At 38.9% G+C, this 144,179-nt stretch overlaps 2 protein-coding genes across 10 annotated transcripts; one reads left to right on the forward strand and one right to left on the reverse strand.

The window, feature by feature from the left end:
- Nucleotides 1-219: 219 nt before the first annotated feature.
- On the reverse strand, nucleotides 220-10,706 carry FCF1 (FCF1 rRNA-processing protein). Of its 2 annotated transcripts, none has more exons than XM_020986289.2 (8): nucleotides 10,602-10,706; nucleotides 10,241-10,308; nucleotides 8,795-8,866; nucleotides 6,353-6,501; nucleotides 3,011-3,083; nucleotides 2,220-2,307; nucleotides 1,791-1,885; nucleotides 220-450 (listed from the first exon to the last, which is right to left on the reverse strand). In XM_020986289.2, exons 1-8 carry the CDS (start codon nucleotides 10,602-10,604, stop codon nucleotides 402-404), a joined length of 597 nt encoding a protein of 198 aa, XP_020841948.1. In that variant the 5' UTR covers nucleotides 10,605-10,706; the 3' UTR covers nucleotides 220-401. The 2 variants fall into 2 exon arrangements, with proteins under 2 accessions (XP_020841948.1, XP_020841947.1); XM_020986288.2 differs by lacking the exon at nucleotides 10,602-10,706 and adding an exon at nucleotides 10,428-10,580.
- An 8-nt stretch (nucleotides 10,707-10,714) lies between these two features.
- AREL1 (apoptosis resistant E3 ubiquitin protein ligase 1) lies at nucleotides 10,715-71,558 on the forward strand. 8 transcript variants are annotated; one of them, XR_002324460.2, is made up of 21 exons: nucleotides 10,715-10,869; nucleotides 37,835-38,131; nucleotides 46,093-46,153; nucleotides 46,663-46,889; nucleotides 47,611-47,848; nucleotides 48,939-49,108; nucleotides 49,228-49,408; nucleotides 50,460-50,707; nucleotides 52,012-52,089; nucleotides 53,804-53,945; nucleotides 54,079-54,200; nucleotides 55,073-55,148; nucleotides 55,639-55,748; nucleotides 58,839-59,018; nucleotides 63,475-63,600; nucleotides 64,467-64,596; nucleotides 64,688-64,746; nucleotides 66,621-66,710; nucleotides 68,426-68,601; nucleotides 68,713-70,563; nucleotides 71,193-71,558. XR_002324460.2 is itself a non-coding variant. In XM_020986293.2 (21 exons), exons 4-21 carry the CDS (start codon nucleotides 46,138-46,140, stop codon nucleotides 68,813-68,815), a joined length of 2,472 nt encoding a protein of 823 aa, XP_020841952.1. In that variant the 5' UTR covers nucleotides 10,715-10,869; nucleotides 25,730-25,810; nucleotides 37,835-38,131; nucleotides 46,093-46,137; the 3' UTR covers nucleotides 68,816-71,558. The 8 variants fall into 8 exon arrangements, 7 of the variants coding, with proteins under 7 accessions (XP_020841952.1, XP_078007596.1, XP_020841951.1 ...); XM_020986293.2 differs by adding an exon at nucleotides 25,730-25,810 and having other exon boundaries at nucleotides 68,713-71,558; XM_078151470.1 differs by adding an exon at nucleotides 36,452-36,735 and having other exon boundaries at nucleotides 68,713-71,558.
- Nucleotides 71,559-144,179: the final 72,621 nt, after the last annotated feature.

The raw sequence follows: 144,179 nt of genomic DNA on the forward strand, positions 1-144,179 counted from the left end.
CCTAAGATATCTGGCAGCACATTGTTCAAGAAATATCATTTACATCTAGTGAAGTGACAGCTTCAATATTTTCCTCATTTATGTTTATTCCCAATATAATAAAGTTTTACCTAGCACCAGCTTCGCTAGAGGCAAGGGAAAAGTTCACAGAAATATTTATTTAAAACCCATTACCCAGCAATGAAGAAGAATCAGACAATAAGAATAACGGAGTCTATGGAAATGTCTAGACAAAAGTGATTTATGTGTAAATTAAATGAGTTTTTCATTAAGATACAAAAATCATTTCAGAATAGGACGAAAAAGTCAATCTCTATAACCCCATTTTATACAATATGACAAGTAATGGACTAGAATGGTGTTTTGCAGACTGGCATCACAGGAAGTTCAGTCTCTTGATGTTACAATCGAGGGGCTCCATAATCATCCGGCATTCTCTCGATGTTATACCTATTTACAACAAAGAATTAACACACTGTTCAGAAAGCCTGAAGAACCTATTCAGTGGCCTTTATTTTGCTTTGTATTAACTAGCTCTGATATTCTCTCCTTGGCCTTCCAGCATGCAACACAGAAGGGCATAAAATTCCTCTTAGAATCCAGAATCATTCAGGTACTGAAAGAAATGCTGAAGAACCAGGAGAACACCGTACACGGTAAGAGCAGCACTGTGCAATGATCAGCTATGCCTGACTTAGCTCTTCTCAGCTATGAACCAAGATAATTCTAAAAGGCGCCTGATGGAAAATGCCGCCACACCCAGAGAAGGGACTGATGGAGTCTGAACGCAGGTCGAAACATGCCGTTTTCACTTGACTTTTTTTTGTTTTCCTTTTGGTCTGTTTCTTCCTTCACAACATGACTAATATGGAAATATGTTTTCTGTGACTGTACATCTATAACCTATATCAAATTGCTTACTTTCCTAGGGAGTGAGGAAGGGGGGGAGAAAACTTAGGACTCAAAACTTTATAAAAAATGAATGTCAAAAATTACATGTAACTGGAAAAAATGAAATGTTATGAAAGAAAGAAAGAAATGCTGAGGAATTTGCAGTACAGTGTACTAGCTTTGATTAGGCTGAGAGTCCACAGTATAGAAAAAGAGGGAAACAATTCAGATCGGGGGACAGACTTAAAAAATTCTGGGAACGTAAAAGCAGTTCTTTTATAAACCTTTAGCTAACCAGAGTTGAAGAGGTCAGAGAGATTTTTGACACATTTAGGTCTTAGACCTGGATCCTGACTTAAGTGATTTCTGTGTCTAAAACCAACTACTCCCAGCTCCTCCCATCACTATCTCATATATATATATATATATATATATATATATATACATATATATATATATATATATGTATATATATATATATATATATATGTATATTTTGCTTTTTGGTGGGGCAATCAGGGTTAAGTGACTTGCCCAGGGTCACACAGCTAGTGAGTGTCAAGTGTCTGAGGCCAGATTTGAGCTCAGGTCCTCCTGACTCCAAGGCTGGAGCACTATCTATTGTGCCACCTAACTGCCCCCTACTATCTTGTATTTCTGTACCATCCACTTTCATTCCTAAAACTTTCTTTTGTCCTTTTCCCTATTGGTTGATCTTTTTTTCTCTTCTGATATTTAACTATTTAAATATTGGACACAGAGCAATCTATAAGATCTTGCATCTTCACCTAATCTTTAAAAGAATAAACATACCTGAAAGGGCATAAAAAATCATGAATACTTTTAAACTAACTTGAATGACAATAATCTTATCATCATCATCTTCAGACATGTCTCACCTGTGGTTAGAAATGTACATGATAGGAACTCCAGGGATCTTCCGGATTCTTCGTTTAAGGTCTCGATCAACTGTAGCCACAATGTAACACTTGTGCTGCAAGAGGGACAGGGACTGAGATTATCTAGAATATACACATACCAGTGTATAGCTTTCACAGAATAATACTAATGAGAAAGGCTACCAAAACAACCTAATGCATAAAATAAGTAGATTTCTGGATGGGAGACTCAGTTACTCTCCAAGAGACTAACATGAGTAGCTATGGTCTATCCTTCCTTTTTTCCTCTCACTTGCTTATGAACAGATTCCATGTGATTTCCCCCCAGGATTTGTGGATGTTTTTTGGGCTATATGCAGAATATATTTCACCAATTATTAAGCAACTTTTTCTAGGCTAAACACAAGGGAGACCACTCAAAATGGATACCTGAGTGACCCTCTGGACTAAGCAATCATCTGCATATGTGCCTTTGTGGGAGCATGGTAATCGTTCAAATCGTGGGTCCTTGGCAATCCTGTAAGGAGAGAAACGCTGAATTCAGAGATGTGTCTATGCAATCCAGTCACTACAATTTTCAAGCAATGGATTCACAACAGAATTCATAAGGAGATATTAATGTCAGCATTTCCTTATATAGTTCAGTTCTTCAGTGACTTGAATAAAGGCATAGATGACAATCCTGTTAAGAACAAGCTGGACTATGCCATTCTGGAAAGCAATTTGGAACTATGTCCCAAAAGTTACTAAATTGTGCATATCCTTTGATCCAGTGAGACCACCTGTAAGTTTATTATACCTGAAAGGTATAAAATAAGGAGGGAAAAGACCTAAACACAAAATATTTATAGCATCACTTTTTATTGCAGTAAAGAATGGAAAACTAAGTGGGGGGGGCTTTTCCTTAAACTAAACTTAAATTATTAAATTATTAACTGAAATTCTGTTAAGTCAGGGGTTCCTACATAATAACATAAGAGAACAAGAAGCTTAAAATATCACCTCTAACAGAAAATGGAGATAAAATTTTAAAAGTTGTACAAAAACATGAATATATTAACCAAGAAATCCTAGCTTATGAGTTTTAGAGCTTTGAATTCTCAACTGCAACTCTAGAGGTAATTAGCTTTACGTGTATTTTAACTAAGTTAATAAGATGAGAAAATTTAGGACAGCAAATAAATGAAATGGGACCAAAGGAATCCCCAGTATGTCCCTACCTCAGGGCTACTCGGTACTTCTGTCCCAGTTTTTCAATTTCAGCCATTACACAGTCAGTTATGCAGGGAATGCCTATATGTAATTAAAAAAATTACCATTCATACCTGTGAAGAAATCTGTATCACTTTGCTTATGATATGCTCTAAGAGACAAAATTAATCTGACTTTCAGATGACACTGTGGCTTATTTAGAAAACCTCCAGAGAACTGGCAAAGAAACTGAGATGATTAACAATTTCAGTAAAGCAGCAGGTTATAAAACGCATGCACTGAAATCATCAGCATCAACCCTATTCAGTTAGTCAATGGCGATACAATAAAAATGTTAAAACTACCCTCTAAGTTTCAACCAGAACAAATTACCAAGGAGTTACTTTACAGAATTAGAAAAAAATAGTAAGAAAATTCATTTAGAGCAAAGGTGCTTAACCTTAATTATGCCATGTACCTCTTCGGTAGGTTGGTGAAATCTATGGACTCCTGCTCAGAATTCTGTTTTTAAATGCATACAGTACACAGCAGTACAAAAGAAATCAATTATATTAAAACAGTTACCAAGTTCCATAGACTCTAGGTTAAGAGGAACAGAGATCTAAAATTTCAAGGTTAATAACTATATTATAAAATAATAATCATTAGAGCTTTCTGGTACTGGTGAAAAAAGAGGAAAGTAGATCAGTGGAATACACTAGAGTGACAGATTAAACCTAGAAGCCATCAAATGTGGCAATATTCAATAAATCCAATAACACAAACCTCTTGGAGAAGAACTCCTAATTCAACAAAGACTGGGAAGGCAGGAAAACATTGTGGCAAAAATTACATTCAGAATAGTATCTTATGCTATATACCACAATAAACTCCAAATGCAACAAAACAGAGGTGGCACCTTTCAGATCCATGATTAGAATCCTTAAAAAAATTTTTTTTTTGGCATTTTTTGTTTTTACATTATCTTTCTTTTTGAATATATTCCTCTTCCATCCCCTATCCAGTTAATTATTCCTTTTAAACAGAAAATAAAAGAGAGGGGGAAAAAAAAGCAGTTCATCAAAACTAACACATCAATGGAGTACAAGTATATTGTTTCATGTTAGGAGGAGAATTCTTAACCAAACAAGGAACAGAGGTGATCAAAAAAGAGAAAACACTTTAACTGCATAAGATCTAAAACAAAACACAACAAAACCTTTACACGAACAAAATCAATACAGCTAGAAACAAAAAACTCAAGAAAAATACCTTTGTATCAAATATCTGATAAAAGCCTGATATCCAACCTATATCAAGACATATAGTGAACAAATATATAAGATCAAGAGCTATTCTGAAAAGATGAGCATTCAAAGAATATGAACAGTTTTCAAAAGAATTGCAAACTATCAAAGAGATGAAAGAATGCTCCAGATCATTAACAATAAGAGAAATGCAAATTAAAACAATTCTGATGTATCTTACGCTCCTCAAAGTGGCAAAGATGATAGAAGACATAAACAGTTAATGCTGGAGGGGCTGAAAGAGGCCAGGCACATTAAGATACTGTTGGTGAAGTTGCAACATGGTCTAACCATTTTGGAAAACAATTTGGAATTGTAGGAAAAAAGTCTCTGCACTGTTCCAATCCTTTGACACAATGGTAATCTCATGACTGGGCATGTTTCATGATGGTTAATGACAGAAAATACCAAAAAAATTCAAAGTAGTATTTTTGTAATAACAGAAAGCCCAAAACAAACAAAAATCCAAAAAGTGGGTAGCTATTAGTGAGGAAATGGTTCACCAAACTGTGGCATATGAATCTAACAGTATAATATTGCACAGTTAAATAATTTTCAGGAATCTGGAGAAACACAGAAAGACATATAAGAACTGACAGAGAGTAAAATGAACAGAATTAGGACAATATAGACAATTACTACAGAACGCAAATTAAAACCGAAAAAAATCAGCTGAATTCTGATTAATTATAATGAACAATCTTGGTTCCAGAAAAAAGAAGACGAAACAAGCTCTCTCCTCTCAGTATAGGCAGGGAACTATAGCTATGCAACATGGTACTGTCAAACTGTTAAAAGTGGTTGTTACACCGCTTAACAGTTTTTGTTATGATGAGGCAGGAGATTACTATAGTATGGAAAAACAAGGTATTAAAACTACTTTAAAAGAAGTACAACTATGGGAGGGTATAAAAATCACCCTCCATGGGATTATCCTCAAAGGTTAATGAGAAAACTGAAACTTCCCTATAGTTGTCCATTTTACTTATTGTATCAATGATTTCTATACTCCAGTCCTTCAAGAACATCCATGATTTCATCAATATGGGTATACCCTCTACTGAGACAGATAGCAACATCTTCACACTGTAACAAAGCATTTCACTGCATTTCTGTGACCAAAAAAAAAAAAATCCTGCTGGTCAAACTTTCTGGTGATAACTCAGGTCTTAGCCATGTGAGGCCCATAAGTGAAGCAAGTTCAACTTGGTAGGCCATGGCAGAACTTATGCCCCACAAAAACCCAAGGTCATTTTTTACCATGACAACATATAAACTTCTATATATATAAAATAAAAATTTATGCACAAAAATAGCATAGGTCTTCTTCATGACGTGTTTGAGTGGAAAACATGGGCAAAACATGGGAAGATTGCTCAAGTGTCAGATCGATATTCATGAAATATTGAAAGATCCAGAGAAAGGCCTATAAGCATAAGGCAGATCCTATATGAAGAATTTATGAAATGAAAGGATGAATTATATTGATAAGGTACAGATGGGTTGCAATCAGTACTGGTGGTAGGATTACTTGCACTGATCTGTAGAGCCAACAAAGTACATGGTATATCGATCAACAAACATATGAAATGAGGTCCATTCCTTATTGAAAAGGAGAGAGAAGTGACTTACAGCATACTGAAAATTCAATGATTTTCATATTAAAAGTTCAATAGAATTTATAAAATATTATACATTGATATTTGAAGCTCTAGAGCAGGCCTGTACAACTTGTGACCTTTAAAGGCACTAGGAAATTCTGAAGCAACTTCTGGAAAAAGAAGTTATATCCAGATATTTCTGGATTAAGTGCTTTTACTGTATTCCAATTCCTTGAAAATTGACAGTTGTCATAATAAGTAAATATAGACATAAGCTCTTAGGCTGACGAGAATTTCTCATTTCACAACCATTTTAGGTAAATAGAACTTAACATATTTTAGGGCAGAGACTGTTTCATTTTTGTCTTTGTATTCCCAGGATATGGCACATAGTAAGTGTTTTAGTAAGTGCTCATTGATTAATTTGTTATAGAAAAAGTCTTATTCCAAGGACAATACTCACACTTGGCATACAGACAATCCATCATTGACTGCACTAAGTCCAACTTGGCTTTGATAGAGAAGTTGATAAAGTTGGTATCAACCAAGATGTAGTAAGGGGGTCCCAACTGTGTGTTATATTGGAAGAACAAGCAGGACGGGTGCTGGGGACTAAAAGACAAGAGTATAAATTAATTTAAAATGATTTTTACTCAGTACCAACAATACACTTGACAACAACTAAAGTCCTCTGACAGTTAAGAGGAGTTCGAACTCTGAAGAGGCATGTTCTATGAAGAGTGTGGCACATTAACAAAGTGAAAGGGACTCTGAGGCTTAACTTCTTTTCCCTATTCTTCCTACAAAGAGAAAGACTTTAGACAGCAAATGGAATGCTGGGCAGTGATGAGGAAGCAGAGGTGGGCTGAAGGCCAGGTTGTGAAGGCCTTTATGAGGAACTTATGTGGGATGCCTGATGCTACAAGGAGTCACTGGGGGAGTGACAAGGGCAGACCTGCACTTGAGGAAAATCACTTTGGCAGCTGAGAGGAAGATGGACTAGAATGGGACAAGATTTGAGACAGAGAGACCAAGGAAAAGGCTCTTGTACAGGCAACAGGTGATGAAGGCCTGCACTAGGGTGGTGTCCAGGTGAGTAAAGAGAAAGGAATGGATGTGAGATACATTATTGTGGTAGAAATGACAAGATCTGGCAAGTGATGGCATATGCGGAGTGACTACATGAGTAAAGAGTCAAGGATAATGCTCAGGTTGATAAGAAAAACAGGGAAGATGGAAAGTGGGGTGGGTTTTTTGGGGAAAGATAACAAGTTCAGTTTTGAATACCCCAAGTTTGAGAAGCTTATGAGACATCTAGTTTAAAATACCCCAATAAAGAATGGGAAGCAGAGGACCAGAGCTTAGAAGACAGATTAGAATTGAATATATGTATTTGGGAGACATCTGTATGGAGATAATTAAACTCATGGGAGCTACTGAGGTCATACAGTGAAAGAGCATATAGCTGAGAAATGCAGAAAGATGAAGATTGGGAAAAGGCCATTAGATCTGGCAAATAAGAGACCATTGATAACTTTGGAGACAGCAGTTTAATTAGAAGCCACGTCGAAAGAGATTTAGAAAAGTAAGGGAAATCAGGCAATGGGGATACACAGCTTTTTTCTAAGAGGTTGGCTATGAAAGGAAGGAGAGATATTTGCTTGAGAGGGTTGTAGAGTCAAAGAGGATTTTTGTAAGTAAAGGAGACTTGGATGCATTTGTGAACAGCAGGAATGGAAGGGATGATTGTGGAGGAAATCTATTTGAAAAGATGGGAGGGGGTGGGATCAAGGGAACATGAAGAAGGGTTGGCCTTGATAATAGGAGTCACTTTTTCATCAGAAGTGGAATACAGGTGAGATTAAAGGATGATATCAAGGGGTTTCAGAGATACAGAGAAAGGGAGAAGAGGCAGCTTATGGCAAAAGGTCTTTTATTTTCTCAATAAAATATGAAGTGACATCCTCAACAAAGAGAGGAAGGGAATGATGAAAGAGGCTTGAAGAAGGAAGAGAAAGCCTGGAACAACCTCTATCCTGAGTGGAATATTGAACCAGCTACTAAGGAGTAAAAGGACTGTCTTACTGAGGTGAGGGTCAGGTTGAAATTGGAGAACATAAATTTTTAGTGGACCAGTCACTTCAACTGCATGACTTTCTCCAGATCCGTTCAGCAGGATGTGAGTAGGAATGAAGTAGATGTTGGGTGTAATACAGGATTAGGGTTTGGAAAATGGTGTCAACAGGATCTGGGGCAAAGTAATGTATGAATTAGTTAAATGTAGTGTGGAGATTAAGGAGGGGGGAAAGTGAAGTTAGAGCAGGGATGAAAGCCTGGAAGAATACTGAAGGAGGGAGGATTGGAAGTACAAAGAATAGATTTAGGAGGGATATAGCATAGGGAGAAATGGAGTGATAGAAAGTTATGATATAATAAAGAGATGAGAGTTTTTGATTACTGAAGTGAAACACTTGTTGGAGAGATCAAGGGTGTGATCATCCCTGCATGTAGCTGAAGTGAAGTGGAAGAGGACTGAGGGATTAGGAAAACTGGGGTATGTGGGGACCTCAACATAAATTTGAATGGACTGATAGTGGTAAAGGGAATCTAGTACTGGAAGTGAGGAGCAGAGTACTCCTGCTCACTTTCAAGGACCAGTATGGAAGAGGAGTATGAAAAAAAGTTCAGGAAGTGATAGACAGAATGGCTAGGAATGCACTATCACCTGGGAATAGCCAGTTCTCTAAGTACAAGAAGAGGAAGGAATATGAGAGGAAGAGGTTTAAAAGAGAAATTTGTTAACTACACACAGCAGTTCCAGAGGGCATGGTGGAAAGGGTGAGGAGGGGTGGAAGTGGACATGGGAAAATACCAAGGAAAACTTTGGATTTTCTTCAATACTTACACTTCTCTTTCCTTGAGAGCACTGGGATCTTTCTTCTCTTTCTTTTTTGGTTTTAATCGATCTTTTTCTTTTCTAATAAAATAAAAAAATTAATTTAGGAATAACATCATTTAAAAAGTCCTTATTAAATAAATATAAGTATACCCAACTCTTAATTACTTTTATTAAGGGACAAGAATAATGACTTAGGTAATCTAACTTTGGCTTTTGCTATTAGTAAAATCAGTTCCCTGAAGGCTGCAGTGAGAGCTGCTCTAATAACATACTAGATATTAGGAGATTAGCCTAAGGAGATATCTTAATATCCTGAGATTAAAAACATGTAGAATTTTTAATTTATGCCTGGTTAAACACAAAGTAATTGTGGCTCACAAAGAGACAAATAATTTTATCTCTCAGCTTCTTTATCGAGGATTAAAATCTACATCTAGGTGACAAATTATCACATCAAACACTTCCCCAAACTTTACAAGACTAAATGGGTTAGAATTAGTATTGGCTGATGAATGCAGGAATAGAAGAGAAAAAGCCCTTAACACTGTCAGTGGTATATTTCGGATCTGGCACTTCTTTTATCTAAAACATACAACATTTTTAGTTCATACATGAATAAACGGAAAGTGTATGAGCCACATATTTCTCCAAATAAGGACAAATGTATTAAGAGTTAGTATGGCCTGATGAATACAAGGAAAAGTTCTTCTCAAATACTGTTAATGGCATATTTTTCAGAAGAGCACACTATTCTAAGAGTATAACAATTTAATACAATATGCACTATTCAGCTCACCTAGCCTCTTCTTCTCCCAATCCCCAAAACTCTTGGCTGCCCAAGTGTAAGCTATACCCCACCCCAGCCTCTCTTCCCATTCTCTATCCACTTGTCTCAACTGTTATTTTTCCCATGCTTGTTTTAAAATTTTTTGTGACTGATGCGTGGAAACATCTTATAAAACTTCTTTTGGTAACAGTATCAAATAATTAACTCCAGGCCTCAAAATAAATTACTGGCGTGGTTTAGCAGCAGAGCTTTAACCCAGCCAGGTCTTCTAGACTCCAAGGCCAGTCCTCTATCTACTCTGCCATACCTATAAGATAAATGTTCCAAAATGGTGCTGAGTTTAGTAACTGAAATGAAACTACAAGAATGTCAAAAATTATTTCTTTTGGGAACTAATTACAACCAATTACTTGAGATCAGCTGCATGACAAGCAATCCTACATAGAATAATTCTCCTAAAGAGAAGCTTTTTTAAAATTAAAGTTTGCTTTCAGATCCGCATTTTCCCTTCCCCTAAATTCAAGAGGAGGTTCCTTTAAATTTAAGTCATATTTCAAAACGAGCAACACCTAACCAGGAATCCGGGGACCGAACCTCTGCAAGCAAATTACGACTCTCCTCTAGTCGCGTCTGCTTTAGGACGGTAGCTGATCTAGGCTACTCACAATCTTTCATCGCGTAAACTAAGCATTCGCTTCATGGTCGCGTATTTCCTTGCTTTCTTTTGTTTCCCCTGAAAATAACAGACACCTTTGAGTTAAAATCCTCAGCTCCGTCCCGATATCCCCCGCGATGGCCTTCACCAAAAACCTGGAGTCTACCCGAGACTCCCCCCTCGCCCCTGTCCCCTACTCCCTGGCTCCTGGCAGATGAGCCCGGCGCGGAGTTGACGAGAAAGAAGGGCATCCTCGGACCCCGGCTCGAGAATTCAAGCGTCAAGGGTTCCCTCCGCCTCCGTCAATTTGTTTATTCTCCAGTGAGGAAAAGTGCCGTCCTCCCCAAACCCTTCCCTTCCCACTTTCCTACCATGTTACTAGAGGACTTCACACTCCGAAGTCTGAAGAGCGGCGCACACTTTCTGCGTCAGTCTCCCCGACGTCCGGCGACGCGAAACCCCGGAACCGGAAGTGATGCCAATTCCCTGGGAAACGGAAGAGCTTCTCAAGCGGGACCGGTAACGGGACCGGGGACCGAGGTCTCCGTCGGGGTTGGCGGCCGGTCCGGGGGAGTCGGTGCTGGCACCCCCCCCAGGCAGTGGGGCGGGGACCTGGTGTCGCTGCAGCCCCCACTCAGGGTAACGTCTCTTTTCTACGGCTGGGAACCCCTTCAGGCTGCTGGCTCAGTCCAGGGTCCCCTACCGAGCCCGGGGTCGCGGGGAGGTTGGTCCTATGGCACCTGCTGGTCGGGACCCTGAAATGCCCTTCGCCTCACAGGCTGAAGCCCCCTTACTTGTCCTGGGATGCAGGACTTGGGTAGATTGATTCATTCACCCATTCATTAGGCAGGTGAAGTGCCTTGCATTCTGTAACGCGCTGTCCTATAAAGGAGAATCAGGGCTTAGGTGTATATTCTGGGCAGTACAGCCTTTGTGTATGAGACAGTTGTGGAAGTTGATAGGCGAGGGCCTTGGTGGTGGTTAAAATAAAACAGGCACAAGCTAGAAAAACAGCTTTGTAGCTTTTACCTTTGAGAGAGAAATCTTGTGTGAGTACATCTTTATTCTATACGCACATGCTGAAAATAATTTGAACTTTTAGCTTCCTGTTGGATTCCTTGAAACTAGTAGCATTTCAGTTTCAGTTGTTACTGTATCTGTGTGTATATATACATACTTGTACATACGTGTGCATCTGTAACATGCATATGTGTATATATAGCTTGCACCCTATAAGTATATTCTTGTATATAGCTAGCAATATGTGCTATGTGCATACACATACATGTATGCGTACATGTGTGTATATTTATAGTATCCTATATGTACATATCCTATTGTATCCTAGAATACTGTATATATATACCTAGAATATATGTATACATATGTGTATATGCATATAGCTAGCGTCCTATATGTATATATCCCATATATAACTAGTATGTATATGTAGATATACACCTATGTGTGAAATGTATCTATAATTAGCATCTCATACATGAATATATACATATATATGTATGTGGATGTATATCTATGTTTATATACACATACATGAATATCAATATTTATCTAGCTTTCTGATGGGAACTACCAAAAAATCTATTAAATTGATTGAAAAATTGAAAAATTTGATTAAATATTCAGATTGTAAAAAACGCAGATATATGTTGATGCATGTGTGATTTTGATAGAGATGGTTATTCCATAGTAATAGTCCCAGACTTAATTCTATCTAGTCTTTGGAGGAAATTTGTACAGGGACTTTCTGCTAGAAAGCACTTATGTTAGGATGGTGCTTTTCTCATAAGAGATACTTTAAAAAAAACCTTGAATGAATAAGTGATCTAATTTGATCATCACAGCTCCATTAGGTAAGTAGTGTCAACATTATTCCCATTTTACAAATGAGGAAATGGAGGCTTAGTGAGTCTTTGACTTAACAGAGATCTGACAGTTTGTCAGTGTAGGGATGAGGACTAAAGCTTAGGACTTTTAAGTTCATGCCCTTTTTACTGTGCTATGCTGCCTCATTTTTCTCCATTGTATTTACACATTTTTGGAGGGCATTGTTATTCATATCTGACTCCAGTTGAGTAACATAAATGATTTAAGGTTGCAATAATTTAGTTATCAAAGCATCTCTAGGTCTTGGCTCCTGTTTAATTCTGGCTTATGCAAAGCCAGAGTATGGCTTTTCACCCAGAGGAAAGTGAAAGCCATGGATGGGGTTTTGGCAGATAATAAATAGTTTTTTGGTTTTTACTTCTATTATAAAGAAGTGGAGCTTCTGACTGGTAAATAACATTTTTAGCTGAATCTTTTGGTCTTTTGTATGGTATTGATCTAAGGACTCATAAACCTTTGCTTTAATTATTTGCTTTAGAATTTTATCAATAATCTGTGTCAAGGTCAGTGACCTGTAGTTTGATGAATGCAACTTCTCTTCCCTTCATCAAAAACACCAATCTGTTAGGACTCAGACTCTTTGTCCAGTTAATTAGAAATTTTGTTGAAGTCAGATTAGGACCAAAAAGATCATGATTTAGAGTTTGTGTCCTGAAATTTAGAATTCCTGGAAAATGTTTTAAGTATAGTCATCTTTTATACATTTTTTCCCCTTTCTCAGAAGGTTCCTATATGCTTTTACTTGATAGAGAAATTTCTGGCAGTGATTGAACCATAGTAAGCAGGTCATGACTCATTCTTTGAAAAACATTTGTTTTTTTCTGTTGAGACCTGATACTGTTACCATGCAGGAGTGGCATATATAGAGGCTCCATGTATCTTTGGAGAAGCGCTGTGTTGTTTTGGGTGAGTTAGGATCAAAAACTGCTTAGAATTCTTTGTATACTGATGAATAGAAGAAATAACTTAATTCTGCTCAGAAGTTATAAGAAAAGGATATGTAGTGTTATTTATAGTACTAAAGAAAGAATTCCTATTCACATTTGATCCACAGCCTGAAATCACTGAAGCTCAGACTTGACTCCATCTAGTAACTGGACTGAATCATACTAGTAAATTATGCTAATTTGAGCATTATTGCAGGCATTACTGTTTATCTTATAAATTTTTTATAGGTAAGAGAAATTTGCATGGGCACTTCTTGATATTTTGGAGCCAAAGAATTGCAAGTGGGCTCCTCCTGCTATAATTACCATGGAAATGAGTTAATTAATTCAAAGACATTTTCTGGAATGCCACCATTTTGTTCTTTTCCTTTTCAGTTCTAAGATTCATTTAGTGGCACGTGTCTGTTTTTTACTAGTATCAGTTGACAGTTATAGGTGTAGATTATTGTTTTTTAGTTGTTTACCTACAGACATTAGCATGCTAGATAATAAATGTTTTGCTCAGGAATTGTTTATATTGAAATGTTCTATAGGGAAATTTGAGAGAATGGTTCTTTGTCATGTGGATTGAAGCAAGAAGCCCCAAATTGTCTCTTGTTGCTTCTGTTTGAAAAAAGGATTTTGTTGATTTGTTGTTATTTTCTCTATGTTTTTGTTTTTAAATGTTATTGTAGTTTTACAGTGCTGCTTTTTGAGTCAAAATACAGGTAACAAGACGCTGTTCTTTATGTTAAAGTAGGGGTTTAAAAAGACCGTGTAGTTAATTTTTTTTAAGGCATCAAATTTTAATTTAGATGCTTAATTTTATCACTGAAAAGGTTATAGAAGTGCTTCTAGAGACATTTATTCACACAGGTTCTCCTGATATTCATTTGGTAGTCAGCTATTTTTGGTTTTACATATTGGAGTAATTGACGTCCATATCTCTCTGGATATTAATTCAAATCAGAGTACTGTAATTTAAAAAACATTTATTGAACATCATCATGCTAGGTCAAATTTTATGGCTTTATCAAGGATTCTTTGTGAGGTAACATCATTTTGCATTTTAAATGGTTTGGGCTATGAATTAGCTTAGGTTTAGTTTTCAGAGAGCTTTCCTTGCTTCCCTATGTTAATAAAGAAACTAGGTATTGGACTTGTGACACTAACAGTGATTTTCAAACTTTTGAAATGGAATCTTTATGGTTTTTTATATGAAATTTTAAACATCTGTTATGTCCAGTTTTAAAAAATATTTGTTAAATTTATCATACAAGTACCAAAACTCCCCTGCTTGTCTGTGCTGAACTTCTTTCTGCTCACTTTGATGTATTTTTTAATGTTTCTTTTCCCCTTTTTTTGAATCACTCTCATTCATCAGCTCCTCCCCAAGTATAAGCCCTCCCTTACAGCCATTTATTGTTGTTCAGTTGTGGCTGACTCTTTGTGACTGTACACTGTCCATGGAGTTTTCTTGGCAAAGACTTGGCAAAGAGTCATTTGCCATTTCCATCTCCAGTGGATTCAGGTAAACTGAGGTTAAGTGACTTGCCCAGGGTCGTACAGCTAGTAAGTGTCAGAGGCTGTATTTGAACTCAGGTCTTCCTAACTCCAGGCCCAGCGCTTTATCCATTGTGCCATCTAGCTGTCCATTGTAGCCTATAAATATAGTCAAAACAAATCAATGTATTGGCTGTGTTTCTTTATGTATCTCTAGTCTATTACCTCTCAGGGAAGCAGTGGGAAGGAAACGTGCTTTATCATCAATCTTCTGCATTCATTATTGGTCATTTATTTGTGACTTTTTTAGAGGAGATTCAGAGAGTTCTTGATCTATGATTTATTTAATCACTGTAGGGAACTGCAGGAGAAGGAACTCCCTCTACCTATGGGGAATTGGCATTTGCTCTGCAGCTTTCTTTAAAAATTGCCTGAGGACATTGAAAGGTTAAGTGTCTTGCTCAGGGATTTGAACCTGGGTCTTTCTGATTCCAAGTCTAGCTCTCTGTTCTTTTTTAACACACTGCCTTTTTTGCATAGGTTTTCAAACCTTAAATCCCAGCTTCATGTGGGTACTATGGGGTCCAGAGGAGATAATCATTTGGTCAACAAATATTTGTTAAGTGGTTACTGTGTGTGAGGCATTGTGCTAAGTGATGGGGATATGACAAAGGCAAAAAAAAAAGAAAGTCCGTACTCTACTCTGCTCTCGTTTTAATGGGGCAACAACATGAAAAAAAACTAGATAATACAAGATATATACAGTATAAGTGAAATCTCAGAAGGAAGACATGAGAGGTGGGAGACGAAACTAGGAAAGGCCTCACAAATTATGCACTTGTACTATGACCATGCCTTCCTATTAGAATGCAGTGGAAAATGTAAAAAAACTTAGCTCTAGGAGACTTTTTAAAATAAAGAATTAGAAACATTGTGTTTTAATTTGTTATAAGTCCATGTGATTAAAAGACCCTTTTCCTCATGTAACTGACTTAAACAAGGACATATAATTTTGCAGCCTTAAATACTTTATAATGTGCTATTTGGAAATTAAAATTGCCTCATCTTTTTTTGTTTGTTTTGTTTTTGTTTTTGTTTTGTTTTTGTTTTTAGGCAATTGGGGTTAAGTGACTTGCCCAGGGTCACACAGCTAATAAGTGTCAAGTGTTTGGTCTGAGGCTGGATTTGAACTCAGGTCCTCCTGACTTCAGGGCTGGTGCTCTATCCTCTGCGCCACCTAGCTGCCCCCTCATCTTTTTTTAGATTACAGAAATATAAATGTCAAAGTTGGAAGGGAACCCTCAGAGGTCAGAGTTCATCTAGTCCAACCTATCTTTCTTTGAAGCAGGAACACACTCTCTGCAATAAACCCATCAAGCGATCACTTATCCAGCTTCTTCTAGGAGATCTCCAGAGATGGGAAACCCATTCACTCACAAGGCAGCCTGTTCTGTTTTGGGATAGCTATAATTGCTAGGACATTTCCCTTCATATTGAGCTGAAATTTGCCCTCCTTCCCCATGTAACACGGACCCATTGTCCTTATTTATGCTCCCTGGGACCAAGCTAATCCAACTTCTCTGTTTATGTACCTCTAAGTTTGGAAACTGGTATCTTTTCCCCTTTCCCCCCCAAGTCTTTAAGCTAAACATTCTTCTTTCAGCCAGTCAAACTTGGGCAAAGTTTTGGGTATCTTTATCCCATGCCCCCTTTTCTGAATGTGTTCAGAATGTGTTCAGTGTTCCTGCCAAAATTCTTTTCCTACAATTTCTGATCTGGTCAGTGGTTCTTAATGTTGCCCAAGATTGTATTATCTTCTTGATTGTGATGATATAATTGAGTTTGTGATTCTTTCCATATGAGCTTTTGTTTGTTTTTTTGGTGAGGCAGTTGGGGATAAGTGACTTGTCCAGGGTCACACAGCTAGGAAATACTGTGTCTCTGAGACCGGATTTGAACTCAGGTCCTCCTGACTTCAGGGCCGGTGCTGCGCCACCTAACTGCCCCCCATATGAACTTTTGGCTTCTGAGTTAGGAAGTATCTGGGTTCAAATTCTGTTGCTAAGGCATCCTGGCTGTGTGATCTGGGCAGTTCATTTAACTTCTCAGTGTTCCAGGAAACTTTCTAAGACTTCAAATTTCAGATCAATTGCTGATATGCTTTGATAGAGGATGTTTCCTCACTTGCAGTAATCTAGAACAACGAAATCACGATTTTGGGCCAAAAATATTATCCAATATGTATCTTTTTATTTTGTCTACCATTTGTTAAGTGCATTGCTAAAATCCAAATATACTCTTGTTATGGCATTCCCTTAATCTATCCATGTAGCTGCCCATCCAGAAAGGAAATAAGGTTAATGTGGCATGATTTGTTGGTTTGAAGTGATTACTGCTTGCCTCCCGAAGTGCTCACAAACAATCCTTTTAATAATGTGGTTTAGTAATTTTGCCAGGAATTAACATCAAACTCAGTGACCTATAGTTTATAGCTTTCTCCCAGATTTTGAAAATAAGTACATTTTCCTATCTCTCATCATGAGGAACTTCTCTTGGTCTCCATGATTTCCAAAGATTACCAACTAAAGCACAGAAGTCACATTAATAGGTTATTAGTACACTAGGGGTAGTTTATTTGGGTTTAGTGACTTGAACTTGTTGAAGACAACTAAATATTTTTTTTACCGTAAACCCACTTATATGAGATTTCACTTTCCTGTTAACCAGTTCTTTCTTTCTCAGTCAGATCATTCTTTGTAGAGAAAACAGAAAGAAGAATTTAGGTAATAATAATGGTAACAACACTTTCATAATGTTTCCTCTACAGCTACCCATGAAATAGATAATGCAAATATACAAATATTTCAGTTTTATACATTTTTTAATAGAACACAGAGGCATAGAGAGATACAGTAAACTGTCCAGGGTCATAGTTCAGTAAATAAGTCTACCCTCTCTCCATCATCCATTGTCATTGTCCCATCCACCCCAAGCAGCAATTCTGCTCCTCCCTTCATCTTCCTCTTCTTTATATTATAACTAAAAAAGGTTTTTGTTGTTATTAGCTTTCATCAAAAGCATCACTTCATTCTTTTCATTAACCTTCCTGATATTATTTTAAAGAACTGTGCCACTCCTGTTTCTATTCTTATTTGCCTACTCTTGCTTCCAGTACGTGTCTTTAAGAAAAATTGGTTGATGGATTTCCTTCATGGCCACATCAGTTTCTTGAGGAGGAAGGTGGTTAGTGGAAAGGCTGCTGATCTTAGGTGAGAAGATCTGGATTTGAGTGCCGGCTCTGCTGCTTACCAACTGTGTGACCCCACAGATAAGCCTAGAGAGTACCTTTAACAATATATGTATTACCTACTTTGCAAAGCTGTTGTGAAAAAAGCAATTTATAAATTGAAAAGCTCCATGTAAATGCAAGTTATCACTATGATTATTATCTAGATAATCTAAATAACTTAATCTCAGAAAATTATGTTGAAGAAGCAACAGATTAACTTTTAAAGAAAAAAAATTCAAAGTCCAGATAGATTTACCAGTGAATTTTGTCAAACATTTAAAGAACAAATCAGCTGTTTTCAAAAGTGGAGAAAAAAGGCATTCTGTTAAGCTCTATAAGAAAAATGTAGTTCTGATTTCCACACCATGGAAGGATAAAGCACAGGAAGAGATCTGTCAACAGCCATCACTAATGAACAGTGATGCCAAAATAGGAAATAGTCACTGATAAACATTGTTGCAAAAATACAAAATCAAATATTGATGTAGAGAAGTCAGTATCTTTAGAAGATTGCATGTTTTCTACCTTATTGGAGTAATCTGTGTTTATATGGTGAGAGTTACTTGATTTGAAGTTCTTGAGGACTCTTTACTCCTCTTAAGCTGACCCTAGCTCTTACTATGGTATCTTGCCTATCCTCTGCCCTCTTTGAAATGTGTTGGTTTAAGTCAGATGCCAGGCATTTTATTTGTCCTTAACCATGTCCTCTTACATGGTCACTTCCAAGGTTCTCATCATTTAATTTTTTTCCTGTTTATTATTATGAACTTGACAAGCATCAACAATTATAAACGTTCCTTATGTGAGAAGAACCAAAAAAATTGCACGTGAAATTGAATCTCCATTAATTCAGGGTTCTTGTATGTTTCAGATTTCACACGGTAATTCTGTCTAACATTATCCTTCTCGTTTGTGTCTCCTTTTTTTCCTAATGATTCATTGATGTTCTTTGCTTTTTTTAGAAGCGCCATTGCTCCCCCCATTTCTCCTGCCCCTCCCATCCCTCACTTTTCCATTAATTTGTCAACTAGATCCTCCTTATTGGTAGGAATAAGGTCCCCCAATGGTAGTTCTTCTTGCCACTTCTGCTTTCTAAAAGTTGAAATGACCAGTAACGTGAATGAAAAATTTATCAGCTTCCTCTGTTTTTAATAATGGAACTTGAGTGGAGTCAGAAGACCTAGGTTCAAATTTTTCCTCTAACCTTGGGTGAAAACCACTTGTGCTTTCTGGGCCTCGATTTCCTTAATCTGTAAAATGAGACAGATTAGGTGACCTCTGAAATCCCTTATAGCTGATAAACCCCCCCCCCCACCCCATCACTGCCATATCATACCCCTCTGCCAACTTTTTGCTTTGTTTCTGGACCTCATCATTCAACGTCTTTTTTTTTTTAATGAACTACTGATGACAGTCTACATTGGTAGAGGAGGTTGCTCCTGGGAAGTTCCCTACACTGATGAAATCACAGGTCCAGTTAAAAAAAAAAAAGAAATTGTTCTAGACTTCATTTTTATGCCTCTTTTACTTACTCATATCATTTTATCCCTACATTTCAGACTTGGAACACATACTATCTAGTCAGTGGTAAGTCTGAGGTTGTATCTGCTTCCTTGTCTTTATGATACTTAGTTTTATTATTAGTAATGCTCAATGCATTTGAAGTTAGATGTCAGGGCCCATTGTTTATTACTACCCTTGTTGAATATTGTCTTTTGGAAATTACTGGCTACTATTACCACTATTTTTCCTAAGTCATTCTTGCTACTAAGTAATATCTGGCCAAATACCTATAATTAGATAGTTTTCTTCTTCCATTTTTAATACAAACCTTAAATCAGACCCACAAGTATATTAGCAAATATGTTCTCTTCTTTCAAACTGTGGTTAGGTGCACTCCATCTGTAGCCAAGAGCCCTTTATTCCTGTATCCTTAAGCAAAAATTCAAAAGCCCATTCTCTCCTGAATCTACCTTCTAAAGACTGCATTTTCAGTAAGCGCTATGGTTGAAAATAACATCTGTGTCACAGGGAGCTTTGTTTTGATACAAATATTTTCTGTGTCTGGCTCCACCAGAATTGTTGGAAGAGGTGGTCATTAGTTTGCAGTTTGATTGTTCTTGGGAGGTACTCTGTAAAATCCTGTCTTGGCCAAGTATTTATTAAGCAATTACCGTGTGCCAGGCATTGTGCTAAGCTCTGGGGATATAAAGGAAGGCAAAAATAATCCCTGCCCTCAGGGAGCTGATACCCAAATGGGGGAGACTATGTAATAAACTAGGTTCATACAAGATATTTCCAGAGTAGATTTAAAATACTCCCAAAGGGAAAGTCATTAACAGGTAGGGGGACTGGGAAAGTCCTCCTGCAGGAGAGGAGATTTAAACTTAGTCTTGGAGGAAACCAGAGAAATTAAGAGACAAAGGTAAGGAGGCTGAGTATTCCAGGCGTGTAGGAGAGCCAGAACAAAGGCATGGGGGTAGGAAATAGAGTTTTCATGCTTGTGGAACTATAAGTAGGTTATTTTAGTAGGATGCAGAGTATGTGGAGGAGAGTAAATTATAAGAAGACTGGAAAGGTAGGAAGGAGCCAGCTTATGAAGAGCTTTATTTAAAAAAAAAGTGATTGATGTCTTTTGTTTTTATATTGCCTAAAATTTCCCCTGTGTCCCTCTCCCTTTGTGAAGACCTTTCAGTGCCAAACAGAGGAGTTTATATTTTCTCATGGAGGTGATAGGAACATAGCACAATCTCTACATGTGATTGAAACATTCCTTCGTAACTGCTGAAATTGTGGCTCTTCCTGTCTTTCATCTGCTCTATATTCAGTATAGGGAGTGGGGGAAGTTATGTTCATAGCTATGCTTGAGAAAAATAACCTGGGCAGCTGAGTGTACTGTGGATTGGAGTGGGGAGAAATTTAGAGCAGGGAGGCTAGTTGGTAGGTGGTTGAATACTAGTCCAGGGGAGAGGTGGTGTGGACTGGTGTGATGTCTGTATAAATAAACAGAAATGGACCTATAAGAGAGGATGTGAAGGTAGAAATGATAGGATTTGGTGGTAGATGATGCTGAGGTTGCAGACCTGGTGCTTGGGAAAATGATGATTCTCTAGGCAATAGTAGAGAAGTGTGGCAAAAGGAAGGGTTCCTGTGAAGTTTTTTGACATGGAAAGTTTGAGATACTAATCTAGTTCAAGATGACCAAAAGGCAGTTGGTGATGCATGACCACTTCAGGAGAGACTATAAAAGATATGTAGATCTGGGATTTATCTGCATAGAAATGATGATTGAACTCAGCAAGGCTGATGGAATGTCTATGTAAGGTAGTATAGAGTGAAAAAGGACAGAGCCTCGGAAGACAACCAAGTGACATGGATGAGGAACTGGCAAACCTTGTATGTAAAACAGCCTCCTGATGGTTTGTGTCAGGCTAATACATGGATTCATTTCTTCTTCCGTTGGTTAGTCATAGATCGTCTCTCTCCTGGCAACACAGATGAGTCCTTGTTGTTATGTTGTGAAGTACAGGAAGCTACTTTCTATTAGGGTCCAGTTCTGTCCTCTATGGGACGAGCCTTGAACCCCCTACATACATAGCTCCAAAGATTTAGTGATCCTTCTTTCTTTTCTTTGTCACATTTTTCCATTCTCCTGCAACAGGTTTAGATTCACCTTTGCCTCCTTAGAATCTTTTTTTCCCTTTGTTTTCCTCTTGAAATAGTTCTTTTCTTTTTTTCTTTCTTTTGGCTAGGCAATGGGGTTAAGTGACTTGCCCAGGGTCACATAGCTAGTAAGTGTTATGTGCCTGAGGCTGGATTTGAACTCAGGTCCTCCTGACTCCAGGGCCGGTGCTCAATCCACTGTGCCACTTAGCTGCCCCTGAAGTAGTTCTTTTCATTCAAGAAACACTTGGTTCTCCCTTGTAAACTGGAGAGTAGAGAGTCATTCCTCCATTTTAATCTTTTATATAAAGTGCAGGGAACTAATCTGCATTTTTTTACATGTTTTTATTTGCTTTGGAAGAAATGTAGACATAGTGCAGTTTCTACAGATGACTGAAAGAAACATTCCTTCATAACTGCTGAAATTTTGGTTCTTCTGGCTTACTCCTACTAGGATTCCTAATGGAGGCTGCATCTTTGTATATTTGCCCAGGTTATTAATCAGCAGTTAGCAAATTCTTTCCAGTACCCTAATTCTTTCCAGATAGATCTGGAAAAATCCAAACCTCCAGTCATTGCTCAACTCTCCGTTTACTTTTGCTCCTCAACTGCTCAGTTGAATGAGTCTGGAGTTTTTGTTATGCTATCATCTTTGGTGTAGGTCTTGTGTCTGAAGCATTTGTTTTCTCTCTCTTTTTCTTTTTGCCTAGCAATGTCTCAAACTCTTATTATAATCTTATTCTAAATCTTATTTTCATAATGCTTTTTTAATGTAGAAATTATTTAAATCTTACTTTTAGAATAATTTTGTTTTTACATAATTTGTATTTATCAATATATCTTCTGCTTCTTCCATACCAGTGGGGTCATCCCTTCTAACAAAGTGTTAAAAAGGAAGGAAAAGAGTAGTTCAGTAAAACCAATAAACACATTGATTTATGTCTGACAGTATATTCGGTATTCTACAACCATAGTCCCAGACTGTGCAGAGAGGGGAAGGAAACTCATTTACTCAGTTCTTCTTTGCAGTCAAGCTTGGTCACATTGTGATTACATAGGTCATCCAGTTTTATTAAACACCTAGCACGTGCCAGGCACTGTGCTACGGAGGATGCAAATAAAAGTAAAAAACAGAACTTGTCCTCAGAGAGCTTGTACTCTAGTGCATTCATTTTCAGCTTTTCTTTCCATTTACATTGAGTCCTTGTGTATATTGTTGTCCTGGGTCTGCTTGCTTCACTCTGAATCATTTCATGTGTTGCTTTGTGAAACATTCATTTTCTTCAAAGATTTTTCTTTTACATCACTTATTTCTAAATGTATTCACCCTCCCACCTCCTCCACCAGAGAGCTATCTCTTATAGCAAAGAATAAAAAAAAAGAAAGAACAAAAGACAGTTCCTAAACACTAATCAACCTCAGCTGAGTCTGACAGCATCTGCAATGTTTCACACTCATCAGCTCCCACTTTGGAAAAGAAAAGAGCAAGGTACACTTTCTTCTTTGGGGCCAGGCTTGTTTTTCACAGTTTACAGTATATTTTTTCTCATTCTTTCAATTTAAACTGTTGTGGTTATTGTTGTTTTTTTTGGTTCTGCTTAATTTATTTTGCTTTAGTTCATATAAGTTTCCCTATGCTATTCTGAGTTCTTATTGTTTCTTTTAAAAAAATGAATGTTTGATCTCTTGTTTGTATGTGTAACAATTATATTTCTCAATATATCCCTGTCCTTCTCTTCCCAGAGATTCATCCCTTATAACAGAAAATTAAAAAGAGGAGAAAAAAGGTCAGCAAAACTAGCCAAGATATTAAAAAAAAGTCTGACATTATATATAATTCCACATTGATAGTCCCCCACCTCTGCAAAGAAGCAGGGAGATGTCTTTTTTTCTCTTCTTTAGGGCCAAGCTGGGTCATTATAATTTCACAGCATTCAGTGATTTTTTGGTTCTGTCCGTTTACATTGTTGTATTCAACGTTGTATACATTGTGTTCATTGTGTATTTTTTTTTCCTGGTTGTGCTTTGTATTTATTCAGACAAATCTTCCCATGTATCTCTGTATTATATTGCCATTTCTTAAAGCACGTTAATATTCCATTATATTCATGTACCACAATTTATTTAGCTGTTCTCTAATAAGAGCATCTGTTTTCAAATTCTTTATTACTACAAAAAGTGCTGCTGTAAATATTTTAATGTATGACTCCTTTATCTGTCTTTGACCTCCTCAAGGTATATTTCTAACAGTGGAATGGGGCCTGTAAATGGCTGCTGAATTTCCCACCTGGGGGGACCTTGTTTCCCCTCCACAAAAAAAAAAACAAAACAAAACACTTTAGTTCCTAATTATACTGATTTTGTTAGTGCAAAAGGAGCTGTCATTTTCGATGAAGGTTGAATGTTTTTTTTTGAGGTGTTAACCACTGTTTGTGAATTTGAATTACAGGTGTCTTTTTGTACTTGATTATACTTTTTCACTGCACATTAAACCACTGGATAGAAGGAATTTTATAATGTCTTTGGGAGAACAAATTTCCTACATCATTCCCTTTCCTCTTATTCAAAGATTGAACCATCCAGGTGTGACAACCCTTTTGCTCCCTTTGGGAAGTTCCATCTTGTGTTGATTTTCATTGTAGATATTGAAACTAGTGGGAAAAGGAAAAATCTGCCCTTTCAAATCTTTTTTCACAATGGTAAAGAAGCTTTTGTCATCTCTTTGGAGATGACAGAATGGTTGGCAAAAAAAAAATAGATGGAAAAAGAATCCCTTTCTGCAAAGCATTAACTTTAACTGGGAGTAGTGGGAAAGGAAATAAAGGAATCCATGCCTTAATGGGAATTGAACCTGCTGTTGGAAACCTGTGTGCCGTTTTGGTTTTGTTCCTTGGAGAATAGGTCCTGGATTCTGTTGAATGTCCTGACCAGTGTTGAAAGGGGAGGGGAAGTGGCCGTGCGGTAAATAATTCCAGCTGGTTAGAGCTTTGCCCCCTGTTGATGACAACTGTTGTTTTATTGGACCTTGATTCCTGGAACTTTGTTTACTCTAATTATTATTTCTTCCTACAGGCAATGTGAAATTTCCTGGGAAACCATTAGATAACCAGAGTTTGCTGGCATTTGATTGTTAGGTAGGCAAGAAAGAAACGTAGGGAAGGTATTTGAATATCTGAATTGGTTTTCCCCTAGAGCTGGGCTGCTTTACCTTGGGACTTTTTGTGGCTGGTTGAGTTTTTCTCTTTAGAGTCTGATATAGTATCAACTAGTGCAGAAGTGCTAAGCTAAGGTTGGTTCTTCTTTCTAGTATATAAAATACTGCATGTATTGAGAAATAAAAATAGGATAGAAAGTAAAATAGTTGTTAGGAGAGTCAGAATTTCTGACTCTACCAGCACCTATTTTTATATATATGTATATATGTGTTTTATATTTGTAAAGTATGTACATATATACATAAATAAATACTTATACATATACACATGTAAGAAAGGAAAGGAAGAGGCATTCTAAATGTGGCAGGTAGCTCTAGTTCTACCCCACTGGGTCACGGAACTGGCTGCTTGCCTACCATTTCATGCAAAGCTTAATGAAATAACTTCCTGGACTTATCGAGGGAGACGGCTTGTCAGATTGAGGGAATTAGTCCTGAAACTTTCCCACTGTAACCAAGAGTCATGTCTCAAGGTCACTTAAGTATCCCAAGCTGCCTTGGTATGGGAACCCTGGGGTGTTCTCTAATTCTGCAGGTTGTTGGCACTGTGGAAGTCCAGTTTGACATGTAAGAAAAACATGAGGATGAGGAATATCAAATTGATACTGGCACTTCAGGGACCTGTGTATATGACAAGGATAAGTCAGTTTGCCATGTTTCTGTCTCTAGATCATTGTGTGAAGTCACAAACTCTTCAGTTGTTGCTTCTCTTTTCCCTCCTGCTCCGGTCTGAATCCCTTCTGCTCCCTCTGTTCTAGAGACATATTTCATAGAATCGTAAGATAGAAAGGGACCTTAAGTTTTATTCCCTAATTTTATAAGTAGGGAAACTGAGGCTCAGAGAGGTTAAATGATTTGCCCAATTTAAAAAAAAAACAAAAACCTAAACTGTTTTGTTTTGCATTCTGCTCCCTGAATGTTTGTGATAGGTTATCTCCTTTTTAGTCTGCAGAGCTTTTGGTTGACTTCCAGGTTATTAGATTTTTTTTTTTGTAGGAGGCAGAATTGTTCAGTAGGCAGAGCATGGAATTGAATAGAGACTTGGGATTTTTACTGTCTCTGACATTTATCTTCTTGGTAAGTTCTTTATTCCCTAATTCTAAAATTTGCATTTAGCTGACATTAATAGCTACTCTGCCTCAGCTAATGATAACAACAGAGAATAATTTTAAGAGGACTAGTTTTGAAAGTGATTAATTGAGGCTAATTGAACCTGAAGATGGGCCAGGGCCTAGTGTTTTTATTTGACTCAGCATCAGCGATACAGATGTTTCGTGTTAATTTGAGGAGAAGAACTGGAAGCAAAACCCTCTAAGTTAAATTGAGAAATGCAGTTTATTAGGGCTAAAGGGGAAAAATCTTGTATAACTTGAACATCTTGCCAAACGCAGACATAGTCTGTAACCTAAACAGACCTTGGTAATGTGGCAAATTGAAACTTAAACAAAGAGATAATAGAATTGGGACAACTTAATTAGAGATAAAATGGAATGCAGTAGTTAAAAAAACATTTTAAAAAGATCGTGACAAGCTATCTGATCTGGAGTATTATACAAGGCTAGAAAATGGATTCGGATCAGTTTAGATTTGAAATTGTTACATGCCTTTAAAACTATTTTAAACATTGAACTGTTAGAATTTATGGCAGTGGGTGTCAGCTTTGGGTCATGTTTAGGTTAGTATCCTTACTAATAATGAAAATGAGTGGGAATGACATGTGAATTACATTTGCAGGAGATGTCAGACCAGGAAGTGATGAGAACACCAGGGAATCCAAAAACACTAATACAAAGGAACCTAAAGATGGTGACCTAGTCAGGAAATTACAGCATGAAATGCAACTTAAAGTTTTAGCAAAGGCATCTGGAGAAAATTAATCTGAAACACAGATATTGGGTGGTAGTGTAGAAAGCTGAAAAGTAACAATGGTAAAAAAGTCATATGTAAGCATACGTTATTTTCCTGGGTTAGGTGGTAATGGGGTTGTTAACCAGAAGATTACGTAGGAAATTGTAGTGTAATATCGCAGTAATCTAGTATTGTGTGATTTTGGGGGATTGCCTACACAGAAGTATTATGTCATGGAGCTAAGGAGAGTTAGCTCATTTTGTTTTGACTGATGAGACAGTTCCTGGAAGGCTGCAATCAGTTTAAGGCACCTCATTACAAGATAGCTATAGAGGAATTGGAGGGAGTTCAGAGAATTATAACAGGAATGATTAAGGAACTGGAGGGACTGACTTATGAGGAAAGAATATAAATGAAATCCTTAAAACTTGGCAGAACAAAGACTGCAGAAATATACAACTGTATAAATATCTCATGGGTGAAATCTTATGGAAAAGGGTAATTCTCTTTTTGGGTGGGAATTGGGGACGGTGGAAGGAATTAAACCAGAGTAAAATTTAAACAAGAGAAAATTTAAGGTAAATATCTGCATTGTTTGATGATGAAAGCTACTTAATGGTTCCCTCTTAGTAAGTCTGCTATATTTCATGGGTTTTTCACAAAATGGCCTTTTATTTTTAGTTAGTACTTTTGTTCCCCTGGAATCACATCTATTACTTATGTCTAGAAGGCATTGTAGACCACACCCTACAATAGCCTCTTTCTTAAATTTCTGGTTCTTAACTTTTCTGGAAATAAGTAGGTTATTTGGAACTCTGATGGGCACAAGATTGAAATGTCTCAGCTTTCTGAAATAGAATCTACACCTAAGGTGTCCCTCAGCAGTTTAGAGCTATAGGTTAGGCCTCTAATGATTGAAGGGAAGAGAGGATAGATATTTGATTCTGTTTTATGGAAGTTTTATGGATCATTGGCCTAATGATGTTGTTAATAAAAACATTTAATAAATTTAATAAAACTTATGCTTGGGAAATAATTATGTGAAAAACTAATTTTTGTTAGAGGAAGCACGCTGAACCCTGGGATCAGCTAAGACAATTAGTGATATAATCTATGGAGTGATATAGCCCTTTGTTAAATTGGGTCCTGAGAAAACTTGAAAACCTTTTTCTAGTTTAGTTTTTGATTTTTTGAAATGTCTATATCACAAACTAAAGGTACAGCTGCATCTAGGGGGGTAAAAAGTTACTTGCTTTTATAAGGATGGCAAACTCTGATTTACTAATCACAAATATGGAGAGTAGTTTAATTTCATAGTGAATGGAACTCAGTAAACTAGCCCCCTGAGCTCAACTCTTTGTGTTTCCTTATCTATGAAAAGAGGAGGGGCAGCTAGGTGTCGAAGTGGATAGAGCTCCGGCCTTGAAGTCAGGAGGACCTGAGTTCAAATGTGTCCTCAGACACTTGACACTTACTAGCTGTGTGACCTTGGGCAAGTCACTTAACCCCGATTGCCTCACCAAAGAAACAAAAAAAAATCCTATTGTAAATTCTTGTTAAAACCTCTATTAGTTCTAATGTGCAGTCATTAATCCATTGCTTTGGCTACTAATCCCTTCTCTCTTTCTTTGGCAGTTTTAAGGTAGAGAAACTTCTTTGGGCAGAGAAATCCAGGGCTTGTTACCTTTGCTAATTACAAATGTGTCTGAAAGCCTAGTGGCAAAACTGTTTCCATCAAGGTCTTTCAGTGGTTAACATAAAAACAAAACCAAAACAAAAAAAAACAATGTATCTTTTCCTTTTGGTGATTATATGAATTTGACCCAAATTTGTTCTACTAGTCATGGAGTACCAGTTACCAGTCTAGTGATTTTTGCAGTTTCTACATCTGTTTGAATGGCATTCACTTTGATGAGAGGATTTGGAATGATGAAATGATATGAGCATTGTGGGTCATCAGATAGAGAGGGGACTTTCATGTTCACAGGGATCTTTCTTGCATAATTTATACTTTGCCTCCTCATCTGTGAAGCTACAAGTAACAAAGCAGTGTCATATAAACCAGAAGGAAATGTTTGCCTGTCTTCTTAATGACTATGACATCTGTTAAGCCATCAGTATGTGTAATATCAGTGCTGACCTTGTCATCATTTTTCTTTATCCCATTTGCTGCTGTAGCATTCATTCTTGAGTTTATTTTAAAAAATAAATCTTATTGACATATTTTGTTTTTATATCACTTGCATTTCTTATTGTATTCTTCCCCAGCATCTCAGAGAGTCATTTTTGTAATAAAGAATAAAAAAAAAGAGAGGAATTTAAAAAAAAATTCTGTAAAACTAACTGACATATCAAAAAAAGTTTAATGTTATATGCTGTGATCCCTGCCCATAGTCCACTATCTCTACTAAGAAACAGGAGGGAGGTTTCTTCTGATAGCTCTCTTTTGGGACCAAGGAGAGATTTTTGACTATTGTAATTTTCATAGCCTTCACTTTCTATTGTTTTGTTGTGGTTGTACTTTGTATTTACATTATTATGGTTGTGTATATTGTTTTCTTGGTTCTGCTCACTTCACTTTTCATCAGTTCATGTCAGTCTTCTCATACTTCACTGTATTCATCATGCTGATTGTTTCTTACAACACAATAGTATTCCATTACCACATATGTTTAGCCATTCTCTGATCAGTGTGAGTATACTTTGCTTCCAGTTCTTTGCTACCACAAAAATGCTGCTATAATATTTTGGTATATATAGGTATCATCTTTTTATCATTGACCTTTTGGGGAATCTGTACCTAGCAGTGGCATTTCTGGGTCAGAGGGTATGGACATTTTAGTCACTTTATTTGCATAGTTCTAAGTTACTTTCTCAAATGGTTGGACCAGTTCACAGCTCCATCAACGGTGTAGTGTACCTGACTTCCATGTCTTCTCTAACATTAACTGTTCCTATTTTTGTAACGTGTACCGATTTGTGGGGTATGAGGTGAAATCTCAAGATTGTTTTGATTTGCATTTCTTTTTTAGTGATTTAGAGCATGGTTGTTTTTAATTCCCAATTCTGAGAATTGTTCATATCTTTTAACCACTTATGTATGGGGGAATGACTTTGGGTATTGCATATTTTTGTTAGTTGTCTTTATATCATGGATATCAGACCCTTATCAGGGATATTTGATACAAATATTTTTCCCATTTAACAGATTCCCTTATCTTAGTTATATAATTAAAATTATCTGTTTTATCTTTTAAGCTATCTCTATCCCTTGTTTGTTAAAAATTCACCCCCTAGCTGTAGCTGTGAAAAGTATATGCTTTTTTTGCAAATCTTTTTATGATTTGATCTTTAATTTTGAGATCACAAATCTATTTTGAATATATTATAGAATATGATACAAAGTACTGGTCTCAACCCAGTTTTTGCTAGTCTGCTTTCCAGTTTTCCCGGCAGTTCTTAGGAAATAGGGAGTTCTTTCCTAGGTAATTTATATTTTTAGGTTTATCAAACACTGGTTTATTGAATTAATTTTTTTCTGATTCTTCCATGTTTAGTGTGTTCCATTCACCAGTCCTTTCCTATTTTTAAACTAGTGCCAAATAATTTTGGTGATTATTGCTTCATAATATAGTTTGTTGTCTAGAAGTGCTATTCTCCCTTTGTTCCTACCTTTTCATTACTTCCTTTGATATTCTAGACCTTTGGTTTCTCTAAGTGAATTTTATCATTATTTTAATTAGCTTTGTAAAATATTCCCTAGAAGTATGGTTGTCTTGGCACTAATTTTTTTTTTGAGGCAATTGGGGTTAAACAGCTTGCCCAGGCTCTAGTAAGTGTCTGAGGCCAGATTTGAACTCAGGTCCTCCTAACTCCATGGCTGATGCTTTAGCACTAAATTTAAAATACATTTTGGTAGTATTATTATATTTGTCAAGTTATGGCCCAGCCTTGAGCATTGAATTTTTTTCCAGCTGTTTAAGTTATTCTTTATTTCTTTAACACTAGAAGGACCAGGCACTTTAATTGGCACAATAGTATTATAATTTTGCTTTGAAATAAACATTTTCATTTCTATTTTCTTTGCGTTATATATTAAAAATAACAACAATACACTGTGTCAATTGATGCTGCTTGGTCCTTCAAGGTATTCTTAAATTCTGGTCCTCCTAGTGTTAAGGAGTATTTTGTAACTGTCTATACAATTTATTGAATGCACTTTGGTAGATTGATTCCCAGATATTATAGTTATTTTGAGTGGAACTTCTATTATCGTCTCTTCAATTTTACTATTGCTTTATAGAAATGATGTAGATTCTGTGGAATTTGAACTTTGTATGAGAGGCAGTATGGAGTCATTGAAGATTTTTCAGCAGAGGAGTCATATGACCAAATTATGGAAGATATCTGGCTAGAATGTGAAGACTGTATTGTATGGGGAAGAAAATGAAGACAACTTCAATAATCGTGATTATTAGTATTATACTAGGATGGTAACAGTGAGAATAATGTTTACTTTGCAGTCTTGATTTTACTGAAGCTATTAATTGTCCCAATTTGTTTCTCTGCTGATTTCTTAGGATTATCTAAATAAATTATTTTGTCATCAGCAAATAGTGATAATTTTGTCTCTTTGCCCATCTTTTTCTTCTTTCTCTTGTCTTATTGCTATTACTAGCATTTCTAGACCTGTGTCATATAATAGAAGGAAAGGGGCAGGCTCCTTGTTTTATTCCTATGTTTATTGAGAAAGTTTCTAGTGTCTCCCCTTTGTATAGTGTGCTAACTTTTGACTTTAGGAAGATGCTTTTTATACTATTAAAAAAAAAAAGATCCTTCAGATCCTTCTGTGCCTATACTGACTACTGACTTTTATTGAAGCTCACTATGAGATTGTTGAGCTCTGATTTTCATCCATTCAGTTCCACAAATATTTATTGAGTACCTACTATTTGTAAAGCACAGTAGGAGCTACAAAATTAATGATGTATGATTATTGCCCTCAGGGAGCTTACTGTCTTACGGGGAGATAGGACATATTTAAGAATAATTTTAATACAGGGCAAAATGTGGTGGGTCTTTGGAAGAGGAACAAAGTATAGTGGCAACACAGGATGGTGAAATTCTTTCAGTTTGTGCAGGGTTGGGGTGAAGAGGTATCAATGAGGTGACTTTGAATGTGACTTCAAATGATGGGTAGGATTTTAACAGGAAGAGATTGTAGGGAAGGACATTCTAGGAACATTTCCCACAGTGCCATGCCTATTCTCTTCATTCCTAATGCAAACACCCTCTTATAGATTCTCTTTACTAGTTACCAGGACCATTGAAATTGCCTTTGTTTTCTTCCTCATCTAATTCATCCTTCCCAAAGTGGGTGATACCTCCCCCTGGGGGGTGCTGGAATGATTCAGGGGGAAGTGATAGTTTAAAATGACTCAGATGTCAAAAAAAAAAAAGGGTTGAAGAAAGTAGATCTCCAGAGGAGTGCTGAGTAATTTTTTTTTCAAAAGGGGGCAGTAGGCCAAATAAGTTTGGAAACCTCTGTGGGTTTATGTTTTGTTGCCAGATATTTTCCATATATATATACACACATATGCATATATATAATCTTGCTACAATTTTCCTCTGCTGAAAAACCTTTTTTTTTAAAATTTAAATTTTTTAAATTTTTAGGCAGTTGGGGTTAAGTGACTTGCCCAGGGTCACACAGCTAGTAAGTGTCAAGTGTTTGATCTGAGGCCAGATTTGAACTCAGGTCCTCCTGACTTCAGGGCCGGTGCTCTATCCATTGTGCCACCTAGCTGCCCCCTCTGCTGAAAAATCTAGAATGACTATTTATTGCCTATCACACAAGGTTCAAACTCCTTTGCTTGGCGTTCAAGGCCTTCCACAGGTGCACTACCCTACATTTTCCACCTTTTTCCCCCTCTGCTACATGGCCTGACTCCAGCTGAATTTTTCTTTGTCTTCTGAACATGCCATTTGATTTCCTGTCCCTGTTCTTTGTCTTTGCTTGTGTTCTTCCCTGTGTTTGGAATGTCCTTCCCCCTCTTATTCACCTGTTGAATTCCTGCCTCTTTCAAAGCTCAACTTAAATGTCAACTCCTTTATGAAGCTTACAGTTTCCCATCCACAAGTATTTTTCTCTGAAGACCTCACATAGCACTGTTTCATACTTCTGTATTATACTTGTCATATAACATTGCATTAACATTATCTATTTGTCTTTCCCTCAACTAGTCTGTAAACTCTATGAAGGAAGGGAGCGCATCTTATCACAACTCTGTGTTTTTCCCAAGATTTAGCTCAATGTTCTGCACAAAGGCATTTTTTATTGATGCCTCATTTTTAAAAAATTAATTAATTTTTCGTTTTAAACATTTGCTTTTTTAAGATTTTTGAGTTCTGAATTTTCCCCCCTCCCTCCACTTCCCACTCCCCAAGACAGCATGAAATCTGATATAGACTATACATGTGTGATCATATTAAACATGTTTCCACATTAGTCATGTTGTGAAAGAAGAATCAGAACAAAAGGGAAAAACTAAGAGAGAGAAAAAACAAAAAACCATAAAAGAAAGAGAAAATAGTATACTTCAGTCTGCGTTCAGACTCCATAGTTCTTTTGCTGGATGTGAATAGAATTTTCCATCATAAGTCTTTTGGAACTGTCTTAGATCATTGCATTGCTCAGAAGAGCCAAGTCTAACAAAGTCAGTCATTGCACAATGTTGCTGTCACTGTGTATGGTGTTCTCCTGGTTCTGCTCAATTCACTCAGCATCAGTTCATGCAAGTCTTTCCAGGTTTTTCTCCAGTCCTCCAGATCACCATTTCTTAGGGAACAACAGTATTCCATTACATTCATATACCACAGCTTGTTCAGCCATTCCCCAACTGATGAGCATCCCCTCAATTTCCAATTCTTTGCCACCACAAAAAGAGCTGCTATGAATATTTTTGTACATGTGGGTCCTTTTCCCTTTTTTTGTGGTATCTTTAGGATACAGACCTAGTAGTGATATTGCTGGATCAAAGGGTATGCTCAGTTGTGTAGCCCTTTGGGCATAGTTCCGAATTGTTCTCCAGAATGGTTGGATCAGTTCACAACTCCACCAGCAATGCTTTAGTGTTCCAATTTTCCCCTGTCTTCTCCAACATTTGTCATTTTCCTGTTTTGTCATATTAGCCAATCTGATAGTTATGAAGTGGTACCTCAGAGTTGTTTTAATTTGAATTTCTCTAATCAGTAGTGATTTAGAGCATTTTTTGTATGACTAGAGATAGCTTTAATTTCTTTATCTGAAAATTGCCTGTTTATATTCTTTGACCATTTATCTGGGGAGTGACTTGTATTCTTATACATTTGACTCAGTTCTCTATTTATTTAGAAATGAGGCCTTTATCACAGATATTGGCGGTACAAATTGTTTCCCCGTTTTCTGCTTCCCTTCTAGTCTTGGTTGCATTGGCTTTGTGCAAAAACTTTTTAATTTAATATAATCAAAATTATCCATTTTGCATTTCATAAATGTTCTCTAAATCTTGTTTGGTCATGAATTCTTCTCTTCTCCATAGATCTGACTGGTGAACTCTTCCTTGCTTTCCTAATTTGCTTATAGTTTCACCCTTTATATCTAAATCATGTATCCATTTTGACTTTATCTTGGCATATGGCGTAAGATGTTGATCTGTGACTAGTTTTTGCCATACTATTTTCCAGTTTTCCAAGCAGTTTTTGTCAAATAGTGAGTTCCTATCCCAGAAGCTGGAGTCTTTGGGTTTATCAAACAGTAGATAACTATAGTCATTGACTGCTGTGTCTTGTGTACCTAACCTATTCCACTGATCCACCACTCTATTTCTTAGCCAGTACCAAGTAGTTTTGTTTATTGCTGCTTTATAATACAGTTTTAGACTTAGATTTAGATTTAGGTACAGCTAGGCCACCTTTCCTTGCATTTCTTTTCATTAATTCCCTTGATACTTTGGACCTTTTGTTCTTCCAAGTGAATTTTATTATTATTTTTCTATCTCTATAAAATAATTTTTTGGTTGTTTGTTATAGCACTGAATATGTAAATTAGCTTAGGTAGAATTGTTATTTTTGTTATATTAGCTCGGCCTACCCGTGAGCAACTGATAGCTTTCCAGTTATTTAGATCTGACTTTATTTGTATCATTTATTTCCTCATTGCCTATTCTAATTCCTTCAATTTCAATGCCCTTTTCTTCTCTTACAGCTAAAGCTAACATTTCTAGTACAATATTGAATAACAGTGGTGATAATGGACATCCTTGTTTCACCCCTGATCTTACTGGAAATGTTTCTTGCTTATTCCCATTACATATAATGCTTGCTGATGGTTTTACATAGATGCTGCTCATCATTTAAGGAAAACTCCATTGATTCTCTGCTCTCCAGTGTTTTTAATAGAAATGGGTGTTGTATTTTGTCAAAAGCTTTTTCTGCATCTATTGAGATGATCATGTGGTTTCTGTTAATTTTGTTACTGATATGGTCAATTGTGCTGATAGTTTTCCTAATATTGAACCAGCCTTGCATTCCTGGTATAAATCCCACCTTGTCATAGTATACTATCCTCGTGATAAGTTGCTGTGATCTCTTGGCTAATATTTTATTTAAAATTCATTAGGGAAATTAGTCTATACTTTTCTTTATTTTGGCTCTTTCCAGTTTAGATATCAGCACCGTATTTGTACCATAAAAATAATTTGGTAGGATTCCTTCTTCTGTTTTTTCAAATAGTTTATATAGTATTGGAATTAATTGTTCTTTAAATGTTTGGTAAAATTCACTTTAAATCCATCTGGCCCTGGAGATTTTTTCTTAGAGAGTGTTCAGTTTCTTTTTCTGAAATGGGGTTATTTAGGTATTTTATTTCCTCTTCTGTTAATCTAGCCATTTATGTTTTTGTAAATATTCATCCATTTCACTTAGATTGTCAGATTTATTGGCATACAGTTGGGCAAAATAGCTCCTAATTATTGTTTTATTTTCCTCTTCATTGGTGGTAAATTCACCCTTTTCATTTTTGATACTGGTAATTTGGTTTTCTTTCTTTTTTTTTTTTAAATCAAATTAACCAAATTTTATCTATTTTATTGTTTTTTTCCCTCATAAAACCAGCTCTTAGTTTTATTAGTTCAATAGTTTTCTTAATTTCAGTTTTCTTAATCTCTCCTTTGATTTTCAGAATTTCTGATTTTGCATTTAATTAGGGCCTTTTAATTTGTCCTTTTTCTAGATTTTTTAGTGGTATTCCCAATTTATTGAGCTCTTCTTTCTCTATTTTATTCAGGTAAGCATTTAGAGATACAAAATTTCCCCTAAGAACTGCTTTAGTTGCATCCCATAAGTTTTGGTATGTCTTCTCATCACTCATTCTCTTGGGTGAAGTTATTGATTGTTTCTATGATTTATTGTTTGACCCACTCATTCTTTAGGAGTAGATTATTTAGTTTCCAATTAATTTTTAGTTTATCTTTTCATGACCCTTTATCCATGTAATTTTTATTACATCGTTATCTGAAAAGGATGATGCCTTATATTTTTATATAATAAGCATTTCCAAATGTACTGTTCACCTCTCCCCCACTCAGTGAGTCTGCCCCTGTAACAAAGATGAAAAAAGAAAAATAGCAGTTCATCAAAACAATCAACACATTGACTCTGTATGAACAGCATCTACCCTTCCTCATTCACAGCCCCCTGTCTCTCCATTGAAGGGAAGAAGGTGCTTTTTTTTCCCCCTGGGGCGAGCTTGGTTCTTATAATCATGCAACATTTAGTTTTATTTTATTCTTCTTTCCTTTTACATTGTTGTCATTGTGTTTATTGTTTCAGTTGTTCACGTACATATCTTTATGGGCAGCTAGATGGAACAGTGGATAGAGTGCCTGGCCTGGAGTCAGGAAGACTCATCTCCCTGAGTTAAAATCTGGCTTCAGAGACTTAATAGCTATATGACCCTGGGCAAGTCACTTAACCTTGTTTGTCTCAGTTTCCTCCTCTGTAAAATGTGCTGGAGAAGGAAAAGGCAAACCACTCCAGTATCTTTGTCAAGAAAACCCCAGGTCGGGTCACAAAGAGTCAGATAAGACTGAACAATGATGGAACAACAACTAAAGGTATCTTTACTATGCATGCATCAATTCATGTGTCCCATAAACACAATTGTTTTCCAAGTTTTACCTTCCTATGTTGCTCTGAATTCTTCATCTTTTTCATTTCTTTTGGTGTAATAATATCCTATCACAGTCATATATCACATTCTGCTTAGCCCTTTCCTGTTGCTGGGCAACTACCTATCTTGTTCCCATTTCTTTGCCACTGCCAAAATTACTGCCATGAATATTTTGCATGAATGGGACTTTTTTGTTTTTTACCTCCCCAAGGGTAGCCTAGCAATGGGAAAAATCTGGGTCAAAGGGTATGGACATTTTATGTCACTTTTTAAAAGCTTAATTCCAAATTGCCTTCCAGAGTGATTAGAATAACCCGTAGGTCTACCAGTATTGTAGTAGTGTGTCCTCATAATAAGATTACAGATTCATAAATTTAGATCAGAGCTAATAGAGGCCATTGAGGCCAACCCGCTATTTTTACAGATGAGGAAATTGAAGCACAGAGAGGTTAATAATGTGACTTGTCCTTGCAAGTAAGTGTATGAGGCAGGATATTTATATATCGCAGGTCTTCTTGATTGGAAGTCCAGTGCCCCATTCCCTTTGCGCTGTTACCTCCCAAAGCGTTCAATACGTGTTTGTTGAAATGAGTTGAAGAAGGAACACAGTGAGCAAAAGCACAGGATGTGTTTGGGAAATGTTCGGTATTTTAGTTTTGCAGGAACATAGGTCCTAGAAAAGGGAAATAGTGAGAGATATGATCAAAAAGCTAGCTTGGGGCTAGAGCAGGGAAGGCCTTGGATGCCATGGTAAGGAATTTAGAACTTATTCTGTAGGCCCTGAAAAACCATTGGAGGATCATGTCTTATGGATGTATTAAGCTTGTTACTATGTGATTCAATTGAAATTCAGGATGTGATGAAGAAGTCACTTTAATTGGGAAACCTCTGGCTAGAGTCTAATTAGATCTTGATCATTATTTTTACCCTTCCCTCTTCTCTAGTGCCTCCACCTTTCTTGTTTATGTTCTCCTTTTTCAGTGTCATTCTGTTTGGTTCTTTCTTTCAGAAACAAATAATCAGCTAATTTCTTTACTTTTCAGGCTGTGAAACTGGAACACGTACATCTGATTGGATGGACTGTGCCTTGTTGTGGAGAGGAAGACCAGAGATGGAGTCATAGTCTTAGGACTGGTTTTTCTCCCTGAGAGTTCCAAACATTCTACTTCACTGTGATACTACCTTAGCAAAGGTCTGATGGACAGACCATTCCTATTTACCTTGCCCCCTTTTTTTCTCCATGTGGAAAGTGGAAAGCAAGGCAACAGACACCAAAAGAAAATTGGTTTAATGAATGAGAGTGCTACCTCAACTCTCAGAACATGGGCCCTCCTTTAAAGGTAATATACTGGTGGTGGTTTAAGTTTGTTACTGTTGGCAGAAGGAAAATCATGGTAGGGGCATTTCCAGAAAGAACTAGCTTAATTGTGAAGGGGCCCTGTTTAGCAAAACCACAAGGACAGCGAGATTTGACCCAGGTGTTGCCGTCTTAGAGTTTTGAGAGTGGTAAGAAACTACCATTCATTCCTGGGGAATGGCTTTTCCTGTACTTGTCTTTAATGTTCGATCTAAAAAAATCATTTAGTAGTGCAATATTAACCTTGTACATTTTCCAGAGACTTTAGAAGTAATGACATCATTATATATCCCAGCATTTCCCTGAGGCAACTCCAAGAGAAGTTTTTTGTTGTTGTCGTTTTGTTTCCTTTCATGAATAGTGTACCAAAGTGAGTAGGGAACTTGTCCAAAGTCCTTAAACAAGGAGCTACATTAAATAGTTTGGGTTATATCTTATTTTTACATTTTAGCTTTTAGCTTTAGCCTTTTTTTGTTTTAAATGGAAAAATGTCTCCATCGTAGGACAGGAAGGTTTTGCCTTTCCATTTTCAGCCTTACCAAGCATACCATAGATTAGAATAGTTCATATTGGTTTGTTACCTCTGTAGAACCCCTCTTGGGTCTATTCTCCAACTTGTACTTACATTCAAGGATTGGATCTCCCCAGAGCTTGGCTGCTACCTTGGCTTTTCAGATATATACCCTGCTGAGCTTGTGTCTCTTGACTTGTGAACTGTCTTTTAAGGATCACCTGAGGGCATGGCCATCTTCTGTCAGGCAAGGGGTTGTCCTGTCTGATTCACTCAGAAAAGTGTTTACACTTCATAAAGGAATCGTTGGCATTAACGCTTTGTCATCTGTAATTACAACAGTTGAGCTGGAAGGAAACCAGATTCCCTCTTATGCCTACATTCACTTTTTTTTTTTAATCTACCTTTTTTTCAAGAATACTTCACTGTCTTAAGATTTTGCTTATTCTCCTACAATAAAGATTGTGTTTCTATCAGCACAAGATGTTACAATGCCATAGGATATTAAAACAAACAAACAGAAAACCATCTTTATAATTTTGAAATATAAGAACCAATTTGGATAAAAGTTGAAATGTTTCTTTGGTCTTGAATCAGATGTGGAAACTTTAACTTCCAAAATAATTTTATTGGGGAAGTTATAAGTAGGAGAAAGTGGGTTAGTTGCTGTATAAACTGCTAGAAGAGATAAATACCTGTGATTGTGAACATAGGATACAGTTGTGTTCTTGTACCATGCACTAGTAATTTAGAATTAACCCTTTGACTTGAAAAATTGGGTCTTTAACCCAAATGAGTACATTGCTGGTCAGAATAATCTAATCCAAATTAATTTAGCAAACATTTACTTAATATTTACTATTTGATACTCCGGGGGATCCAAAGATGGATAAAACATGATCTCTGCCCTCAAGAAGTTTAGAGTCTAATAAGGAAGATGAGACACATACATAAATGCCCGTAGTAGAAAGTGGAATGAAAGAAATAAGTTTCGTAAAAGAGGGTGTACACAAAGTGCTGTGCATACATGGAAGGAGAAATTACCTCAACTGGGGAGACTTGAGGGAGATTTCATGCTTGGAGGAGGTGGCATTTGACCTGGGTCTTGAAGGATAAGTAGGATTTTGACAGGCAGAGGTGGGAGAGGGTATTTAATGTATAGGAAAATGTAGAAGCAAATCTCCAGAACTGGAAAAAATGTGGGACTTGTTTAGGGATTTGAGAGTAATTGAACATTACTGGTACATGGGGTGCATGAGGGAGGGTAGCTGGATTAAAATGGTTCTTGGACTCTAGGAGGTTTTCACTGGTGGGCAGTGGAAGACCATTCCAAGTTTTTGAGTCAGGGAGTGACATGATCAGAGCTGTGCTTTTTTTTTTTTTTGAGGCAATGGGGATTAAGTGACTTGCCCAGGGTCACACAACTAGCTAGTAAGTATCTGAGGTCAGATTTGAACTCAGGTCCTCCTGACTCCAGGGCCAGTGCTCTATCCACTATGCCCCCTAACTTCCCCCAGAGCTGTGCTTTTGAACATCATTTTGGCATGGGGATGAGGTTGAGGATGGGTAGGAGAGGTTTAGGAGAGGGCAACATCCCCACCTGGAAAAATTGCTAGAATTTTTAAGTAAAAAGGCATTTGGTATATAACCATTTGTTCAAGCATTTATTAATCAATCGATAAATATTTATTAAGTGCCTACTATGTGTCAGGCACAGGGCTAACCACTATGTGAGAAGCTACACAGAGAAGTATATATTTGATCCTGGAGGCACTGGAAAGCCAATGGAGTTGGTTGAATAGAGGAGTCACATAGTCAGATCTACACTTAAGGAAAATTTGGTGCCAATGTGTGAGATGGAGTAGTGACGAGAGACTTGAAAGCAGGGAGGCCAGCTAGGTGGCTGTTGCAGTAATATAGTCGAGAGGTAATGAAGGTCTAAACTAGAATGGTAGTTGTGTGAGTAGAGGAAGGATTGGTTTTTAGAGATGTTATAAAGGTAGAAACAGTACATGCCAGTTGAATGAAAAGGATGAAATAAATTTCAGAAATGTTAAAGGAGTATCTTTTTTTGGTTTGTTTTAATTTGTGCAACTACCTACCTGCTAGTTATCACAACGTGAATATCACACAGGCGTCTCAAACTCACCATGTCGGATATAGACCCAGTGTTTCCACCCTAAATTCTTCCTTCCTTTAAGTTTTCCTACTTTTGTTCAGAGCACCACCAGCCTTTCCATTATGCAGGTTTACAGCCTTGGAAGTAATGTTCTCTTCAATCTCTATTGCCCCAGTTAACATCTTGTCTGTTCTACTTCCACAATATATCTCACACCTGTTTCTTTTTTATGATCATTTTATCACCAACCTAGTTCAGGTCCTCATCCACTCTAATCTACACTGTTTTGATAATCTCCCTGATTCCAGTCTCTCTCTTTTCCAGTCCATTTTAACTAGTTGAAATGAGAGCAGAGAAAAAGAGATATCTGACAAAAGAATCTTTTTTTCCCCTATTAATTTATTTATTTTTAGTTTTCAACATTTACTTCCACAAGATTTTGAGTTCCTGATTTTCTCCCCATCTTGTCCCTCCCCCACCCCAAGACATTCTGAATACCCTTCCCCTAATCTTCCCTCCCTTCTATCTCCACCCCCCTTCTCTTATCCCCTTCCTCTTCTATTTTCCTCTAGGGCATATACCCCATTGCCTGTATATCTTATTTCCCAGTTGCATATGAAAACAGTTTTTTTTAACATGTGTTTTTAAAACTTTGGGTTCCAAATTTTCTCCCTTCCTCCCTCCCCACCCACCTTCATTGAGAAAGCAAGCAACTGGATACAGGTTATACATGTGTAGTCATGCAAAACACTTCCATAGTAGTCACCTTGTAGTAGACTAACTATATTTCCTTTCATCCTATCCTGCCCCCCCTTTATTCTATTTTCTCTTTTGACCCTGTCCCTCTTCAGATATGTTTGCTTCTGATTACCCCCTCCTCCAGTCTGCCGCCCTCATCGTCACCCCCCTTATTCCCTTCCCCCCTATTTTCCTGTAGGGTAAGATAGACTTCCACACTCAATTGAGTGTGTACATTATTTCGAGAAGTAGCTTTTGGCAAAGGTCAAGTCATTGATCTTTAGTGAGTGATAAATTGTGAGAGTTCATACCCAGGTTGCAAACTAGAACTAAGGACTTCAAAAGAAAGCAGCATTTGACTTGCTGAATTTTGAGTGATGATGGGGAGAGGAGTGGAAATATGGGATTGACTTAAAAAGTAAAAGTCTGGGTAAAATAGATAGGTTTATGGTGATGAAGTATGTGTAAAGAAAAAAATGAGGAAACTGCTCAATGGCTTAACCATCAGTAAAACTCATTATTAGTCTTTTGGAATGACAATGTGACTAAGTATAGACAGGAAAACATATGTGTACCTTTAAATGATGCATCTCCATTGAGGGAAAGATGGGTAGATGGGAACATTCCCTTTGTACAGTTCTTAACTTGATGTCCATGAGCTTGTTTTGACTCTTTTTTTTTTTTTTTTGCTTTTTGGTGAGGCAATCAGGGTTAAGTGAGTTGCCCAGAGTCACACAGCTAGTAAGTGTCCAGAGTCTGAGTCCGGATTTGAACTCAGGTCCTTCTGACTCCAGGGCCAGAGCTCTATCCACTGTGCCACCTAGCTGCCCCTCCATGAGCTTGTTTTAAAAAAATCTTTTGATAACTATATTTTGACATAATTGGTTTCCTTTGTAGTTTTTTGTATTTAAAGTTATGCATTTTAAAGCATTATTCTGAGGAGTGCATAGGTTTTACCAGACTGTCAAAGGGTCATTGGCATAAAAAAGGTTAAGAATTCCTGCCTTCATATCCTATTGGCATTAGAGGCAGAATAATCCTTGATCTCTACAGAGGCTTTAATAGCTCTGGGACGTCGCATAATCAGATGAAAGTGACAAGGAAGAGATTTTGACAATAACAGCAGATAAACACTTTTCTTTAAATGTACCGTTATACGTAGGTTATACATACATTTAAACATACCAAGGAGCAGATAATTCATTCTACTTCCTTATTAGATAGTGTCTAATGACACATGCTACTATAATCTTTTCCTGGGTAATAGCAACTTACGTTTTCATAATGCTTTAAGGTTTAGAAAGTGTTTTTCTCACAAGCCTGTAAGGTGGAGGTATCACACACTCCCCTGCAGCCCCTAATAGCTTCTCCTGAGTGTGGCCACAAGATTAAAATGTAACTAGGAAATGTGTAACAAATTTTTTAAAAAAATGCAACACAAATAATATTAATATGTGGTTTTCTAAGTCAATATGTGACCCAAATTGGTTTCTGTTTGCCTTTGACACAACTGCTGTAAGGTTAAATAATATGATGTAAGTATTGTTCAGAGGACCTGGGCTATAATCCCTGCCTTACTGCTCAGCACCTGTGTGATCCTGAGTGACTTCCTTACCCTCTCTTAGCTTCAGTTTCGTCCATACAGAGAAAGGATTTGAACAGGTCCCCTCCAGTTCTAAGTACTACAATTCTATTATTCTCATTTTATAGATTAGAAAACTGAGACTCAGAAAGTTGGTGATTTGCCTGGAGTAGTGAATGTTGGAGCCAGGACTCAAAGTATGAGTCTCCTCACTCTGAATCTAGTTCCCTTTCTATTCTTCCACCTGTAACTTGAATATTTTTAGCTTCTTAGAATGAATTAGTAGTCAGGGTTGTGTGTTAGAATAAGAAAATGTTAGATCTGGAAGAAACCTTAGACACCATCTAGCTTAATTTCTAATTTTATAAAGAAAGAAAATGAGGTCTAGCAAGAGGAAGTGACTATCTTAGGGTTGAATGTCCAGTGCTCTCTGCATTACACCGTGCTGCCTCCCATTGGCTTCCTGTTGACTGTGCCCATCAAACTGTTTAATTCAACAAGCATTTATTGAGCACCTACTATGTGCCAAGTCTTGCCCTGGGCATTGATGCTGGCTTCATTTTTTCAAGGAGCAAGAGGCTTTTTCATGTCTCCTGAGACTTTTAATTCGTATGCAAGCCCTTGCTTTCTCTGCCCTGTGCATTCCGTGATTGAGTAGAAATTTCATAGTCAGAACCAGTTTGGAGAATATTCCAATAATGTGATTGGTATTCAACCCAGCCTAGCTATTGGTTCTGGCTGCAGCAAGTTAGCAGCACATCATGCCATTTCAAGACAGAATACTTTCTTTTTTTTTTATTTACTTTAATTTTTAAAAAAGAATTAATTTATTTTTATTTTTCAGCATTCACTTCCATAAGATTTTGAGTTTTAAATTTTCTCCCCTGCCCCAAGATGACATGCAATCTGATATAGGCTCTACTTATACATTCATATTAAGCGTATTTTCCCATTAGTCATGATGTAAAGAACAGTTAGAACTAATGGGAGGAACCACAAGAATGAAGCAATAAAACAAAGCAACAAAGGAAAAGGAGAGCAAATAGTATGCTTCCATCTGCATTCAGACTCTGTTCTTTCTCTGGATGTGGATAGGACAGAATACTTTCTGAGAGAGGCTCACAGCTTTTCTGTATATTCATAGACTAGCAGAGCGGGATGGGAACTTTAAGATTGTCTTGTTTATCCACATTTTTCAGATGAGGAAACTCAACAGAGCTAGGACTTGAATCCAGGTCTCCTGACTTCCATTGTGATGATCTTTCTGGTACACTATAATGGCCTCCATTGTGTAACACTGAAGAATGATACCATTGTGTGCTTATTTGAGAAGAAGACTCAGTCATTAAGGTCCAGTTCTTTGTGCTGCTTATGTCCTTCCAGTAGTAGTCCTATGTAGTAGCTTGATGCTGAACTATATTGACAATGTAAATCCTTCAGACATGGAATGGTGGGTGGCTTTTTTCCTCTGATTTTTTTTCTCTGTATAAGTTGACTTAAATAAGGCTCTTATCAAACTTGATTAAGACACCCCTGAAAAAAACTTTTGCCTATTTTCCATTGGCGTATTGGCAATGGAAGAAGTGATGATGCTCTTTGCCTCTGTGTGTTCCTTAGAACACTGTTTTAGTCACCATTAGCTCTGGCTTTGGGAATTTTCCCTTATATTTCAGTAATCAAAAATTGGCCCTGGCAAAAGGTGTTTCATTTATTTATTTATTTATTTATTTTATTTATTTATTTATTTATTTATTTATTTATTTATTTATTTATGGTTTTTTTTTCCATATGCTTTTGAGTTGAAAATTTTTCTCCCTTTTCCTCCCCCCCACCCTCCCCAGGACAGCGCACAATCTGACATAGGGTTTACATTTACATACCCATTAAACATATTTTCACATTAGTGAAGTTGTAAGTAAAAATTAAAACAAATAGAAGGAACCATCAGAAAGATGAAACAGAACTCAACAGAAGGTAAAAATAAGTGATAGCGATTGGACTTCCATAGTGCAAAAGGTGTTTTATGAAGGTGATAATGAGTTTTTTAATATGTTTCAGTTGTAGCAATTGTGCTCAGTTCAGTTTAGAATGGAGAACAGATGTTGTTCCCACCCATTGGCCATGAATTCAAAATTAGGTTAAAATACGGATAGGTTTGTCATGTGGCACATAGTTTTGAGGGAAATAGGAAATATTGGGGTCCAAAGGTATTTGAGTGTCAAGGTACACTGCAGGTTATCCCAAAGTGGTGAAGACTTGGCAGTAGCAATGTGAGCTTCCCAGGGTTCTAAGCCATCCTCAAAGAGCGGCCTCTTAGTGTAAGGGGAAGTACAGCCTTCATAACTTGTTCTTGCCTCAGTTCTCTGCTACTCCACAGAGATTGTCAACCAAGGGGCCAATTAATGGCAATTAGCCTGAGTGCCGAGCATAAACAAGCAGCTTGCTGTTACATGCCCAGTGCTTACTGGGACAATTCAAATTCATTTTAATTACATAATGCCAATATGAGAGTAATACTTGGTTTTTAATCCCACATTTTATATTGCTAATTCTATTTGGATGAATTACTTCCAGAAAGCAACTGTAAGAGGACAGTGACTCCTTTTCCCTCATTGTTTGCATTAATTAGCACCAATTTGTTTGAGGAGGGAAATTGTCCCAGGAGACCTGAATTTGAGAAAATGAAAGCCATGTTATTTGTAATTAGCCATGAAACAATGAAATGTCTGGTATCCCAGAGTTTTGGGGGTTTTTTTGTTTTTGGTTTTGTTTTTTTTTTGTACGTTAGAATTCTTTTGAGAGAGTGATGTAGTCCATCTTTGTTTCCATGAAATATCTTAAGTAGGACTGAGTTTTGAATGAAAGGATGGGGATGGAAAGACTTTAGGGACTTGATTGGCTTAATTAAAACCATAAAACTTATTCTGTGCTATCCTAGGTGATATGGCTGTGAGGAGGAGGAGTGGAAAGAACTAAGCTCGTTTTCTTTTGCAGCTGCAGCTGTGATCCTCAGCTATCTGTTTTCAGTGAAGGGACCTGATGTTTTACGTTATTGGTGAGTGATGGAAAGAGCCCTATTTTTTCTTTTTTTTTCTGTTGTTTGTGAATCTTGTTTAACTCATTGCTATTTGACCTAGAAAATTGCTGATCCTCATGCCTTGTGACTGTTTTGTTTTTACCACAATTATGGGAACTGCACATGCAATACTGGGTACATTATGTGTGATGTATGTCATGTTAGGGAAGTGCACCTCATTATCTACTGATAACACAGGACTGTAGATTTAGAGTGAGAAGGAACCTCAGAGGTCATCTACTTCAACCTTCTCATTTTACAGAAGAGGAAACTGAAGCTCAGAGAAGTTAAGTGACTTACCCAAGCATTATGCCAATCATTGCAAATCCAGGAGTCAAACCCAGGGCTTCTGATGCCAACTCCCTAGGCCCATATATTATATTTGGGGAAAGTTTTCTAACCCTTCTCAAAGATTCCTGGCCTCTCCCATATTAAGATACAGTGAAGTATAACTGGTGGGTAATATGTCTGGTCTTTTCTCCACATAGGTGGAATCACAGTGTCTGTGGTCGCCTTCTTCTTCACAATTAAGTTCTTCTTTGAGCTTGCTGCCCGAGTAGTCAGCTTCCTCCAGAATGAAGACCGGGAGCGCCGAGGGGACCGGACTATTTATGACTACGTGCGGGGAAATTACCTGGACCCCCGGTCCTGCAAAGTCTCCTGGGATTGGAAGGACCCCTATGAGGTGGGCCATAGCATGGCCTTCCGAGTGCATGTAAGGGAATGTTTCTGTCTCCACACCCATTGGGGTTTCTAGTGGCTTGCTTTTGAAGAGCCTAGTTCTGCCTGTGGGTGGTGCTAGACTGAAATACTATTATAGTCTTCCCTTGCCCTGTCCTCCCACCCCAAGGAATTTGGGAAGGATTCATATTTAAGCACTAGGGACTGTTTTATTATTTTGCTTCTAAGAGCACACTTCTCTTTGAGGAATTATAAACTTGATGCCTTTTCAGAAAATGAAAAATGTTGTCAGCACAACACGAGTCAGAACATCCGCACTGCAGTGTGTTTAGCCCAAATAGCACAGGATTCAGGCATTCGATGATTCCAAGGTGGTTTGCTTTTAAAATTTGGGTCGATGTTAATCCATCTCTGCAGAGGAGAGATTTCTGGTAAGACAAGAATTAGCGTTGGTTGTTCAGAAAGGTGGGGCTTGATTCAGTGCTCCACTGACACAGTCCACTCCTCTCTTCCGCACAGTTAAGTTGGTATATTATTTAGCTTTCATTAAACCTGGCATTGTGTGTTGCTAGAGTTATTTCTCCCTATAATACTGTGAGCAAGACTGTGGGAGTGGATGGCAACTCTAACACACAGTTCCTGCTCCCCTTACCAGTACCTGCTTTCTCCATATACAATGAATGGGCTTACTCTGGTTGTAAGGGAACAGTATTCTTTCTCTGGGCATTAACAGGTGCCTTTCATCCCCTGTGCAGTTATTCTACAAGAATGGACAACCCTTCCCGGCTCATCGGCCTGTGGGATTACGAGTTCATATCTCCCATGTTGAGTTAGCAGTGGATATTCCGGTAACCCAGGAAGTCCTTCAGGAGCCCAATTCCAATGTTGTAAAAGTGGCCTTCACTGTTCGCAAGGCTGGTCGCTATGAAATCACAGTGAAACTTGGTGGCTTAAGTGTGGCCTACAGCCCCTACTACAAAATTTTTCAGGCTGGTAAGATCTTAGGGGTAGGAGTGCCAAGATGGATTTAAAAGTCTTCTGTAGTTTGACACCATTCCAAATGAAAATAAACCTTTATTACTGTTGTATGTTTTCCTGTACTGACGGAACCTATCTTTAATGAATATTTCTGAAGCTTCGGTTTTCTGAGAATTGAACCTCCTTTTGTCTCCAGTTAATACTCTGCATATCCTTTGTATATATTACATAAGCAACCAGATCCTCCTTCACTCTGCTTAAAATACTCAGAAATGTGGAATCTGTCCTAGTGTGCAGCGTGTGTTTTGTTTCAGTTTGTGGGAATAATACTTGTGCCATATACACTATGGTGGCATCCTTTTGAGAGTGTCACTGGTCATTAGCTACAGAATAAAGATATATGACCTTTTGGGGTTAAATCCTAGAGGAGTTTAATTTGGTTTTGGTACGTTAACCATGGGCTGGTAACTGATTTCCTTACTCTTGTAACAATGGCCAAGCCCCTGAGAATGAGGCTTTTGTCATTTACCTTTTCCTTTGAAGCTACATCTTTCAAATGGCTTCTTTTGTAACTAGCTATTTCATTATAACTTCCTCTTGCAAGAATGTGCTCACTTGGAGACCCTCGTCTCTACACAAAGTTCTTTTCAGTGCAGGGTGAAGATACTCCCCTTCCTTTCAGTCCAGCCTGTCACTAAGGTGTGGGAGCTCAGCGTTTAGGGGTGGGCGGACAGTGACAGTACGTGGCTTTTTATTTTCTCTCATCGTTTTAGTCTTGGTTCTGCCTCACTAAAACGTCCCCACTGGGAAAGTAGTGCAGAGTAGAGGTGGGAGTTTAGCTACAACTTTTGCTGTTTTCAAGTTCCTTCTCTCTCATTTCACTTAGTGCTTGGATTGGTAAAGGATTTATAGACATGAGAACCTAGAATTCATGATATGAAAAAACAGTCCCTTTATTTCCTTCTGTGCTGCGATTTTAAAGTGTTTGTCCTTGGGGATGGCAAAGGCTTTGGAACACACTGTTCAAAGCAGCTCTTTGTGCTGTGAAGATCCATCTGTTTTAGCATCTCCCACTAACCATTGGATCCTGTCCTTTTTGTTCTAGGGATGGTGGTTCCTTCCAAGACTAAAATTGTGTGTCATTTCTCTACTCTTGTTCTGACCTGTGGGCAACAGCACACCCTTCAGATAGTCCCTCGAGATGAGTATGACAATCCTACCAACAATTCTGTGTCTTTGATAGATGAACACAATTACAGTGTATCCATTCATGAGGTGAGCTCTCCTTTTCCTGTGTGCTAGGGAGGTTAAAATGCTTTTGTTTTTAGTCTCCTTTCCTTACCTCATTTCCTGTCCTCTTCTTATGCTAAGTGATATTCCATCTCTCTTTGTAGCTTGGTCCTCCAGAAGAAGAAAGTACTGATGTCTCATTTGAGAAATCTGTGATATCCAAAAGACAGACTTGCCAGGTGTTCCTGAAGCTCACCTTGCATTCCCGGGGCTGCTTCCGTGCCTGCATTTCATACCAAAATCAGCCAATCAGCAATGGTGAATTTGATATAATTGTCCTAAGTGGTGAGTTGAAGAGATTTGGAATTTGTTCTCTTTGACGTATTTCTCCTCTCCTTTGACTTACTGAAATTTTTTAAAAATTAATTTATTTTTAGTTTTCAACATTTACTTCCATAAGCTTTTTTTTTTTTTTGGCTAGGCAATGGGGTTAAGTGACTTGCCCAGGGTTACACAGCTAGTAAGTGTCAAGTGTCTGAGACCAGATTTTAATTCAAGTCCTCCTGACTCCAGGGCTGTGTGCTCTCTGTATTGTGTCACCTAGCTACCCCCTTCCATAAGCTTTTGAGTTTTAAATTTTCTCCCCTTCCCTCCTCACCTCCCTCCCCGAGATGCCATGCAATCTGATATAGGCTCTACATGTGCATTCCTATTAAACATATTTTCATATTAGTATTGTTGTAAAGAAGAATTAGAACCAATAGGAGGAACCATAAGAAAGAGGAAACAAAACAGAAGAGAAAAAAAAAGAGCTAATAGTATGCTTCAATCTGCATTCCAACTCCATAGTTCTTTCTCTGGATGTGGACAGCATTTTCCATCATGAGGCTTTTGGAGATGTCTTAGATCCTTGAATTGCTGAGAAGGGCTAAGTCTATCAAAGTCAGTCATTGCACAATGTGGCTGTTACTGTGTACAATGTTCTCCTGGTTCTGCTCACATCACTCAGCATCAGTCCAGACCTATTGAAATTTTTGTTAGCTCTTTGAGCCCTCATTGGTTTAGAGTAGTTCTTAATCTTTTTTTGTAATATGAGCATTTAACATGCTGGCAAAGCATATAGATTCCTCAAAATAATGTTTTTTAAATGCATAAAATAAAATACAGAGGAAACTAGCTATATTGATATACAGTTATCAAAATATCTAAAAAACAAAAACCCTGGGTTAAGAACTCCTGGTTTAGAGTCTTACATACTAAATGGTGATCTAGATATAGCTCTAGGTATCTAGATCTATATACAAAAAGATACCGTCATTTAGTTTATCTATCTTTCTATCTATAGTATGTTTCTCTAACATATCCTATTTTCAGTCTTTTCCTTTATTCCTTTTAGAGAATGAGAAGAACATCGTAGAACGCAATGTATCCACCTCAGGGGTCAGTATTTATTTTGAGGCTTATCTTTATAATGCCACCAACTGTGCCAACCCACAGTGGCACCTTCCACCCATGCACATGAGCTCTTCCCAACGTCGTCCTTCCACTGCCACTGAGGAGGAGGATGAAGATTCACCCTCTGACAGCCAGACTCCTGAAAAGGTGAAAAAACCTAAAAAGGTGTACTGCTATGTATCACCCAAGGTAAAAACACCTTTCACTTTGACTTTTAAATTCCTTTGCTCATGCTTATGTATTTATAGTGCTTGCCACTAAGTAGTTGTAGGACTGTAGCTTAATGGAGTTGCCTTTCAGAATATCTGCTCCACTAGAGTTAGAATAGGGCAATTGTCTTTAACATTCTAGAAAACTAGAAAAACTAGATTAATGTTGAACATACACTCATGGTATTCTGAAGTTTTTGATAATCTGGACTGGACTAGACAAGTCAAGATGTTTTAAATTGTAATCTGTCACCATATGTTTTTAGCTATTCCTGGGGATATATTTTTCAAAGTCATGGGCTGGTTTTGAGAAAGTTGCCTTTAGCTGTTGGAATTTTCTCACAAGAACTAAAATCTTAGCTGGCACCTTGTGCTGCATTGAAACAAGTTGATTAAGGATAGAATTTTATAATCTCTCAGTGCATGACAAATGCACTTTCCCTCTCTCCCTAACTGGAGGGATTGGAGTAGAGATAATTTGGCAGAGATGAGAACATAAACCTCCCAAAGAGGTGCTTTGGGTTAGGGAGTTCTTTTTAAATATATGGATTTTGTTTGTGAATTCAGGACTTAGATAAATGAGAAACTATGCAAACTCCTTATTACAGACCTGGAGTCCCTATATATCTGTGACCCAAACTAAATTTTGGGCTTGTCCCACGTAACATTCTTTTGCAGTTTTGACAGTTAAAAATCTGGCCTGCTGAACACTGAAATTATATATCCCTCTTAGAATTTTTTTACTTCTTATATCATTCTTTTCTTCTCTCATTTTGTTGGAAATTACATCAAGGGGGCCTTACTGTATCCTTGTATGAGGGATATTTTCTCCTTTCCCTCTTTGAAGAAAAGTCCAAGGGTTTTTTTTCAAGTTAGCTTTCCTCTATCCCAGAGTTGCTGTCAAACTGGAAAGAAAGGAGAAAGCTATGCTCAGTTTCTGAATGCATGGAACCCCCCTTTTAAAAAAATAAGACTTAGAGCTGAAAATTACATTGGTGACCATCTAGTCTAACCTTCTCATTTGAGGGCTGAGGAAACAGACTCAAGGAGGAAGGAGGGAGTGATGTTAAGTAATTTGTCTATGTGTATACAAGAAGTAGAGTGAGGATTTGAACTTTGGCGGATTTCTCAATCTTGAGCCTTGGGCAGTAATTATTATTATTATTATTTTATTGCAATAAGAAATGTGGTTTAAACTTTAATAAAACTTAAATTCCAATGACTCTAGATAATTTTAAAAAATTTCTTTGGCTTTATTTCCTTTCTGGTTTCTTGGTCCCCCAGCAACTCTCAGTGAAAGAATTCTACCTGAAAATCATTCCCTGGCGCCTCTACACTTTTAGAGTATGCCCTGGAACAAAGGTAGGTTGAGCTTTGTGTCTTTTCCATATTTTTAAAGACCATTTCCCTATCTTGCCCAGGCTGGAAGTACAGGACCTATACACTGGCCCAGTCCCACTATGATTAGCATAAGAGCTTTGACCTGCTCTGTTCCTAACATGGACCAGTTTGCCTTTCTTTAGGCAACTTGGTAACACCTCCACTCCCTTCTCTCCCTTTGTGTGCTTCTTCCTGCTCCCTCCCCCCATATTAATGCTGAACTTAGTGTGGTCATCTGATCAGCTTAACCCACTGCAACTCAGAACTCCAGAGCTCAAGGGATCCTTCAGCCTCAGCCAGATCCACACAATAGCAAGGATTACAATGCACTGCCATGCCTGATTTAACCCTCTTTCCCTTTTTTCCTGGAAGAGCCTCTGGTGGATCTGGATTAGACAGAATCTGCTGCCAAAGGAAGGAAGACAGAATCTGCTACTAAATAGCATCAGGAATATGTAAATTGTAGAAAGAAATGTCCCATGGGAATCATTAGCAATTCAAAATATTCTAGCACTAATAGCTCATTAGTGCTAGAATTTCTTTATAAGACTATATTAATAGGCATGGTTGTCCATTCGAGCCTTTATCTTGTTCAGTCATCCTGTGTTGAATATTAATCCATAGGCTCAGCATTTATATACATCCTTTTACTACTTTCCCTACATAGATTCAGAGAAATTAATAAAATTTTGCTGGAATGGGCCATTGTGTTGAGAGTAAGCTTCTCCCAGACAATCTAAACAGACTTATTCTTTGCTAACTCATGGCAGCTAGGCCTACGTGTTGTTATTCTCAGAGTCCTTAGTCTATAATCCTAGGCTTAAAAGGGACTCTGAAGCTCAACTCTAAACTCTACATCTTGTGCTGCTATGTATGGAGCTACCTATGCTTTTTTTTTTTTTAAGGGGGCACATTTGTGTATTTAGAAGGTATATCCCTGGTTTAAAAGTATAACAAAACATACATAATAATAATAAAGCTCAAAGTGAACCTCATTTAGTCCTCTAATGAATCAGAATACATAGCAAGATCTTGAAGTGCCTCAGAGATAGTATCAGGAACAACAATTATAGTTGTACAGTGAATGTAGCATCTAATGCAACTCCAGTAGCAAAATGCCAAATAATAGACAGTTGCTGAAACTATAGTTTAACAAAATATTAGCTCATTTTATTTAGAAAAGCAGTCAAAATTTGTTTTCATTGACAGAAAATGAAAGCACTTGTGATGATAAAGGGTATATATATATATATATATATATATATATGTATAAAATGATGTACTTGGCTCCATTCCCTTAAATCCCTCTAATCTTCCAATTTGGAGGCATTTAACCCCTCCCTACCTGTAGATTTAGCTTACCTCTAGTAAGCTAAATGTCCCTAGGTTAGGAACATAGTGGGATATAAACTTGGTGTTTTGCAGAGAGCAGAAGCCTTACCTATGTCTTTTGTTCTCAAATTCTGTTCCTGCAACCCTGATGGATGAAAATTATCTTCAACTCAGATTTTGTGAGACCTCAAAGCAATATTTTGGGGCAGTGGTGCTTACTACAGGATCACCCTACTTTGACGCTGTGCACTAGACTTTCTTTGATGGTGTGTGGCCAGCTTGGGGCATGAGGGTTTTGCTGGGTTGATCTGTCAGATTAACAGTTCTGCTGTTGAATGTGTGTGTTCTTTTTCCTTCCTTATAGTTTTCATACCATGGACCTGACCCTGTGCATAAGCTGCTCACACTAGTGGTAGATGATGGGATCCAGCCTCCTGTAGAGCTTAGCTGTAAGGAAAGGAACATCTTAGCTGCCACTTTTATCCGTTCTCTCCATAAAAACATAGGTAAAGTTGACCTGGGATTCTTAATGAAGAGGGCAGGGTTACTAACAACCCCAGGTGTAAGGATGTAGAAGTGGATTTGCCAGACACACTTTGTAATGGGATTGTGACCACAATGGATCCTGTTGCTTCCCAGGAGGCTCAGAGACCTTTCAGGACAAGGTGAACTTTTTCCAGCGAGAGCTTCGGCAGGTGCACATGAAAAGGCCACATTCAAAAGTCACACTGAAGGTCAGCAGACACACCCTACTGGAGTCTGTAAGTAATGTTTTGTTTCCCTAGAAACTCCAAAGACCCCTTTGTACAAAGCTTCTGAATGTAGTCAGATTCTTTTCCTGTTTATTGCTTAAAATGGTTTCCTCTATAATTCTCTTTGGTATATAGTGGTGAAGGAACTAGACTGGGCAGCACAATGAGTTTAAAATCTAAATAAAAAGAGCTTTAAGAAATCTTATGTGTATGTATAGGGCAGGAGGATGTAGTTAAAATTATTAAGGAAATAAACTACTTGTTAATAGATGAGAAGAGATATTGGGTTAAAAGGAAATCATTTCTCTTGTACTGATGGTCAGTCTGATGTGTCTTTCTCAGTTGCACAGACATTAACATAATTCATACATTCCCTTGGAGTGGGCAGATTTGGCTTCTGTCCAGAAACTCTGAGTGTTTGGCTCTGGATAGCCCAGTAGAAAGTCTCTTTTCCTTCACCGTGTTCTTCTTGTGGCTTCATTCCTTGTCTCGCCCCTATCTCTGTGGCTAGAGAAAGTTGTCTTGTGGATAGAAGGGGACTTCATGCTAGAAACCAGAGATCATCCTTGGTTATTATAGTTACTTGAGTAGTTTTCATTGTTTGCTCACTTCTCTGGATCTCAGTTTTCCTATCAGTAAAGTCAGAGTTATAAGCTCTAGCCTTTCTTTCCCATGGAAAGATATTTTAATATTTTTTAAAAATCAGTTTGCTTTGAAGTTTTATGCTTTGTATATGTGAGATGTTATTAAATTAGCGCACTTCTAATTATGATGTTTCTTCTTCTTGTTGTTGGGTTTGAATAGGCACAGCCATGCTCTTGACCTTAGCATTTCTGATATGCCAGTATGTTGATAGTTTTCTCTCTTTCATTGCCCTCCAGTCTCTGAAAGCCACTCGGAATTTCTCCATTGCAGATTGGAGTAAGAATTTTGAAGTAATTTTCCAGGATGAAGAAGGTGACTTGGGAGTCTTTATTTTCCATCTTTGGGATGTCCCCTTTTTCCCTTTTGAGAGAAAAGAATACACAGTGAGCCAGAAAAAGAGCAATAACATTATGGGCTCAGGTGGCAGGATAGAGCCTAAAGAGCATGAACACAAGGGAAAGTGAAAAGAGGAGGTATAAAAGTTTGGAGCCTAGAGTTTTTATTGATTGGAGGCGAAGGGAAATGAACCGCTCTTCTAGTTTTTGTCTTTCTGTGTATCTACACTAGGGGGCACAGTTCAGTGGCCAAAATAGTTATTATTCTATAGATGGGGGCAAAGTTTCACAAACCTTTGAATTTTAGGGGGTGTGTGTGTGTGTGTGTGTGTGTGTGTGTGTGTGTGTGTGTGTGTGTGTGTGTGTTAGGGGTGAAGGGGAAGAAGAGGGAAGGAGAGGCAGAAAAAAATAAAGGAAATTAAGTCACTATAGGCCCCAAACTCATTTTTCTTTGTTTTGTGGTTCAGCTCTGGATTGGGGAGGCCCTCGCCGGGAATGGTTTGAACTAACCTGTCGAGCATTATTTGACACCACCAGTGAGCTCTTCACTCGATTCAGTGACAACAACCAAGCTCTGGTGAGTCTGTGCCTTTCCCCGAGTGGGGTGGGAGTGGGGGTGGGGGGGGGAGACTGTGCATCCAATGGCAGAACCAAGAAGGTACATGCATAGATCATGGTGCTGGTTTGGTAGTCTAAAGACCAAGGTGCTTTCCTTGGTCTTGATATTGACTCAATGTGTGAACTAATCAGGCTGTTTTCTATTTTCTTTGGCTTTAGTTTTGGCATCTCTAAAACGGGGAGAATTTTACTTGTTGCCAGATAACTCGTTCAAGTGAAAGAAAAGATAATGCAATCACTACCACTGTTACTCAGTATTATTCTAGTCCATGATTTCTTCTCAAAGGATACCTCAATCAATGAACCTGCATCTTTGATCTCAGTAGCACAGAAATAGACTTTAACTGGGAGAATTCATGAGATTTGAATCTATACTCAGCAAGTATTGTTACTGCATTTTTTGTGTAGGAAAAGATTCAGAATAAGTTTTCAGCTGTAAATTGCTAGGAAGAACTGATTTTAAATCTCTCTTTGTTCTTTATAACCTTCACTTTTTTTTTCAAATTTTTAATTTTTTTGCTAGCTTTTCTGTTCTGTCTCCTTCATCTTTGAATATCCTTCCAGTGTTCCCTACCCAGCAAGCTATTCCTTGTAAACAAAGAATAAAAAAAGGGAAAAAAAAGCTCAGTAGTTCAGTAAAACCAAATCAGCTATGTTTGGCGGTACATGTAATATTACGTACCTTTAGTTCCTACTTTTACAAGTAAGGGAAGGCTACATTTTGACCTCCTATTAACTTTTTTTTAAACAGAAAATTGATTTTTTATTGTATAAAAATATGCATACAAAATACATAGATAGTAGTAAAAGTTATGACACATAAAACTGAAGATGAACAGCATGAGCACTGTCTCAAACTCATTGGGATCTAACTAGTAAATGAGACAAAGACCACCAGTTTGTGGCAGATCCAGGGACCAGCTTCCTATTCTTTCCCAGGGAGAGAGGAATGAGGAGAAAGGAGGGGACGAATGATTTGGGGTTTCAAATAACAAATGAAACCGCCTAGTTAGAGGTAATCTCACCTTTGAACAACCCGGAGTAGTTGCTCTCTTTATATCTGTCTATATTTTGGGAGAGGGGGGAGTGAAGGAGAGCCCATTCTAGGTGCTAATGAAGTTGTGACTATCACCAGTACCTTTGAGCCCAAATGTAGTAGTCACCTGGACAGTTCCCAAATAAAAAGAATTGCTCATCTCACCTGAAGGAGGAAGTTGGGCCTCATTGCCCACTTTTCCCAAAAGTGAATATTGTGGCTGAGCAAAGATTAAATAAGCATCAACCAATCTCAGAAAACAGTTGCAAAAACAAGATGATTCCCCAAGCTCAATTTAGAAAGTGCATTCAAAGTGGTACACAGTAGTATAAAGGAGTTTGTAGAAGCAAGTCAGATACATATCTCAGAGAAACCTCCAGGCCACAGTTCTTTAGTGCTGCTCCAGAAAATCCCTCCTGTACTTCCTCAAGGAAGAATGAGAATGAGGTAGAGGAGCTCACTCCCTACTGAAAAGAAGCAAAATCAGAATTTTAGAGACAGGCACCTGGTCCTGCATCTCTTCCCTAAACATTCCAGATAGGAAATCCAGTCAGATCACTGTCCAGTCCAGTTTGCTGAACAACTCATTCATGGGTCAACTGAGAGGAAGAGAAAAAAATCTGAGTCCTGGTAACAGGCAACATGATGTAGAGAGGAACTTCAGGCCTGAGTTCCAATTTCAGCTCCAACTCTGACCCTCAGTTTCTTCATTCAAAAAAATGGGGATAATATTACTTATATTACTTACCTTAAAGGGTTGTAAGGAAAATGTTTTATAAACTTTAAAGCATCATATAAATGTGTGCAACTACTACTACTATAAATGGTCAGTAGTTTCTGTCTGTAAGTAAAACAGCAACTATTTAGGGGAAGAAGAAGAGTCCTGCACAGGCAAAAGTATCCTTTGTAAAGGAACAAAGTGATGGGAAAAATGTATATCATAAGTATGTGTTTCATTCAACATACAATTTGTGTCATCTCTAGGGAGCAAAGAGACCCTAAGCCAGCACTGGTTGTAAATCAAAAGGAAAAGGGTAAGGAGAGAAAGAGAAACAGAAATTTCAGAACTCACCACCCAGCTCTGTAGTGTGAACTGTATCAAAAAATCTGAGTTGTTGGAATAGTGTGCATGCATCCTGGTAGCATCTTGAATTGGCAAAGACCCCTAAGTTATACTTAGGATCACTCTTCATCTCCCCAGAGCTTTTTTCCCACCAGCTTCTCACTGAGGCAACTAAATGTTAAGAGGTTAGGCATCCCTGTCCTGTTCTAGAGTGTGAGGAGACCTTAGAATACAGTGGCATGGCAAGATGTGATAGGAATGACTCAGTCTTGAAGAGGTCCTATTCAAGGCAATCCAAAGCCTGAAGATGTACCCTGTTTAATTCAAAGGAGACGTAGGAATTGAAGCTGGGGTAGGACAATAGGGAACTTGAGCTCAAAGCTGTTACTCAAGTTGGCTGGGTTTTTAAAAAAAATTGATAGCTTTTGCTTTTACAAAATCTACATTTTGTAGATTTATCTATATTTTTCACTTTGTAACCCTGCCCTGCCCAAATAGTCTTGTCTTATAACAAACAATAAAACAAAGTTCAGCAAAACTAAACATATTGGGGCAGGTAGGTGGTGCGGTAGATAGAGTTCTGGCCCTGGAATCAGGAGGACCTGAGTTCAAATGCGGCCTCGAACACATAACACCCACTAGCTGTGTGACTCTGGGCAAGTCACTTAACCCCAGTTGCCTCACCAAAACCAAAACAAAACTAAACATATGAGCCAAGTCCAGAATTATATGCAGTATTCCACACCCATAGCCCCCTACCTTTGCAAAGAAAGGAGAGCAGTGTGCCTTTACTTTGAATTACTTAAGTGACTAAAAGGCCTAAATTGCTAAAAAGACTGTGGCAATTTTGAGGGCTTTTCAGTTGTTACACTGAGTTCTTTCTTCTTTAGGATCTCTCCTAATCCTGGGACTGAGGGACAGAGCCATTGAAACCTCTTTTCTTTTGACAGGTGCATCCAAACCCTAACCGACCTCCACATCTCCGGCTAAAGTTATATGAATTTGCAGGGCGGCTTGTAGGCAAGTGTCTCTATGAATCATCTTTAGGAGGAGCTTACAAGCAACTGGTACGAGCTCGTTTTACTCGTTCTTTCCTGGCTCAAATCATAGGACTTCGAATGCATTACAAGGTAACACAGCTGGCTGGGTGTCTTCCACAGTAAAGCTCCAGGCATCTCTTCAATTTGATTCAATTCAACAAACATGTATTAAGCACTCTTTATGTGCGAAGTGCTGTGCTTGCTGCTGAATATGTAAAGACAAATAAGAATTAAAGTCCCTGTCCTCAAGAAGCTTACATTGTACTGGGGGCTGTGGCATGTTAACAGATAATTAAATACAAGGTAACTTGAGTGGGTCAGGAACACTATCAACTGAGAAGATCAGAAAGGGTTTCCTATAGGAAATAGAAGCAAGGAAGTTAGGTATTGCAAGAAGTGACAGCGAGGGGGATGCCTTCTGTGTATATGAGACAGCTTGGGCAAGATGTGGAATGCTGGATTCAGGGAATGGCAAATAGGCCGTGTAGAGCAAGAAATGTATAAAGGATAGTCATGTAAGAGTCCGGAAAGGTGGTATGAAAACATATTAGAAAGGACTCTGAATGCCAAGCTGAGAGGTTCTTTTATCCTAGAGTTGATAGGAAGCCATGGAGAATTCTTGAGACGGAAGATTCTTTTGGTAGCTTTGTAGAATATGGTTTGGAGAAGGGAGACACTAGAAGCAAGGAGACCAGTCAGGTGAGAGACATAAAGGTGGAGGTAATGCAGTGGCTGTATAAGTGGATACAAGAGAAGACATGAATGGAGAATTGACAAGATCAGGTAATTAATTGGATATGAAGGATGAGGGAGAGGAAGGAATTGAAGAGGACTTAAGATTGTGAACCTGAGTGACTAGAAGGATAGTGGTGCTCTCAAGAGAAATAGGGAAGTTTGGAGGATGGGCTGGTTTAGAGAAGGAGGTAATGAATTATGAATTGGATTTACTGAGCTTGCAATACTTGTGGGGCATTCTGGTAGAGATGTCCCATAGGCAACTGGTGACCGTTTGTTTGGAGCTTGGGAGAGAGATTTGGGTCACCTATATCTATGTAGTAGAGCCAGAAGCCAAATTTCAAGGGTTTGAGAAGGGAGTTGGAGGTGCAAAGTAGAGGCAACAAGTTTAACTGAGAGAGGAAGGAGAGAGATGACAACAGCTTGAGAAGGCAGGCAATAAGATCTTTTTTTTTTAAACTTAAAAAAAGTTATTCTTAGTTTTGATTTCTCTCTCATCCCCTCACCCTTCCCCTACTCATTAAGAAGGCAAGAAATAGGATACCCATTATACACATGAAGTTATGTGAAGCCTATTTCCACATTAGCCATGTTGTGAAAAAGAAAGTGAAAAAAGCATACTTCAGTCTACACTCAGCTCATCAGTTCTCTCTCAGGAGATAGAAAGCATTTTTCATCATGAGTCCTTTGGAGTTATAGTGGATTGTTGTATTGATCAGAGTAGCTAGGAAATAGGAAAAATTTTTCAGTGTTGTTATAATATTTCTGTTACTGTGTACAATGTTCTCCTAGTTCTTCTCACTTCATTTTCTGTCAGTTCATATAAGTCTAACCAGTTTTTTCTGAAACCATCCTGCTCTTCATTTCTTATAGCACAATAGTATTCCATCACAATTATACCACAGCTTGTTCAGCCATTCCTCAGTTGATGGGTATCCCTTCAGTTTTCAATTCTTTGCCACCGCAAAAAGAGCTGCTATAAATATACTTAAACATGTGGGTGGTTTTCTTTTTTCTTTGATCTTTTTAGGGTATAGGACTAAGAGTGGTATTACTGGGTGAAAGATTTGTGTAGTTTTATAGCCGTTTGGGTATAGTTCCACATTGTTCTCCAGAAGGGTTGGACCAATTTACAGCTCTACCATAGCATATTAATGTCCCCCTTTTTCCACATCCCCTCCAACATTCGTCATTTTTCTTTTCTGTTATGTTAGTCAATCTGCTAGGTATAAGGTAGTAACTCAGAGTTGTTTTAATTTGCATTTCTTAGAGCATTTTTTAATGTGACTATAGATGGCTTTGACTTCTTCTGATAACTGCCTCTTCACATGCTTTGACCATTTGTCAGTTGGGGAATGGCTCTTATATTTATAAATTTGCCTCAGTTCTCTATATATTTGAGAAATGAGACTTTTATCTAAGAAACTTTCTGTAAAATCCACCCCATACCCCACCTCCCAGTTTCCTGCTTTCCTTCTAATTTGGCTGCCTTGTTTTTGTTTGTGCAAAAACTTTTTAATTTCGTGTAATAAAAATTATCTGTTTTATTTCCCATGATCTTCTCTATCTTTTATTTGGTCATAGACTCTTCCCTTATCCATAGATCTGACAGGTACATTTTTCCATGCTCCCCTAATTTACTTAAGGTATCACCCTTTATCTTCCTGGTTTCTGCCAAAATGCTTTCCAGTTTTCCCAGCAGTTTTGGTCAGATGAAGAGTTCTTACCTCAAAAGCTTAGATCTTTGTGTTTATCAAACACTAGATTACTATGGTAATTTAGTACTGTGTATTGTGTACCTAATCTGTTCCACTGATCCACTGTTCTATTTCTTAGCCAGTACCAGATTCTTTTGATGATTACAACTCTGTAATATAGCTTTAAATCTGGTACTGTTAGGTTGCCTTCCTTCACATTTTTTTCCCCATTGATTCTTGTAAGAATTTGGTAGGACTCTTCCTTTACCTATTTTTCTAAACAGTTTATAATATTGGAATTAATTGTTCGTTAAGTGTTTGATAGAATTTGCTTGTAAATCCAACTGGTCCTGGCATATTTTTCTTAGGGAGCTCATTTATGGATTGAGCTTTGAGCTTGAAGAAAGCCAGGGAAACTCATAGGCAGAGATGAGGAAAGAGAGCATTTGAGACATGGGGGACAGCCAGCAAAAAGTCATAATCGGGAGATGGAGTGTGTCTTCTGTAAGGGAGGTCAGTGTTTCTGGTGGTAGAATGGGTGGAAGTGTGAAGTAAAGTGTAAGAAGACTGGTAAGGTATAAAGGGTCAGGTTGTGAAAGATTTTAAAAGCCAAACAAACAATTTTATTTTTGATCCTGGAAATTATAGGGATCCACTGGAGTTTGAGTAGAGGAGAATGACAAAGTCAGACCGGTGCTTTAGAAAAAATCACTGGCTTTTGAGTGGAAGATGGATTGGAATGGGGAGAAACTTGAGATAGGAGGACCAACCAGAAGGCTCTTGCAGTAATCTCGACTTGAAAGTGGCGGAAGTCTGCACCAGGGTAATGTCTGGATAGATAGAATAGGAGTGTGTCTGAGAGAGCTTAAGAAGGTAGAAATGATAAGACTTAGAAATTGATTGTGTATGTAGAGTAAGTGCAAGTTAGGAGTTGAGGATTATGCCTTGATTTAGAGACCATCTGACTGGGAAGATGGTGATACTCTCCATAGTAAGAGGGAAATTTGGGAGAAAGGAAGATTGAGGAGAAAGATGATGAGTTCTGTTTTGGACATGTTCAGTTTTAAATGTCAGTGGGGCATCTAGTTCAAGATACCCAAAAGGCAGTTGTTGGCTGGAGCTTAGGAGAAAAGTTAGGCTGAATATATAGATTTGGGAACTGTTTGCCTAGAGATGGTAATTGAGCCCATTGTTGCTGATGAGATCACTAAGTGAGATAGTATAGACTAAAGGAAGACTCACATCAAAAGCTTGGGGTACACCCATGGTTAGTGAGGAAGATCCAGCAGTGGAGAACAAGTCAGGTAGGAAACCAAGAGAGGGCAGTGTCACAAAAACTTAAGAGAAGAGAGAGTATTCAGGAGAAGAAGATGAGGAGAGAAGAAGAAAACAGTAGGAAGATTGCAGAGAGGTTAAGGATAAGGGTTGAGAAAGCCATTATGTTTTGCAATTAAGAGATCATCAGTGACTTTGGAAAGAACAGTTTCAGTTGCATGTTGAGGTTGGAAGCCAGAGAGTGTAGAATCCATTGAAAGGAGAGGAAGTGGAAGCACCATTTGTTCCTTTCTCAAGAAACTTTAAATGAGAAGAGGTGATGAGATATAGAATGACAGCTAGCAAATGAGGGATTTTTAAGGATAAAGGAGACATAAGCATATTTGTAGGCAGCAACGAAGGAGCCAGGAAATAGGGAGAAATTGAAGTTTGTGATAGAAAGTGCAATTTTCTGGGGGAGATGGGATGGGATTAAGGATGCGTGTATAAGGATTTTCTTTGACAAGAAGGGTCTTGTCTTCAAGAGAGAAGGTGTGAAGGAGGAGATGGTAGGGTCTTCATCTGAGTGATTTGAGAAGAGGAGGAAGAGTATAGAAGGCTTGAGGAGATAAGGGAAAAATTGGAACTGTAAAGTTCTATCAGAGAAGAATAAAGGGAATACTATGTAGCAGGAAGGGCCCAGTCAAGATCAGATGGCATAAATTAGTTCTAGAGCCTATCTGGAGCCTGTCCCCACAGATGGGAAAGTGGAAAGGATAGGGTTCCTCTCCCACATGAAGCTCACTTTTGTTGAAGAGCAAGCGTTCATGTTTCTTTTCCCTGTTTTTCTTTCTTCTCAGTACTTTGAAACTGATGATCCAGAATTTTATAAATCCAAGGTTTGTTTCATTCTCAACAATGACATGAGTGAAATGGAACTGGTTTTTGCAGAAGAGAAATACAACAAATCAGGGCAGCTGGATAAGGTGAGAGGCAGGACCAAAGCCTAAGTTCCTTCTTTATACTAGCACAGAAAAGGATGGGGACTTCTTCCTTAGTCTTGCAGTGATAAAGGGATGCCAGTCTAGCTATTAGTTATTGAACAAATTACTCCTTTTACCAGTGGTGTAGCCTTTTCTTTCCCTCTAGAGAAGAGATTCACGATGTGGGAATGGGAATCCTAGAATTTTAGCGCTGGAAAGAATCTTAGAAATCATCTTATCTAACCTTTATAGAATAAGAAACTGAGGCCAAGAGAAGTTTAAGTGACTTGCCTATGGTCCCACAGTTACTTAGTGGCACAACTGGGGTAAGAACCTGTGCTTCCTAACTTCAAGTCTTGTTCTTGTCACTATTCCATTTTGGAGAAAAGAGTGCAGAAAAGTTTAGGAAAACAACTATCCCTACTTTGGGAACTCCTAATTCTATAGCTTGAAGTAGCAAGTAGCAGAATTCTTTAGACCATCTATCACTTCTCCTTTCTGTGATATTTTATGACACTCTTTACCCCAGTCTTCTCTGTTTCTTTCGTACCCTGTAGATTCACAGCTTAGTTGAGGGATAGACATTATAACTGAGTGAGATCAGTGGTGATTGAATCTTTGACTATTGAGAGATTGAGACATTCAGCAGTAAGTTTGGTAGGATTCCCTTCTGCAGCACCATCCTTATAATGTAACCAAAACAAGAAAACACAACCGGAAATGCAGTCCATAGAAATAACCACTGCTACCGCACGGAAATAATGAAGAGGCTTGTTGAGCTTGGTGAGAACTTGCAGTGAAGTATAGTGGTCGAGTCTTTGTCGAACATCACCATTTTTACCATTCCTCAAGTCTCATTCCTGTTTCAGGTTGTAGAGCTCATGACTGGGGGAGCTCAAGTCCCGGTCACCAACTCAAATAAAACCTTCTACCTAAATTTGTTGGCACAATATAGGCTGGCCAGTCAAGTTAAAGATGAAGTGGAACATTTTTTGAAAGGTAAACTTTTGTCTGCTCTTTTTGGTTTGATAGCTATAGCACCCTTAACAGCATTGTAGATTTGACTTGAGTTTGGCTACTCTTGTTTCAGGCCTGAATGAATTAGTTCCTGAAAACCTTTTGGCTATTTTTGATGAGAATGAACTTGAGGTAAGTGCTTGAATCCTGGGGCCCTGCTTTGATTCATGGCACGTAGCATATAATACCTGGCACATAGTAAAAGTTCAGTAAATGTTTGTTGAATTAATTAACGTGTGTATTTATAAGCAATTATTTTATTGGGTGTCGGATATGGAATAAAGTGGGAAAGCCCTTTATAGAGGGATAATTTTTACTTTTGCCACAACCTTCTCTGATTGAACACTTTTATGTTCATTGAACGTAAAACATTTTTAAAGTCTTTCTTGCTTCATTAGACTGTAGTAATGGAGACCCTAAAAATGACCAGTCACCTATAAGGAGTAATAATTACGTTGGATGAGTAGATGGCGCAAATGGCTTGGCATCTGCACTATTAAAGGGAGTGTTAACTTGGATGTAGTTACAGATACATCCAGGTATCTGTAATAAAAGGCTTATTTTATGGTGTCCAGGGTTTTCCCAAAAACCTCAGGAACTTTGAAACTTCAGTAACTTAAGTTGTAGGTCTGATAACATCAGCCTGTAAGCAGCATTTAAAACCAGCCTTCATGACATTTGGGACAACTTCATCACACAGTTGTACACGATGTAGTCTTATTTCAGATCCTGTGACAAACACAAAATGGCTACTGTAGACGAGAAGGCAAACTGTCCCCTTGATGAACAGAATTGAAGTCCATACTATCTGTGAGAAGAACATTCAGTTTGCCACTTACAGATGATTTCTTTCATACCTACAACCTAAGTGAAGTTCATAACTGAAAATCTTAGATTTTTTAAAAATGGCCTGGACTTTTTATAGACACTGTACATCCTGCAAAGTGGGAATGCTGCTTTGAGGGTGGGGTTACAGATCAGGGCCTCAGCAACCTTGTGTTTGTTTGTACTTGTTAGCAGAATTTTCTTAGGTCATGGTAATGTGGTGCTTTTTGGGTGGTCTGTATGGCATTTGTGTATGATCAGGTACCTTGAACCCTTGGATGTAGAATCTAAGTGAAATTGACACTAATCACCTGAAGTTTTCTTATTTTAGGGTTGAAGAGCTCTCACCTTGTGCTTTTACTATTATCATATTTATGCAGTTGGGCAGAAGGAACGCAAACGGTCTTTAATGATTTTAATTTGCAGTAGTAGGTTAGTTCTACAAACTGTGGGATGTGTGTGTGTGTGTGTGTGTGTGTGTGTGTGTGTGTGTTTTAGGAAGAGGTTATTTAATAGGTTTAGTTGGCTCTGGTGTTCGTATGGCACATGTATCTTCATTTTAGGTTACTATGTACTGAATGTCTTTCAGCTTTTGAACCAAGTAAGAACATCTGAAATTATTAATGTGCTAGTGTTTTTAGGGTAAGTTAAGAGCTAAAGGTGAGAGCATTAAAGTTTAATTTTAAAATGGCTGCAGGAAGGGAGGAAGGCCTATCAGAAACATTCGGGATTGGTTTGAGTGCTTCCATTGAGACAGGAGCACTTCCTTGCTTCATTTAGTGCTCATGACCTGCTCTACAAGGCCCACAGGAAGGCTCAGATAACTACTGTTGATTCCTTGTCCATTCATTATTTCTCTTCACAGAAGTAACTAGCAATTACCGTTTTGCCTGTAGGTCTTTTGATGTTAGGGTTATGACCTTGCCTTTCTTCTCCTAAAATTTTCACTTATATTACTCTGTTGAGATATCATCTCTTTATTCAAGATTTTTGCATGTTGGCCTAGGAAATGGGTAGCATTTAAGTATATTTTAATCTTTGATGGTGTCATTGGTTGGATAGTTAATTCAATAAAATATAGGGAAGGATCATCTAAGAAAGCCCAATAGAAATTACTCCCTTTGGTTATAGCACTGAGTTGGTGTGTGCGCTCCTCTTAATCTTTGCCAATCTCCTTCTAGCTGCTGATGTGTGGTACTGGTGACATCAGTGTCTCTGACTTCAAGGCACATGCTGTGGTAGTGGGAGGCTCATGGCATTTCAGGGAAAAGGTAAATAGAAAAAAACTTTTAAAATGAAAAAAAATAAATAAATTTAAAAAAAATTGTTTTATTTTGATTTATCAACCATCACTTCCCTAAGCTTTTGAGTTTTAAATTTTTCCCTCCCTCCCCACCTTCCTCCCCAAGACATTGTACAATCTGATATAAGCTATACATATACCTTCCTATTAAACATATTTTCACATTAATGATGTTGCAAGAATTAGAGCCAATAGGAGGAACCATCAGAAAGAGGAAACAAAGCACAACAGAAGAAAGAAGAAAGCAAATAGTATGCTTTGAAAATATTTTGTTTTTATATCTTTATTTCCAAACCTATCTCCTCCACCCCCCCCGCCAATCTTTGTAATTAAAAAAAATTTTCTAATAGGAGAAAAAATAGCTGTTCAGCAAAACTAACCAAATCATCCACTAAGTTTTGACAGTATATGCCGTGTTTCTTATCCATAATCCTCCACCTCTGGAATGAAAGGTGGGGAATACGTTTTTTCTTCTCTTCTTTGGAGCCAAGCTTGATCATTATAATTACATGATGATTAATTTTGTTGGAATTTTAAATTTTATCATTAGCTACTCTTTCTTAAATGAACAAAGGTAAAAGCTATACCTCATCATATCAGGCATCCCGATATCTTGCCATTTGGGAAACAGACTTTAAAGTGGAAACAAACTGGAGAATTCAGAATAAGAGACTGTGAAGAAGGTTAAAGGGGACCAGAGAAGTAAGCATGTTTAATGGAAAGGAATGAAAAGTGGAGGTAAGGAGATTGAAATGTTAGAGGAGCAGAATCCTTAAGGGCTTTCCTGGTGCATGCATCAGGAAAATCAGAAAGTATGCAGCAGGAAATACAAACAATCAGCCAGCTAATAAATATTCATAGAAAAAATATTCTTAGAAAAGGTTAATTACAGCATTTGTTGACTGCTGAAGTAGACCAGATTGATGTTTGTTACTTTCAGTCAAGGGATTTCAAGGTTATCATTCAGTCAACAATTTATTAAGCACTTATTTTGTGCCAGGCACAGAGCTAAGTGCTTGAGATAAAAAGAAAGACAAAAATGTCTTTACCATCAAGGAGCTGATGTTCTAATGGAAGAGAAAGCATGTACATAGCTAGGTAGAAACAAGATACAGAGAAAATAGAAAGTAATCCCAAAGGAAAGGCACCAGCAGCTAGGGGGACTGGGAAAAGCCTCTTGCAGAATGTGGGCTTTGAGCTGTCGTGAATGAAGCCAGGGAAACTAATAGGCAGAGCTGATGAGGCAGAGTGTTCTAAGCATGGTGGACAGCCACTAAAAAGAGTCAGTATATGGAGGGCCATGTTTGAGGAGCAGCAAGTGGGCCAGGGAAACTGGATTATAGAGTGGGTGGAGAGTGATGAATAAAGTGTAAGAAGAGGAAAGGTGGGAAAGGTCCAGATTGGGAAGGTCTTCCAATGCCACACAGTTGATTTTAGCATCATTCTACTTCCTGAGTAGGATGAGATTCCCTCCTAGTCTTAGAATGAAATGGTCCCATCACCATTGCTTTATACACATGCAGCAATTAGAGCTAATCTTAGAAGAGATCATTAGACATAATCCTTCCTTTCCTTACACTTTTGAAAGAGCAACTCTCAGTGAATATCCGGGACATCAGGCTGATCCTCTTTGGGATAAGTTCCTTTTTCTTGATTTTTCTGACCCTGTGCTATTCTTGCCAGGTAATGAGGTGGTTTTGGACTGTGGTTTCCAGCCTCACACAGGAAGAATTGGCGAGGTTGCTTCAGTTCACAACTGGCTCCTCTCAGTTGCCACCCGGAGGCTTTGCCGCCCTCTGTCCCTCATTCCAGATCATTGCAGCTCCAACCCATAGCACGTTACCTACTGCACACACATGGTAAGTGTTTGGCCACAAATGGCATCCTTTTGGAGTAATTCTTTCCACCCTTTGCCCTATATGACCATTTATTAGTAATATGATTTAATTGATTTTCTTCTTGCCTTCCAGTTTCAACCAGTTGTGCCTCCCTACATATGACTCATATGAAGATGTGCACAAAATGCTGCAGCTGGCCATCAGTGAGGGCTGTGAGGGCTTTGGCATGCTCTGATCCACTCTTCTGCTGTCCATCTGACCCCTGGGTTCTCCAGAGTGCCCTGGGTGCACAGTTTCCTTTCAGGCAGAGCATAGACATAACCTTCAGCCCTCAGGGCAGACATAACAGTCAGCCAGAAGATGTTGCATGCTCCCCTGTTTCTGGAGTATTTTGCTACCTATAGGCTTTGTCTCTAAATCCCATATTGTTTCCTTCTCCTCACCATAAGCCACTTCAGTATGGTACATAAATATTGGAAGTTTTTGGCATGTTATCCATCTAAGAGAAGAGGAATTCCATTTGGTCCTCAGGGAGCAGAAGATCTGTGTAGTTGGGACTTCCTGTCTTGTAGAAGGTGGTGCACGAAGGGCTCTGAGCTCCATTGGACATCTGGCTCGCTGGAAGCCTTAATGTCTGCCCATGCCTTGCTCCAGCCCCCTCTGCTAATGCTCCCCAATGGAACCCTCTTTTCTCTTCCCTCTGGGATCTGACACAGCCTCAAGACCTTCTCTGTGGAAAGGATGATGCCTTTTCTCATCAGGCACACAGAGAATCATTGTATCTGCTAGGGAACTGTCCAGTCGGACTGGTCACTGCTTTGTTTCCCTGCACAAAGCAGGCATACGTAGGTCATAGTGTTGTACTACCTCTAACGGGAACTGGCAGCACAAAGGTGCCCTTCTCCTGGTGTAACATGGCGCTGGGTACAGAACTGGAAGAGTTGCTGCTCTTGTAAGCATTTCCAAAGGAGCGCGTAGAGCCCCAGGAGGGTTCTTTTGATGGGATTTTTTTTTTGGTTGTTTTTTTTCCCCTTCTTGAATTCAGGCCAGGTGAGGAAAGCAGACCAAGTTTAGAATGTGTAAGATGATCGAGCTACAGCCTCCCGAGCTGAACATGATGGGCATATCTCGACTTTTAGCTGTAGTGGAATCAAGGGGCATTCTGGAGTGCATGACTGGCTTGGAGGCCACTGACACTGTGCATTGGGTTTCTTTTTCCACAGAAGTTCAGCTGGGTCTGTTCACTTTCCTCCACGTTGGACAGTCTGTTATGTTCTGTGAATCCATCTTTTGCATGGCACTAGTATCTTTTCCTAAGACCCTGCTAGAGAAAAATTTTCTAGCATAGGGATCCTATTTATTATCTATTTGAATTCTACTGGAGAAATCTTTCTAGCAAAATATTACTATCCCTGGTAGATATGAATTCCTTTTTTTTTTCTTCTTCTTCTTAATATTTTCCCCATTCTGGGAGCACTGAAGCAAGGAGAAAGGGCTCTAAGTTCCTGAATTATGGCTCACTACTGACCTGTGGTAAAGCCTTCCTATGTCCTCTCTCTCAGGTTCAGGGTACTGAGAATACACTTAATAGTAAAAGTTGAGCTGTATCAATGCCTTCCCCTTATCAACTAGGGATGGGAGGGGTATGGGCAAGGGGGAAGGGAAAAAAGAAATTATGAGTGCTAGTTTCTGAGAAGCTCTGTGCAGTGTCTTGATTGGTGGAAACTGGAAAATATCTCTTGAAAGATTTTCTTTTTTTATTACAAATTTGAATAATAATAATAATAATTGTAAGATTAGAAATTTCTCCCACTTGAAAAGTGCCCATTTTCAAGGATGCTTTGCTGTGACAGCCCAATCCCAGTGGAGCCTCTGCACCAAGAGTACTACAAGCCATCTTTGTTGCCAAAACCAGCAAGTACACCAGAATCCTAAGAAGAGACAGAACTTATGGCAGGGCCTCTGCCTCCTGGAAACCTCCAGGTGGGGACCAGGAGGGACAAACCCCCTCACCCCTACTCTTTGCCCTCTCCCTGAGCTGCTAGAGCTCCTCTGTGGCTTCAGTCTCTTTCAGCTGTCATTTGTTCATTCTCAGCCAGGGTGCTGTCCTCTCCCATCTGCTGGAGCCAGAATCCTGCAGCTGGGGCCTTAGCACTCCTAGATCCTCCATGCCCCATGTTTACTGCTCTCCTCAGGGACCCAGACAAGGTGTTGCTTCTTGCCTTAATCCTCTTCCAGTAGGATGTAGGAAGGCCGGTGCAATCACCACCCTGGAAAATAGGAACAACCCTTCATCCCTTAGGCCTAGGTGGAGGTTTTCAGCTTTGGGCATGTAGACTGCCTCTGTGGTTTTCCTGTGGTGGACCCTCTTCTGGATCCCCTAATTACCATTCCAGTGGCCACCCAAGGACCTTACTGCTGGGAATTAAGGTTATCTCCTTGGCTAGAAGTCTGCCCTGTAAAGCTTCTGTTTCAGTATTCATTTAGGGGGACTTGGGCCCCATAATAGCTCTCTAAGGTCAACCCCACACCTGTAGTGGATCCTCAGCGTCTTTAGTTAGTGAAACCCCTTTGGTACTTACTATCTATTGTTTGTTGGTTTTTTTTTCCAGCCTCCAGTTTACCCTGCTCCTTCATTCAGTCCAAAAAGGCTCTTGGCCCTCTCTGATCTTCCCATCCTGCCCTTGGCACTTACCAGTGGGGGAAGACGATGCAGAACATTGAGGGAAAGGCTATTAACTTTTTGACAGTTCTTGATATGTATTTTTTTGGTTGGCACTTTTATTTATTCCCTTGCGACTGAGGTGCTTTGGGGTTAATTGAGTTCACAACAAAGAAAAAAGCTGCATGTTTCAGGAACTTGAGGCAAGGGCCAGTCCCTGCTACAGATTAGTCAGGCTGGGTAGGGTTCGATCCATGTGGACAATTGCAGCTGATGGTGTAAATAATTTGTACAATAAATAAAAGTTTAAAAGAAAGAGTAAAGAATATGTGTGTTGTTTAAAATAGAAACTTAGGGTTTCCTTAAGCAGTATTAAAAATCTCTTAGAAGTTTTCAAAACAAATGTTAAAAATTATTTTTACATGTAACTGGGGAAAAATAAAATACTAAATAAGTGAAAAAAAAATTTTAGCTAAAAAAATCTCTTAGAGAAGCTCAAAGACTCAGAGAGGAAGGAAAGGTTCAAATCCAGGTCCTGCCTCCAAATTCACTGCATCACCTTGGGTGAGTTTTTATGGAGAAAGCATCCACATTACAGAAGAAATAAGATAGGAATTATTTTTCCTAAACTGATTAACACACATTCTTCATTTATACATTTGAGAGCTACTGTCCTTAGTATGAAGCAAAGGCCTCTGCCTTCGAACAAGACAACGTCTTGTTCATACTTCCTTTCTCACTAGGGGAGAGAACATTGTCGGGCCAATTTGTTAGAGGCCATCGATGTAGAAAGAGGGGAGGTTGGACTAAGTGGAGGAAGGCCAATGGTTGATTTCAGCTTTGGGCATGTAACTCATTGGTGTGTAGGTCTAAGGGAAGGCCTTCACAGGAGTGCTAATATTTAGTTGTAGGGATGGAAATACTTCTGGCTCTTGTATATCCCTTCACATTATGGCTGTTTATGTCAAGCAGTGAATGATGTGAACAGCAGATTGTAGCCAATAGTTACTGAGTATTTTTTTTCATCAACACAAGAGTTAGCACATTAATTTCTCCACATTTATAAAAAAACTAATAAATTGAAAGGGTAGAACTCAGGTGCTTGCTGTAGGAGAGGAAGGAAGAGAAGGAAATAAGCATTTCTATAGGGCCAGTCACTGTGCGAAGCACTTTGTATAAATATTACCCCATTTGATCCTCACAATTACTCTGCAAGTAGGTGCTATTATTTTTTTCCATTTCACAGTTGACACTGAAGCAAACACGTTAAGTGACTTACCAAGGATCATACGGCTAGTAAAGGTCAGCGGCCATATTTGAACTCGGGTCCTCCTGACTCTGGGTCTCTCAGCATTCTGTCCATTGCACCCCCAGATACTGGGGTAATCCACTGAAATTTCTTAACTTTTATTTTTTGGCCTTGTGCCTGACTCTGAAGAAACTCATTCCTTTCTTCTTCCTGAGTGCTTTGAGTTTGGCCCAAAAAAAGTAGTTTTTTTTAAAGCAGTGCCAGTTTGTTAACACAAAGATATGTTTTGTAAATAGAAGAAGCAGGGTCCTTTGACCTAAGTTGCAGATGACCTTAACAGAGAGGGAAAAGGAAGCACCCTATTTTTTTTCAGGTAAGTGATTGGTAATGATGGTATTTCACTGTTTCTCCTTTGGCTGTGTCCCTGTGTGACCTGAAAGGCTTTTTAAAAATCTTAAATGTTTTATTGAAAACTTAATCGTGAACTTCAGTTCAACCATCTAAGCTTGTTTATCAGCTATTTATAGTTTATTTCAAGGAATAAAATTGCTTTTTGTCTGTGCCTGTTACTACTTAGTAATCTTCTTCACTTCAATACATGATGCCATATTTTCTTTTTTAAAATTTTTTTCTTTATTATTATGGATTTGGCATCAGCAAACAGGGACATTTCTCTACATAAAGAAGAAAAAAAGAGGATCATATTGACACCTGTGTAGCTTATTTGTTTAAATTAAATTTAACATGGTAGTTTCTAATACTTTCTTGTCTGTCTGTCCCCTTCTGAACTTCCTTCTGCTCTCTTCTTATATTTAAATTTTTTTCATCAATAATCTTTTCTTAATTTTCTTTTGTTTTTTTTTTGTTTTGAGTTGTCTGTATCCCACTGCCCCATGAACCCCTCTGAGCCTTTTTAGACCCTGAAAAAAGGGGTTCTCACTTAACAAATGAGTGAAAGAGCAAAGCAAATCTGTATGTTGGCTGTGTCTGAAGTTTTATATCTCATTCTGAACCACTAGTCCAAAACCTTTCTACTAGGAGGAGAGAATTATGATTAATCATCAGTTTTCTGGAGTTGAGATTGGTCATCGCATTTATCATAGTTATCAAGTCTTTCATGGGGCAGCTAGGTGGCTCAGTGGATAGAGTACTGGGCTTGGAGTCAGGTGACCTGAGTTCCAGTCCAGCCTCAGACACTTACTAGTTATGTGACCTTGGGCAAGTGGTGACCTTGTTTGCCTCAGTTTCCTCATTTGTAAAATGAGCTGGAAAAGAAAATGGCAAACCTTTCCAGTATCTTTGCCAAGAAAATCCCGAATGGGGTCACGAAGAGTCAGATATGACTGAAGTGACTGAACAGCATAGGTCTTTCATGATTTTTCTTAACAGTATTATAATCATTGTGTAAATTGTTCTACTGGCTCTGCTTCACTCTATCAATTTATACAAGTCCTCCAAGGTTTCCCTGAATCAGTCCCTTTCATAATTTCTTATGGCATAATATTTCATTATACTACCTTGCCGTTTGTTCAGTCATTCCAAAATTGATTTGTTTCTTTGTTTCTAGCTTTTCATTATAACAAAAAGTCCCAATATCAATACTTTTGTGCATATGGGTCCTTTTCCTTCTTTCTTTGATCTCTTTGGGGTATATGTTTAGTTATGTTTTGTTTTTTGTTCTTTGTTTTGAGGGTTAGTAACATCATGGGGTGATGTCTTTTGTGTGCATTGGATTTAAGTGAGGCAGAGTTACTCAGAGTCATTTGCCTCACTTTCCATGAGTCATCAAAGTCCAGTGACAGGGCAAAAGTCAAGATGACTGGTGGTGGTCTGTAGTGGAGCACGTTAGTGTTTTTAATGACTGACCAAGCTCTACGCACTCTGCAGTGCCTGCTTCAGTCACCTTCACGGGTAATAGAACAAAGTGTTCTCATCTCTCCATTCTACCAGGGAAGTCTTCACATGCTTGGAGTAGAGGTTTCTAAGGAACAGAGGAGTAAGCACATTCTGGCTTTGGGGGATGGCTTGTACAAAAGTGTAGAGAGAGGAAACAGAACTACCAGTTTGAGGAACAGCAGACTAATTTGGCTAGAACATAGAATACATGTAGTATATGAAGAAAGTTTAGAAAGGTAGATTTGGAGCCAAGATGTGATGGGCTTTAAATGTGAAGCTAAGGAGTTTATTGTATTTTGCCCTACTGTGCTTAGTAATGACGTCCCTGAATCAAAGGGCATGCACAGCTAATGGCTTTGGGTATATATGGTATCAAATCACTTTAGAGTTGGATCAGTTCACGGTTCCACCAGCAATGTATTCGTGTATCTGCCCTTCGGCAGCTCCTCTAATAATTGTCACTGGCCTTTTTTGTCATCTTTGCCAATATGATAAGTGTGAGATAGCACCTCAGAATTGTTTTAATTTGCATTTCTTTTAGTGGTGATTTGGAGAACTTTTTTAGTGTAGAGGTTGAAAGCTTACTTTAGAGAACTGCCTAGTCATATCCTTTGACCACTTATCTCTTGTGGAATGGCTCTCGTTCTTATATATTTGAAACAGTTTACACTATATCCTGAATATTGGACCTTTATCAGAGAAATTTTTTTGCAAAGATTTTTCCAGTTAACTATTTCCCCTCTGATATTAATTCAATTGAATTTGTACAAAAACTTTTCAATTTTATATGCTCAAAATTGTCTATTTTACCTCTTGTCATGCTTTCTATCACTTGTTAGGTCAAGAGCTATCCCCTGTATATTATAAAATCTCCTTTCCTGCTCCTCTAATTAATTTATGTGTGATGCTATCTATCTTGGGTCATATATCTATTCAGAGCCTATTTTGGTATATTGTGTGAGATAGATGTTGGTCTTAACCTAATTTCTGCCAGATTGCTTTCTAGTTTTCCCAGCAGTTTTTGTTGAATAATAAATTCTTACCCCAGTAACTGAAATTGTTACATTTATTGAACACTATGCTACTATTTAATTCCTTCTGTGACTTTTGTACATAGTTTATTCCATTGATCCTTTCTTTTTTTAACCAAGAATAGTTTTGATAATTGCTGTTTTATGTTATGTAGTTTGAGATATGGTACTGCTAGGCTCCCTTCTCATTTAAAAAAAATATTTCCCTGGAGATTCTTGACCTTTTCTTCTTCCAGATGAATTATGTCATTATTGTTTTTAGCTCTGTAACATATTGCTTTGATAATTTGATTGGTATTACACTGAATCTGTAAATTAATTTGGGTAGTATTGTCATTTTTATTATGCTGACGCAACCTAACAATGTTATTTAGATCTCTCTTTGAAGGGTATTTTGTAGTTGTATTATGACTGCTTTGTATATTGGTAGCTGGACTGCCGATATTTTACAAATTTTGTAATTATTTTGGAAGGAATTCCTTTTTTTAAAAGTCTTTTCCTTTCTAGGTTTTGTTGATAGTATACAGAAAGACTGATGATTTTTGTAGGTTTCTTTTGTATCTAGCTACTTTGCTAAAGTTATTGTTTCACTTAATTTGGAGTTAAATCTTTAGGGCTGTGTAAGTAAAACATCCTATCGTATGCAAAAGGAAATAATTTTGTTTTTCGCTTTGCCTATGATTATTCCATTTCTTTTTTCTTGTAGTATTACTATAGCTAGCATTTCTCTAACTATAATCAAATAATAGTGCTAACAATGTTACTCTTTCCTTATTGGAAAGACCTCTGGTATTTCTCTATTATTGACAATAAGATAATTTTAACACTTGATATTAGATAGATACTATTTACCATATTAATGGAAAGTCCATTTATTCCTGTGCTTTTTAGTGTTTTGAACATAAACATTGTTGCATTTTGTAAAAAGCTTTTTCTGCACCCCTTGATGTAATCATAGTTATTAGTTTCTTTTGTTAGTAGTCTGTTATATTTATAGTTTTCGTAATATTGAATCAATCCTGCCTTCCTGATATAAATTTGACCTGATGATATTGTATATTCTTTTGAATATATTATTTTATCTTCCTCGCTAATAGTTGATTCAATATTTTTGTATCAACATTTACTACAGCTATTAATCTGTAATCTTGATTTATCTCTCCCTGGTTAGGTAATATGACCATATTTGTCTCAAAGAAGGGTTTTGGTGGGATACTTTCATTCCTTATTTTTGCATATAATTTATCTAATATTGGAATTTTGCTTTGAATATTGTCAAAATCTATTTGTAAATCTGATTCTGATGTTTTTTCCGCTTTGGAGAGTTCTTTATTGCTTTTCCAATTTATTTTTCTCATGTTATTAAAATTCTTTATTTCTTGTTCTGTATCTAGATGATATTTTACATCTTTTTGTAAATATTCATCCATTTCATTTAAATTATCAATTTTTGACATATAACTAGACTAAATAGTTTTAAATAATTTTTAAAATTTCCTCTTTTGTTATGAGTTCTCTTTTTGCATTTTTTGTATTGGCAGTTTGGTTTAAAAAATCAGATTAGCTAATAGTTTATTACTTTTTTCAAAAACACTTGGTTTTATTTATCAATTCAATTTAACTTTTTTGTTTCCAGTTTTATCTCCTTGATTTTTAGAATTTCTTTTTTTTGTATTTAGTTGAAGATTTTGACTGGTGGTCTTTGTAGCTTTTTAAAAAAAACTTTTGAGGCAGCTAGGTGGTGCAGTGGATAGAGCACTGGCCCTGGAGTCAAGAGAACCTGAGTTCAAATCCAGTCTCAGACACATAACACTCACTAGCTGTGTGACTCTGGGCAAGTCACTTGATCCCAATTGCCTCACCAGAAAAACCGCAAAAAACCAAAAGAACTTTTGTGCCTAACTCATTGATTTACTTGATTTACTTTTGTTCTTTTGTTGATGAAAGTATTAGAGAGAAACGTTTTTCCTTAAGAACTGCTTTGGCTGCATCCCAAAAGTTTTGGTACAGTATATCACTGTTATTCTCTTTTGATGAAATTATCTATGCTTTTTTGATTTATTCTTTAAGCCACCATTTCTTTATGATTAAATTATTTAGTCTCTAAGTGTGAATCTTTTTTTTTATCAAATACCTTTTGTTCATTATAGTTTTATTGCATTGAGATTAATAAAGAAAATGTTTAACATTTCTGCTTTTACTCATTCATGTGTGGGATTTTTATGCCCCAGCACATTGTCAATTTTTGTGAAAAATTGAATATATCCTAAATATCTTAAAACATATGTCCAAAATTGAACTCATCATCTTTTCCCCAAACTATTAGTATCAAAGACCCATCACTCTCTCAATCACCTAGGCTCACAACTTAGGTGTTATCCTCAACTCTTCACTGTTTTAACCCTTCCCTCCCCATATCTAATTTGTTGCCAAATCCTATAGATTCTACCCTCACAACACCTCTCATACATGTCCTTTTCTGTTCTCTAATACTGGTACCACTGTGGTGCAGACCCTCATGGTGTCGTGCCTGGATTGTTGTAGAAGTCTTCTGATTGGTCTCCTTGCCTCAAGTCTTTCCCCACTCCAGTCTTTCTTCCATTCAGATGCCAAAGTGATCTTCTAAAGCACAGGTCTGACTGTGTCACTCTCCTACCCAGTAAACGTCAGTGGTCCCCTGTAACCTCCAGAATCAAATATAAAATCTTTTGTTTTGGTTTTTAAATTCTTTCATAACTCTCTCCCCCACTCCCATCCAGTCTTCTTATACTTTACTCCCCTTCATGTATTCTGCAATCCAGTTACACTGGCCTTCTTGCTGTTCATGGAATGAGATATTTCATCTCCTGGCTCTGGGCATTTTTACTCGCTATCACCCATGCTTAAAATATTCTCCCTCCTTGTTTCTGCTTCCAGACTTCTTTGGCTTCCTTCAAGCCTCAGCTAAAACCCTACCTTCTGCAAGAGGCCTTTCTTGTTCTCTTTCGATATTAGTACATTCCCTCTAATATTATTTCCAGTTTACCCTATATATATCTTGTATGTATATAATTATTTACATGTTGTCTCCCCATCAGAATGTGAAGTGTAACAACCGTGTTTGCCTTTCTTTGTTTCTCCAGTGCTTAGCACAGTACCTTAGCACATAATAAATGTTTGTTGATTGACTGAAAGTATCATGTACAGTATATGTGTGTGTGTGTATATATGTCTCTGTGTGTGTGTGTGTATGTATATATATATATATATATATATATATATATATATATATTTTCCTTTTAGTTCATATTCATTAATCACCAGAAAGCTATTATATCTTACTTTTCCAAAATTCATTCAGTTCCTTAGCTTCTTATGTTTTATTTAAGGATGAAAGGGGCAAGTTGAATACCCTAACTTTTAGTTTTTATATCTCCTTATGTTTAGTTAGGTTTATTTTTCCTTTAAGTCCTTAAATGCCTTGCTGCTTGGTGTATATGTATATATATATAATTGGTGTTATTTCATTGTCTGTAGTTCCTTTAACCATAATGTAACTTCCTTGTTTATCCCTTTTAGATATGTCTATTTTTACTATTGCTTTGTCTGAGATTATGATTGCTAATCCTACTTTTACAAATTTTCCTGAAACATAATAAATTCTGCACCAACTCTTTGTTTTAAGTGTAAATAATATTTCAGGTGTGCTCCTTGCAAATAACATGTTGTTGGATAGTGCTTTTTAATCCATTTTACTACCCTCTTCCATTTTTTTTTTGGCTGAGTTCCTCCTATTTACACTCATTACTATGATTATTAATTATGTTTCCCTTTGTTATACCCTCTTTTACTTTTTAAAAAATATTTTCTCTACTAGTCCCTCTCTTCACAAAGAGAATGGAAAAAGAGAAGGAATCTGAAGTGGTCTGTGCCTACTGCTTTGCATCTCTTCTCACCAAGCCTAAACATTCATCTCTGGTTTTTATACTTTCTTTGTAATCCCTCCTTTACTATTCACATTCCAAATTTGAGGTCTGTTTTGTATATGTTTAGATCTTCTCTCCCTCTTTGGCTCCTCCCTCAGTGTTCCCTGTACCTTGTTGTGTCCTTGTCGAATTTAATCTGTCAAACTCTGTGGATGTATATGTATTCAGCCCTCTTTTGCATGGCTCATATAAGAGTAAGGATCATGAAATGCCTCTTCTTCTCATTCCTTCGTGTTTGTATATTCTTTTTCTCATGCAGTTTATCTCTGTGAGATAATAAGTTGCTTCCCCGTCTTCCTTATTTCTTTCTTTGTGTAGTCCTTTGTTTTTTCCTTTCCACCCTTAAAAACAACAAAACCACACCCAGATTCTGTGCCTGTGTATGTATTTTTTAACTCCCTCCATGACTCTTGAAAACTGGGATTCTGAAAGGACACATCTCTTCTCTGCCTATTTGAATGCATGCGCTTCAAGATTTCTTTTTTTTCATTATTATTATTAATTTATTTTGATTTATCAACAATCACTTCCATATGCTTTTGAGTTTAAATTTTTTTCTCCCCCTTCCTCCCTACCAAGACGGTGCACAATCTGATATAGGCTGTACATATACATTCCTATTAAACATATTTTCACATTAGTGATGTATGTAAGAATTAGAACCAATAGGAGGAGCCACCAGAAAGAGGAAACAAAACTGAACAGAAGAGAAAAAAAAATTGCAAGTACTATGCTTTGATCTGCATTCAAATTCCATAGTTCTTTCTTTGGATGGGGATAGTATTTTCCATCGCGAGGCCTTTGGAGATGTCTTAGATCCTTGTATTACTGGGATGGGTTAAGTTTATCAATATTAGTCATTGCACAACGTGGCTGTTATTGTGTACGATGTTCTCTTGGTTCTGCTCACTTCACTCAGCGTCAGACCATACAAGTCTTTCCAGGTTTTTCTGAAGTCAGCCTGTTCATCATTTCTTATAGCACAATTGATTATCTCTTACTGCACAGTAGTATTCCATTACATTCATATACCACAGCTTGCTCAGCCATTCCGCAATTGATGGGCATCCCCTCAATTTCCAATTCTTTGCCCCCACAAAAAGAGCTGCTATCAATATTTTTATATATGTGGGTCTTTTTCCCATTTGTATGATCTCTTTGGGATATAGCCCTAGAAGTGCTATTGCTGGGTCAAAGGGTATGCACATTTTTATAGCCCTTTGGGCATAGCTCCAAATTGTTCTCCAGAATGGTTGGATCATTTCACAACTCCACCAACAATGCATTAGTGTTCCAGTTTTCCCACATCTCCAACATTTATCATTTTTGTTTTGTCATTCAGGGTTTCTTTTGTCTGTCATGTTTGCATTTCAAAAATTTTGGTCCGGTCTTTTCATATTCTTGGGTATCATCTGATTTGTTTTATTTTTTTGGAGGGGAGGTGGCAATCAGAGTTAAGTGACTTCCAGAGTCACACAGCTAGTAAGTATCTGAGGCCAGAGTGAACTCAACCTCTCCTGCCTCCAGAGCCAGTGCTGCCTAGCTGCCCTGTTATCTGGTTTATGAAAGGTCCACTTTCTCCCTTCTTGGAGTGTACTCAATTTTGCAGGTATTCATGATATTGTATCACTAGATTTGTAGAAGTTCCTGTCAAGTCTTGTGATTCTGATTTTGGGTCCTTGGCACCTGAGCTTTTTCTTTCTGGCTAATTGTAGAATTTTTTCTTTGATTTGGAAACTGGATCTTGGCTGGCCTTCCTGGGTGATTTAGGTTTTTGGTTTTTGGGTTTTTTTTTCTTTTTCCCAGGAGGTGATTTATGGATTATTTTAATTTTCACTTTGCCCATTTGGGCATATTGTTCCAATAGATCTGGGTGGTGTTCTTTTGTTATTTCTTGAAATGATATTCAAGTTTTTTGTTTGGCCATTTTTTTCAGGGAGCCTGATTCTTAAATTATATTTCTGTGACCGATTTTCCAGTTGTTTTTGATAGTAGATACCTTACATTTTCTTAGTTTTTCAAGCTTTTGATTTTATTCTAGCTTTCTTGTTGTTTCATGGAGTCATTTGATTCTGATTGTTTCATTCTATTTTTTAGGGATATGCTACTTGAATAATTTATTTCTTTTCTAAGCCATCTTGCCTTCAATGGTCAGCGCACAAAGATTCTCCTGATTAATAGTACCTCTGCTTCCTTTTCATTCATGAGGCCCTAAACAATTGATCTCTTCTGGGCATTATATAGATGTTTTTGTTAAAATTACTATTTTCTTTAAAGCTATCTCTAGTCATGAAAAAATGCTCTAAATCACTATTGATTAAAGAAATGCAAATCAAAATGACTCTGAGGTACCACATCACACCTATCAGATTGGCTAAAGAGATAAAACAGGAAAATAATAAATGTTGGAAAAGATGTGGGGAAATTGGAACACTAATGCATTGTTGGTATAGTTGTGAATTGATCCAACCATTTTGGAGAGCAATTTGGAGCTATGCTAAAGGGTTATAAAACTGTGCATACCCTTTGACCCAGCAATACCACTTAAAAATGGGAAAAGGACCCCCCCCACACAAACATGTTATAGAACCTCTTTTTGTGGTGGCCAAGAATTAGAAATTGAGGAATGACTGAACAAATTGTGGTATATGAATGTAATGGAATGCTGTTGTTCAATAAGAAATGATGAGCAGGTTTTTCAGAAAAACCTGGAAAGACTTACATAAACTGATACTGAGTGAAGTGAGCAGAGCCAAGAGAACGTTGTATATAGTAACAGCAACATTGTGCACTGACTAACTTTGATAGAGTTAGCTCTTCTCAGCAATGCGAGGATCTAAGACAACTCCAGAAGACTCATGATGGAAAATGCTATCCATATCCAGAGAAAGAACTGTGGAGTCTGAAAGCAGATTGAAGCATAGTATTTGCTCTTTTTTTTTTTGCCTGTTTGTGTTTTGTTTTGTTTCTCATGGTTCCTCTCATTGGTTTTAATTCTACTATACATGATTAATGTGAAAAAATTTTTTAAATTACTATTTTCTTCTCTTATAGAAAGGGAAGAAGCTTGCAGTCATTTTCTAGTTCTGTAATGAGACAGCATGCTTTATAATACTTTCCCTATAAATGAAATTTCATATTGGGTTTTAAAAGTTTCTTAAAACTCGATCCCTTTCCAAAGAGTATGACTTCTACCTAATATTCAGATTAAAGTGGTAATTACATCATAGGCTGGATATTCTTTAACCCCCTTGTCTGCCTCTGTCCACCTAGGATATCTTAAACTTACCTGCTGGTACTCTGCCCAAAGGAATGTAAATTTTGATTGCTGAAACCTCACAAGGTTGGGGTTTACCAGCTAGATTTCTTTCTTAAGAACCATGCCTTAAACCCAAATCATTCTTTCTCTCATCCATTGACCAAAAATAGGTCTCAGTCCACGCTCCACTTGATCATTGTTTGGGTCTTGATGGCTCTGAGTGAGTGTAAATAGCAGCAACTCTGTTTTGGCCAGAAACCCTGAGGGTCTTCCCCTCCCAGATTGATTTTTTTTTTTTGACTAGGTAAAAAGGTCATTCTTTGCCTCATTTCTTACCTAGCCTTAATTACTCAATGTGTATTGCCTCAGTCAAATGGAGACCTGTTAAAAACCGTAGCTTAAAAAGGCCAAGGTCTCCCACTTCATTTGGGACCATCTCCAGTCATCCTGATCTATATCTCGCCACTGGATCCAGACGGCTCTGGAGGATAGAGTGAGGCTGGTGACTTTGCACAGCCCTCCCTCACTTCAATCCAGTTCACCTGCAAGTCATGACATCACCTTCCTGATGTCATGGTCCTCTTCAAGAATGAAAGATAGTCAACAGCTCTTTCATCCATTGTGCCCTCAAAATATTTGTAGGCAGTTCTAATGTTTTTTAAAATTGTGAATTGTGTAGGTAGGAGTCTTAGTATCTTTTCTCTTCAGTTATTTTCTCCCCTGTACTTTCTCCTTTACCATTGAGTCAGTGATAGATATGAAATTCTCTAGTAACAAACAAGGATTTCTTCTTTTTTTGAAATGATAAAGAATTAAATTTAATTCAACTTATGGTGGAAAGTAATTAATGCATTAATGACTAGTGAATCAACTGAAGTAATGTACAACATTTAATAGTTAGCAATCCGTTATTACCTGGCAAACCATGTTCTGCCGATTAAACCTTGAAATCTGCATGCTCCAAGTTTATTGGATATAAATTTGATATTGTTGGCAGAACTTGGCTATTTTATATCAGAAAGATTTGATAAAGTTTGTGGTTGGGAGTTACAATGTTATAAAAACTTCTGCATCAGGTTGAAGGGTGGATATTCTACCAGTTCGTGATCACTGAACTGATGGGTTGAAGATTCTTTGTTTCTATGCTTTGATTCGATTCTTTGACCTTAGGTAAATCTGTGATCATGCAGGATTTTAATTTTTGTAGGCAGTTGGCACTGACCCTGTTATGCTACCTGTAAAGTAGGAATGTTGTCTCAATTAGAAAATAAGCAACATGCTTAGAACTGTTTAGAAAGTCATGGGGTTTATTCATGACTCACACATGTCTTGAATAGAGTAGTTATTTAATAAATCTTGATTAAATTGAATAACATTTACCATTGTTGAGTACCTTGGTAATTTTAGTAGTGAGAAGTGATTATATAAGTCTTCAATAATAGCTTAATTATGCAGGGTGTCCCAAAAATCTTAATGCCATTTCAAGGCTATTTAAATTACTAAGCTATTAAAGCTTCAAACAGCTAAGACTTTTTGGACACTCTCTAGAGCACTTTGAGATTTGCAAAGCACTTTCCTTACAAATAAGTCTTCAAGGTTCTCCTCTTATCCCCTTTTTATAGATGAGGAAATTGAATCTGAGAGGATTAGGATGCACAACTACTAAGTGTTGGAATGAGGATTTAAACCCAGACCTCTCTTAACTGCAAGTTCAGTCCTCTTTCTTTTATCTCACAGTGACTACACAGTTGTCTTAGGTGTGTGGGAATTGCCCATATTCACCTTCCATTGCAATGAGCATTTTATGTATTAGATCACCTTGCCTTTCACCAGGATACATATTTCAAACCACTTTTATGAAAAAAACAAAACAAAAACAAAAAACTCAACAACCTTTCAAATCAAAGATCTCTCCCCTACTGGATTATTCCTCATTGACTAGACCAGGGACACATTTCAGACCTACTTTATGGAATCTACCATTTCTATTATTGTGCAGTCTTTCAATTTCTCCTTTTTTTAACCTACCTGATGATGGCAATAAGGTAAAATTTCTCTGGTCAAATGCCAAAAGGTTGGATGGACCATAGACCTTTCATTCCTTCAAAAGTCATTTCCCATTATCTCTTTCCTTGTCTCATATGAAGAAATGGCCCTCCTCCTTGTCGAGAAAAACTCCTTTACATGTACCTTTGCCCCTTCTACCTTGTCTTTTCCAACAGATTGCTCCTCTGTCATCTCCACTCTCTTACCGATCATCAGTCTCTCCTTATCTGCAGTCTGATTGATTCCTGCTGTCTACAGATTTGCCCATTTCTCCACTATCCTTAAAAAGCCTCACTTGATCCAAAATTCATGGATCTCCTTATATCTCTTTTTCACTCTCATGGCTAAATTCCTTGAGAAGGCTGTCTATAACAAATCCTTCCATTTCCTCTCCTCTCACTCAATTTTAAACCTTCTGCAGTCTAGCTTCCAGACCTCATTATTCCACCAAAACAGCTCTCCCCCAAATTACCAATGACCTGTTAATTGTCAAGTCCTTTTCTTAATCTTTATCCTTCTTGAACTTCTTGCAGTTTTGGATACTTGATTCCTCCTCTCCTGGATACTCTCCTCTCTAGGTTTTTGTGACACTGTTCTCTTCTGGTTTTCCAACCTTTCTGACCACTTCGTAGTCTCCTTTGCTGGATTTTTCTCCAGCTCATGTCCAAAAACTGTAAGTATACCCTAAGACTCTGTCCTGGGCCTTCTTTTTTCCCTTTCTATATTATGTGGCTTAATAATCTCATCATCTCCCATGGTTTCAGTTATCATCTTTGTCCAGATTATTCTCAGATCTATTTATTCTAGCCTTAACCTTTTTCCTGATCTCTAGTTTTGAATCTTCAGCTGCCTATTAGATATCTTGAACTGGATATCCCATAGACATCTCAAACTCAGTATGTCCAAAACTGAACTCATCATTTCTCCAGAAATCTTACCCTCTTCCAAACTTCCATATTAGTGACAAGGGCACTACCATCTTCCCAGTCATATATGCCCCCATCTCTCCAATGCTGCCACCACCCTGGTGCATGTCCTCATCACCTCAACTCTCGGACTGCTGCAATAGCCTTCTGGTTAGTCTCCTTTCATGGTTAATCTCTTCCTATTCCAGTCCATCCTTTTCTCAGCTGTCAAATTGATCTTCCTGACCTAAACCATAACTCTGACCATGTCATCTCTTCCCCAATTTAGTAAACACTACTGGTTCCCTTTTGCTTCCAAGATCAAATAAAATCTTCCTTGACTTTTAAAGCCCATCACAACCTGCCCCTTGTTACCTTTCCAGGCTTCTTATACTTTACTCCATTCCATGAATGCTATGAGCCGGTGGCCCTGGCCTTCTTGCCATTCCTCATACACGGTACTCCTCACTCCCAATATTTTCCAGCTCTGTTTCCCAACTCTGTTTCATTGGCTGTCCCTCATGCTTGGGATACTCTCTCTCTTCATCACCTTCCTCCATATCTCAGCTAAAATTCTACCCTCTGTAAGGCAGGAAATCTTTCCTTTCCCATCCTCAGTTTCTCCTTTCTCTTCCTTCTTTCCTCCATACTCCCTCAGTACCTTCATTTTGAGATTATGTCCCTTTTACTTTATATATCTTGTATAGTACACACATATATATGTATCTCATATATACATATCTCCTATACTTTATATATCTCATATAGTACACCATGTGTGTATGTACATGCACACATACATATATACATATATGTGTATGTATATATATCCACACACACACTGTGTGTATCTTGTAAGTACTGGCATGTTGTCTTCTCAATTAAAATGAGGGCAAGGACCATGTATTTGCATTTCTTTGTAACTCCCACTATTTAGCACAACATCTTAATAAATGCTTATTGACTTATTGTCTCCTTAGATCCCTCACTTTTGGAAAGTGGATACCGACACTTTCTTTTTCTTTATATCAGTTTCCCAATATTGGGGAGGGCAAATATGGCCCTATTGATACACCACAGAAGAATGTTGTAAGAAGTTACTATCAGCAATGGCTAGAAAATCTATGCGAGCATTCAGTAATGAGTTTAGTGGGGAGACTTCCAAGTTTAAATAAAATGAATTTTACATAAGGAAAACAAGACGTCCTTGGGGATGCAGATGGAAAAACCCCACTCCAAACTTTAATGTTCCCACTTTAGTGGAAAATCTGTAGGTCATATGCAAGTGAAGCCATTAGAATGAGAGAGACAACAGGCAGATGTTTATCTCTAGCTAGCGTGCCTGGAGAAAAAGCTCATTTAAATAATTCCTTTAAGAGTTTTGTCTCTAAATAACTTTCCTTATGTGAAAAACAATAGGAATGGCCTGAGCCAAACTCCTGGTGCCTGTCCCTTACAAAGCAATCATTCTTTTGTTTAGCAGGCTCTCTCGATAAAGGAGAAAACCCTACTCTTCCATTTTCTCTTATTCTTGTCTCCAGACACTACACAGCACCTGAGCTCTTATCTCTCTTGCTTGAATCCCATAGTCTACTTTCCTCAGATCACCTTCACTATCTTCCCATGACCTTTCAGAGGAAGGAATATTATTTAACCTTTATGTCCCCTTTCCAGCCAAGTGATGACAAAATACTATTATTTTTGTAGGGCAAAGTATGTTTTGTGTTTGTTAGCGTCTTGTAATGGGCATCATCCTATGAACTCTTGGTTCACTGGATCATGCATTTAGAGCTAGAAAGGACTTTGGAGGTCATTTTTTCCCCATCCCCCTCATTTTGTAGGTGAGGAAATGGGCCCATTGAGGTGAAGTAACTTGCCCAAAGCCACATAGTAGCAGAGCCAGGATTTAAACCCAGGTTTTCTGTCTCCAAACACAGCATATTTCCCACTATACCATGCTGCCTATGTTTATGAGTTACCCAGTATATAGATATAAAAAGGTAGCATGACAAAGTGAATAGATAGGCATCCTGTAAACCAAGGAGGCCTGGATGCAAGACTGTCTTCTGACACATAGTGGCTCTGTCACTGAACAATACATTTAGAGTTAAAGTGGTCTAGGCAACTCTTTAAGACTGTAAGTTGCATAGAAGAGGCCAACTTGTGTTGGCACAGAGAGTTTCTTCATTTGGGGATATCTAAATCAGTGAAATCACAACCTTGTAGATGTAGAACCAGACCTTGGAGCGCTGATTTCCTGATTTTCCTTTTTGAAAAATAGATTTTTATTTTGCTAAATATTTCCCAATTACATGTAAAATTGTTTTTAGCATTCATGTTTGAGAATTTTGAGTTCCAAATTCTCTTCTTCCTACCACTCTCCCCTCTTTGAGAAGGCAAGCCATTTAAAATCAATTATACATGTTAAGTCATGCAAAACATATTTCCATATTAGCCATGTTGCAAAAAAAAAACCCTAAGAAAAATAACGTTACAAAAAGAGTATGTTTCAATCTGCATTCAGAGTTCATTATAGCTCTCTCTCTGAAGGTGGAGAGCATTTTTCATCCTTTGGAATTGTCTTGGATCATTGTCTTGATCACAGGTGATTATCCTAGCAACATGACTGTTGCTGTGCACAATGTTCTTCTGGTTCTGCTCACTTCGCTTTGCATCAGTTCGTATAACTGGCTTACTGACCTTAACCTCAGTTGTTCCCACGTGGGTACAGCCAAAGATACTGGGGTATAGAACAAGACGAGGCTCAGAGCTATGGAATAGTTGCCTGTACCAACCATTCCCAGAGCTGTAAGCTACATCCATCATCGTTGCACTGCATTCGTCTTCAATTGTCTTCCCTACCACCTTCACAGTTGAAGCTACCACTGACTCTACACCCTTCTCCAGAGTATATATTCTCCTATCAAGTTTGTGGTCATTTCTTTGTGTGTCTTCCAGTTTTCCTTGGATATTTCCTCCCCTTTTCTTCTTTGTGGGGCACCTCAAACCCATCAGTTCCCTTTCCTTAATCCTGTTTAGCTATTGGGAAAACACTTCTGTTTATGAATTTTGGGTACTTCAAAGAGGTACAGAGTAGCAGCTGTGAGTGTAATCTGTCAAGTGCCTTTTTTACATGTATGAGTGGAGAGAAATTATTCTCCCTTTTTACTTTGCAGAGGAGCAAGAAAACCTGTAAAAATGGATACTAAACCAAGAGCCCCTGTCCGTTACTCCCCCCCACCCCCACCCCCACTGTGTAAACTAATCAGACTCTGGAACACTACTGGGAAATTTGATCATTTGGTACTAAAGCCCGCTATCCTCTTAAACCTGCTGTCCCAGACAAAGCAGACCCGAGGTGTTGACTTTGGCAGCAAAAGGCTGGACAGCAGCCTGCCGGTACAGTGAATGTAATTAAGGTCTGAGTGTTGAGGTAGGGTACTGCTGACTTCTCTGTGACTATCACAACAATCAAATGAGCTTATCCTTTGGTTGGAATAACCAAGGGGGCTAGATGATAGATAAGGTCATGCCAAATCTAATGGACCCTACAGCTAGTGCAGAGTCAGCTTTGTGAAGTAATCAGCAAAGAGCTGCATGATGCAGTGAGACCAGTTGTTTGTGACCAGACTAGATGGGAAACACTCAACTTCACTCCATTTTCTCTTGACATTAATCAAAAACAGGCAGTGAGGAGTCTCTGGTCATCTTTTTGGAAAAGTCTGCAGCTGATTTATATTTCTAAGTTTGGACCCAAACTTGAGTCAGATCCTCAAGTCTCTGAGTCTGATTTCAGCTACATGTGACCTGGGCCAGGATGTGACCATTAGGAGAACTAGTCCTTAGTTTCTTCCTCAAAGCATTCGGTTCACCCCAGGAACTTCAATACTGAAAGGGATTCCTTTATTTTAAGTCTGTCCCACAAAAGGGACCTGAGTTATCCAGAGAATCCTCCAATGTTAGGCCTCGGAAGGAACCTTGGAAATTGTAAAATCCAATTTTTTAAGAGATGAAATGGAGTGATGTCCTAAAGGGCTAAGTGACTTACCCAAGGTCATACAATTAAGGACTGGGATTTGGATATCCCAGTCAGGGGAGTATTAAGGTGATATCCTGGAAGTCTTAAGTGTAAAGCTCTGGGGATCTCTGGAGTTGGAACCATAGGAGGTCAAGGAATTATGAAAAGGCTTTTTTGATTTGGGACAGAGTTCATTCTTCAGTAATCTGGTGAGCTAGGTCTCTAAGGTTGATGCATTATGGGAAAGGGACAAAAAATTACAGCTTGTACAAGGATACTAGGGAACCACGCCAGAGCCCAGTCAAATCTGGCATTTGAAAGAGATGGCTATTTAACTATTAGCAAGCACTGTATTTCTTTTCCTTCCTTAAGATTATTGTCACAGCTTTTCAGAGTTCTAGCCGAGTCCATATCCTTCCTTATGTCTCAACTCCAACCTCTCATCATCTTAAGAATCTGCTTTCAGGACTCTTGCATTCTTGTTTATACCAAATGATGGGGGATACCAAGTGAGAGACTCAGCTGCCCCTGGGTAGATATGAAAGGCCATATAAGTCTCTGTATCATGGAAATTGACAGTCAATCAGTAAACATTTATTAAGTGCACAAAGCAACCTGCCAGGCAGAGTGCTAAGAGCTGGGGATACATGCAAAGAGAGATAAAAGACACTTTCCACTCTCAGGAAGCTCACAGCCTAATGGGGAGACAATATGAAAACAACTTTGTAAACAAACTATATACAGGATAAATTGGAAATATCAAAAGAGGAAAGGCTTCAATTTAAGAGATTAATGCTCAGAGTGAATGGCAAAAAGGAGCTGATGAGGTGTTTAACATGAGTCCTCAAATCGGCAGCTAAGTACAAACTGAAACAGATGGAGCTGGCCAGAAGCAATCAAAATAGTTTGGAACTGCCAGTAGGTTGAAGGATATCAAGCCTAAATTTAGAGGAGGAACTGATAATAATTAAATTAGTGGCAAAGTATTTAAATTGCCATTTACTTTTTTAAATTTCTTTTAACACTTACTTTATGTGGTATATTTCTGATTTATAAAAAGAAAGTGAAACTAATTTGTTTATGTCTTCAATTCTTTGAAGGGCTTTTAAGAAGAATCAAGCTAGTTCTGCTTGGCCCAAGAGGGCAGAACTAGAATTAATGAACAGGTGGACATTGCAGGAGGACATATTTTAGCTCAAAACTTCCTAACGATTAGAGAAGTTTATTTGCTTTTGGGTTTTTTTTGTTTTTGTTTTTGTTTTTTTTTAGGCAATTGGGGTTAAGTGACTTGCCCAGAGTCACACAGCTAGTAAGTGTCAAGTGTTTGGTCTGAGGCCGGATTTGAACTCAGGTCCTCCTGACTTCAGGGCTGGTGCTGTATTCACTGTGCCACCTAGCTGCCCCACAATTAACGGTTTAAAAAAAATAAAAGGGAAATGGACTGCCTCAGGAAGTAGTAGGTATTCATTCATTAAAAGTTTTCAGGTGGAGGCCGGATGATCACTTGTCAGGGATTTGTAAATGGGGGTTCATGTTTAGATATAGGTTGGTGTAGAGCAGGACTTCCCAAACTTATTTGGCCTACTGTCCCCGTTTAACAAAAATTACTCAGTGACCCCTGGAAATCTACTTTAACACTTTGACATTTTTTTTATTTGCATCATCTAAAAAGATATATCTTTTTTAAAATGACACATCTTAAATTTAATAATTTGTTGTAAATTTGTGGGTTTTTTCTTGCATTGAAATTCTGATGAGGTAATATTGCATCATGTAACCATACAGTATTGTATTGTAAAGAAGTTGTTACATGAACATATTCCTGCCAGTGCATGTTGGACTTCGCGACAATACGTGACATGCTCACCTGTCAACACTTGCATGTTAAGATGTGTTGGTGGACGTGACCACTGATTGGTTATAACTTGTATTTATTTGGAAAATAATGTAATCACTATGACTTTAACTATGTTATACAACAGATGAAACATGTACAAATGGTTTTTCAAAATTCTCTTCTTATGCTTCCACTACCCCCTTATTTTTATTCAGTGACCCCAATTGCCCCCAAGGCTACTATGGGGGTGGTAGGACCCACTTTGGGAACTCTAGATAAGCAAGGATTCTATGTACGCCATCTCAAAATGATGAATTGAAGAAATTTCTAAATTTCAGTTAGAGGTTAGTAAAAATGAAGATGTCATTTTTTTTCTCCAGTCAAGTTCACAGACTCCTTGAAATCTATTCACTGATCCCTTAGGGGTCACAGAACCTACAGAGAGTAGCCAGAATGACATAGGAAGAAGAATATCAGTGAAGAGGACCAGTCATTCACAAGACACTCTATCCATTAAGAGAGGGACACCAATAGAATCCTTGATCTCGATTTCTATGCAAGTATGGACAATGAAGAACTAGAAAACTAATTACCTCCCCAAGAGAAGTGAGGGTCAGTTATTGATAGGAAGCTCTCAAGAACCTGAATGTGACAATAGAAACAATTGATTCACAGCTTGAAGGAAGAACTAACCAAAGGTGACTAATGTGCATGTGCATCAAAGGCCCATTGTTTGGGTTAAGTGGGTTGATGATTATGGAGACAAGGCAGAACTACTTATTTTGCTCCTGTTTTTTTTTTTCTACTAAGGAGAATGATCTTTGTACTGGAAAGGATAGGAAATAGTGGGAGTTAATTATCTATCACACAATAGTTCAAGTCAGTAAACCAGGAAGAATTACCAGGGTGCTGAAAGACCTGGTGGATCTGATTGCTGACCTCTTATCACTGATCTTTGAAGAGTTATGACAAATGGGAGTGGCCTCACAGATCGGGAGACCATCAAGAATCCTGATTTTTTTAAGGAAGAGGGTAGATTTTTTTAAACTATAAAAGCTTGACCTCAATTTTTTTATCACAATCCCATGTTGTAAAATTGAAAAGATAGGTTATAAGCATTTAGAAAGAGAAGAAATGACTGCTGGGACTAGTGTGGTTTCATTGGGAATAGATCATGCCCAATGAATCTCTTCTTCTTTTTTTGACAGTTATACAAGACTGGAGGATCAGAATTCCATATACACATACTTGGATTTCAGCAAGGCATTTTACAATATTTCCCAAGGTATCTGAGATGTGGGCTGGATAATAGATGATAGTACAATTAGGTGGATTTTGAACTGGCTCAACATGCGGACTACAAGAGTGAATATGAATGGATGGATGTCAACCTGGACTAATGGAATCCAGGCCACTGATGGAGTGCTCCAGTGATCTGTCCTTGATCCTGTGATATTCGGTATTTTTTTCATGATTTGGATGAAGGGGTAGATGGCATGCTTATCACATTTGTAGCTGACCTGAAGCTAGATTGATTATCTAATACACTGGATGAAAAATTCAGGATTCAGAAGGATCTTGAGCTTTTTAGTTCTGGCTCTATCAGGAGCAGCAGTAGTCACTGCCAAGAATTTTATCTCCAAGAAGAACCAAATTGCCTTCTACAAACTTCTTTTTAAGAAGAAAGTAATGTTAACCAAAAAAGATGTCCATATGCCAAAGCTCTCTGAGCAGTTAGACAAGAATGTGCCCAGCCTCCATGTCAGGAAGGACAGACAGTCTCTGAAGTATTGTTATATGAAAGAGCAATTTGCATGGAAACATTTCTATTGGTGCCTCTGGGATCGCCTTCACCTACCCCTGCCATGATTCCCAGTTGTCCTAAGGCAGAATTCCAGGTTAGAAGTGTATTTGGTCATGGATCTGGTCAAACTCCAATAAAAACTGCAGTTTTTTAATATTAAATAAAAACTTTTTTTAAGGTGGAGAACCTTGATGAGCTAGAGTAATGGGATATATGATCCAGTAAAGATTCATCCAGTAAGATGAAATTTAATGTAAAGTCCTAAATGGATTCAGAAAACTAATTGTGCAAGAATGAGGAGGGGGTACAGAAGCATAGCTAGACAGCAGTTTGTATGAAAAATCTATAGAAGTGGGGTTTAATGTGTTGCAGCTCAAGAGGAATCAACATTATGACAGTGGCAAAATCAATGGAAAACCTCAACTCAATCTTAGGCTGCATTCAGAAGGGTACAATGTCCAGAATGAAGAGAATTCTTTGCCCAGGATTCACCACATTTGAAATAATGAGTCAGTTTTAGGTATGATACTTTAGTGAAAGCATTGATGAGCCAGCAGAGGAGGATCAGTTGAAGGAACTAACATTGGTTAGCCTTGAGGAGAGCTTTTTGGTGGAGACATAGCAGTCTTTAAGCATGTGAGGGGATGTCAGATGGAAGAGAGATTAGATGTAATTAAGAGCGGTCAAAATTTCAGAGGTGGATTTCAGCCTGGTGTAAGGAAAAATCCTAACAACAAGAGAAGTCTGAAAATGCAGTGGGCTGCCGTAGGAGGTGATGGTTTCCCCAATATTGGAAGTCTTTAGGTAGAGTTTAGGTTGACTACTTGTCAGAGATGGAGGAAGAGTTGGTGTGTAACTTTTTGTTTGATGATGACTGTGTACTCAGTGCAGCCTCTGAGGCTGAGAGGCAACAAAGGTGGACCATTTCTCTGCTGCTTGTGCTAATTTTGGCCTAACAACACCAAGAAAACTCATGTGCCACCTAGCACCGCACCATCTGTCCACAGAACCATTGGTTACAGCAAATGGAGAAACACTGAATGCTGTGGATAAGTTCACTTACCATGGCAGTATGATTTCCAAGGATGTACACATTGATAATGAGATTGACACATGCATTACCAGAGCTAGCTCAGTGTTTGGGAGGCTCTGAAAGAAATTGTGGGAGAGAAGAGGTATTAGAGTGCCTACCAAACTGAAGCTGTTGTGCTGATTTCATTGTTGTATGCCTGTGAAACCTGGACAGTATACCAGCACCTTGCCAAGAAACTGAATCACTTCCATTTGAATTGTCTTAGGAAGATTCTGAGGATCACTTGGCAAGATAAGGTACCAGACACTGAGGTCTGAACTGCCAAGTATTCAAACTGTGTTACAAAGAGCACAACTCCAATGGGTTGACCACATTTTTCAATTGCCAAAAGTATGTTTGCCTAAAAGACTATTTTATGGAGACCTCACCTAAGGCAAGTACTTACAGGGAGGTTGGAAGAAGTGATACAAAGACACTCTCAAGATCTCTCTGAAGAATTTTGTAATCACTTTTGTGTCATGGGAGACACTGGCAAAGGACCTCCCAGCATGGCATGCCCACATCAAAGAAAGTGCTATGCTGTATGAGAAAAGCAGAATCGCAGAAGCTCAAAGGAAACATGAGATGCACAAATTTAGAGACATCTTCACTCCAAATGTTCATGTGGACTATTTGTGCCTGACCTGTGGAAAAGCCTTCCAAGTTTTTATTGGTCTGGTTAGCCACAATTGGACACGCTACCTTGACTCCAACATAGTGATGTCATTTTGGTCCTTTTTGAGAATGAAGGATTCCTGTTCAGGTATGGGTTGAATGAAATGCCTTCAAGGTCTCTTCTAATACTGAGATTCTGTGGTTCTGTGACTACTGGTCTCGTAGCTATTGCCTGGAATGTGAAGACAGAGTACCTGAGAGGAAATATTGAAAACCTCTGTAGTTTTCATTTTATGCCCATAGTAGTCCTTTAGCCCACCATCCCTGAACTTTGTGCCTCCATCTTCAGCACTCTAAAACTATGGCACCCCCTCTCCTGGAGCCCATCTTCTCTCATTGTTCCCTTTCCTTTGGCCTTCTGTGGTTGAGAACTAGAATAGGTCTTGGGAGCATAAGCCAGTCTCTTTAGAAGACAAGGCATTGCCCCTTTTATTTAAAAAAAAAACCCTTTTATTTTTATATCACTTTTGTTAACCAATATACCCTTCCTCCTCTTCCTCAAGCTATCCTGTGTAACAGGAAAGAAAAAAGAAAGTAGTTCGTAAAACTGATCAACACATCAAATGAGTCTCATAGTATACACAGTATTTCAGACCCCTAGTCCCCACCTCTTTAAGGTAGTGAGAACGGTACATTTTCTCAATTTTACTTTGAGGACAAGTTTGGCCATTATAATTACTTACTATTCAGTTTTATTTCTTTAGTTCTATCTTTAGTTCTTTAGTTTTGTAGTCATGCATGTTGTTTTCCTGGTTCTGCTGCTTTCATTCAGCATCAATTCATGTAGGTCTCCCCATGCTCTTCTGAAGTCTTCATGTGCATTAAATTGTTTTATTATGAATATCAAGAAACATAATGTTTGAATATACATGGAAAAGAAAAACAAAAAAGGGGATTATATTTGAAACTGAACTTAGCTGTGTACAATTTTTCTTCTTTCCAATACATATAATTTGGCTTTTTTGTGAAATTCAAATTTTATTTGGTAAGCCCAATACTTTGCTTGCATGTCTTTGTCCCTTTCTAACCTTCTTCTGTTAATTTTTAAATTAAGCTCTTTTCTTTGTTTCCTTCTTTGGTTTTTAGTATCCTTATCACCATTCTTGCAATCCTCTTCATTGTGCTCTATAAAAAGGCACTCAAAAAGAAAGTCAGTATGAATTTATTAAACACCTATTGTGTGCCAGGCACTGTGCTAAGTACTATGGATACAAAGAAAGGCAAAAGACAAGTCTCTGCCCTCAAGGAGCTCTCAATCTAATAGGGGAGCCAGCATGTGAACAACCATGTACAAACAAGTTAGATACAGATTAAATAGGAAATAACCAGTAGAGGAAAGGCTCCAGAATTAAGGGAGATTTATTTTAGCTGGTGGAAATGAGGAGGGAGAGCATTCCAGGCACAGGGGGACAACCAGATAATTTTCCTGGAGCTGAGAGATGGAGTGTCTCCTTGGAAGAACAGCCAGGAAGCTAGTGTGACTGGATGAAAGAGTACATGGTAGGAGATAGAGTTGGGAGGAGGGTGGTGTGAGGTGTAAGAAAACTGGAAAGATAGTGGGTGGGGGCTAGGTTATAAAGGGCTTTGAACAACAAACAGAGGATACATAGTCATGCAAAAGAAATCCACCCATGGACTGTATTGAACATGTATATCTCATTATTCAGTCATCAATTCTAGAATGAGGAAGGAGTCATGATTTACCATTGATCTTAGGGCTGGTTGGTTATTGCATTGATTATAGGTCTTAAGTCTTTCAAATTGTTTTTCTTTATAATGTTATAATCATTCTATAAATTCTTCTAGTGATCCCCATCACTTCATTCTGCACTGATTCATACAAATTTTCCAAGATGTCTCTGAATCAGTCCCTTATGCCATTTCTTCTGGTACGATAATGTTCCATCCCTTTAACACCATTATTTGTTCATCCATTTCAAAATTGATAGGCACCCACTTCATTCCCAGATTTTTGCTCTAACAAAAAGTTCTGATATAAATATTTTTGTACATATGGGTCCTTTTTCTTCTTTTAAAAAAATCTCTTTGGAATATATGCCTAATAATAATATCCCTGGGGTAACGGGTATGCACAGTTTAGTGACTTTTTGGGTGTAGAACCAAGATTGCTTTCCAGAATAGTCAGACCATTTCACAGCTCCACCAAAAATGTAATAGTGTATTTGTCCTTTTACAGCCCCTCCAACAACTATCTCTGTGCTTTTTGTCATTTTTGCCAATCTAATAGATGGGAAGTGGAACCTTAGAGTTGTTTTAATTTTAATTTCTCTTAGTAGTAGTAATGTAAAGATTTTTTTCAAATTAATATGATTGTTGATAACTTATCTTCTTTTAAAAACTGCCTGTCCATATCCTTTGACTATTTGTCTTGTAGAATGGTTCTTGTTCTTATATATTTGAAACAATTCTCTATATATCTTGGATAGTAGGGCTTCACTAAAGAAATTTATTGCAAAGATTTTTCCCATTAGCTATTTCCTTCTAATTCTATTGATTTTTTTAAATGCAGAATCTTATTTTTATCAAAACTGTCCATCTTATTTCCTGTGATTTTTTTTTCTCCTTTGCTTAATCAAAATACAATTCCCTTATCCACAATTGTGAAAGGCATTTCCTTCTCTATTCCTCTCATTTGTTTATGATATGACCTTTCAGATCTTGGTCCTGTGTCTGTTTCTAGCTTATTTTGGAATATGATCTTAGATGATGACCTGAACCTAATTATGGCCAGGCTACTTTCCAGTTCTCTCAACCTTTTTGGTCAAGTTTTACCACAGTAGCTGTAGTCCTTGGGCTTATCAAGCATTACTATGTTCAGTTGCTTCTGGGTCTTGTGAATGGAATCTGTTCTAGTGATAAACTTGTAGCAAGCAAATTTTGAGATCTAGGCTTGCCTTCCTTCTAATTTTTTTCATTATTCCTTTTGAGATTTTTGATCTTTTGTTCCTCAATGAATTTTGCTATTATTTTTCTAGTTCTAAAAAGTTACCCTTTGGGGCAACTGAGTGGTGTAGTGCATATAGCACCAAGTGTGAAGTCAGGAAGACGCATCTTCCAGAGTTCAAATCCAGCCTTAGACACTTACTGGCTGTGTGACCCTGGACAAGTCACTTAACCCTTGTTTGCCTCAGTTCCTGTAAAATGAGCTGGAGAAGGAAATGGCTAACTGCTCTAGTACTTTTGCCAAGGCAGTCTCAAATGGGGTCACAAAGTCAGACATGCCTGAAATGGCTGAAAAATAAAAATAAAATAAAAAAGTTACCCCTTAGCACTTTGGTATGGTAATGAATCTGTAAATTAATTTAGGTTTTTAGGTAATTTTTAAATTATCATGTTTATTATATTTTCATGGTTTAACCATGAGCAAGTTTAATATTTTGAATTATTTAGTTCTATCTTTTTACCTGTGAAGATTGTTTTGTTGCAGTATTCATATAATTTCTGACCCTGTCTTGGTAGCTCAACTCCCAATTATTTTATATATTTCTTAATTATTTTGAAAGGAAAATGACAATTGTTTTTTTAAAAAATTTTTATTAATTTATTTTGATTTATCAACAATCACTTCCATATGCTTTTGAGTTGAAAATTTTTCTCCCCCTTCCTCCCTACCACCCTCCCCAAGACAGTGCACAATCTGATATAGGCTTTACATTTACATACCCATTAAACATATTTTCATGTTAGTGAAGTTGTAAGTAAAAATTAAAACCAATAGGAAGAACCATCAGAAAGATGAAACAAAACTCAACAGAAGGTAAAAATAAGTGATAGCAATTCAACTTCCATAGTTCTTTCTTTAGATGTGGACAGCATTTTCCATCCCGAGGCCTCTGGAGATGTCTTAGATCCTCATAATGCTGAGAAGGGTTCAGTTTAACAATATTAGTCATTGCATAACATGGCTGTTATTGTGTACAAAGTCCTCGTAGTTCTGCTCACTTCACTCAGCTTCAGACCATATAAGTCTTTCCATGTTTTTCTGAAGTCAGCCTGTTCATCGTTTCTTATAGCGCAATAGTATTCCATTACATTCATGTACCACAACTTGCTCAGCCATACCCCAATTGATGGGCATCCTCTCAATTTCCAATTCTTTGCCACCACAAAAAGAGCTGCTATGAATATTTTTGTACATGTGGGTCCTTTTTCCATTTGTTTGACCTCTTTGGGATATAGCCCTAGAAGCACTATTGCTGGAAAGGGCATAGTTCCAAATTGTTCTCCAAAATGGTTGGATCATTTCACAACTCCTCCAACAATGTATTAGTGTTCCAATTTTCCCACATCTTCTCCAACATTTATCATTTTCCTGTTTTGTCATGTTGGCCAATCTGATAGGTGTGATGTGGTACCTCAGAGTTGTTTTGATTTGCATTTCTCTAATCAGTAGTGATTTAGAGCATGAAAAATGACAATTGTGGCAGCTGTAGGAAGGCACACCAGGTGTACTGTTATGGATCTGTGAATTGGTCCAATCATTCTGGAAAGCCATCTGGAACTATCTCCAAAAGGACACTAACTGATGAATACGTAGCCTATAATTTTATCTCTAAAGAGAAGAAAAAGGAAAAATAATCATATATTCAAAAATATTTATAGCAACTTTTTGTTATTGTTGATGTAGCAAAGAACTAGAATCAAAAAGAGTACACATCAGATGGGGAATAGCTGAGCCAAATTATGGTATATAAATATAATGGAATATTATTGAATTGTAAGACAAAATAGAAGGAATGGATTCAGGGAGACCTAGGAAATCTTGTATGAGCTGATACAATTTGAAGTGAGTAGAACCAGGAGAACAATTTAAGAAATAATAACACTGTAAAGAAAAACAACTTGCAAAGATTTAAGAATTCCAATCAATGCAAAGACCAACCATGATTCCAGAAAACTACTGATAAAGCATACCATCCATCTCCCGGTCAAGGAATATGTACCGATGTGCAGGATGAGATATATGTTTTTGGACAAGACAAATGTATAGATGTGTTTTGCTTGACTATGCCTATTATATAATAATTATGTTTTTCTTTTTTAATGGGATGGGTTTATGGAAGGAGAGTAGACCTAGTGATAATCTTTAAAAAAAATAGGAAGGAAACAAAAGATGGTCACTGAAACAATTTTTTTTAAATGCACAGAGCAGGGAAATTCAGAGGCAAACACAGGATATCTGAAAGTAGCATGTTGAATTATGTACTTTAAAAAAGCAAGCTATAAATAATAGAGATTTCACATATAATCCTCTTCTGTTTTGCTTTATAAATATATATGTTTTCTTTTTTTGGGGAAGTTTATTAAATTTAGAATAAAAAATAAAATTCAAAAAGACAAAAAACAAAATAGATAAACCATTATCTAATTTGATTTTTAAAAAGAGGTAAACCAAATTGTCAATATAAAAGATATGAAAAAAAGAATTCATAAAAAAGTGAGGAAATGAAGGAGGGAACTTTTGCCCAAACACTTGTCAATAGAACTAATAAATTAAGTGCATTAATATTTATAAAAATGTAAAATATGCAGATTAATAGAATAAAAAATAGGGAATTTAAATTTTCAGTTTTGAAAAATGAAATTGAATAAGGCATAAAGGAGCTGGTTAAAAAACAAAAACAAAACCAAAACCAGCACCAAGTGGATTCCCAATGACGTATATCAAACATCCAAAAAAAGAAGTAATTCAAATGTACATAAATGTTTTGTGGAGGTGGTGAAAGAAAAGATCATACAAAACTCCTTCTATGAAACAAACCTGCTTCTGATACTTAAATCAGGAGACAAAACAGAGAAGGAAAATAGTAGAGCAATCTCTGTAATGAATATTAATGCAATGAATATTGATGACTTTTTTTTATCCTTCATTAAGAGGTCTTCCTTTAACAATAAAACCAGACATACACTTCAAAAGTAGGTTTGTTGCATATTGAATAAAATATTCACAAAGTGGTTACAACAACATATTAAAAAGATAATACACCATGACCAGGTTGGATTTATACCAGGGTTGGAGGGTTGATTCAATATTAGAAAAACTATAAGCATAATAAACCGTATTAATAACAAAAACAATAAAAAGTCACACGATTAAATCAGAAGATGCAGAAAAGACTTTTGATGAAATATCACACTGCTTGATGTTAAAAAAAACCCAGACAAACCATGGAAATGGACTATTCTTGAATATGGTAAATAATATCTATCTACAACTAAGAGCTAATATTATATATAATAGCGAAATGTCAATTTTTCCAATGACATGGTGGTAAAGCAAAGATTCCCATTGCCACCACTACTAATTGCTTTAGTTCTAGAAGTGTTCTCTGGCAATCATTTTTATCCCCTCTCTCCACTCCCCCTTAGCAACCTTACATTATACCCTTGGGTCCTCCAGCTCTAATAGGTAAGGTTTTGACTTATCTTTCTCAAATGCCACCTCCTCACCATACACTCTGACCAACATCTTTATCTTCTTCTTTCCCCATCTCTCCTCACCACACACCTTGGATTATACCACTAGCTGGGCCTAGCTTTGATTGATAGATACACTTTTGCCTTACCTTTCCTATGGCCTCAGGCTTATTCATCTGAGGTAGTGTTGGCTCTCCTGATAGGACCCCTTTTCTACCACTTGTGGCTATTTTTTGTTCAGTCCTGGAGTGAGTGAAAGAGCTTATTGTTGTTTCTTTTTTGATTTCTTGATCATTATTTTATTTGGTTTCCTTTTTAGATTTTTGCTGAAATATATATGGGAGAACTAGGCTTCTCAGAGACTTTTCACATCACCCTCTTAACTAAAAGTTTCATATTGATTGTTTCTTATGGCAAGGAATATTTCATTATGTTAATATATCACAATTTGTTTTACTTTTTATTTTTTAATTATTTTGATTTATTTCACTAAAATTTTCCTAATTACATGTGAAAATTTTTTAACAATCATTTTTTAAAATTTTGAGTTTCAAAGTCTCTCCCTCCTCCCTCCTTGAGAAGGCAAACCATTTGTTATTGATTATATATGTGAAGTCATGCAAGTTATTATATATTAATAATCAATATATTATACATTAATTAATGTATAATTGATACATTATCATGCAAATTATATGCATATTAGCCATGTTGCTAAAGAAAACACAAAAACTCAATAAAAATAGAGAAAGTAAAAAAAAGATACTCTTCAATATGCAATCAGAGTTTATCAGTTCTCTCTTTGGAGATGGATGGCATTTTTCATTATGGGTCCTTTGGAATTGCCTTGAATCATTGTCTTGATCAGAGTAGCTAAATCTTTCACAGTTGATCATCCTTACAGTATTGATGTTACTGTGGACAATGTTCTCCTGGTTCTGCTCACTTCACTTTGCACTTTGAGTTCATATAAGTCTTCCCAGGTTTTTCTGAAACCATCCTGCTTTCTTAGACCACAATAGTATTCCATCACATCATATACCATAATTCCCCAATTGATGGGCATCCCCTTGATTTCTAATTCTTTTTTTTTTTTAAGGCAGTTGGGGTTAAGTGACTTGCCCAGGGTCACATAGCTAGTAAGTGATGTCTAATTCTTTAACACCACAGAAAGAGCTGCTATCAATATTTTTGTACCTGTAGGTCCTTTCTCCTTTTCTTTGATCTCTTCAGGATACAGAACTAGCAGCAATATTGCTGGATCTAAGGGTATGCACAATTTTACAGCCCTTTGGGCGTAGTTCTGTTGTTCTCCAGAATGGTTGGATCAGTTCACAACTCCACCAACAGTGCACTAGTGTCCCAATTTTCCCACATCCTCTCCAGCATTTGTCATTTTCCTTTTCTGTCATATAGGGTATTATTCTATTGGATAATAAAGCACTGCAACAATACAATGGATGTGGATAAGCACTGTGTATATTCTAAGTCCCTTGTTTTATCTACCCAGCATACTGTCTAAAAACAGCTAGATGGCGCCATAGTGCACAGAGCATCAGGAGATTCATCTTCCTGAGTTCAAATCTGGCCTTAAACACTTTCTAGCCGTGTGACCCTGGGCAAGTCACTTAATCCTGTTTGCCCCAGACTCCTCATCTGTAAAATGAGCTGGAGAATGAAATGGCCAACCACTTCAGTGTCTTTGCCAAGAAAACCCCAAAAAGGGTCACAAAGAGTAGGACATGACTGAAAAAACCACTGCACAACAAGAGCAGTGCTGCCTAAAGAGACAGTGAATAGAATGGAAAAAGAGGCACTGAGGGTGGGAACTGACCAAGGCCCTCACTGTCAGAAGCCCCAGTTAAAAGATATGAACCAAATGAGGTCACTTCAGAGACAAGCACAACCTTTGGCAGGGGAGTCTGGAGAAGAGTTGTAGTCTTCATATTCCTGAGGATAGACTTCTGAAGGCTGGCAGCCATGGGATCCGTGGGAGTCCCACATCTCCCTCTCTCCTTCCCAAATTTTACTCCTTGTGTTTTTCCACCTCCATGAAGCTTCCTGGAATGCCAGTCTTACAATGATTTCTCCTGCTCGTCTCCTGTGAATCTGTGGTCATGGTACTTGGCCTTATGTAGGAAATGGTTTAACAATGTTGGACCCTCAGAACATGCTCAATTAATACTTGTCAAATGAATGAATGGAAGAGGAAAAAGGTGACTTCTTCATAGTATTTGGCAAGGGTTCTAGCTGTGCTCTGACATCACCCTTATCATCCTCAAAAGCATTTATTAAATGCCTCTGCATGTGATGTTCTGCTGGACACTGTACAAGGTAGGCCAACAGACACCATCCCTACCCTCTAAGTGAATTCCAGACTTTCAGGAGTCATAATGCCCTATTATTAGATGATTTCACAATACTTCCCTCCAGACCAGACTGAAAAAAAAAAATCTCCCCCTTCAAAACAATTGTGTAGTTTGTACAATGTGTGTGTATGATTGGTAACACCAAATTGGTGTTGCTAGAACCAGAGTTCACATAGTTCAGAAGACTAAGTCAGCCAACTTTGCTGTAGACAGACCTATAAAAGATACAGACAGCCGAATGTTGAATGCATAGCAATTTGATTTACATTGTATACAAGCCAGAGAGAAAATGTATTTGCTGGTAGAAGCATCCTGGATCCCCACAGTGGGTGGGGTGATGAGGTGAAATGGGTCATCTGGGTTTTAGTCCAGGCTAGAGTAGAGAGAGATCATGAGCACAACCCAATCTTTTACTGTGGGCCTATTATATTCTTGAACAAAAAAAGTGAAACCAGGGACTGGAACTCTGGTTTTCCCAGGTTGGCAAAGGCAGAAAGGAGGAGGCTATAACCAAGCATTCCTTTCTGTGGGAAGTTGGGAGTCTTTCCAGGACAGGGGTAGCGGATTGTAGAAGTTCTCCATGAGACACAGGGAGAGGTGGAGGCCTGAATGTATGAGAAGTAAAGGAAGAGATGCTGAGCCGTGTTGTGAAACCAGAGCTCCTAGTTTCAGCTGCTCTCACACTGTCTAGGAGCCGCCAGGGTAGTGGCTTCTTTGCCCTTTCTGTGTTCAGACTAAATATCCAGGCCTGAGGGTGAGCTGAGGAATTCCTGGCCTCCTCCCACGTGGGGCCTCTTTGGCTTCAACTCTCCTTCCACTAAGCCAGGGGTTGCTCTCTACCATTAGCCTGCAAACTCATTTCATCTCTCACCCATGAGGGGCTCAGGATTGTCAACTGGCTCTGCCCAACATTTAGGGTAAGGATATTTGGAACAGTCAGGGAGTGAGACTGGTCATTTGGGAGAGAGAAGGGGAGAGAGTGATATGTAGGATGACCATACTCTTCAACAAGGTTCCTACCAGGTACCACAATAGGCTGAGTGGTTTTAGTTCCTTCTCTCTGTTCTGTCTTCTATTTCTCCCTTCTTTGAAAAGCATTGTACTGAACAACGGGAGATATTCGAAGATAATTTATATGGCACATACCTTAGGCCTTTCTCCTCCTGGCAACACCATATGACAAGCATCTTCAGAGAGAGTGATGTGAGGGTGGCATTGTGGGGGAAAGGGGACAGAAGAGAAATATCCCCCAAAGTATATCTGAGAAAGCTATAGCAGGGTTCTGGGACAGCAAGACTTTTCAAATATATCCACATCTGCTTCACATCTGCATTCCTACTCATGGCTAATTTGCATCCACAGGCCTTTTCTCCACAACCACGACCCATTGAAAATAAACTGTTGGTTTTAATTTTTATCTACAAATTCATGCAGACATCTGCAGCTATCCTGGATCCCATTATGGACCTGCAGATCTCTCAGCAGCAGGTTCCTCCATAATCTCTACCCCCTACCAGTCCTAAAAGAAAGGTGGCTCTCCTCCAACAAGAGGTGGTGACAGCCTATTGGCCCAGACCTACAAGGAGAGGGCAATCTGGGTTGAAAAGATGAGGGGAAGGGGGGACCCCAACTTGAAGAATCTAGCACTAGAGGGCATGTCATTGCCGTCACTACTATTCCTTTTGGCTAGCTGCTGCTCAGTGGGAGCCCATCTCTCTCACCCACTCCTCAATTCTAGAAGCCCATGAAAGGATCTGGGCTTCTTGGGCCTTCTGCTTGTCCTTCCCTGCCTCTTCCCTGTGGGTCACAGCTGGGACATATGGTGGGAGCAAATTGGTCATTTCCAGTTTTCACTCATTTTAACCTAAGATTCTCTAGCAGTAAGGCAAACAACCTGAAAGATGGCCCTTAAGAATGAAAAAAGAATTTTTTAAAGAATGTAATGAATAAGATAATATAGCCCAGGCAATGTCAATGAAGCACAGTGCTGAACTCTGGGGATACAAAAACAGGTAAAAGACAGTCCCTGCCCTGGAGGAGCCCATAATCTAATTGGGAAGAAAATAGGCAAATAAATATATATACAAACAAGTTATATGCAGGAAAAATAGGAAATAATTAAAGGAAGGAAGTCATCAGAAGGGTTAGGAAAGGCTTCTTATAGAACACAGGATTTTAGAAGCCAGTAGATAGAGATGAGGAAGGAGAGCATTGCAGGCATGGGAGATAGCCAGGGAAAATGCCCAGAGCCAAGAGATAGAGTGTCCTGCTTGAGGGACAGCTAGGAGGACAGTGTCACTGGATGAAAGAGTAAGGGGTAAGGGATGGGAAGTTAAGGGTAAGAAGAATAAAAAGGTTGAGGGGATGGTGGTTATGGAAGGCTTTGAATGCTAAACACAGGATTTTACATTTGATCCTGGAGGCAACAGGGAGCCACTGGAATTTACTGAGTAGGGGAAGGACATGGTTAGATCTGTGCTTTGCGGAAAGCTGAAAGGAGGATGAACTGAAGAGGAGATACATTTGAGGCAGGGAGACCTACTAGTAGGCTGTTGGAATAGTCCAAGTATGAGGTGATAAGGGCCTGCACCAGGGTGGTAGCAGTATCAGAGGAGAGAAAAAGGAAGTATTCCAGAGATGTTGCAAAGGTCAAATCAACAGGCCTGGATATGGTAGTAAGAGATAGTAAGGAGTAGAGGATGACACCTAGGTTGTGAGCCTTAGGACCTGGTATTGGGAGAATGGTGTTACCCTAGATAGTAATAAGGAAGTTAAGAGGCAGGGAGGGCTTAGAGGAAACATAATGAGTTTTATTTTGGACATGTTGAGTCTGAAGGATAGTTGGAGATGTGAGATTGGATGTAAGGGCAAAGATAGATTTGAGAATCATCAGCATAGAGATGGTAATTAAATTCATGGAAGCTGATGAGATCATCAAGTGAAGAAATATAAAGAAAGAGAAGAGAAGAGAAGAGAAGAGGGCCCAGGACAGAACCCTAAGGGACACTTATCATTAAAGGGAGTGCTCTGGAGGAGGATCCAGCAAAGGAGACAGAGAAGGATTGGTCTGATAGGTTGGAAGAGAACCAGGAGAGTGTGGTGCTCCAAAAACCTAGAGAGAAGAGATCGTCAAGGAGAAGAGGGTGATCAACAGTGTTAAAGGCTGCAGGGAGGTCAAGGAAGAATGAGGATTAGAAAAAGGCGCAATTAAGAGATGACTGGTAACTTTGGAGGGAGCTGTTCTAGTGGAAAGATGAGGTCAGAAGTCAGACTGTAAGGGGTTAAGAAGTGAGTGAGAGGAGAGAAAATGGAGGCACCTATTGTAGATGGCCTCTTCAAGGATGCCTTTAGCGACTAAGGGCAGAAGAGATGTGGGATGATAGTGGAGATGGAAGGATCAAGAGAGGGATTTCTGAGGATGGGGGAGACATGGGCATGTTTCTAGGCAGTAGGAAAGTAGCCAAGAGAGAGGGAGAGATTGAATGATAGAGTAGAGGTGAGTGAGGGGCAATCTGGTGGAGGAGACGGGTGGAGGGGTGGGCCTTGGTAAGGAGCAAGGTCACCTCTTCTTGTGAGATAGAGGTAGAAGAGGAAATAGTGGCAGAAGGCATCTGAGTGATATGAGATAAGGAAGAGGGAAGAAGAGGGAGCTCACAGTGAATGGCCTCCATTTTTTTTCCTGTAAAATATGAGGCAAAGTTCTTAGCTGAGAGAGTTGGGGTGGGGATCAATGGAAAATTTTAATGGAGGAAAGGATGTGGAAGAGCTAATAAGTTAATAAGCTAAGAGTTACTAAGGGAGATGTAGAAGGATTGCCTACTGGCAGTGAGGACCCAGTTGAGATTTTGTAACATAAATTTGCAGTGGACTGAGTCAGAAAGGTTGTGTGATTTTCATCACCTGCCTTCAGCAGAAGGTGTATTGGAGTGAAGGTGACAGATGGTGGGAGTCATCCAAGGCTGAAGTATGGCAGCATACAATTGGAGACATGACAAAGGGGCTAGGGATTTAAGAGAAGAGGATAGTAAAGAGTCAAACCAGTTCACCAAGGGATCAAGATAGGGAAAAGAGTAGAGATGGGCTAGTGCAGGGAAGATGGCCAGAGGGAGAACTGAGAGGTTGAGGGATTAGAGGTCACAGTGTAGCCAAAAAGCAGGGTTTGATAAAGAAAGGCAGAGGGAGAGATGGAAAGCCAAGAGACTGTGGTCGGATAAGGGGATTTCAGATTCTTAAACATGGAGGTGCTGTATTAGTGGTGATCTTCAGTCCCCAAAACACAACTTTCAGATAAGCTTTGACAGCACCTTTCCCTTTCATGTGGTTCCATGATATTTAAATTGTTTGTTTCTGGCTGCTTGCAGTATTTTCTCTTTCATCTGGTAATTTTGGAATTTCACTATTCCTTGGTGTTTTCAATTTGGGATCTCTTTCAGGCGGTGAGTGTTGGATTCTTTCTATGGTTATTTTACCTTCTGGTTCTAGGACTTCCGGGCAGTTTTCCTTTATGATTTCCTGAAAGATACTGTCCAGGCTCTTTTTTTAATCATGATTTTCAGGTAGTCCAATAATTTTTAAATTGTCTCTCCTGGATCGATTTTCCAGGTCAGTTGTTTTACCCATGAGGTATTTTACATTTTCATCTATTTTTTCATTTTTTGTTTCTGTTTGACTGATTCTTGCTCTCTTATAGAGTCATTAGTTTCCATTTGTCCAATTCTGGTTTTTAACAGATTATTTTCTTCTGATAGTTTTTGTACTTCCTTCTCCAATTGGCCAATTGTATTTTTAAGGGATTTGTTTTCTTCAGTGTATTTTTTTTTTGGGGTTGGCCAATTGTGTTTTTTAGGGACTTGTTTTCTTCAGTGTACTTTTTTCCCAATTGGCCAATTGTATTTTATTTCTCTCGTTTGACTTTTAAAATCCTTCTTGAGCTCTTCTAAAAAGGCTTTTTGGGCTTCAGACCAGTTCATATTCCCTTTTGATGTTGCAGGTGTGGGTTTGTTGACAATGTTGTCCGCTTCAGAATTTCTGTCTTGATCTTCACTCTTCTCATAACATGAATCTACGGCACATTTCTTTTTACTCATGATGTTTCTCTCTTTATTCCCTGGCCTTTAAAGAGATTGAGCTCTCCTGCTGGGGATCAGAGGGTGCTAACCCAAGCTTCTTGTGTTGGAAGCCTAGGTCTTGGTCGCTGGCTTTGTGTGCTGGGGCCTCTTATGTTGGCAATTGGAGGCTGTAGGGTTCTGGCAGCTTATCTGGTATTGGGCTGGAATCAGGAAGGTTGGAACTTTCAGGCAATTCTAGATTGCCTGGTTTTCCTTTCCTTAGCTCTCTTCAGCTCCTTTTAGATGGGTGCCACAAGGTGTTTGTCTGCCTGGGGCCCCTTGCGGTGCTGCCTCTCTTAGCTCTGCTGAGGCCCTGGGAGACTCCTTTGCTGTAGAATGCCAAGGCACCTGGTGGTTTTCTGAGCTGGTTTCCACCGGTTCCCCCACCCTCACTGAGACACTTGGAGGTCCAGGTGTTGGTGTTTGCCTGCTCTACCACCTGGGCTTCAGGATCTCCTCCTGGTTGGCAGTTGGAGGCTGTAGGGTTCTGACAGCTTACTTGGTGTTGGGCTGGAATCAGCAAGGCTGGAACTTTAGGGTGACTCTAGGTTGCTTTCTTCAGCTCCTTTCAGATGAATACTGCAGGGTGTTTATCTGCCTAGGGCCCTTTGTAGTACTGCTTCCCTCATTTTTGCTGAGGCACTGGGAGACCTGTTTGCTATAGAATGCCAAGGCACCAGGATCTCCTCCTGGTGTGCCAAAGTGTGGCTTTCTGCTAGCTGGCTGGGGTGCATCCTGTCCTGTACTGCTCCCCTTCCCCCAGGGTAAGAGGGGCCTTTCCCGTTCTCAAGCTACCTGGACGACTGCACTACTGCTCCCCATCTTTCTTCTGGTTCAGCTGTTCCAGGGTTTTTTCTGGGGTGATATTTTCTGGGTTTTCAGAGATTGATAGAGGAGGGTGAGAGGAACTACCTTTTTACTCTGCCATCTTGGCTCCTGGAAGCAGAAATCATACCTTTCCCTTTCCTGAAGGACTGCTGTTGGGAATTGGTTTGAATCTCTTCTCCTTTCATCTTAGTGCTGCTTATATGTTTCTTGGGCTTTCCCACCATATGCCATTTTCCCTCTTTAAGGCTCTTTTTCTTTCATACTATCTGACTTTTTTCACATTACACATTCCATGTCTCTGCTTACTATTTCTTCTGTTCATTCATTAACCAGACATTAAGCATCTACTATATATCAGGTGGAGAGGCAGGGTAGAAACTGGACAGGGATCTGACCTTGAAATCAGGAAGACCTAGAGTCACGTTCCAGATCTGATATATACTGGCTGTCTGATGGTGGGCATGCCACTTAACTCTTCAGAGCCCTAGGTTGTTTTGGAACAAGCATCGATCTGCATTGATGGGGGAGTTTCCTGAGAGTTCTCTATACTATAAAATAAATAAATCATAGGACTGGCCCCACTCCCAGCTCCTAAAACGTTCCTGCCCTCAGGGAGCTTAAATTCCATTGAGAAGAAACAAGTTACATAGATCAGAAAATATGAAATATGGACAAAGCAATTCTAGCAGTGGCAGTGAGGATGGCATTAGCAGTCAGAGGACTCAGGATTGGTCTCAGATAGAACTTGATCCTTGAGCTGAACCCAGAAGGAAGCTAGAGATTGTGTGAGGTAGAAGGTGAGACCCAAGTACATTTCAGGCATGGGAGCCTGTGCAAATGTTTGAGGCTTACTGTGTGCCTAGCTTTGCATTGGACATCATGAGGGATTCAAAGGAATATAAAACATAGTTCTATTCTTAGGAAAGTTTACTATCTAGTTTGGGAGAGAAGAGTAACATACGACAAGTTAAGTTCCAATATAAGAGATGTGACAGGGAGTTGTGATATGTCCAAAGGACTAGTATGGGCACTATATAGGATTTGAGACTGATTTGCCCTGGCATGGTCAGGGGTGGGGGTGTCTTCAGGGAGGAGGTAGGGCTGTAGCATCTGTGAGAATATGTCTCTCCTACTTTTGAGGAGGCTTGTCCATTGACGGTGTTGTATGTATAAAGTATTTTTAAAATTGTAAAGCTACAAGGCTATTTCAAGTAACTATCCCCCAGATTCAAACTCTATCGCCTTATTTTGGTACAGAGACGATGCTGGATTTTCAAAGGCCATGCCAGCAGAACACAAACTCTGACTGTGATAATTACCACAGGCTGTGAGGTTTATCTTGGGTGACAGACTGTTTGTCACTTGAGGACTAGCTTAGCTAAATTTAGAGACTCAGCAATGGATTGGCCCCAGGATGATGAACCTTGCTGCTATGGTAACATAGAAGGATCACTTTACTACCCAGAGTAATTATGGGTCCTTGAAGTATTCAAGAATCAAAGGACTGCAAAGTATTTTTTCTATAGTATGAAATTCTGGGAAAGCACCACCCTGGTGTTGTCTAAAGGCAAAAAGAACCTGAGCTGGAAAGAGCTTACTCAATCAGCAGTTAAGCTGAAGACCTATAAATCATCTCCGAAGTGTGGAGTGCAAGAGAGTTGGTCAATACGCATTTGCTTAATTGGTTTCCTGCCCTGCCCCCACATAGGTGTTGAAGTGAAGAAATCACTTAGAGGATACGTAAGAGACAGGTGCTAAGGCCCCAAATAAAGTGAAAAAGTGAAAAATATCTATTTGTTATTGAGTCATATCAGGCACATCTGACTCTCCATGACCCCATCTGGGGTTTTCTTGGCAGAAACTGGAGTGGCTTGCCATTTCCTTCTCCAGCTCTTTTTACAGATGAGGAAAGTGAGGCAAATTGAGTTAAGTGACTTGCCCAGGGTCACACAGCTAATAAGTGTGTGAGGTCAAATTTGAACTCAGGTCTTCCTGATTGCAGGCCCTATGGCTCCATCCACTGATAGAGCTTAGCTGCCTTTTTACTCCTTTACAAAGAATGGAGAACTTTTCCCTGGTGGAATGGGAAGGCAGTTTGCTAATGGCTAGCTGAAAATTTGACAGTCTTGAGAGAAATGATTATTAATAATTAATGACTTGGGGAGATTCAGAGTTCCCCCTTTCTTTTCTATTTTCAAGACCTTAGTCTCTGAAGGTCAAGCTAAACTTCTCTATCCAACCCAACCTTGCAAGGAATCTCTAGTCTCAGGTGAATTCCATTCAGGTGGAGACAGATCCTTCTGTCTAGCTAGCCCAAGGCTGGGGGTGGTCTGGGTATAGAGATAGTTTCTCTGTCTAAGGGTGACAAGTCACTCTCAGCCCTTCTTTTAAATATAGCCCACCTCCTATTTGTTAACCAATCAGAGTTGACTGCCACTCCTCTTCCGAAAGAACATACAAACCCTGAGCCGGCTGCCATGATTGTCTTTGGTCTAAGAGAGACAGCCAAATGACCACCCTTTTATTAATAACATGCTTATTAATAAAAAGATTAAATTGCCCAGAAACTATGTCTCTGGGACCTTTTTAGCCATCACACTCTCGTAGAAGTCTTTAAAAAACTAACTTGCCAGCTCTGGAGATAGTCAGGAAATATATCCCTTTGCTTTGAGCTTTCTGTCTAACTATTAAAGGTGAGTATAGTAGTAGGGGGTTTGTGTGCTGTAGTTTAAGGAATATGGTCCCAGAGAATACCTTTGAACTCAAGGTAGAGCCATCCTCTGAGGGACTCAACCCAAGAAAGCATATCAGTTGAAGGGCAGTAGGTTATATATCTACCTTTGAAAGAGTCCAAAATGAGGAGGCAGCAATATAGAAACAGATAATGTGAGCTTCAAATAAGAAAAGACCAATCTGCTTCTAGCCATTGAAAGGATGGAAAAGTGAAGCTAGCCATATTGTTCACATATACACTCACTAGGGAAGCTAGGTGACACAGTGGATAGAGCACTGGGCCTGGAATCAGGATGATTCTTCCTGAGTTCAAATCTGGTCTCAGGCATTTACTTTCTGGCTCAGTCTGCTGTAAAACCTCAACTGGGTCCTCCATGCCAATAGGCAATTCTTCTCTATCTCCCTTATTAACTCACTATCCCTCTTTCCACAGTAGCTCTTCCATACCTTTTCATCAAATCTTCCACTGATCCCCACTCCAACTCTCTCAGCTAAGAATCTTACCTCATATTTTACAGAAAAAATGGAGGACATTCACTGTGAGCCCCCTCTTCTTCCCTCTTCCTTATCTCGTATCACTCAGATGCCTTCTGCCACTGTCTCCTCCTTCACTTCTATCTCACAAGAAGAGGTGGCCTTGCTCCTTTCCAAGGCCCACCCCTCCACTTGCACAAGGGATCCCATTCCATCCTGTCTCCTCCAACAGATTGCCTCTCAGTCATCTTCACTCTATCACTTATCTTCAGTCTCCCTCTTCTCTTGGCTACTTCCCTACTGCCTAGAAACATGCCCATGTCTCTCCCATCCTCAGAAATCTCTCCCTTGATCCATCCATCCCTACTGTCATTCTACATGTCTTAGTCCCTAAGGGCATCTTTGAAGAAGCCACCAATAGGTGCCTCCATTTTCTTTCCTCTCATTCACTTCTTAATCCCTTACAGTCTGACTTCTGACCTCATCTTTTTTTTTTTGTTTGTTTGTTTAGTCACAGGGGTCAAGTGACTTGTCCAGGGTCACACAGCTAGTAAGTGTTATATGTCTGAGGCTGGATTTGAACTCAGGTCCTCCTGAATCCAGGGCTGGTGCTGTATGTACTGTACCACTTAGCTGCCCCTTGACCTCATCTTTCTACCAGAACAGCTCCCTCCAAAGATACCAGTCATCTCTTAATTGCCAAATCCAGTGGCCTTTTTCTAATCCTCATTATTCTTGACCTCCCTGCAGACTTTAACACTGTTGATCACTCTCTTCTCCTTGATGATCTCTTCTCTCTAGGTTTTTGGAGCATCACACTCTCCTGGTTCTCTTCCAACCTATCAGACCAATCCTTCTCTGTCTCCTTTGCTGGATCCTCCTCCAGAGCACTCCCTTTAATGATAAGTGTCCCTTAGGGTTCTGTCCTGGGCCCTCTTCTCTTCTCTTCTCTTCTCTTCTCTTCTCTTCTCTTCTCTTCTCTTCTCTTCTCTTCTCTTCTCTTCTCTTCTCTTCTCTTCTCTTCTCTTCTCTTCTCTTCTCTTCTCTTCTCTTCTCTTCTCTTCTCTTCTCTTCTCTTCTCTTCTCTTCTCTTCTCTTCTCTCTCTTTATATTTCTTCATTTGATGATCTCATCAGCTTCCATGAATTTAATTACCATCTCTATGCTGATGATTCTCAAATCTCTCTGTCTTTGCCTGCCCAGGAGATATCTTAAACTCAACATGTCCAAAATAAAACTCATTATATTTTCCCTAAGTCCTCCCTGCCTCTTAATTTCTTTATTAATGTCTAGGGCAGCACCATTCTCCCAATACCAGATCCCCAGGCTCACAACCTAGGTGTCATCCTCTACTCCTTACTATCTCTTACTCCCATATCCAATATGTTGCCAAGGCCTCTCGATTTGACCTTTGCAACATGTCTGGAATACTCCACTTTTCTCTCCTCTGATACTGCCACCACCCTGGTGCAGGTCCTTATCACCTCATACTTGGACTATTCCAACAGCCTACTAGTAGGTCTGCGTGCCTCAAGTCTATCTCCTCTTCAATTCATCCTCCTTTCAGCTGACAAAGTGATTTCTCCCAAAGCATGGATCTGACCATGTCCTTCCCCTGCTCAGTGAACTCCAGTGGCTCACTATTGTTTCCAGGATCAAATGTAAAATCCTGTGTTTAGCATTCAAAGCCTTTCACTACCTAGTTCCTCTCCCTGACCTTTCTGGTCTTCTTATATCTTACTCTTACCTTGTATGCTTTCATGTAGTGACATTGTCCTCCTTGCTCTTCCTTGAATAAGATCTCTTGGCTCTGGGCATTTTCCCTGACTGAATCCTATGCCTGGAATGTTCTCCTTCTTCATCTCTATCTACTGGCTTCCTTCAAGTCCCAAATAAAATCCATATTCTATAGGCAACCTTTACCAAGCCCTCTTAATTCTAGTGCCTTCCCTGTTTTAACTATTTCCTATTTTTATTGCGTATAGCTTATTTGTACGTATTGGTTTGCTTGTTGTCTTCCTCATTGGACTGGGAATTCCTTGAGGGCAAGGACTGTCTTTTGCCTCTTTTTCAGCCTACTTCATCTTAGAATAATGCCTGTCACATAGCAGGCACTTTTTTGGGTGTTTACTGACTGACTGACTATAGCAGTTTAATACTATCTTTTTGTTGTTGAGTAATTTCAATCATGTCCAATTATTTGTGACCCTATTTGGGGTTGTCTTGGCAAAGATGCTGGAATAGTTCACCATTTCCTTCTGCAGCTCATTTTCTACAGATGAGGAAACTGAGGCAAGCAGAGCTCACTGACTTGCCCAGGGCCACCCAGCTAATAAATATGTGAGGCCAGATTTGAACTCATGAAGATGAGTCTTCCTGATTCAAAGCCCAGTGCTCTATTTACTGTGCCACTGAGTTGCCCCTTAAGTACTATTTAGTCTGTGACTAAAAAGTATTCTTTAGTATCCAAGCCTAATTATCTTTCCTTAGTATATATTTTTTGAATTTGTATATTCTTGTTTTTCTCATAAAGAAATGCTAGAAATAGATTCTGTGGTCGGGATTGTTATAATAATGATGTGGTGGTTAGGTAGAAGTAAGGGGGATCAGAAACAGATGTCCGAATTGGGTACCTAGTGAGAGGAGCTGCAGTCGCAGGAGGAGAGATTGTTAAGAGTGGGGATGGCATCCTTTAACGTGCAATTCAAATACTCCTTCCTATAGTAGTCCTTTCCTGTCCTCTTTAGTCTCTAGTAGCCCTCACATTACTTAGTCTACAGTTTTTAATTGTTTTTAAAAGGGTTTAAAAGGCTTCTTCAAAGCCCTGGATGTAATCACTGAAAATGGGCTGAAAATGAAGTGTTAAACTAACTGTAAAAAATGCAGCCAGGCCAGGTGATCTCTTTATGAAGTGCAAATTAGTCCCTTGAATGAATCTGCTGGGAAACTGGATAGGATGGAGCATTATTGCATCAATGATGGGATGACCTTTAAAAAGTCAGTTCATTAAGTGCAGAAAATAGGCTTCAAAGAGGAACCTGGCTCCTAATGGGATGAACAGAGGAAGCATAAACATACAAGAAGGGGATCTATAGAAAAAAACAAATGGAAATGGAGGAATGGAAGCTGGAGAAAGCATATGGAGCTAGAGGAAGGAAAGCTGCTGTAAGAATATTGAGAGAAACAGGAACACAGACAGAGGAAAGTCTTACAATGAAAGGGACTAGGGCTCTGGGAGTGAAGTTACTTGGGATGAGCAGCTGCAGGGTGTGTTGTGACAGAGGCTGTGTTGCTGAACTACCCATAATCCCCCTGCCCTACACACTACAGACTCCAAGGGGGTTATTCTGTACCTCTTTGTCCCCTTGAAATTCTTCATGGGAATTTTTTCCCTCTGGAAAGGGGGTAGGGTGGGGTCAGAACTTTTGTTACCTTTCTTTGTTTTAAATGTTTACTTTGTCTTCATTAATAGCATTAACTACAGACATTTGCTAGTTGAGGGAATGTTGGGAGGAAGCAACTGAGAAGAAACATCCCCAGAAAAGAAACAAAGATAGAGCTAACACTAAAGTATTTTTCTCCAAGTGTTATCCCTATCTGGGGGCTCAGAGCTAATCAAAAAGATAAAGGCAATCCTTTTATATTATTTCCCAGAGTGGTAAAGGAGCCTTATATTGATGAAATTTGTCAGAATAATATGACTTCTGTAGAGTGAAGGGCTAATAGGAGTGGTTGCATAACCCTGATCACTGCATTATACCTCTAACATCACTACAAGTGATTTGTAAACAATATATGGTTGGATTCTGTTTTATAATTGATTCTTCTATACTCCTTTTTATGGGTGAGTTCATCCCATTCACTTCATGCTTATGATTGTTAATTGTGCATTTCCTGCCATTATATTCTCTTATGCTTTTTCCTGTCTTCCTCCCCCAACTCTCCCAATATGGAAACAGATATGGAAAAAGAGAAGGAATCTGATTAACACCAGCAATTTATAACTGAATACTTCTCTAGCTTTTCTCTTTAGACCACAGCAAGGCTTCAGTTTTCTTAGAGTGCCTGGTATTACCAGGCAATCTTCCACACACATATTAACCAGGACTAATTTTGCTTAGTTTTTGAGATCAGAGGAGATCAGGTAGAGGCAGAGAGATAAGTAGTAGTAGACAATAAATGTTTATTGAATGAATAAATCTACCAGGTGCTGGAGAAGACTTTCAAGAGTCCCTTGAACAGCAAGGATATCAAATCAGTCAATACTTAAGGAAATTAATTCAGGCTATTCACTGGAAGGTCAACTACTGAAGCTAAAGCTTAAATATTTTGGCCACATAATGAGGAGATAGGACTCATTGGAAAAGACCCTACTGTTGGGAAAGATTGGAGGCAAAAGGAAAGGGGGATGGCAGAGGATGAGATGAATAGATAGTATCACAGAAACAACAAACATGAGAGATAGTAGAGGATAGAAAGGCTTGGCATGCTATGGTCTATGGGGTCAGGAAGAGTCAAACATGACTGAACAACAACCAGACTAAATCCAAGGAAACAAGTAGTTTTAGGAACCAGGAAGGTTCAGGAAGCTCTGTAGTGTTAGTTTGTAGAACAACTCTCCTACTGAACATGAAGAGGAGAAACAGAGCCGTGCAGTTGTTCATGCCAAGGTCCCCTGAGAGTCAAGACATAATAGAGGAATGTGGTAGAAGGTTAAGAATTGTAGTCCTGCTCCTGGTTCAATAATATCAACTTAAGCACTTGAGGATGCAGTATAACCACAGCTAATCCAAGGAAACAATGTGGTGTAGCAAAAATGATTCTTGTATAGGAATCAGAAAACCTGGGTCCAATTCCACAGCACCACCAATGTGCTGTGTGACCTTAGACAAATCATTTAACCTTTCTATCTCAGTCTTTTATTTCCTAAATGGGGATTAATCATATTTTCCTCCTAAGGTTGTAATAAGGATAGGTTGATATAATCAATGTGGAAATGCTGTAATAAAGTTCTATGAAGTACTTAATATTAGGTGCTATCTTCATTTGGGGGGAAAGAAGAGGAAAGGAAGGGTGGGGTCATGAGCAAAGCCATAAGGGACAGTTGGGGCTATGCCTGATGACTCAGACATCCAGAGAGGCTTTATTTCTCCCTGAGAGGATTTGTTTCCTCCTGCCTGTCCCTGTTGTGGGGCCTCATTACATGGTATTTCACTGGCAGTGCCACATCGTTCTTTTCATTGACCTGGTTCTTCTCTCTTGATGGGGGGAAATACAGGTATCAGCATCTGATCTTGATATCAGATCAGACTCTCAAGGAATCAGGTTGCCTGCCCCCTTTTCCCAAGGCAACTGCATCCAAGATTGGACCGCCTTTTGTAACTCTACCAAGTTCTGCCCACTGAATTTGCCCTAGATTCAAGATTTCCTGGATATGGCTCTGGGTAGAGGCATTTGACTCTGGAGGCTGCCAGTTGTCAGGGATGGGAGTAAGAAGATAGAATGCCCTTCTAACCGAACTCTGAACTCCACTCCCCGACTCCCCACTGGGGGATCTTTGAGGAGACTTTTTGAGAATGCCAGGTTTTAAACCCAGTCCACATGGCAGCTATTTGGAGGCTTGCAGACCAGTTCACTCCAATCTGCATTGTCTCATGCCAAGAGCTGACTCCTGCTGAGGGAAAGTGCCAGGAGGCTAGGAAGTGGGGGAACACTTGAAACTAAGAGGAAAGGATTTTGCCTCTATGATAAAGACATTATAATCAATTACCAAACATTTAATAAGTGTCAGGAAATGGGTTGGGTATTGGGGAAGACAAATATGAAATTGTTCCTGCCCTCAGGGAGTTTACATGCTATATAACAAGACTTAACCCAAGGTTGATAGTGGTTAACAGTCAGTCAGTAAATAAGCATTTTAAAAAGTGATTACCTTGGGTCTGGTTGAGTGAATTTCCAAGATGTCAGGCTACTGTGAGGAGCTTCCCTAGAAATGGGACTGAAGTGTAGTATATCTTTCAAAAGCTAAGGTTTCCTATCACTTCTCTATCTTCTGGGTAAAAATTTTTGAAGTACTGTAACAACTGTGGGAAGAGAGGCAGGTAAATTTCCAACAAGTCATCTCACCCTCCCCATTGCTCCACCCCCTTTCCCTGAAAATCAGATATAACCTTCCCAGCCTCTGCTAATTCAGGACCCATATTCAAGTAGTCGCTTTCACTACAGGATCTGGATTTTGGACAGAGCTACACAGCCCTTGGGAGGGTCCAGTCCTTAATCTGTTTTTGAGCAGACATCAAGTCCATTCCAGCTGAATTCTTGCTCATTTCTGTCTTGGCCAAAAATAATTCATTGTTCCATTCAAGCTGGCTCCAGTAGTTGTCTTGACCTAGCCTGATTGAAGGGAGACAGGGGCAGATTATCTGGAGTACTGGGAAATTCTATCTTTGCTTGGGGTGAATGAGTACATGAGGAGGGCAGGGCAGGGCAGGGCAGGGCAGGGCAGGCCCAGTACTTCTGTTGTTGTTCAACACCACACTAGCTAGATGCTAGGTCAGCTGTCTCTGGAGTTCAGTGTGTTTGGACCTTCTATAACCTATCCCAGAGAGTTTCTGGGCACCAAGGAATACAAAGAAGAAAGCCAAAGCTGTAAGTGAAAGCCTTTTCATTGATAAAAACTATTCAAATCAATCAACAAAAACTCATATATTGCAGCCAATTGTAAACATAATTCTATAGCCAATGACTATAGTTTGAGGTGCCCAACAAAAGCCATTGCTGGTATTGCTGATGCTCTCAAGGATGCTTCTAAGAGCTCAGCAGACACTCAAAAGTCCTAGCAGCTTGGAGGTGAGAGATTCTACATCTTTAGATGGTGGAGTTATTTCAGATTTTAATCCCAGGTCCAGTCCACTCTAGACCACAGGAATCTGCAATTTCCAGTATCTGCTTATTTCATGTTCCAGGGTGCAAAAGCATACCTAAGGACAAGGCAGCCAGCTGGCTTAAAATGTGTGTTAAGGAAGTCCCATATATTGGCAGACTCCATTTAAAACAATGTTGGAAATCACGGGATAGGGGTAAAGGTGGGTTATATCTGTGGATCATACTTGTCTGTGTTGATGACTTCTAGACTATAAACTCCATGAGGACAGAGACCCTATCTGTGTCTTATCTAAACTTTAGATCTATCATAGTACTCTGTACACAATAGGTGCTTAATAAATGTTTGTTGTGTAGCTAAGAAAAAAAAAGGCCAATAATAAAATAAAGGAACCAAACTTTCTAACCTAACTAGTTTTGTGTGATCTTGAAAAAGTCAGTCAATTTTTCTGAGCCTCAATATAAATCAAGCTTGGATTTGACCTCTTTAAGATTTCTTCTACTTTTAGGGAGGGACAGTCAAGTCAGATCTAGTATTTATTAATAAGTATTTATTACAATAATACAATATACAATACAATAATACAGTAAGTATTAAGTGCTTACTATATGCCAGGCACTGTGCTAAGCACTAGAGATACAAAGAAAGGCAAAAGTGTGTTTGTTACCCTCAAGGAGCTCACTTCTAATAGGGAAGTCAATGTGCAGACTGTGTACAAACAAGATATGTAAAGTAAAATGGAAGTAATCTCAAAGGGAAGGCATGAGCCTTGAGGCGAGGCTGGTATAACAAATGAAAAACCATGAAAGACAGAGTTTCTGGGTAATCAATTTATTAATTAGGCTAGCTAGCAATCAATAGATTGATGATCAGATGACCCATGAAGAACCTGAAAGCCTTAAATATTTTTGAAAGAGAATGCCTCTGAAAAGTGAAAATCAACCCTGATTGGTGGGTGGTTAAAGAGGAGGTAGACTAGGAGTCTTCAGCACCTCCTGCTGAGAACATGGTTGATCATGAGACTCAGCTGCCTCCAGCAATCTGGACAGGGGAAATCCATCTCCATTCACACCACTCTGATCAGTTTTCTCTTTCATGATCTGGGTCACCCTAAACTCTACTGGAGGGATACAAAGACAGGAACTCTTTCCCCCAGGGTAAGAACTTCCCCAGACTGGACTATTTATACTGTAAACGAAAGTTAGATCTCCTTGTTAGGTGAGATCCCACCCCTGAAGATCGAAGAGCATGTTCCTTGAAGGCTGGGGTAATCTCCCATCAATTGGGTACATCAGCGACTGACTATTTACAGGAGTGGGAATTTAATAAGGAAATTGAGGAGAAGAGCCTGGCTCCCAATTTAATAATTGATTATTGATATAGTAGTAAAATAATAATTTCTTTCACTGGGAAAAGCTTCTTGCAGATGGTTGAATGTTAGCTGAGACTTGAAAGAAGCCAGGGAAGCCAGAAGGTGACATGAGGAGGGAAAGCTTTCCAAGCATATGGACCAGCCAGTGAAAATGCACAGTAGGGAGATGGAGTATCTTGTTCAGTGAACATCAGTGAAGCCAGTGTTACTGGACTGTGTCCTCTGCTATGATAGTAAGTCATAAGAAGACTAAAAAGGTATGAAGAGCTATAAAGGCCAAATAGAAGAGTTTATGTTTGATCTTGGAAGTAAAAAGAAGCCAGTAGAGTGTATTGAGTGGGAGGGTGAAATGATCAGTCTTGCACTTTAGGAAGATCACTTTGTCGGGTGAGTGGGAGACATGTTAGATTAGGAAGAGATGAGGCAAGGTGATTAAGCAGAAATCTATTTAATAGCCCAGGCTCGAGGTGACAAAAGCCTGTACCAAAGAGGTTGTGTGAGTGTAGAGAAAGGAGCATAGATGAGAGATGTTGTGAAAGTAGAAGCAACAGGCCTTCATAACAGACTCAATACAAGAGGTTGAGAAAGTGAGGAGTTAAGAATGACACAAAGGGTGTGAGCCTGGGTGACTAAAAGGATGGTGGTGTCCTCAACAGTATGAGGGAAGTTAGAAAGAGGGCAATATTTGGGGAAAGAATGAGTTCAGTTTTAGACGTATTGAGTTTGAGCTGTCTATGGGGTAACCAATTCAAGATGCCCAATAGGCATGTTGAAGATGCAAGACTAGAGCTTGAGAGAGGTTGGATCTGGATAAATAAATCTGAGAATCACTTGTATAGAAGTGATAACTGGGTCCTCCATGGGAGCTGATGAGATCACCAAGTAAGATAATATAAGGGAAAAGAAAAGAGGGTCTAGGACAAAGACCCAGATGAAGATGCAGCAAAGGAAACTAAGTAGCAGTCAGACAGGAAGATGGCATGAAAACCTAGAGAGAAGGTTGAGGCAGCTAGGTGGTGCAGTGGATAAAGAGCTGGGCCTGGAGTCAGGAAGACCTGAGTTCAAATCTGGCCTCAGACGCTTACTAATTGTGTGACCCTGATCACTCAATCTATGTTTGCCTCAGTTTTCTCAACTTTAAATAATAGCACCGTTCTTGCAGGGTTGTTGTGAGGATCAAATGAGAGAGTTATAAAGTGCCTAGCACATAGTAAGTGCTTAATAAATACTTATTTCTTTCCAGGGAACTAGCTCTCACTTTCCATTATAGTCCTAAAAGGGAAAAGTGCTTCTCATTTTCTGTTATTACGGACCTTTTGCTGTTTGAATCTCAAAATGCAGCTGTGGACTGGGGTGCCTCCATTTATGAAACCTTCCCATGTACCACAGGTCCTTTGGGCCTCACACAAGAGTTCTTGCTCCCATGCCTCTGATTGGATCTGTGGCATTTACATGGACTTAGTTCAGAGTAAAATTCACAGGGAGTTTGGTTTATGCCCAGAGCACCTACTGAGCAAAGTAAGTTGTGAGATTGGATAATTCAGGTACAGCCATAGACACCAAGAAAGTGACACCATTTAGCACCAAGGAGTACTCTGGTGTATCCATCAAATCTCTTCCCTCTGGTTCTCAGAGAAGTTAACTATCACCCATTGGCCTTTTTATTGAAGGCTAAGAATGGCTTATTTACTTCCATTTGTCCCTTACCGGCTTTATTTTCTCTAAGGTTACATACAATGTACTCCTTTTAATTCACCCACGTAAAAAGTCTTAAGAATAGAAATACTACTCATGCGCAACATAAGCCTAAACCATACCTTCTGTTTGATCTCTGGACCCAGTCTCTGGCCCATTTCTCTCGACTCCCAGCAGGAGAGCAAGAACGGATCCAGAAATTCAATTCTCTTTGCTCTTGGTCAGGAGTTGAGTGAAGGCAAACTTCCAATACTGCCTGGACGCTAGGCTTCTCAGGCATCACTCAAATTGTGGCTGAAAAACCACAATTCCACTCCTTAGGTTTTCCTAGGCTTGGCTTTACATTGTCTACTTAGGACTGGAAGTTCCAGGGACTACTACTCCTTAACAACACAGTCTGCCTGTCATGAATCTAATAGCCGCAGTGGCAGTAGGACAAGTATCAGCATTTTTCTCCACTCTTCAGCCCTCTGGTAATATTTTTCCTACCCAAAATTGTGTCGGTCCAATGCTATAATGTTCACTGTTATCACCTGTGGCCTAGGAGGTACTGCTCCCTTCCCACAGGGGATGACTAGAGGAAGGATATCTTTTCTCTCCTTCTCTGATTTAATATGCCCCCACGCTGGAGTAAATCCTTGGAGAAAAATCTTAAAAACAAATAGATTGGGTATGGATCATGTACAGGGTCTTCCCTAAAATGAATTAAGGTATCTCTTTTAGAAAAGTTACTCAATGTACAGAATAGATACCAGGTATGGGACAGCTATTTATTTCCTCTACCACAAAAGATATGCACAAAATACAAAAGACTCATATGCACATGAACAAATATTTAAAACATAAAACAGTAACCCATCCCGTACAGTATAGTCCCCCATGAGCTAATGACAACTTTGTAGGCTTGTTGAACAGATGTTTCACATTCGCCATGGATCTGTACTTTCTGAGCAACTCATAAAGTCAAGATCTTCTGGGGCAGCAGAGGACTGTAGTCATACATATTACATTGAACAATTCAATTTCTTTTTTTTCATGATATTTTAAAATTTTTTTTAAAAATTAATTTGTTTATTTTCAGTTTTCAACATTCATTTCTACAAGATTTTGAGTTCTAAATTTTCTCCCCATCTTGCCTCTGCCTCTACCCCAAGATGGTATGCATTCTGAATACCCCTTCCCCTAATCTGCCCTCCCTTCTATCATGCCCCCCCCCGCCCTTCTCTTATCCCCTTCCCCTTCTATTTTGCTGTAGGGCAGGATAGATTTCTATACTCCATTGCCTGTAAATCTTATTTCTCAGTTGCATGTGAAAATAATTATTTGCTTTTAAAACTTTGGGTTCCAAATTTTCTCCCTTTTTCCCTCCCCACCTACTGTCATTGAGAAGGCAAGCAACTCCATGCAGGTTATTTATTTATTTATTTATTTCTCGGTTGCATGTAAAAACAATTTTTAACATTTGTTTTCAAAGCATTGGGTCATGATATATTTTTTTAAAAACAAATTACCCTTCCCCTGAAAAATATGTTAAATAACTAAAGTCAAGTTGCACTAGGCCATTTCTAAGGTCTTTCCCCCTTGATTCTGGGAAAGTTTGGCCCTTAGGGAGGTTCTACAGTACCTCAAATGTTGCTTAGCTCCTGTTCCATCTATGGGAACTCTAGAGTATCTATGATTCAAGAAACCCTAATGCCATTATAGTTCCTGGTCCTGATGCATTTCCCTGAGGCTCAAGCAGTATGCATGACGACCGTTCTGTCTGCCTCTAGGAAGGGGAGAGGTATAAGGGTGTGTGGGGTGGCATGGTATGATGAAGACTGGAAAGCGGTGTGCTAAGTCTGGGTTGGGCTAGCTACAGGAAATGCACTTTAGGTCTAGGGCTGGTCCAAAGAGTACATGAAGGGGAATAATGTATAATAAGCCTAGAAAGGTAGATGAAGGCCAGGTTGTGAAAAATTTTAAATACCAAACAAAAAAGCTCACATTTTATTCTAGAAGAAATAAAGAGCCACTGGAATTTATTAAAAAAGGGGGGGATATTAGTCACTTAACCCCAGTTGCCTAAAAAATAAATTTAAAAAAAGGGGGATATTATAATCAAGCCTGTGTACAGATAGGCACTATAGCTCCTCCTTCAGGATTTCCTTGCTAGCAAGGAGTTCAAGGGAAGGGAGTTCAAGATCCCTGCTGTATAGGGTTTGGCATGAGAGAGAGTATGAGATCTTGAAGAACAGAGAATGGGAAAGGAACACAAGTGGGAAACAGGACAGAGACTTAATAGGGTAGAAAACAACAGTCTGCCTTGAAGTGGTCAGTGTCATCATCCATAGCAAGTAGATGGGATTATATATCACTAATGGACTCTCCCACTACCCTTCGTTAGGAGCATAGCCACTGAGATGCAGCTTCGGATTCTCTTTATAAATTGGTTTACTCCTATTGTCTGTGGGCATGCAGTTACTTGAGATCAGAGTGTGTATGGAAGGACAACTCTGAGGGGTTTTGTATTTTACAGATTATTTAAGGAACTGTGAAGTTCTAGATTGGGAGGGTGACAGGTTTTCTTAGGGTTATCAAGTCACAGTTTAGTTTTATGAATGATCCCATAACTCTCCTAAGCAGAACCCTAAAACTGAACTCAGAGATCTCTTAAATTTCCTTTTTTAATGATACTGGAATTTATTTTAAACTTAAATACAAAATAAAAAAAGAAAAAATGTTGCCATGTACACAGCAGAACATGAGAAGATTCAATCTAAAGCAATAAATTTCCATTTCAAGAAAACCTATATAATAAATACTACAAATTATTTTCAAAGCTGTCCATCTTTTCTTTGCTTCCTTGTATGTTTTCTTTCATCCTCTGCTGTGCACTTTTAACTCTACTTTTCCCCTTTCCCCCACAAGAAGGCTACAATTAAGCACAGATATATTTACATATACATATATGTGTATATATATATATATATTTATGTATATATGTGCATACACACACATACATATATACCTCATATGCCTCATGTACTGGCTTTTGTACTTAGGCCACCAGGAAGATACATCAGTGGTTCAAGACTTAGTCCCCAAAACCAATTAAGTGTCAGGATGGTGTCAGTGTCTTTTTTTTCTGTTTCATTTAAATTTTTTATACAATATTTTATTTTCATCCAATTACATGTTAAAACAATTTTTTAAACTTTTTTTAAAGTTTTGCATTCCAAATTCTATCCCTTCCTCCCTTTCTCCTTACCCTCTCCCAAGACGGTAAACAAGCCTGTATAGGTTATACATGTGCAATCATATAAAACATTTCTCTATTAGTCATTTTGTACAAGAAGACTCGAATAAAAAAAAGAATGAAAGAAAGAAAGCAAAAAACAGCATACTTCAATCTGTATTCAGGCAGTATCACTTCTTTTTCTGGAGGCAGATATCATGCATCATTATGAGTCCTTTGGGATTGTCTTGGATCATTGTATTGTTGAGAATAGCCAAGCCATTTGCAGTTCTTCATTGTACAACACTGCTATTACTGTGTACAATAGTCTCTTGGTTCTGCTCACTTTACTTTGCATCAATTCATGTAAGTCTTTCCAGGTTTTTCTGAAGTCATCCTGCTTGTCATTTCTTACAGCACAATAACATTCCATTACAGTCATATACTACAGCTTGTTCAGCCATTCTCTGATTGATAAGTATCCTCTCAATTTCCAATTCTGAGCCACCACAAAAAGAGCTGCTATAAATATTTTTGGGCAAATAGGTCCTTTTCCCTTTTTTGGGGGGTGTCTTTGGGATATATACCTAGCAATAGTATTGCTAGATCAAAAGGTACGTACAGTTTTATAGCCCTTTGGGCATAGTTCCAAATTGTTCACCAGAATGGTTGGATCAGTTCACAACTCCACCAACAATGCATTAATGTCCCATTTTCCCCCCACATCCCCTCCGACATTTATCATTTTTCTTTTTTGTCATACTAACCAATCTGATTGGTGTGAGTTGATACCTCAGTTGTTTTAATTTGCATTTCCCTAATCAATAATGATTTCGAGCACTTTTATATGACTATAGATAGATAGCTTTGATTTCTTTGTCTGAAAACTGACCATTTATCAATTGAGGAATTGACCATTTATCAATTGAGGAATGTTGGTGCCTTTTAAGGAAAAGCTAACCTAGCTTAGTTGAGGTGGAACCCTAGGAAAAGCTAATTGTTCTATATGGCATGTTTCTAGGAAACATTTCTTCTGCTACAAAGGGGTAGGAGACTGTGTTATTTTCTGCAGAAGGTACTTGGAGAAAGGGCCTGTGGAGAAGGGCCTATGGAGAAGTCAGTCAGAGAAGTTCCACCCACAGTAGTACAGCCACATGAGAAAAGAACAGATGCCTTAGCTGAGCTCTCTCCTTAAATCAAGGTTTTGGAGTTCACAGCCCCACCCTCCAATTAGAGTGACAGAGGGTGGTGATGAGGTGGAATACCAAGGCTGATGAGATCTTACAGGAAGATAAAGTTACCCCAACAATACTCTTTCCTCACTTGGATTTTTAAGACATTGCTTTATTAGTTTTCCTTCTGCTTGTCTCTTTGGCTAGGGCAATTAGATGGTGCAATGGACAAAGATCTGAGTTCAAATGTGGCCTCAGACACTTACTAGCTGTGTGACCTTGGGCAAGTCACTTAACCCTATTTACCTCAGTTTCCTCACCTGTAAAATGAGCTAGAGAAGGAAATGGCAAACCACTCCAGCATCTTTGCCAGGAAAACCCCAAATGGGGTCATGAAAGTCAGACATGACTGAAAAACAACTGAACATCTCCTTTGTTGATTCACATCCTGCCTTCTAACTGAAACTGACCCCAGGGCTCTGTCCTGAACCCTCTTCTAATTGCTACACTCTCTCATTTTATTACTTCATCAGCTTCCATGAATTCAATAATCATCTTTAAGCCAATAAATTCCAAGCTCTTATCTAGCCCTTATCTTTTTCCTGATATCTAATAGGCTATCAATTGTCTTTTTTAAAAAAAATGCATTCTTTTAAAAAAATATTTTCTTTTTGAATTTTGAGTTCCAAATTCTCTCCCTTTCTCCCTCCCCTATCACTCAACCACTGAGAAGGAATGTAAAATGTTATCAATTATACATGTGAAATCATGCAAAACATATTTCCATATTAACCATATCACAAAAAAGCAAGAAAAGTAAAGAGAGAAAATTACACTTTGATTTGCACTCAGAGTTCATCTGTTCTCTCACTAGAGGTGGATAGTACTTTTTCCATCATGAATTGTTTAGAATTGTTTTGGATCATTGTAATGATCAGAGTAGCCAAGTCTTTCATAGTTAATCATCATTACAGTATTGCTGTTACTGTGGACAATGTTCTCCTGGTTCTGCTCACTTCACTTTGCATCCGTTCATGAAAGCGTGGCCACGTCTTTTCTGAAACCACCCTCCTCGTCATTTCCTACTTCACGATAGTACTCCATCACAATCATATGTCACAACTTGTTCAGCCATTCCCCAATTGGTAAGCATCCCCTCAATTTTCAATTCTTTGTCAGCACAGAAAGAGCTACAATGAATATTTTTGTCCATAGAGGTCATTTTCCTTTTTCTTTGTTCTCTTTGGAGTACAGACTTGGTAGTAGTGTTGCTGGGCCAAAGGGTATGCAGAGTTTTATAGTTCTTTGGGGCATAGTTCAAAATTGTTCTGCAGAATGATTGGACGGATTCACAACTCCACCAATAGTTTATTAATCTACCTGTTTTCCTTTATCTCCAATATTTGTCATTTCTTATAGGTATGAGATGGTACCTCAGAGTTGTTTTAATTTCTTCTTCTCTAATCAATAGTGAATCAGAGCATTTTTCATGTGACTATAGATGCCTTTGATTTCTTCTGAAAACTGCCCTGTTTACATCTTTTTTGTTGTTGTTGGGCAATTGTTTCAGTCGTATCTGACTCTTTATGACTCCATTTGGGGTTTTCTTGACAAAGATACTAGAGTGGTTTGCCATTTCTTTCTCTACCTTATTTTACAGATGAGGAAACTGAGGCAAATAGAGTTAAATGACTTGCCCAGATTCACACAACTAATAAGTGTCTGAGGCCAGATTTGAACTCAGGTCTTCCTGACTCCTGGCCTAGTGTTCCATCTGCTGTGCCAACTCAAAGCCTTTATATTTTTTTAAAAAATCATTTATCAAGGGGCAGCTAGGTGGCACAGTGGATAGAGTGCCAGCCCTGAAATCAGGAGGACCTGAGTTCAAATCTGGCCTCAGACCAAGTACTTGACACTTACTAGCTGTGTGACCCTGGGCAAGTCAACTAACCTCAATTGCCTAAAACAAAAAAAAAATCATTTATCAACTGGAGAATGGTTCCAATTTTTATAAATTTGACTTGGAGAAAGGGCCTATGGAGAAGTCAGTCAGAGAAGTCCCACCCACAGTAGTACAGCCACATGAGAAAAGAACAGATGCCTTAGCTGAGCTCTCTCCTTAAATCAAGGTTTTGGAGTTCACAGCCCCACCCTCCAATTAGAGTGACAGAGGGTGGTGATGAGGTGGAGTACCAAGGCTGATGAGATCTTACAGGAAGATAAAGTTACCCCAGTAACACTCTATATCCGAGAAATGTGGCCTTTATCAGAGAAATTTGCCCTTACATTTTTTTTACATTACTTCATTGTCTATGATATTTTTTAGCAAAATGTAATTTCTCAGCTAACCTGTTTTAATTAGGTCTATTTTTGCTTTTGCTTTGTCTGAGATCATGATTGCTATCCCTGCCTTTTTTACTTCAGCTAAAGCATAATAGATTCTGCTCCAGTCTTTTATTTTAACTCTGTGTGTGTCTTTCTGTTTCAAATGTGTCTCCTGTAAACAGAATATTGTTGGATTCTGGTTTCTAATGCATTTTGCTATCTGCTTCCATTTTATGAGTGAGCTCATCCCATTCACATGCAGTTATTATTGCTAACTGTGTATTTCTGTCATCCTATTTTCTTCTCTTTATCCTTCTCTCTCTTTTTATCCTGTCGCTCCTCAAAAGTTCATTTTGCTTCTGACCTCTCCTTCCTTGATCTGCCCTCCCTTTTATCATTTCTGTGACCCATATCTCTTATCCCCTTTCCCTCCTATTTTCCTTTTGGGTAGGATGGATTTCTATACCCAACTGAATGTGTGTATACATATACACACACACACACACACACACACACACACACATCTATGTGTATATATACATATACACACATACATATATATATGTATATTCTTCCCTCTTTGAACCAATTCTGATGAAAGTAAAGTTCAAGCTTGCCTACCAACCCTCTAAGTTCCCCCTCCACTATAAAAATTCTTCCTTGCATGCCCCTTTTATGTGAGAAAAATTTCCCCATTCTACCTTTTCCTTTACCCGTCTCCCTGTGCATCCGTCTTTCTCACTCCCTTATTTTTTTATATATAAATTTATTTATTTTTAGTTTTCAACATTTACCCCACAAGATTCTGAATTCCATATTTTCACCCCAACTTGCCCCTCCCCACACCCCAAGATGGCATGCATTCTGAATACCCCTTCCTCTAGTCTGTCCTCCTTTCTATCTCTCCCCACCCTTCTCTTATCCCCTTCCCCTTCTATTTTCCTGTAGGGCAGGATAGATTTCTGTACCTCATTTCCTGTATTTCTTATTTCCCAGTTGCATGTGGAAACATCTGTTTTTTAAACATGTATTTTTAAAACTTTGGGTTTCAAATTTTCTCCCTTCCTCCCACCCTGCCCACCCTAATGGAAAAGGCAAGCAAGTCAATACAAGCCATACATGTGCAGTTATGCAAAACACTTCCATAATAGACGTGTTGTGAAAAACTAACTCTATTTCCCTTAATCCTATCCTGCCCCCCCATTTATTCTATTCTTTCTTTTGACCCTGTCCCTCCTCAGAAGTACTTCCTTCTGATTACCCCTTTCCCAATCTGCCCTTCTGTCTATCATCCCCCTGCTCTCTTGTCCCCTTGCTCCTCTATTTTCCTGTAGGGTAAGACAGAATTCCATATCCAATAGAGTGTGTATGTTATTCCCTCCTTAAGCCAAATCCTATGAGAATAAGATTCCCTCATTTCCTCTCACCCTCCCCTGTTTCCTCTCCACTGTAAGAACCTTTTCTTGCCTGTTTTGTGCAAGATAATGTACCCCATTCTACCTCTCCCTTTCTCCTTCTCCTAGTATAATCCTCTCTCACCCCTTAATTTTATTCTCCAGATATCACCCCTTCATCTTCAACTCACCCTGTGCCCTCTATCTGTCTATCTATCTATCTATCTATCTATCTATCTATCTATCTATCTATCTATCTATCCATACATATAATTTTTCCCCTCCCACTACCCTAATACTGACAAAGGTCTCATGAGTTATAAATATCATCTTTCCATGCAGGAATGTAAACAGTTCAACCTTAATAAGTCTCTTATGATTTCTCTTTCCTGTTTACCTCTTCATGTTCCACTTGAGTCTTGTATTTGAAAGTCAAATTTTCTATTCAGCTCTGGTCTTTTCATCAAGAATGCTTGAAAGTCCTCTATTTCACTGAATGACCTTTTTTCCCCTGAAGGATTATACTCAGTTTTGCTGGGTAGGTGATTCTTGGTTGTAATCCTATCTCCTTTGCCCTCTGGAATATTATATTCCATGCCCTGCGGTCCCTTAATGTAGAAGCTGCTAAATCTTGTGTTATCCTGATTGTGTTTCCACCATACTTGAATTGTTTCTTTCTGGCTGCTTGCAATATTTTCTCCTTGACCTGGGAACTCTGGAATTTGGCTACAATATTCCTAGGAGTTTTCCTTTGGGGATCTCTTTCAGGGGAGATTGTGGATTCTTTCAATTTCTATTTTGCCCTCTGGTTCTAAAATATCAGGGCAGTTTTCCTTGATAATTTCTTGAAAGATGATGTCTAGGCTCTTTTTTTGATCATGGCTTTCAGATAGTCCAATAATTTTTAAATTCTCTCTCCTGGATCTATTTTCCAGGTCAGTTGTTTTTCCAATGAGATATTTCACATTGTTTTCTAATTTTTCATTCTTTTGGATTTGTTCTACTGTGTCTGATTTCTCATAAAGTCACTTCTTCCAATTGCTCTATTCTAATTTTTAAGGAAGTATTTTCTTCAGTAAGCTTTTGGACTTCCTTTTCCATTTGGCCAATTTTCTTTTTAGGGCATTTTCTCCTCATTGGCTTTTTGGACCTCTTTTGCCATTTGGGTTAGGCTATTTTTTAAGGTGTTATTTTCTTCAGTATTTTTTGGGTCTCCTTTAGCAAGCTGTTGACTTGTTTTTCATGATTTTCTTGCATCATTTTCATTTCTCTTCCCATTTTTTCCTCTACTTCTCTTACTTGCTTCTCAGAATCCCTTTTGAGTTCTTCCAAGGCCTGGGACTGATTCATATTTTTCTTGGAGGCTTTGGATGTAGGAGCTTTGACTTTGTTGTCTTCTTCTTGTTGTATGTTTTGATCTTCTTTATCACCAACGTAAGATAATACAGTCTGACTCTTTTTGTGAGGTTTGCTCATGATCCTGGCCAATTACTTGAGTTTTAAACTCTTTGTTAAGGTAAAAGTCTGCTTCCAATGTGGAGAATGTGCTGTCCCAAGCTTCGGGGGTTTGTATAGCTGTTTTCAGAGATACTTCTAGGGACCTGTAAATTTTCAGTTCTTCCAAGGTGGTATGATAAGGGGCAAGGTGTTTACTCTTTTCCTGGCCTGAGCTCTGGTTTTTGAGTGACCAGGCACAAGCAGTCTTTTCTCTCTTGGAACTGTGAGGAGGGTTTCCTCTGTGCCTCCACTACAAGCTCCACCGTGCCAGCGCTCCTCCTCACCCCAGGACCGCCACCCAGAACTGTGACCCAGATCCACGCATAGGCAAAGCAAGAGATTCCTGCCTCAGCACCAGCAAAGAGATCCCTGCAGTCCCCCTCTGATCAGCCTTGATTCCCCCTCAGTCTGTGGGCCAGAAGCTCAGGACATAGCCACTGCCTGAGCACCCCTACTCTGGCTCTGCTCTCTGCACTCTGGAACTGGGGTCTGACCTAGCTCTTCTCTCACCGCAAAAACAGACTTTTCCCACTGACCTTATAAGTTGTCTTTGGAGTTAGTGGATTGAGGAGTCTGGAAACTGATGCAGCTGCCCGTGATTCAGTCCTCTGAGGCCTGCTCCAGGTTCCCTGTGGCTTGCATGCCCACGCTGTGCTGTGCTGTGCTCCCAGCCCGGCTCGATAAGCCTTTCTGATCAACCATACAGGCTGTCGGGCTGGAAATTTGTTTTGCTCTGCCTTTTTGTGGGTTCTGCTGCTTTAGAATTTGTTTAGAACCATTTTTTATGGGTATTTGGAGAGGTTTGGGGGAAAGCTCAAGCAAGTCATTGCTTTCACTCCCCCGTCTGGGCCCCGCTCCCCCCTTCTTTATTTTTTTAAAAAGAGATCATCTGAACACAATTGACTCACACCTAGGACCTCTGTCTATGTCGACTCCTAATTGCCCTACTAATGATAAAGTTCTTAGGAGTTACATGTAGCAGCTTCCCATATAGGTATGTAAACAGTTTAACTTTATTGAGTCCCTTCTAATTATTCTTTCATGTTTGCCTTATTATGCTTCTCTTGAGTCTTCTGTTTGAATGTCAGATTTTCTGTTTAGCTCTGGTCTTTTCATAAGGAATACTTGAAAGTCCTCTATTTCATTAAATAGCAATTTTTTTCCCTTGAAGGATTATACTCAGTTTTTCTGGGTAGGTTTTTCTAGGTTGTAATCCTAGCTCCTTTGCCTTCCAGAACATCATATTCTAAGCCCTTTGCTCCTTTAACATGGAAGATGCTAAATCTTGTGTGATCATAACTGTGGCTCCATGACATTTGAATGGTTTCTTTCTGGCTGCTTGTAATATTTTCCACTTGACCTGGGAGCTCAGGAATTTGGCTGTAATATTCCTGGCAGTTTTCATTTTGGGTTCTCTTTCAGAAGGTGAACAGTGGATTCTTTCCATTTTTATTTTACCCTCTGGATCTAAGATATTGGGGCACCTGAAATATGATGTCTAGGCTCTATTTTTGATCATGGCTTTCAGGTAGTCCAGTAATTCTTAAATTCTCTCTCCTCAATCTGTTTTCCAGATCAGTTGTTTTTCCAATAAGATATTTCACATTTTTTCTATTTTTTCATTCTTTTGATTTTGTTTTATTGTTTCCTGATGTCTCATGGAGTCATTAACTTCCACTTGCTCAATTCTAATCTTTAAGGAATTACTTTCTTCAAGTGGTTTTTAAATCCTCTTTTTCCATTTGGGCAAGTCTACTTTTTAAGGACTTCTTTTCTTCAGTGAATTTGTGTGTCTTTTGCCATTAAAGCCAATTCTGTTTTTAAAGGTTTTGTTTTCTTCAGTATTTTTGTGCCTCTTTTATTGAGCTGTTAATTCTCTTTTCATAATTTTCTCACATCTCTCTCCTTTCTTTTCCCAATGTTTACCTCTGTTACTCTTATCTAGTTCTTTAACTCTTTCAAGAATTCTTGTTGGGCTTGGGTCCAATTAGCATTTTTTGAGACTTTGTAGCTGTTTTCACATTATTGTCTTCTTCTGAGTTTATGTCTTGGTGTTTCCTGTAGCTTTTTATGGTCAGGTTCTTTTGTTATTGTTGCACTTTTTCCAGTCTACTTCTTGACTTTGAATATTAAGATGTTTACCTCAGGATGGGGAGGCGCTTTCCCAAGCTTCAGACTTTTTTGTACTGTCAATTTCAAAGCTAGTTATGGGGATCCTCAAGTTTTTGGTGCTTTCAAGGTTGTGTGATCAGGGCAGAGGTGTGGTCCCTGCTCTCCTGGTCATCGCTCTGGTCATTACCTGCTCCCCTGCGGCCACAAATGTTGATATTCCTTCTGGCCCTGGAACTGTCACCATGTCCCCTGCTCTCTTATAGCTACAAGAACTAGTGCTCCTCTCTGCCTTGAAACTAGGACCAGGGCCCCTGCTCTCTTGTAACTGACTACATGCTCCTCTGCACCCTGAAGCTGCAACACAGAACTATATGTGGGCAATAGAAGAGCCGATCAGTGCCAGCTGCACTCAGTGCCAGCAAAGGGTCTCCTGTAATTTGTTTCTGACAAGTCATCTGACCCCCTTGCAATTCCTGTTCTGGCAGGCAGTTCCTGAAGCCACTGTCGCTACCACTGTCTCAGTCTCCTCCAGGGCCCAAGGCTACTGTTGCTGCCATGCTCTGGGCTGATCCCCACCCAGTGCTATAGACTTCTCCTGTTGACCTCTTAAATTTTCTTAGGCTGGAAAAATGCTCACTCTGACCTTTTGGTCTGACCTTTTGGTTCTATGGCCCCAAAATTTGATTTCAGGAATTATTTTAAAGTTGTTTGGAGGGGGGAGGTTGGAAGAGGCCAGCTGGATGACTGCCTCTAATCTGACATCTTCCTTCAATTGCCTTTTTTTTTCTGTAGAAACACTGCTTATTCCAACGGACAAGGTCGAATGCAATGAGAGGGGGGTGGCTGTGCAGCAGCGAGGCAGACAGAGTGGGGAGGGAAGGATGGATAACCCCAACACTCCTGTTCAGATGAGCTGCCTCCACCCCAGGTTTTGGCTTCAATGTTTAATTGCCTTTTAAGGCAGCTAGGTGGTGCACTAGATAGAATACTTGGCCTGGAATCAAGATAGATGAGTTCAAATCCAACTTTAGACACTTACTGTGTGACTTTGGGCAAGTCACCTAACCTCTGTCTGTCTCAGTTTCTTTTATTTTTAAATTAAAAAAAATTTTTTCCTCAGTTTCCTAAAATGTAAAATGAGGATCATAATAGCACCTATATCACAAAGTTGTGAGGATTAAGTGAGGCAATATTTGCAAAGTATTTAGCACAGTGCCTGGCATATATTAGGTACATTAATAATAATAAGCATTAATAAATGCATTTTTCCCCTTTTGGATATTTCAACATCCAATAGACAGCTCAAATTTAACATGTCCAAAACTGAACTCACTGTCTTACTCCCTAAATCCAACCTTCTTCCAAATTTCCCTGTTTTTCTAGGCAGCTACCTAGGCAGTATATCAGTAGAGTATTGAACTTGTCTGGAAGACTTGGCTTAGAATACTGCTCCAGACATGCACTTACTGTGTGACCCTGGGAAAGTCACTTAACCTCTTCGAGAATCAGTCTCCTTCTGTGTAAAATGAGGATAATAATAGCACCTACCTTCCTGGGTTATTGTGAAGCTTAAAGGAGATATCATCTGTAAAGCACTTTGTAAACCTTAAAGCACCACATCCATGCTAGTGATAATTATTTCGAAGGTCCCCAACAACCTAGTCACCTAGGTTCACCAGTTCAGCATTATCCTTGTTTGGGCACTCTCCCTCACCTTGCATAACCAAGCACTTGCCAGATCTTGTTTCTTCTTCTAGCAACATCTCATGTATCCGACCTCTTCTCTTTCCTCCAACAGCTGTCACTAGTTCAGACCCACTGTCACCTCTCATATGAACAACAGCCTTCTTATTGATCCCTCTGCCTTAAGTTCTCTCCAGTCCAATTCATTCTTCCCTCAGCTTCCAAAGTAATTTTCCTACAGTGCAGGTCTAACTCCCCTATTCAATAAAACCTTCGGCTCTCTATCACTTCTAGAATCAATCATAAGCCCCTGTGGCTTTTAAAGTCCTTCAGAATCTACTTTTCCAACTTTGCTATGTGTTGATCTCCTTCCTGAACCTCACAGTTAACCAAATTCATCTTACTGTTCCTCACACACAGGAATTCCCCAGGGAAATGCATTCCCAACTCATCTGTATTCCTCGGTTCTTATTTCTTTTAAAGTTCTTCTCAAGTGTCACCCTTTTTAAGCTCCTTCTGATCCCTCAGTTTCTGGTCCCTTCTCCTCAATAAATTTTTGTTATTCAGTCATTTGAGTGATGTTAGACTCTTTGTGACCTCATTTGGATCTTGTATCTTGGCAAAGATATTTTAACGGTTTTTCTTTTCCTTCTCCAGCTCATTTTTACAGATAAGGAAACTGAGGCAAACAGGGTAAAGTGATTTGCCTAGGGTTACATAGATGGTAAGAGTCTGAGGTTAGATTTGAACTCAGGTCTTCCTGACTCCAGGCCTGCCTACCCATGTTCCAGTAGAATGTAAACTTTTTTTTCAGGCAATTGGGGTTAAGTGACTTGCCCAGGGTCACACAGCTAGTAAGTGTCAAGCGTTTGGTCTGAGGCTGCATCTGAACTGAGGTCCTCCTGACTTCAGGGTCGGTGCTCTTTCCATTATACCACCTAGCTGCCCCAGAATGTAAACTTCTTGAGAACAAGAATTTTTGTCTTTATATCTCTTATACTTAGCATAGTGTCTGGCACCTAACAGGTATTTCGTGAACACTTGTTCATTCATTGATGAATGGAACAGAAAGTTTTGCTTGTTTTGTTTTTGGAATTGGGAGAACAGTTGTAGGAAAATGAGAAAGTGCCAGAGAAGGAAAGACTGCAGGCACACGAGTAAGGAGCTGACTGATGAAAAAAAAAAGGTTGAGTGGATGCAAAACAAATTGGAATTGAGGAGAGAGGGAGAGGGGTAAGATTTTTGTGAAAAGCAGGCCTACCATTTCTGTGACATCTGGAGGGAAGGAAAAAGTGGTGATGCTGTTTTGAGTAATAGAGGAATGGAACTTAGAGAGTTTACGTTGGAGAGATGCAGGCTTTGCAGTGAAATAGTAGGGTACATTATCTGCTGTAAGTATGAGGTAAGTTCTTATATTCTGTATGACCTTGGGCAAATCACTTAACCTTATTTTTTCCTCAGTTCACTTGTTTGCAAAATGAAGGGATTGGATTAAATGATCTCAAGGTCCCTTCCTGCTCTAAATCCTATGACCCTACAAGAAATGAGTTGAGACAGTGGCTGGGATTTTCAGCCCAGCCTTAAAACTAGGCCAGCCAGCTACTCGCTAGTTGCCCTACCCTGGGGGAAATAATTTTATCTCTATAAGCCTCAGTTTCCTCATCTGCAAAATGGGAATAATAATCCTTTTATTAGCCACCTCACAGGGTTGTTGTAAGGTAAGTACTACATCAACCTTAGAGCAATATATAAATGTGAGTTATTATTATTATTATTATTCTGTCTCCACCTCTGCTCATTCCTACCCTCCTGGTCTGAACGGTCTCCACCCAGGAGAGGCAGCCAACTTCATCCTGGAATGATGCTGAAAGCAGCTGAGGCCTGATGTCCTGTTCAGGGATTCTGAGTTTCTTCTGGGCACTGTATTGACAGTGTAAAAGGTTCAGCGTTCCAGTTCCTCACTTAACGAGCAAAACAGGAATGGAAAGGCTGCCAGGGGGCAACTGAGCTAAGAAAACACGGGCCCCTCCCTGGGGATGCTGTCTGCCTGCTTGGAGCTGAAGCTGTTGGCCAACGGTGTGTTACTATACTTTGGAGATTCAACACTCCCCCATTTCCTCTTCATTTAAAGAATTCCCTCCTCCTACCTCTGGGCCATTCCACCCACTCCCCAGCCCAGTGTTCTGCTCTTGGACTTGGAAATGCTGTGTTTATAAAGGTGAAGAAACTCCCTTATGCCTTTCTCAGATGCATCATATTAAAAGTTCAGCACGCCAATATATTTCCCTCCTTTTTCCCCCCTGCTTTTCCTTACCAGACCAGATAGGACTGTTCAGGACCAGGCTCCCTCGTACCTAGCCAAAGGGAGCTGTTTGTTTGTGTCGTATGAATTGAGGGATGTGATATGAATAGCTTCTCCGATCCCCGAATATCTCTAATATCAGGCATCCACAGAGTCTGTCATTGCTACCATTAGAGATTTATTCCTTTGGGTGTAGACGTTAACATTTCTAGTAACCCTTGCGATTTCTGCAGTGTGGATACTTCCTCCACCAATGCTGCGGATCACAACCTCTATTTGCAGTTTTTATGAGTTGCTGTGGTCAAAATATTTAACACCCTCTGGCCTAACTTGTGAAAGCCGATTTAGCAACTTTCTTTGATAAGAGGCAGGGCAGTATTTTCTCTAGGAAGCCCTCATGAAAATGCAAATGCTTCTGGGAGGGATGACATTTGAAGTTTCTCAGAAATAGATTCATGATCTGACTGATGCAAATCACAGCTCATCCTGTGTACTTACTGTCTACATCCTCCCAGAAATCATCCACAGAGGCTGGATCCCCAACGTGCTATGTGTCTTTCCCTAGGTCTTTCAAAAACAAAAACCACAAACATTTCATGGGCAGCATTTAGGCTATCGATCTGTTATCCCTCCCTCTTGGTGAATGACTGAACCCAAGTCTTTATCAGTCATCAATATCTTAGATGATAAGGCCTAGATAGGGAGTGGGCCTTGAGTTCAATGAAGTCCTAAGTTCAAGTCTTATTTTAGTTATTTGCCAGCTCTGTGACCCTAGGCACTTTCCTTAACCTCTCTCAGTTCACTTTCCTCATCTTTAAGTGGAGAATCTACCTTATAGGGTTGTTGTAGGATCAAATGAAAGTTCACACACACACACACACACACACACACACACACACACACACACTCTTTTGTTGTTGTGCAGTTGTTTCAGTCATGTCCAAACTCTCCATGATCCCCTTTTGGGGTTTTCTTGGCAAAGATATTGGTGTGGTTTGCCATTTCCTTCTCTAGCTAATTTTTGCAGATGAGGAAACTGAGGCAAACAGGGGTTAAATGACTGGACCAGGGTCACACAGATAGCAAGTGTCTGAGGTTGGATTTGAATCCATGAAGATGAATCTTCCTGATTCCAAGGACTGTGCTCTATCCACTGTGCCATGAAGGTATTTGTAATATATACCTATATATAGGTGCTTAATAGATAAATATATATGTACATATGCATACATACATATAAAGCAATTTGGAAACATCAAAGCACTATATAAATGTTAAATATTATTGTTAGCTTTGTGACTGTCAGTTCTTCATCTCTCTTAAGTCAGAGATCCAAGTGACTGGGAGATGTTTCAAATGCAACATCATTCATTTCACAACAATGAAATCACAACTCTACCTCTGCCTACCTACCCTGCCCCCAAAACCCCTACATAATTTTGAATTTATTTATCAGGTTGTTTTAGCCAAGCCTCAAGGGTCTAGAACACAGGACAGGTAAATTTTTCACAAGGAGAATGAGGAAAAGGATAAATCCGGAGACAGGGACATTCCAGGAAAGGGCAGATTTGGGTGGGAGTACCATGAGGGGAGACTGTGGGCAGTCAAGGAAAACTTCACTATAAAATTGGGATAATAATAGTACTGGGGGCAACCAAGTGGTGAAGTGGATGGAGTGATGAGCCTCCAGTTGGGAACACCCATCTTTCTGAGTTCAAATCTGAGCTCAGACACTTACTATTTGTGTGATCCTGGGCAAGTCACATAACCCTATTTGCCTCAGTTTCCTCATCTGCCAAATGAGCTGGAGAAGTAAATGGCAAAGCACTCCAGTATCTTGACCCCCAGCGGAATTGCAAAGAGTCAGGCACAGCTGAAAAAATGACTGAACAGCAACAAATAATAGCACCTGCATCACAAGGTTATTGTGAAGATCGAATGAGGTACTATCTGTTTTTTAAAAAGCACTTTGCACAGTATCTGGCATGAAGTGGGCACTGTAGAAATCCTTATTCCGTTCTCTTCCTGGGATAACTGAGGAAGGAGCAGAACATAAAGGGAAATGTGTCACCTAATTTATAATCTGTCAAACCCTCCTAAAAAAACCCCAACAACCTTAGGGGAATTTATGTTTCTCTTGCCCCTCTGTCCAGGGACATTGGCCAACCTTGGGATGCTTCCCACCAGTAGGGTTTTCCTGGCCTCTGACCCCAGTCTGGATGAGATGGGGCCCTGAAAGGGGCTGACTTTCTCCCCCCTTTCCCCACCCCCATCCCGTTCTTCTTGGTATTGAGGCCGCAGATCCAGCTGCTGTCTCCCATCCTCTGCTCTCCCCCGGGAGTGGACAATGACACACCATGCTTCTTTCCCTGGCCTCTGACACAGAAAGTCCAAGGGGCTGGTGAATCTGAGAGACCAACTGGAGTCTCTTGGGAGGGGACGCATATTCCAACGGGATAGTGGGACAAGGCCAGAACTGTGAAGTAATTGATGGCAGGCAGTGGCATGAAGCCAGGGAGGGAGACTGGCTGGAAGGGGCTGGGAGTCACACAAATGCTCTCTCCCCCTCATCTCCCTCCCTCCCACCCCTCAAGATGCCAGACCCTGGAAGCAGTGTGATATGGTGGAAAAAGCACCTTCTCTGGAGTTAGAAGACCTGAATTCAAATCCCATCTCTGATGCTCACAACCTGTGTGACCGTGGGTGAGTCAATTAATTTCTCTAGGCCTGTTTCCTTTTTTGTCAAATGAAGGAAATGAACTAGATGGCCTCTGAGATTTGCATCTATCAATGATACCAAGAGCTTTGCTCTAAGTTGTAGCCACAATCCCTCAGTGCAGAAGTTGATCATTATGCTTCTTCATGACACTAGGGTTCTTCCCTCAATATTCCCTCCTTCCCCATCTATCCACCCCTTACTAATTCTGTGCAGAAGTTTTCCCATGTGTCCCTGGCTCCTCCCCAAAGCCCCTCCTTCCAAGGGCTTCTTTTCCCTGGAGTGCAGACTGAAGGCTTTCACACACACTGCTGCCTGGGTCACTTCTAACCTCTCTGTCTGGCCCCCTTCGGGGATTTAATCCTGGCCTCCCCACTCGCCATGTGCAGCAGCTGTTTCTTTTCTGGTTGTGGAGAGGCAACGAGGATGAGTCAAGTGGCAAAGCATTCCCCAAGGGCTTGGGAAAAAGGATGAACACTTGACCTCTAACCTCTGAGTGAGGAGGGAGATTCACTGGAGAGGAATGTTGAGTTGGTCCTTCTAGAAGAGCTCACTGTCCTGGGAAGGGATTTGATCCTGCCTCAGGCTGAGTGGTGGAGGGGTAGGAGGTGTGAGGAGATCATGATTACTGTACTTCCCAGGATAGAAGAGTCTAAAACACCCACAAACTGATAAGAATAAGAGTAAATTCAAAGGGAATATGAAGGGAAAAGTCAAAAAGGCACGGTTGTCTGCTAAAAGAAAGGAGGAAGTGCTAAGTATGTAGCAGATCCACAATTACAGAACGTAGCTACAAATCCTTATTCTGATTCTTATTGACTTCGTGACCTTGGATAAATCACTTCACTTTTCTGAGTCTCAGTTTCCTTATCTTTAAATGAGGGCACTGGAACAGATGATTTCTAAATTTCCAGTTTAAAACCTATGTTCCATCAAGACCAGAAGATCTCCACTCAGATGGCTGGGCAAATTCATATGACTGGGTTTTTTGGTTTTATTTTCACCTGATCCGTGATTTCATGAATAAAGAGAACTCCAGTGAAGACACACCCATGCAGATTGGTACTTTTTGCTATTTATAGTCTTAGGGAGTTTCTTGGAGCCCATAGATGTTAAATGACATGCCCCACATCTCATAGCCATTCTATGTCAGAAGCAAATATTTCAACCTCTGTCTTCCTGACTCTGAAGTCTACTCTTTATAAAGCCTTGACTTCAAGTTATCATGCAAACTTTTTGCTGTTCCTCTCTCCTCAACTCTTAGTGAAAGTGCAGTTTATGTGAGAGGCCACTAGAAAAATGCAGCCTCTACTGCTCTGAGGAAAGAATATAATTCTATCCCACAAGAAATATGTATGGGCTATACACATAGGTAAGTTTTCTGTCCAGTGGAAGGAGATTAGTTGTCCATTTGGTCATTTTGCTTGTGTTACTTAGGAGTTCTCAGAGCCCCAATTGCCTCACCTTATCTCAGAATCCCAGAAAGCTTCTCTACAACATGGACTCTTAACCTTTTCTGTGACATAGACCCCTTTGGCAATTTGATGAGGTCCATGAATCCCTTTTCAGAATCACGTAAAATACATGGGATTACAAAGGAAACCAATTATATCTGAATATTCTTATCAAAACATCTTTCCTATCCAAGTTCATGGACCCCTGAAATCCATCCATGAAATCCATCCATGATTTCTAGATTAAAAACCCACATACATACATTAAGAACATCCCCAAACAAAAGGCCATCTGGCCTTGTCCTGAACATCTCCAGTTGCTGGATGGCCAATTTGGAGGGCCCCCCAAACCTTTTACTTTCTATAGTCTATAATGACCAATTTAGACCTCTTTTCTCACTTGAAAAATGAAGGATTTTGATAAGATGTTCTATAAAGTCTTTTCTAGCTCTAGAAGTTATGAATATCTAACTTGGACGAAGGTATTTTCCATATCAAATTGCTTTGTCTTCTTCCTACTTCTCCTACTTACCCCCCACCAGGACCTTGTTGTGTTGTTGTTCCAGCATTTCAGTTGTGTCCAACTCTTGGTGACCCATCCATGGGGTTTCCTTTTTTTTCTTTCTTTTTTTTTTTTTGGTGAGGCAATTGGGATTAAGTGACTTGTCCAGGGTCACACAGCTAGCAAGTGTCAAGTGTCTGGGGCCAGATTTGAACTCAGGTCCTCCTGATTCCAAGGCTGGAGCTCTATCAAGTTTGCTACCAAGCTGCCCTCCATGGGGTTTTCTTGGCAAGGATACTGGATGGTTTGCCATTTCCTTCTCCAGTGGCAAACAGAGGTTCTGTGACTTGCCCGAGGCCACACAACTGGAAAGTTTTTGAGGCTGGATTTGAACTCAGGTCTTCCCGTCTCCAAGCCCAGCGCTCTATCCACTGCTCCACCTAGCTGTCCCCTATCATGTACAGACCCTAGCAAAGAGCTGTAGAGACTAAAAGTTTAGCTAAATCACAACCTCTCTCCTCATTAGACATAACTTTGTAGGGAGCTAAGACATGAATACAGGTAACTGTATCAAGGGATTGTTCCTTTTTCTCTGAGTCAGACACTTTGCTTCTCCTACTTCCTTTTCAGAAATCTCTGAGAAACAGCTTAGGGGAATTTTGTACAATCCAGCCCAGTTTCGGAGGAAGATGGGATAAGGAAAGACAAACTGGAGAATTTCTCTCAAGTCCAGAAAGATTCAGTTTGAGATGCTGATGCAAGCAGGATGTAACCACTCAGGCATTGGGAAAGTAGGAGGTGCAAGGAGTCTTCAGGAACTGATCCAGGTAAATGGAATGTCAAGAACTGATTTGGAGCAGAAAGACCCAGCAGAAAGTGGCATTTTCAACACCAACTTAAGGGATT

This window comes from Phascolarctos cinereus, unplaced genomic scaffold (assembly GCF_003287225.1).
Source record: "Phascolarctos cinereus isolate Bilbo 61053 unplaced genomic scaffold, phaCin_HiC Scaffold_3;HRSCAF=262, whole genome shotgun sequence".
Classification (NCBI taxonomy): domain Eukaryota; kingdom Metazoa; phylum Chordata; class Mammalia; order Diprotodontia; family Phascolarctidae; genus Phascolarctos; species Phascolarctos cinereus.

Bases quoted from the DNA above. Each gene is read 5' to 3' on its own strand.
- FCF1 (XM_020986288.2), bottom strand. From the start codon at position 10,481: ATGCCCTTCTTTCTCGTCAACTCCGCGCCGGGCTCATCTGCCAGGAGC. The intron at 2,308-3,010 runs GTAGGGACATAC...CTCTCCTTACAG, and splicing joins AAGTACCGAGTAGCCCTGAG to GATTGCCAAGGACCCACGAT. The intron at 1,886-2,219 runs GTATCCATTTTG...TCCCTCTTGCAG, and splicing joins TAGTCCAGAGGGTCACTCAG to CACAAGTGTTACATTGTGGC.
- AREL1 (XM_020986293.2), top strand. The intron at 50,708-52,011 runs GTAAAAACACCT...TTGGTCCCCCAG, and splicing joins ACTGCTATGTATCACCCAAG to CAACTCTCAGTGAAAGAATT. The intron at 63,601-64,466 runs GTGAGAGGCAGG...TTCCTGTTTCAG, and splicing joins AATCAGGGCAGCTGGATAAG to GTTGTAGAGCTCATGACTGG.